General features: G+C 41.5%; 13 protein-coding genes across 13 annotated transcripts; all 13 read right to left on the bottom strand.

The window, feature by feature from the left end:
• Nucleotides 1-31,713: 31,713 nt before the first annotated feature.
• On the bottom strand, nucleotides 31,714-43,386 carry LOC104651924 (protocadherin beta-15). The gene has a single exon (XM_074380704.1). The coding sequence runs from the start codon at nucleotides 43,375-43,377 to the stop codon at nucleotides 41,014-41,016; it is 2,364 nt and encodes a 787-aa protein (XP_074236805.1). The 5' UTR covers nucleotides 43,378-43,386; the 3' UTR covers nucleotides 31,714-41,013.
• A 3,241-nt stretch (nucleotides 43,387-46,627) lies between these two features.
• LOC101030991 (protocadherin beta-15-like) lies at nucleotides 46,628-51,917 on the bottom strand. The gene has a single exon (XM_039472966.2). It carries the CDS (start codon nucleotides 49,005-49,007, stop codon nucleotides 46,650-46,652), a length of 2,358 nt encoding a protein of 785 aa, XP_039328900.2. The 5' UTR covers nucleotides 49,008-51,917; the 3' UTR covers nucleotides 46,628-46,649.
• A 45-nt stretch (nucleotides 51,918-51,962) lies between these two features.
• LOC101030667 (protocadherin beta-18) lies at nucleotides 51,963-61,083 on the bottom strand. Its single transcript, XM_039470341.2, has one exon. It carries the CDS (start codon nucleotides 54,881-54,883, stop codon nucleotides 52,517-52,519), a length of 2,367 nt encoding a protein of 788 aa, XP_039326275.2. The 5' UTR covers nucleotides 54,884-61,083; the 3' UTR covers nucleotides 51,963-52,516.
• Nucleotides 61,084-61,171: 88 nt separating this feature from the next.
• LOC104651918 (protocadherin beta-14) lies at nucleotides 61,172-69,438 on the bottom strand. The gene has a single exon (XM_039470343.2). It carries the CDS (start codon nucleotides 63,964-63,966, stop codon nucleotides 61,570-61,572), a length of 2,397 nt encoding a protein of 798 aa, XP_039326277.1. The 5' UTR covers nucleotides 63,967-69,438; the 3' UTR covers nucleotides 61,172-61,569.
• Nucleotides 69,439-69,525: 87 nt separating this feature from the next.
• PCDHB13 (protocadherin beta 13) lies at nucleotides 69,526-74,736 on the bottom strand. Its single transcript, XM_039471901.2, has one exon. The coding sequence runs from the start codon at nucleotides 73,282-73,284 to the stop codon at nucleotides 70,888-70,890; it is 2,397 nt and encodes a 798-aa protein (XP_039327835.1). The 5' UTR covers nucleotides 73,285-74,736; the 3' UTR covers nucleotides 69,526-70,887.
• A 90-nt stretch (nucleotides 74,737-74,826) lies between these two features.
• On the bottom strand, nucleotides 74,827-82,367 carry PCDHB12 (protocadherin beta 12). The gene has a single exon (XM_039472102.2). The coding sequence runs from the start codon at nucleotides 78,493-78,495 to the stop codon at nucleotides 76,108-76,110; it is 2,388 nt and encodes a 795-aa protein (XP_039328036.1). The 5' UTR covers nucleotides 78,496-82,367; the 3' UTR covers nucleotides 74,827-76,107.
• On the bottom strand, nucleotides 82,359-90,434 carry LOC104651913 (protocadherin beta-11). The gene has a single exon (XM_074380671.1). It carries the CDS (start codon nucleotides 87,372-87,374, stop codon nucleotides 84,981-84,983), a length of 2,394 nt encoding a protein of 797 aa, XP_074236772.1. The 5' UTR covers nucleotides 87,375-90,434; the 3' UTR covers nucleotides 82,359-84,980.
• A 960-nt stretch (nucleotides 90,435-91,394) lies between these two features.
• LOC120364686 (protocadherin beta-10) lies at nucleotides 91,395-94,686 on the bottom strand. The gene has a single exon (XM_039471406.2). The coding sequence runs from the start codon at nucleotides 94,682-94,684 to the stop codon at nucleotides 92,135-92,137; it is 2,550 nt and encodes an 849-aa protein (XP_039327340.1). The 5' UTR covers nucleotides 94,685-94,686; the 3' UTR covers nucleotides 91,395-92,134.
• A 1,698-nt stretch (nucleotides 94,687-96,384) lies between these two features.
• Nucleotides 96,385-100,255, bottom strand: PCDHB9 (protocadherin beta 9). The gene has a single exon (XM_039460530.2). The coding sequence runs from the start codon at nucleotides 98,776-98,778 to the stop codon at nucleotides 96,385-96,387; it is 2,394 nt and encodes a 797-aa protein (XP_039316464.1). The 5' UTR covers nucleotides 98,779-100,255.
• A 99-nt stretch (nucleotides 100,256-100,354) lies between these two features.
• Nucleotides 100,355-108,866, bottom strand: LOC120363178 (protocadherin beta-16). Its single transcript, XM_039467372.2, has one exon. It carries the CDS (start codon nucleotides 103,596-103,598, stop codon nucleotides 101,268-101,270), a length of 2,331 nt encoding a protein of 776 aa, XP_039323306.2. The 5' UTR covers nucleotides 103,599-108,866; the 3' UTR covers nucleotides 100,355-101,267.
• A 104-nt stretch (nucleotides 108,867-108,970) lies between these two features.
• On the bottom strand, nucleotides 108,971-116,333 carry LOC120360398 (protocadherin beta-16-like). The gene has a single exon (XM_039460632.2). It carries the CDS (start codon nucleotides 112,393-112,395, stop codon nucleotides 109,993-109,995), a length of 2,403 nt encoding a protein of 800 aa, XP_039316566.2. The 5' UTR covers nucleotides 112,396-116,333; the 3' UTR covers nucleotides 108,971-109,992.
• Nucleotides 116,334-116,421: 88 nt separating this feature from the next.
• Nucleotides 116,422-123,606, bottom strand: LOC104651912 (protocadherin beta-16-like). Its single transcript, XM_074380660.1, has one exon. The coding sequence runs from the start codon at nucleotides 121,363-121,365 to the stop codon at nucleotides 118,963-118,965; it is 2,403 nt and encodes an 800-aa protein (XP_074236761.1). The 5' UTR covers nucleotides 121,366-123,606; the 3' UTR covers nucleotides 116,422-118,962.
• A 305-nt stretch (nucleotides 123,607-123,911) lies between these two features.
• Nucleotides 123,912-127,661, bottom strand: LOC101029714 (protocadherin beta-8). The gene has a single exon (XM_010341809.3). The coding sequence runs from the start codon at nucleotides 127,412-127,414 to the stop codon at nucleotides 125,024-125,026; it is 2,391 nt and encodes a 796-aa protein (XP_010340111.2). The 5' UTR covers nucleotides 127,415-127,661; the 3' UTR covers nucleotides 123,912-125,023.
• Nucleotides 127,662-128,752: the final 1,091 nt, after the last annotated feature.

Here is a 128,752-nt window from a genome sequence, read left to right as displayed (position 1 = left end):
GACAGATTGGCATGTAGCAGTGGCGGTAACCACATCAGCCCTGATGAAGAGATGATCGGTTTGTTGAACCTGTGCATAAAACCATGCCCACTTTGTTTATGGCCCTTTGAGCAGATACTGTTGTGGCTTAGAAAAGGGTTATCTGATATTTTATGGATTAAATGACTTAATTTTTGTTAAGTACTAGGAACTGTGCCTGGCGCATAGTAAGCACTATGTGTTTTGCTAAATAAAAATCAATTTAGCAAACCTTCTTTTCTACCTCAGTATTAAAATCTGCAACTGCAATGTGGAGTATTCAAATGAGGCACATATATCCACATACTCTGTGTTCCATTTGATAGACTTCCATAAACATATCCTCTATCCAGGCTTTTGTATAATCAATAGTCTAATCTTATTCCTTTTAATTCCTTGAAAGCAGGTGAAACCATTAGCCACCGCTTATGAATACATGATGTTATGGGTTGAATTGTGTCTTCCCCAAAGAAGAAATGCTGGAGTCCTAACCCCCAGTACCCCAGAATATGGTATTATTTGGGAATAGAGTCTTAACAAAGAAATCAAGTTAAGATTATTATTGAGATAATTAGGATGAGCCCTAATTCAGTAAAACTGGTGTCCTTATTAAAAAAAGGGACAATTTGGCCAGACAAATACATATATAGGAAACGCCATATAAAGAGACAAGTGGCTGGGCACAGTGGCTCACACCTATAATCCCAGCAATTTGGGAAGCTGAGGCAGGTCTATCCCTTGAGCTCAGGAGTTCTAGATCAACCTGGGAAACATGGCAAAACTTCAAAAAAAAAAAATTATCCTGGCATGGTGGTGCATACCTGTAGTCCTGGCTACTCAGGAGGCCGAGGTAGGAGGACTGCTTGATCTCAGCAGGTCGAGGCTATAGTGAGCCAAGATTGTGTCACTACACTTCAGCCTGGGTGACAGAGTGAAACCCTGTCTCTAAATAATAAATAAATCTAAAGAGACACAGGGAGAAGATGGCTGTCTACAAACCAAGTTGAGAGGCCTAGCACAGATTCTTCCTCAGAGTCCTCAGAAGGAGCTCACCCTGATGACACCTTGAGTTTGGATTTATAATCTCCAGAAGAGTGAGACAATACATTTCTGTTTAAGTTACTCCATTTATGGTACTTTGTTAAGGCAACCCTAGCAAACTAATACAAATGCAAAACCATACTTTCAGGAAAAATGAACAGATATATTTCCTTTCAGGAAGAACTCCCCTTCCCTCCTTCTGAGCCAGTCTTGTGGGATGTTATACTCTAGAAGTCTCTTTCTGGCTTGTGCCATATTTTTGTGTGACAGTATTTCTAAATCAGGCTCAAATTTTCCTTCTGTAGTATCTGATCACAAAAAACTTCTAATGAGGCCATAGATGTAGGTTGAAAGAGAACCTCTCTTTATACTAGTAATGCAGCAGCGGTAGGTGCATTGCTAGTATAAACTACCCACTCATGAAATATACTTGCGCATTTCAGACCTGCTCATATATGATCTAGCGTTACCACTTCCACTTGAATATAGAGTTCTGCTTGGCTTGGTAACCCACTTAAAATCCCAGCTACTTGGGATACTGAGGTGAGAGAATGGCTTGAGTCCAAGGAATTCAAAACCAGTCTGGGCAACATAGCAAGACCTTATCTCAAAAAAGAAAAAAGGTAGAGTGCTGCTATGCATGCCCTAGTTTTGATAAATTAGGTAACATCTAGCATGCTATAGGCAGCTCAGATCAGATGTTCACTCAGTGTCCTATAGTCAGATGTTCAATCTCTACCATGGTTCAATAGTAAGTAAGGAGCATTGTTATAGGATTGGGATTTCTGGAAAGCAGACTTTGAGATAGAATTAGTGTATAAGGTGTTTTTTAGGGGGTTCCATTGGGATTAGCATCTGTAGGATGGAGGTGACAGAGGCAGGATTTAGCAGAGACAGCAGTGGGAGCTTTGGCGCTAAAATGGCCAGTTAGAGTTGTGCTGCATTTAGCTGAAAAGGCCAGGCTATTTTGTGTGTCCCTTTTTTTCTTTTTTGGGGGAGTAGAGGAGAGGGGCTTGCTCTGTTGCCCAGGCTGGAGTATAGTGGCATAATCACGGCTTATTGTAGCCTTGACCTCCTGAGCTCAAATGATCCTCCCACCTCAGCCTCCTGAGTAGCTAGGACCACAGGCTCATACCACCATGCCCAGCCTATTTAAAAAAAAATGTTTTGTAGAAACAGGGTTTTGCCATGTTGCCCAAGCTGATATGAATTCTGGGCTCAAGTGATCCTCCCACCTCTTGCTCCCAAAGGGCTGAGTTACAGGTATGAACCATCACGCCTAGCCTAGGCCAGGTCTTTATATTCTCATCTTGATTAGCCATTGGATGTGGCCTGCCCTGGGAAAAGTGTAATCTGAGATGATACCACAAGAGACTGACAGCTGAAGAGTGGCTACTAACAGCACTCCTGGCACTCCCAGCAGCACTCCTGACAACAGGTCTTTCGTGGAAGGGGGATCTGAGTGGTACAACTCCATAGTTTTACACTTCGCCCTCTGTGCAGCTCAGATTCTTTTCAGATCTTCATATATTTCAGGGAGCAGCTTCTTCTGATTCTGGTGGGCCTCTCCTCCTGGAGGAAACTTAGAAGAGAAAGTTGAACGGGATGAACTGAAGCTCCCACCACTAAAGTTAGTCTCAGGTTAGAACTGATAATCATAATATCCCTTATCTACTACCCATTTGAGGTTTCTCCTCATCCTCCACTAGCTGGCCTGCTGGTCAGAGTGGTTTATTTGGTAGTGTAATCAGACCTTCATCCCTGAGAGACCTGAACCCTGGTCACCATGCCCTTCTTGATCCAGGATTGTTGCATTGATAATAATTGGGCGGGGGTGTACTAGGAGGCACCCAAGTGGGTCAACTAGGTGCCAAACATATTTTTCCTAGTCCTTACCATGTAACAGCAGCCCTATTTCTGTCTGATGATCAGTGTGAGGTAACCCTGCTGTAATGATGACTCTTTTTCTTGCCTGCTGAACCCTGGGCACATGGAGCTCAAAGAATTGAGGCCACCAATTTGGCTTAAAATATATTTAGAATCTTGCTGTGTCCTCTGGTAGAAATGTTTCCCTTTAGGGACCTGGACTTCTAACCCTGCAGAGCAGAGTTGCAGAAATGGGAATCACAAGTTCCCTAAGTAGGTCATTGGGAACAATGGTAACTGGGCCACTCACTGATCTCTATTGCTGGCAGGTTGAACATTTGACTGTTCAAGTTTATTAACTAAAATTTTAAGGCTTCATATCGTTCTGATGCCCAGTATCCCCACAAACAGGCAGTGAACAATTGGTGACTAAGTGCAAAAGTATGACAAGGGTGGTCCCTGTCACAAGCTCCCCCTCTTGCCCTCCCCTGACTACTGTGATATAGCTCCAGTCAAACACACCAATGAAATCCCCTCACACCTTTAGCATGTGCACTCTACTCTGACTGCCAATAAGGGTATTGGCTCAGGGGTCACTCTCTTGGCTCCCATCTGCTTGTTGAATGAATGTGTTCCCTTGACTTTCCCGTGGATCTCCCACGTGGCGTGCTGCATCTCCCTCTCTAGGATACCTGTGTGTATGATAAACATGTTAATTTTATGTGCCTCTCCCAGTGTAATGTCCACAGCCACATTGGAGTGGTCCTTAAATACCCACAAGAGGGACTTACATTCCCATTTACAACACAGGAAGCAGCTAGATCAGAATTGGTAAGTGAGGCACATGCAGAGCCTTCGTCTTTGCCTCTGCGGCTTCTGTTCAAGGGCTCTTGATGAGAAGAGCAGTGGTCTGGCTGATGAGAGGCTGTCTTATGTCAAATGGATAAGTCATCTTGTTTATTTCATTGTTCAGTGCCTCTTCCATGGTAGAATGCCCACTGATGACCATCGACTTGTCACACAATGTCATCACACTTTTGTATTCATTCCCCTATGCCCATCAATATGCTTCTAACCCAGAACTCTTTATACCCAATCTTCTAGCCTTCCAGGACTCTTACCAGGCAACCAGATCATTTGCCACTAAATATAAATCTACTTACATTCCAACCTTAGGCTACTTTTCTATCTACACAAAGTGGATGACCAAGTGCACCACCGGAAGCTCTGCCTAGCTTCAAGGAGGATTCTCCCTTATCACCAAATTTCCAGGCAACCCCTAAGTGAGGCTGTAGTGCAGCTGACACTAATGGGCAGTTTGCACCCACATACCAGGCTGACCCATCCATGAACTAAGCTCAGTGTTTTTCCTTCCCTGTCAGTTAGTTGTAAGTGTTCCTCCTTATGGCTATAGGTGGGACCTGAGGGAAGGGGGCCCATGCCACAGGGGTGGATGAGGTGAGTGTCCATGCTACCTACCTAATAGTGCTTGTTTATGCTCTCTGGTTCTTCTTATACTCAATCCAATAGTTACCGTTTCCATCTTTACGTTAGATTGTGCTGGATCCAACTTTATGACTGGGCAGGTCTGACAGAACCCCCAACATGATAGGTAGTTCCATTTACATAGTAATTTGGTGTTCCCTGATCAGGTATTTAGTCTCTACTAGGCCAAATAGCACACCAGTTTTATTTGTTTGTTAGACTGTTCTTACATTGCTATAAAGAAATACCTGAGACTGGGTAATTTATTAAAAAAAAAGAGGATTAATTGACTCATGGTTTGGCAGGCCATACAGGAAGCATGTGCTGACATCTGCTCACTGCAGAGAAGGCCTCAGGAAGCTTTTCCTTATAGCAGAAGGTGAAGTAGGAGCAGGCACATCCACATGGCCAGAATGCCAGCAAGAGAAAGACAGTAGGGGACGTGCCACACACGTTTAAACAACCAGATCTCACAAGAACTCACTCATTATCACAAGGACAGCACCAAGCCTTAAGGGATCTGCCCCCATGATCCAAACACCTCCCAGCAGGCCCCATCTCCAATCCTGGGGATTACATTTCAACATGAGATTTGGGCAGGACAAATATCCAAACCTTATCAGCTTGTTTTTGTTTTAAGGTGAGGAGTTCTCTCCTGCCTGTGATATGGCCTTGCTCTAGTACAGGCGTCCCCAAACTTTTTACACAGGGGGCCAGTTCACTGTCCCTCAGACCGTTGGAGGGCTGCCACATACTGTGCCCCTCTCACTGACCACCAATGAAAGAGGTGCCCCTTCCTGAAGTGCAGTGGGGGGCTGGATAAATGGCCTCAGGGGGCCACATGTGGCCCGCGGGCCGTAGTTTGGGGATGCCTGCTCTAGTACATCAGGACCTGAATTGTAGGTCTTCTTCTGTGACTTGCCATAAATCCCATATAGCATTTTTTTCTCACTACTTGTGGCTTTAATACAATTCTCCTGGTCCTCAAAGGGAATGCAAGCTGGAGAGACCGCTGCAGAGCCCTTCCATCATGGGATACACCCAAAGAGGCAGCCTTTTGTCATCATTCAGTCTACAGACAGAAGCAGTATTCCCAGGTTTGGAAGAATTCTAGTAAGTATTATTTCTATTTTTTTGTGGCTGAAGTGCAAAATACAATAATTTGTCTTTTACCTTGGATGGCATTCTGTTGATCACTAGACCCCTAAAAATTTTACTGATTTGAAATTCTGCAGAAAATTCTTAGGATGGGTCTCCCAACCCCTAAACATCATGTATCATATCAAGACCTCCACTATGCTAACCATTTTTGCTTACCCGGGCAAATTGGCATGATGTCATTGGTAGTCAGTTCAATGTGATAATCTTTAGAATACCCAAATAATCCAGATCTCTTTGGACTACACTTGATAGAGGGCAGGAGATATAACATAGACCTGGAGCAGGATTGTAATTGTGTGCTATTGTCCATTTCATGTGAAAGTGAATTGGTTTTGATCCTCTTACAGGAAAATAATTCATTTGCCAAATCAGTGGCTACATACCACAAAGCAAGTAAAGACTACTACATCTGATATGAAGGTTGCTAATTGGATATACTACTTAGTTAAGTTTGTGGTAATCTATTGTCATTCTACAGGATTTAACTGGTTTTTGGAGGAACCAGACTAATGAATTAAGTGACGACACAATTGGGGCCATATCCATTAGATACCTAAAGAGGGCACTAATTTTTGCCATGCCTCAGGATATAATATGAGTTTTGATTTACTATCTTTCTAGGATTGGAAGAAGTTTCGGAGGCTTCTATTTGCTCTTTCCCGTTATGATGGTTCTTAAAATAGACCAAGGACCTATGGGGGTGGGGGTTGTGTCTTAAGAATGTTTACCCGAATTATATATTTGGAAATGGGGGAAGTGACTACTATGTGGGTCTGTTAGGCCCAGTAGATCCACTATGACCTGGATTTTGATGAGGAATTTATTTATTACCTTATCCTTAGATGGCTCTATTCTATATTATCCCATGACACTTTGGATCTCTAATTGTTAATTTGGCCCTGTGTCTAACAGTCCTTGAAGTGTTTGGATATACTACTTTTCTCTGTGAACAGTTTTCCAAGTCAATGTCTGTAATACATTTGGGGAAGGACAGGGGGAATCATTACAGTGTACACTTACCATATGTTATAGTGTCCTTTGTCCTAGGAGCCCAGTCTCCTCTTCAATCAAAGGCTGAAACTGGCTGAGATCAAGAAACTGGGCAAGAGATTGTGGCTTTTGTTGGAACAGCTGCCTTTAGCCAATAAATCATCCATCCTTTATCCCTTCTGACAGTTTAAGTTGAGTAAGAACCTTATCAGATGTTCATTTATCATGCCCATAAGGGAAGCCATGTTCTATTAACTGTCTCCACAACCCTGTGAATCAAGAACCCTTGGCTACCAGCCGACATTTGCCACTAAGTTGTATCCCACTAAAATTTGATAATTAAATGCTGCTACTTGACCTTTATATTTTTTGTACTACTGTCATTCCCATGGCTATCAGTAAGCCTGGTTCGGTAATGGTCTCTCCTATCATCAGTTATGATCTACAAAGAGTAGCCATCACTAAATTTCTTGATGATTTTGTGCTGTTCTCCATGGTGCCTTACTTATTGCTTTGGTAAATGATGTAACCTCTAAGCTTTCTCGTGGGTCATAATCATCTAGTGGATTTTCTGGACTTACATAGTTGCGATGGCTAATTTTATGTGTTAACTTGACTGGACTAAGGGATTTTCCAGATAGCTGGTAAAACATTTCTGAGTGTATCTGAGGGTGTTTGTAGAAGAAATCGCCGTTTGACTTAGTAGACTGAGTAAAGAAGATCCATCGTTACCAATGTGGACAGGCATCATCCAATCTCTTGAGGCCCTGCATAGGACAAACAGGCTAAGGGGGAGTGAATTCTCTTTTTGAGCTGGGACAACCATCTTCTCCCACCTTCGAACAGTGGTGCTAACTAGTTCTGGGGCGTTGGAACTCTGGGATTTGTGACACTGACTTCCCTTGTTCTGAAGCTTGCAGTCAGCAGGTAGTGAGACTTCTTAGTCTCCATAATTGTGTGAGCTGATTTTCATAATAAATCTCTCTCTCTCTCTCTCTCTCTGTCACACACACACACACACACACACACACACACACACACACACACTTCCCCCTGTTGTAGGTCTGTTTCTCTGAGACCCGAACTGATTGAATAGTGCATCCACTTAAGAATGCAAATTTTCCTAGGCTTTCTAATCTCTTCCTCTACTGTCTGCCATGAGAATTACGGTTATTTTGATCTAACTTAGTGCGTGCCATCACTTTTTGATGCTTCTAGAAGTCATACTAATAGTGTTTATTCCACATGAATGCTTGTCAGAGGGTTAATTTCTGTGTCCCAAATCAATAAACCCTTATCTAATCCTGTGTTCCAACTGCCTTAATTGAACACCCTCAGAATCCAGTACCAGGTGTATTCCCCTGGCTCCTGCTAGTATATGCTGTCTAGGACTTGCAGCCCTTTTAGGGTAGAGCTCTTTGATTCCCTCATTAGGCTTAGTATCTCCAGGGTTATGCTGTGAGCTAACTCTACTTGTGTTTAGTGGCCAAAAGGAGAGGTAGAGGCAGATTTTGAGGATCATACATATTGTCTTACAGGGAAGAAGCCTCTGCATCATCTTAAGGGAAGGGCTATCTTTTAATAAGGAGGAGTGGACTACTTCTGCAGGCTCGCAGAATCAAGGAAGATCTTGAAACTAAAGATGGAGGGGACATTGACCCTTATATTCTCATCTTATGAGTCAGGGTACCACCTTTCCCCAGTTGGAGCCCTCAGTCTGGCACAGTAGACTTGTCTTGGCTGGAAGTTAGCATTATCAGGAGCTCAGCTAATCTGACAGTATATCCTGGCCTTGTCCTCAGCTTTCTCTGCTCTCTTTCTGTAGGAAATATGAGCCTCTTTTTACTCTGCCTAGGAATCATTCTGGCTTTTACATCCGGCTTTCGATTTCTGTTAATTACTCTCAAGTCACTTGAATTTGGCCATAGGCACACATTCCCATTGTCCCTATGGCTACGTTCTGCTATTTCTCAAATGCCCAGTAGTAGATTGAAGCAGTTAATGCATTCTCTTCCACCAGTGGAATTCACCATCCCAGTTTACCACCAGTGAAAATTTTAACAACAGGACTGCCACCTTGTGGCAGGAGCTGTGTTCCACCTACTACTAGTTACAGGGCCTTTACTTGCCAGCTGAGAAGTGATACAGCTTGAAACCCCAGTCTTATTGCCTGCTCTCTAAGACAATTCCCATTGCCAGTAGTTACATAATTCCCTAGGAAGCAGGCTATGAGATGGAGTTCAGTGTAAAAGACGTTTATTAGGGTGTACCCTTGGGATTACCACCAGTCGAAGAAAAGGGGAAGGAAGTAGGCAGAGGGAAAAGTCCAACTATGATGCTGTCCCTACTGTGACCTTGCTAACCTCACCAGGAGCTCAGAAGCAAAGTAAACCTTTAGAGTTGTTCCACATTAAGTCAACATGGCTGAAACTTCATACCCTTGTCTTGATCTGCCATTAAATGTAGGATGCCCCAGGAAGGGCATGACCTTAGATGAGGCAGATGTGTATAACTGAGGGCATCCCTGCGGATTCTGACAGCTGGACTCTGTCTACTGATAACAGTCAAAGCACTGAGGCAAAAGGACCTCCTTGAAGATGGATGGGGTAGTGCATCTCCATGCCCATTAAAAACTTTTTTTATAGGCTGGATGCAGTGGCTCACACCTGCAAACCCAGCATTTTGGGAGGCCAAGGCAGAAGGATCACTTGAGCCCCAGAGAACAAGACCAGCCTGGGTAACATAGTAAGACCCCCATCTCTACCAAAAAAAAATAAAAAAATTAATCAGGCATGGTGGCACATACCTGTGGTCCTAGCTATTCAGGAGGCTGAGGTGGGAGGATCACTTGAGCCCTGGAGGTTGAGGCTGCAGTGAGCCATGATCACACCACTGTATTCCAGCCCAGGTGTCTCTGTCTCAAAAAAACAAATAAAATAAAATGAGGGAGAAACCTTTGTTTTTCCCCACAGAGCTCAGGGAAACATTTTCTTATGTTTACTGGTTTGTTATAAAGGACGTTCCAAAGGATACAGAAGTGATGCATAGGGCAAGGTATAGGAGGGAAAGGAGAGCAGAGCTTTCATACCCTACCAAGGCGCACCACCTTCCAGGAACCTCCAGGTTTGCAGCTATCCAAAAGCTCCCAAACTCTATCCTTCAGGGATATTAATAGAAGCTTCATTACATAGGCATGATTGATTAAACCATTGGTCATTGGTAATCAACTTAACCTTCAGCACCTCTCTTCTTCCTGGAGGTTGCAGCGTGGGAAAGTCCTAACCCTCTAACCCTGCCTTAGTCTTTCCTGTAACCAGCCCCCATTCTGAAGCTGCCCAGGGACTTCCATCCATCAGTCATCTCATTAGCATACAAGGACATCACTTTGGAGTTTCTAAGGATTTTAGAAGTTGTATGTCAGGAAATGAGGTCGAGGGCCAAATACATAATTCACGATATCACAGTCTGCTTCTGATGTTTGATTCCTTACATTAAATAGATATACAAACCAAAAGACACTGCCACATTACTAGAATCTCGTTCAATCATTAATAATTAGTTTAGACCATCATCATATTGTGTGAATATGTCTCCCAGGGTGAGGCCACTCAAGTTTCCAGGATTTTCATTGATCTTATCAGGTTCTAAAAGCAGCAGTGGTCTTGGCTTTCCCATGTAAGACACCTTGTATAATTGAGCTAAAAGACAATGTCATCTCTTGCTCTGAGCTTCTTTCAAGGTGTTAATGTAATGTGATATTAGATTTATCTGAATTCATAACCCACTTATTCCTTTACTCTTAGCTGCTATCCTTTCTTCACTTTATTAATAACCTTTGCAAAGGACATTAGAATCAACACTGTGCTGGTCTAGATTGTAGGCTTCACTATTGGTAATTACCTTCTTCTCAGTTCACTGTCATTCTGACAGGCAAAGGTTATGTAGGTCCCAAATTATTGTGCCATTTTTCACCACCAAGCAGTGTAGCTGCATTCACTGTTAACCCCAATTTTGCACAATCCACTTCCTGTCAGGTCTTTAGCAATTCTGATATGAGGCTTAAAAACACATTTACAGTTTCTTGTTTAGGAATCATCCCTGCTAACGGTACTAGTAGTTACAGCTCTGGTCCTAGAACCACTTTAAAAAAAAATCAGAGGAGCAGTCTTCCAAACAGGATGTTGCCCATTCACCTTGGAACCTCGGAACTGTCATCCACAAACTCAGCAGTTATTGAGTGATTAGCTGAGAGCTGTCTATAGGGCACTGTGCAAGTGTTGGCAGAACCCAGCAGCTCCTCACACAGTTTTATAGTCAGTACTTACAGTGGCTTTTATCTAGTTCACTAGGCTGACTATTCCCTCAGGAACACTCTTGTGTGCTTGGATCACATATAGCCATCTGCAGTTCAATAGTGAGCTGTGTGCCCTGCCTCGACCCAAATATGCCCTTCCACTCTGCAGAACTTAAAACCAAATAAATTTTACCAGTGTGTTATGAAGAATATTACAAAGGATACAGATGAAGAGATGCATAGAGGTATGGGGGAAGGGGTGCAGAGCTTCCGCGACCTCTGTGGGAGCACCATCCTCTAGGAGCCTCCACATGGCAGCTGTCTAGAAGCTCCAAAAACATTTTTAAAAACTTTTTAAATTTTAAATAATTTCAGACCCAAAACATTTATACAAATAATATGAGTTTCCATTTGTCCTTCCCTCAGCTTTCTCAAATGTTACATCTTAACCTCAATATAAGAAATTATTGGCAGGGCGCAGTGGCTCACACCTGTAATCCCAGCACTTTAGGAGGCCAAGGTGGGTGGATTACAACGTCAGGAGCTCGAGACCAGCCTAACCAACATGTTCTCTACTAAAAATACAAAAATTGCTGGGCCTGGTGGTGGACGCCTGTAATCCCAGCTACTCAGGAGGCTGAGGTAGGAGAATCGCTTGAACCAGGAGGCAGAGGTTGCAGTGAGCAGAGATTATGCCACTGCACTCTAGCCTGGGTGACAGAGCAAGGCTCCTTCTCCAAAAAAAAAAAAAAAAAAAAAAAAAAAAAAAAAGGAAAGAAATTATCACACAATTAACTAACCTAAAGACTTTATTTGCCAATTGTTCCACTAATGTCCTTTTTCTGTTCTAGGAGTCAGTTATGTCTCCTTAACTTTTTCTAATCTAAGACAGTTTTCTAGTCTTTTTTTTTTTAAATTTTCTATGACCTTAACACTTTTAAAGAGAGTGCTGGCCAGATATTGGTTAAATGTCTCTTAATTTGGGTTTGTCTGATATTTCCTCATGATTAAATGTTGGTTGTACATTTTGGGAAGAATAACACAGAAATGATGCTTAGTCATCATGTCAGAAGGTATGTCAGATTAATGTTTTATATTGGAGATGTTAACTTTCGTTATTTGATAAAGTGTTTGTCTCCACTGTAAAGTTACTGTTTGCCCTCTGTAATTAATAAATATAACAGTATCTTTGTAATTAACAGGTATCATATGAGGAGCTGCTTCGAGAATGATCTATTTCTTAATAGGATAATAGTTATTTACGGAAAAGTTAGACCTACGTTCTAAGTCCCAGGGGCCCACACTATGATTCTCTTGTTAGGGAATATCTTGGGCTTCATATAGCATTCTGCTGTAGTAGACACTCTAAACATAATTTTTTTTTTGAGAGAGCATCTTGCTCTGTCACCCAGGTTGGAGTACAGTGGTGTGATCTCAGCTCACTGCAACCTCTGCCTCCTGGGTTCAAGCAATTCTCTTGCCTCAGGCTCCTGAGTAGCTGGGATTACAGGCATGTGCCATCACACCCAGCTAATTTTTGTATTTTTAGTAGAGATGGGGTTTCACCATGGTGGCCAGGTTGTTCTCAAACTCCTGACCTCAAGTCATCCACCTGCCTTGGCCTCCAAAAGTGCCGGGATTACAGGCATGAGCCACCGTGCCCAGCCTTAAACATCATTTTATCTGCTGAGTTATAAGTCCCAAGTGGCGTTCCTGTTCTTAATGTATTCTGGAGTACCTGTAGAACCTTCTCTGATTTGGAGTTCAGTTTAAAGCTGGCTGCCTTAACAGTTACTCAGCAAAAAGATCAGAGAAGGATGCCAAAAGATAACATGTTGCCTCCAAAATCAAGAAGCTCACCAAGTTTCCTTCCTTCCTTGCTTCCTTCCTTCCTTCCTTCCTTCCTTCTTCTCTTTCTTCGCTCACTACTACCTCTACCTCCCTGTTTCAAGTGATTCTCCTGCCTCAGCCTCCCAAGTAGCTGGGATTACAGGCATGCGCCACCACGCTGGCTAATTTCGCTTTTTTTTTTTTTTTTTTTTTTTTTTTTTTTTTTTTTTTTTTAGTAGAAATGGGGCTTCACCATGTTGGTCAGGATAGTCTCTCACTCCTGACGTTAGGTGATCCACCCGCCTCTGCCTCCCAAAGTGCTGGGATTACAGGCGCGAGCCACTGCACCCGGCTATCCTTTTTCTTAATGGTAGGAAGTGCAGGGGGGCAGCAGCAACTTGTTTTTCACTTTTTTGGAAATATCTTAACATGCCCTAGATTTCTGAATCCCGCAAAACTTCAAAGAGGGCAGTTCCTTAAATTGTTGTGGGGCTTACTTATCTCCTCCTCTGACGTATGTATGTCTTACCAAGGCATCTACGGCACTTGTTACTTGCTATTGAAGAGGTACTATCAACTTAAACCCATTAGTGTTGTGGAAAAATGTGATGTCCTATGGGATGGTGAGATAATCAGAACCTTGTATGACTTGCAGAGGAGGAGGAACATGCCTAACATTTGTGGTATCTGCGGCAAGAATAAAAACAGAGATTTATTTTCCTGAGCCTTTGGGATTTTTTCCTCTACACTATTGAAACTGTGCCCCAAAGAGTTAAAGAAACCAGTAACTAACAGAAATTCTTGAGTTTTCATGATGGCAGACGAAAAACAACTTGCTGAAACTCCTTCTGCTTGAGAGAAAATAACGTTGAAATCGGTTAGAACCTAGATAGCTAAGTGGAGTTTGCACAGAATAAGCTTGCTGAGATTACACTCCGAGTTTTCACCACAGGTGTCATACTAAATCCCCCTGAATTTTCACGAGACCCTTGAGGAGGCATGAAGAGGTAACTGCGCATGCCCAAGCACTTTCCCTACCTCCTGTTTCCTTCAACCAATCACCCGCTCTCAGAATCCACCCCTAAACCTTTTCTAACAAAATTACTGCCTGAAAGCCAGCATGGGAGACACTTTTGAGGTTTACTTCTGTCTCCTTGGGAATCTATTTTCTTTCTTTTATGTGTGTGTGTTGCTATAACAAAGACTTTTAACATAAAACTTTTCTCAAAAACGCAGTGTCTTATTGGCTTCTAGCATATCAGGTGGTGAGTCCCTTTTGCTGGATAACATTATCCTAAGGCATTATTAATATATTAATTTCTTTTGTTAAATTTTTGCTGTCATCGAATTGAATCAGCTGACCAAAAGAGAGATAATGATGCTAAAGCTTGAACACTGAATTCAGAATCTTTGGCAAATGCACACACCTAAACTCAACTGAATCTAAAGGTTTTTCTTTTTCTCTTCTAGCATACTCAGTTCTCAAACATATTCCTAAGATTTCTGTGATGTAGTTAGCAAAATCATTCAATTCTTTCAGTATATATACCTTCTAATATTGAGACTGGCTTGGTGCTTGTCTCTCTTGAGCATGTGAGGATATAAATCTAATCAGAGGTCTAGAGGCAATGAGAGTTGGTAAGTGGAGGGCATGGGGAAATTAGCAACCCCTTGCAATTTAACTGTCTCAGCTGAGGGCTTTACAGACTATGCATGCAAAGAGGACAGTCTTATTAAAAAGGAAAATAAGTTTGCTTCTGCTAGGATAAAAAAGGGCTCAATTGGTTTGGGGATTCAAGATACAATTATGTCTGAATTCACTCAGCTGTCCCCATTCCCATTCTAAAGATACTACTCTTCTGGATCAGTGCTCTAGCAATTTCATTAAAAAACATGCAGTGGTTGTGTATTCAACATTGTAATTATTTATCAACCTGAAGAATCAGACTTTTTATCAGATTTTTATCTATGTCAGTTCAGTAGCTCTAGGATAAAAGAGATGTTTTTAAAGCAATCATAAAAATATTTGATTTTCATATCTTTCCCAACCCAAGAATTTTAAAACCTAAATTTGTTATTTTCTTTAATTAAATTATCTAGTGCAGTAAAAAGTAACCACCATACCCCCTGAATCTTTCTCTTACCCACCATAATGTTTTGGTACAGCAACCACTTTGTGTGCCAGAGAATTACCTTCAAGTAATTAACTCCAGAGGAACACAAGTGATAACCTAAGTAAACATTTATTTTGCTTACCAGGGACCACCAGTATCTTATTTTCTAGAGGATATGTGACTGCCATTGTCTTTAAATCTATCCAGATCATATAATCTATCCTAAATTTCATTCGGTGTTTGTTGCCTGCAACCTCTGGTACAAAATATATTTTTCTGGGTTCCGAGCACAAAACAAAAACAACTCTAATCAGTTTAAGCAGAAAAGTATTTAATAGAGATAATTAGATTTTTATAGCATCTTGGAATGTGCAGAAAAATGGAATTCAGGAAGTATTGAGTTCCAAGAACAACTTGCTATAGCTGTGACCCACAGTCAATAGGCCACTTTTACTGTTGCCACCATCTCTCAATACCCATAGAGTTGCTCCCAGATATAGGGACACTCTATCTGGCTGTTGCTTCTGGTGACACTGGAATGCTGACCTTTCTTCCATAGCTACTTCTTAACCCTTTGCTTCTGCAACCAAATGCATCAGTATAGCAGATGCTATTGATGCCTGTCCTATAGTCCCTCGGCCAGAGTTTACCTGCAGTTCAATGAAAACTTTTTAGCAAGCGAACAGCAGCTTCTCATGTGATGTGATTTGGCTGTGTCCCTACCCAAATCTCATCTTGAATTGTACTCCCATAATTCCCACATATTGTGTGAGGGACCCAGTGGGAGATAATTGAATCATGGGGTCACTTCCCCCATACTGTTCTCATGGTAATGAATAAGTCTCATGAGATCTGACTGTTTTATCAGGGGTTTTTACTTTTGCATTTTTCTCATTTTCTCTTGCCACTGCTATGTAAGAAGTGCCTATCACCTACTGCTATGATTCTGAGACCTCCTTAGCTGTGTGGAACTATAAGTCCAATTAAACCTTTTTTGCTTCCCAGTCTCAGGTACGACTTTAACAACAGTGTGAAAATTGACTAATATATCACGTCAAGCACTTCTGTGTTTCTACTTCTCTTCCTGGTAGGGTTTTCTCTGATGCCATAGGAGCTTGCTCTGCCCATTCACACTGCAATCTGGAATTTCCAGAAATTTAATGCCCCTAGGGTTAAGACTTAATAAAGGATGGAAGCTGGATATCAGTCTACTACTAACTTTCTGGTTCATTCATGGGATAATTCTAAAGCACGTTCCACACAGTTCTTCATAGGGTTCCCTAGCAAGATTGAGGCCCTTGTATTCACAATGAGAACCTGCTTACTAAAATAATAATTTTTAATTTATTGCTGTTTCTCCCTTCTTTTTCTCAGTTTCCACACTTCCTTACCTGTCCTTCTCTAGGTAACTTTTAAAATAAATTAATTGCACCTAAGTCCTTGTCTGTAGGTCTGCCTTTGGGAGAACTCAACACAGATAGCACCTTAGAAAGCAAATTCTAAGGATAGGATTCTGGAAATGAATTACTTGCTGGTCACATGCCAAAAATCCAATGCTGGTAGAAAGCTGGTATTAGTGGCAGAGCTGCAAAGCAAACTAAAAGCTCAACCATCTAAGTTTTCTTTGTTAAAGTTAGAATCTTGATAGGAAATAAATATTCTACACACTCTGAGTCCTGGGATGAAGACATTTGGTTGGATGTACTTGAGATACTTATATTCTGAACTTGAATTACTTGCCGGTCACATGGCAACAATTCAATGCTGGTAGAAAGTGGGGTTGTGATAACCCCTGTTATGCTGTAGCATCACACTTACTAAGACTCTCACCTGTGGAGGACTGAAATGAGCAACAGAACTATTGGCTTATGCAATAGTTTCTGCACATGACACAAATGGAAAATAATGTAATTGAAAGGATTGTGAAATTGGCTTCTTTTTTCTACTGACCCTTAGCCCCCAATAAATAGCATGATTAGCCCAAATTATCCACCTATCAATTTAGAGAACACTGTGAAAGACAAAGGCCTTCCATGAAAAACAATTTAAAAACGTCTCTATCCTACAGCTGGAGGGCTAGATGTGTTAAAAATCAGGCTGAGTATTTAACTGTATTAGTGACAGAGTTACAAAGCAGACTGAAAACACAACCATCTAAGTTTTCTTGTTACAATTAGAATCTTTATAGGAAATAAATATTCTACACACTCTGAGTCCTGGAATGAGGACATTTGGTTGGATGTACTTGAGATACTTATATTCTCAGATTCCTTTGAAGTCTTTCTAGCCATAAGTCATCCTTTCTAGGGAAATGAAGCCTTGCATTGCTTGGAGACAATGTAAAGCCTTCATCTGATATTAATGCCTTGCAACATGAAAGTTATCCTATTCAAGGCCTGTCCCCACTGCTTTTATACCTATAACTAACGTTAAATAATGATTTAAGCTAGAAAGTACAATTCCTGCTCATGAGAAAAATAAATCTTATTTTTTAGAAAATAAACTTTAAAAAATCATATTCACTAGAGAAGCTACAAGGCATGGCTAATATGTACCAGGAGAAACTGGGGATTATGCTTGGAAATACTCAACATAAATTTATATGTACGTGTGTGTGTGTGTGTGTGTATGTGTGTGTCTGTGTGTGTGTGTCTGTGTGTGTGTAATACACTGCTGAATAGAGGAATGTTTGGGGTATGAAGATACTTTTTCTTGATTTCAGATTTGTACTTCAGAATTGCCTCCTGGCAATAACACCTATAATAAGAACTAATACATTGCTGAGCATATTAATTCTTATGAAGCTTAGTCCTCTTGAAGCTTGGGCCTAATGATGGACTATAATAAACAAGTTGGAGATATCAGAACTGCCTTGGAGAGTACTGAAGGAGTCAGAAGAATTAAACACATTAGAGTAGATTTATTAGATGACATTAGAAAAGTCATCTGCAGAGTCTTTTCTTCAGGAGAGTCCGCAGACTTCCATACGTTTTATTTATTTATTTATTTACTTACTTACTTACTTACTTATTGAGATGAAGTCTCGCTCTGTCACCCATGCTGGAGTGCAATGGCACAATCTCAGCTCAATAGAACCTCTGTCTCCTGGGTTCAAGCAATTCACGTGCCTCAGCCTCCCAAGTAGCTGGGATTACAGGTGCCTGCCACCATGCCCAGTTAATTTGTGTATTGTTAGTAGAGATGGGGTTTTGCCACATTGGCCAGGCCAGTCTTGAACTCCTGTCTTCAGGTGATCTGCCCACCTCAGCCTCCCAAAGTGCTGGAATTATAGGTATGTGCCACTGTGCCCAGCCCATAGGTTTACTTCACTAATGCAAATAGGGATACACTAATGAAGGGGCATTAGTACTTTTTTTTATTTCGATTTTGTTTTATTTTGCATTTCATATATTATCCAGTGTCACATTCTCACAGGATCAGCAATGACAACAGCCACCTAGTGTCTCAAGTCTGAAATGGCAAGACAGTCACAGCTGTGGCTGACATTAAAGCACTGATATGCTACAAAACAAAAAACACTGCATGATGTTTCCTTCATTTCATTTTTCTTAAACAAATGCCTGACACAAAGGCTTACTGCTGAAGAGTGGAAACACTTTTCTTCTTCATGCCTAAAACTAAACATTAAACTTATCTGACAGGGCTAACAAGGTCACTTTAATAATTAATGGTACACACATGAAAAATCCTTTATGATTCATAAATATTTTGTTACACAGGGTACAAAAGTACTTTTCACATTTTGGTTGATTTCAAGGGTGCGCTTTGGAGAGGTGAAGGGCAGAGAGGGCTTTCTTATGACTGTTGGCCCATCCAAGAAGATGAGAGCAGAGGAACCCAATTTGAAAGGAAAGAGCAAACCCATCTATCTGTTTGTTAGTGGCTGGAGCTGAGCCTAGAAGTGTGTGGGGTCCTGGGACTCAGGCCTCCCTGAAGCGGAGTGGGTGCAGAAGTGGGGTGAAGAGAGAGGGGCCAGACAGGATGACTCATGGGAGCCAGGACCTGTTGCTGTGATGACACTGTGAAAACAAAATGTACACTCATATATACTCAAGTGTAAGTGTCTTAATTCACACCAGAAAATATGCAAAATTAAACATCTCATTTCCTCAAGGGGAAGCTACAGAAGCAAATTTGGGTGGGAAGTCAAAACTTGCTGGGTCCTAGTGAGGCCTCGGAGCTGGATTTGGGTGCCCCAGTGAGAAGGTCCCCAAATCCTCCTGGTAGGCATTGGAGAAAGGCTTGAGGATGCAGAGCAGGGCTGAGGAAGAGGAAGGAGGGGAAACAGGAAGCAGCCCACTGAGTCAGGCTTAGGATTCACAGTCTCTGGTGTAGCAGTAGGTCTGCACTGGCCTCTTGGGGGTGGTGGGAGCTCAGGGCACCTGTCCAGGCACCACCAGAGATTCCCAGAACCCACTCCATGGTGACCAGACTGAAGAACCAACAAAACTTAGGATACTTCCATCCTTGCTGGGTGGTATCAGAGGAAGGGTGCCAGGGCACCTGAGCATGGAGGGCAGCAGCAGCAGTGGCAGCTGGGTAGGTGAATGCAGCATGGGGGATGGCTGGGGTCAGCTCTGTGGTATACAAAGGGTAGGCGGCCCAGGTCTCTGGGGATGCAGGGATCAGAGCAGCCCCCATCAGGTCATATGGGTTCCATGCAATGAAGTGTGCCTCTAGGGCGGGGTACACATTGGTTGGATTTGGAGTTGCCACTAGCTTACTCTTGGCCATCTTGGTGTTGACTCTGGCAAATTAGAAAGTCTCAGTGTCTGTGGGTTCTCAGGATCGAAGCAAATACTGTTCAGCACATTCTTGGCTGCTTCTGCATGAGTGCCCCTGAATGACTGGGGCACTGTCCTTGATTCTGTATGTCCATTAAACCAAAGGCCCTTACGTTATTCTAATACATATGTTACCTATATATTCTAGCTGTTCATAACAACACATCTTCCTATAGAATATAGAATATATGGAAATTAAAGGGTGAAAGCAGGACTGGCCCCTCTCATCAATGATCATGTTCAACTGCTTGAAATATGTGTGTTTAAAATTTTCACAACTCTCTAGGCTATATGATTAGAGGTCCTTGCCCCGAAAGAATGATGCTTCCATCAAGATACACGGTAACTGTTTCACTGAACCTAAAATTATGACTTGTTCCTGATAATTTTGGGTGTCTCATGCCAGTGTACAAGGAGCCAATAAATGAATTACTAGTAGAGTAAGATAATTTGACCTTGATTACCTTGAGGAGCTAGGGATGTTGCTTTATAATGAAGACTGGGAAGACCATATGTAGAACCCAGGAGGCTTGCTGGGTATCTCATACTGCTTCCATGCCTATTGATAACAGTCAATAGGCAATTGCAGTAACCATACCTGATAATAGCAAGGTCTCAGAAGCTCAGGTAACTCAGGGGTAAAGGCCTATCATACCAAGCAAGCAAGCTAGACCATGCCATAGATGAGGGGAATCTAGAGTGCATGACAGAGGAGGAAGACAATGGGTATCAATGACAGTCTTAGGACTAGCTATAGCACTGGAGTCTGGAAAATCTTTTAATTTTAGTCTTCAAAAAATATTTTGTGGCCAGTTGCTAACTTGAAGCATCAGTAATAGAGTGGACTCAATGTGTGGCACAAGTGATTGAGTGGTAAAACAGATGGTCTGTAGTAGATGCTTTTGATGGTCCTATCCATAGCCCCTTGACCCATCTTAAAGTTCAGTTTTATTTCTGCTATATTTCTGGTACATTGTTCAGTTCTACTGTAAGAACTTGTTTTACTACCTGAGAGGTTTCAATGGTGCCATAAAAATTTGCTCAACTCACAAGCAGGACATCTAATAAATTCAAGGAATTAAATATTTTTCAGATAAAACTTCAACCAATGAAGGTTAAAAGTTGATGGGATAAATACTGTGTCCCTCTATGGGAAAATTCCTTAACACAGTCACCCTGGTTAGAGTTCCCAGTGGAATTAAACTTTATATGTACACCATGATGACCCACTTATTGTCCTACTTTTCAGTGGCTATTCTCACTTGTCTCATTTTTTACCTCTCTTCCTGTAATTCCTGAGATCACTTCCCAAACAAATTTTCTCTACCCAAGACCTTCTTGTGGAGTCTTGTTTTAGGGGAACTCCAGGTAAGATGGGCAGAAGAAAGGATTTTGCCTTTAAACTTGCGTGTGTGTCCAATTGGTGGAAGCCAATTTGAATCCATACTTCTAGCTGTAAAGGTATCTCAGAAATGTGATGTTTGGCTCGCTGTCTTCTCCAGTTCACTAGAAGGAGATAGAATACAGGTTGAGTGACCCAATACAGTGTTCCTCGCATTATTTAAAATGTGGCCCACAATTTTGCATTTTTGAGCCAAAGAGAGGAACCAAATTACTCCTACTTCTTTGTTAAAGGAAGATGTTCTTTTAAAGTACGTAATGTAAAATGTGAAGAATTCTGCACAAAATATTTCTCTAATAATTTTACATAGTAATCATTGGCATTTTATTTTATTTTATTTTATTTTGAGACAGAGTCTCGCTGTGTCACCCAGGCCAGAGTGCAATGGTCAGATCTTGGTTCACTGCAACTTCCACCTCCCATGTTCAAATGATTCTTGTGACTCAGACTCCTGAGTAGCTATAACTACAGGCATACATCACCATGCCCAGCTAATGTTTGTATTTTTAGTACAGATGGGTTTTTGCCATGTTGGCCAGGCTGGTCTCAAACTCCTGGCCTCAAGTGATCCATCTGCATTGGCTTCCCAAAGTACTGGATTACAGCTCCAAACCATTATGCTCGGTCTATTCTAATATTTTCTTACAATTTTTATTTTGGTTTAAGACTAAACTATTACTAAATAAACAAATAACTGTATTTTGTTTGTAGAGACTTAATTGAAGACAATTTTGGAGTTCAACACAAAATTGCCTCAAAATGTATAAATAATGTAAATAGTAAAACATCTGTATTTACAAAACTGGATCTGAAATTTGGCTCTAAAAGTCAAAAGGGAATTTTAAGAAAAACTTTCACATCATGTTTTTCTATATCTTCCTTCTTATGTGAGTGGCATGCATTATTACTGTGATTTTTTTTTTTTTACTTAATAGTATTACCAATATCAAGTTCTCTACTTCTAGGTATGCTGGAGGTTTGAAGTTCTCTGTCACCTTCAAATGAGGCATAACCATGTATTTTTTTTTTTTTTTTTTTTTGAGATGAAGTCTCACGCTGTCACCCAGTCTGGAATTCAATGGCACAATCTTGGCTCACTGCAACCTCTGCCTCCTGGCTTTAAGCGATTCTCCTGCCTCAGCCTCCCAAGTAGCTGGGATTACAGGCATGTGTCATCACACCCAGCTAATTTTTTGTGTATTTTTAGTAGACACAGGGTTTCCCCATGTTGATCAGGCTGATCTCAAACTCCTGACCTCAGGTGATCCACCTGCCTCAACCTCCCAAAGTGCTGGTGATTACAGGCGTAAGCCACCACACCTGGCCCCCATGTATCTTAATTTTGCTGGTGGAAGTGTTGAGTCATTTCAGGAAGAAAGTTTTTGTTTGCTGGTATTTTAATCTCTAACTCATTTTTCTGCTGCAGCAATTTGAGGAAGAACATATTGATGATGAAATGTCATAAGATCTAAGAAGCCTGGAATGCTGATCTATCATATGAAGGGCAGTTTCCCTGAAGAGTTGTCTGGACTGAAATAGACTTTTGTATGAGCAAGAAATAAACTTCTGTTTCATTAAGACACTGATGTTTCAAATTGTTTATTATTGTCACAAAATCTAGCATAAAAGTAAATTGGATTCAACTAAATTGTGTGCTTTAGGAACACATGCATTTGCTCATCCTTTTTGGACTATAACCTTGAATTCAACTGGTAATTTTTCCTAGATTAACTGTTTTTATAAGCAATGGGATACTGAATGGGTTTACTTAGCAAGAATTAATGTACATATAACTCTTAAGTTAGTATGGGTGAGATAGGTTCTGGATATATGAATTTCCTGTGCATGACTTTAGAGAACAAATTGCTTGTGTTTTCTTCTTATTTCATAATATGGTCTGGTACAGCTGATTTCATGTGCCTTCCATTACCTAAACACTGATATCTACTAAGAACTAATAGCAGATATACATTATGTAAATATGAATAATAAGCTGAAGTTTTATTACCTCCAAAACAAAATCAAAGATTGTACTAAAGTATATATCAGACAAAAATTTTTTATAATCAGTAAAAATTTAAAACTTACATATAATTAAAGGCACAATTGACTTTATATCATTTGTAAGATATACTCAGACGGTGTCATAATAAATAATTGTAATGTTAAACATTACTACTCATCCAGAAAATGTATGACTAGTGTTATAATAGCTTGGACATGGAATTAATTTTAATAGATTTTAAATACTAATCAAATCATTGAGTTAGTTTTAATCAAGATTTTCAATGAAAAAAATTGTATGGTTCGGATAATTATATAAGAAAGCTAATTGTGTTATAATTTGAAAGAAGTATTTTAAAATAAAGTATGTACATAAAATATATCAGAACTAGGTAAAAAGATACAAATACGCACCTGTAAAATATATCTTGACTATATTTGTTCCCTAAATTTTTTTCCAAAGTTATCAGCCCACGAAAACAAGTCTGTTATATACCATCTGGTGCCAAGATTTTGTTCTCTAATATCTTTATTTAATTAAAGAAACTAGGGCTCTTTGTAAGGATAGTCAAATACATGTCTGGATCAGCAACAAAATGTAATAATTTTGTGACCTCTTGTTATTGCCAGAAAGCAAAGATGATATCAAAATAGAGTTGAGTTAAAAGGCCACAGAAGCCAGTTTAAGAGGTCTTGTAATGATTAATTATAATAGTTTAATTAGCAAAAATGAATAAAAGTGTATATTTGATTAAAACAAGTCCATAAATGCCATGATTATTAAATAATACTAGACAGAAAAAAGTTTTACTATTTACTTTCCCTTCAAATAATTAGAATTATACTAAAGATTATTTTAAGTTTATTTGTTCATCCTGATGCCAACACTTCGCTGTCTTGGTTACACTGTCTTGGTATATGCAGACTTATAATATGTCTGACAAATCTATGTATTTAGTGTGTATGATGATTCACAGATGATAGATAGATAGATAGATAGATAGATAGATAGATAGATAGATAATGTGCTGCTTGTCACTTGCCAATTTCTACAATATAGCCTGCTTGGATTTTGATTGGGCTTTCATTAATCTATAGGTCAACTTGGGTGAAAATGGATATCCTAAAAATATTGAGCTTTTCAATCCACAGTCATTGCATATCTCTTCATTTATTTAAGTCTTCTCAATTTCTCATTGCAATGTTTTGTAATTTTAAGTGTAAAAAGCTTGCATATTTTTAGTTAAACTTATTCCCAACTATTTACATTTTATGCTACTATAAATAGCACTTTTTCATTTTGATTTTCCATGTGTTTGTTTTGATTATATAAAAATACAGTGAATTTTTGTATATTTAAGTTGTATCTGAAAACTTGCTAAATTTATTCATTAATTGCAGGTTTTTTCAATATACACAATTATGTCATTTGTAAATAAAGACAATATTTTTCCATTTGCATCTCTTTTTTTGCCTTATATTTATTTTCATGCCTTTTTACATTGACTAGATTTTTCATAATAATGAATAGAAGCATTGAGAACATTCTGATCTTGACTCCAATCAGAGGGAAAACATCAGCATTTTATCATTAAGTGTGATGGTGAGTTGTAAATTTTTAAAAATCAGTGTAAGGATGTTCTCATCTAGATATGTTGAAAGTTTTCATGACTACATTTGTAATTTTTTTTTGTTTTTATTCTTTTTTTCCTTCTCTTTTTTCTTTTCCTTCCTTCCTTCTTTCTTTCCTTCCCTCCTTCCTTTCTTTTCTTTTTTTCCTTTTTGATAGAATCTTGCCTTGTCACTCAGGCTGGAACACAGAGGTGCAATCAGCACTCACTGCAGCCTTGATCTCCCAGACTCAAGCAATCCTCCCACCTCAGCCTCCCAAGTAGCTGGGACTACAGGCACACACTAGCATGCCTGGCTAGTTTTTTAATTTTAGTTTTGTAGAGACAGGGTCTTGCCATGTTGCCCAGGCTGGTCTTGAACTCCCAGGCTCAAGAAATCCTAACCATCTTGGCCTCTCAAAGTGCTAGGATTACAAGTATGAGCCACTATGCCTGGCCCATTTAGAATTTTTTAAAAAGACGTTTTATGTGTCTATTGAGATAATTCAAATTTGCTCCTTTATTTTGTTAATACAATGAATTACATTCATTGTTTTAATTTAACACATGCTACATTTATTATTTAGGGATTTTGTTTGGTTTTGAATAACAGAAAACTCCCAAGATATGCTCCACAAATCAACAACGTACTGATTTTTCTCCTAAGACAGTCCAGAAATAGGTAGGGCAAGGGTGGTGTAGCAACTGAACAATGCAATGGGGAAAAAAGGTACTTATTTATTCATCTTTCCTGCAATATTGTATGACTTAGAGAAACAGTCTTGAGACGTATTATGGGAACTGCATGCTCACCATAAAAAATAGACCTTTGATAAATGTGGGATAAATGGAGTCCAAATATTAAAGAAAGCCTTTAATCATGAAATTCTATAACAGTTGTATGACTGAAAAGGTTTAAGCTTGCAAGGAAATTCAGGCAGCTATGCCAGTTTAGCCACCAAAGCAAGATCATGGAGGATGATGAGCTTGTAGAGATGTATGTGGAAGCTATCACTTTTTTTTTTTTTTTTGAGACATGGTCCCATATTGTCATCCAGGATGGAGTGCCATGGCACAATCTCAGCTCACTGCAACTCTGCCTCCCAGGTTCAAGCAATTCTCCTGCCTCAGTCTCCTGAGTAACTAGGATTACAGATGTGTGCCACCACACCCATCTGACTTTTGTATTTTTAGTAGAGAAGGGGTTTCATAATGTTGGCCAGACTTGTCTCAAACTCCTGGCTTCAAGTGATCCACCCACCTTGGTCTCCCAAAGTGCTGGGAGTACAGGTGTGAGCCACTGTGCCCAGCCTGGAAGCTACCACTTCTGAGGGAATTGAAGTTAAGTACTTAGGTAGTTGGCTCAGTGCTGATGTTGTTTAACACAACCAGTAGTCAAGAAGGCATTCTTAAAGTTTGGAACTGATGAGTACTTCTAGATGTTTGTCGATCTGTTACTGCCACATCCTTTTGAGATTTATGGCTTTTATTTTATTTCTTCATTCTAAATGTCATTCAGTTTCCTCTTTTGTTCAGCTCTTACCTATGAACCATACAGCAAAGAGGATTCTGGAAAGTATATTTCTAAGCCATATAACACAGTCTAGCACAATCATCATTACCCCTAACTTTCATCCACATGGTTGCAAGGTCCCTCTTTTCAACTTGAAGTGCTGTGTTCAACTTGAAGCAATAGCAAAATACAGAAGGTTAAATCACCAGGTCAGAGGTCAGATGAAAAGGTCCTTTTTCAATAACTTTGCACATTTTAAAATTCCTACCAACTATGCTGACAAAAACAATTAGTTGTAGAGTACACGCTCTGCAAAAATCTGCTGAAGATACTTCTTTCAAAAGTGAAGTTGAAAAATTCTTGGTTTTTTTAGTAAGGAAGAAGGGCAGGGTAGATATCAGGTAAGCAAATCCTAGGATCTGTTATGGCAAGCCAGAAAAAAGAAACCCTCAAAGTACCAAAGTCAATAGCACAATGACCACTTGCATTAACTATAGTGAAGTTTAATTAGAAACAGTAATAAAAAAATAAATTCTAAATTATTTTATTTTAGCCATAGGTCCAAGGAGACTTCACAATGGAAATTAGACACTTATATAAGTAAACTATAATAAAAATAATGTATATCAAAAGTTCTATGAGATAACTGAAAGGATTTTGGGAGCAATAGTTGTCATGATGAAAGTTTTTCTTAGAAAATAAAAACTATAAATTATGAGCTGGGGTTCACTTCTTGGATGGGATACTAATAAAGCACTTTCATATTTACAAGATTTTAAAGATTTGTCTTATGGTGTCAATTTTACGTATAATAAAAGATGTTCTGAAGACCTTCCCACGTGAATGACATTCACTGAGTTTCTTTTCCAATGTGAATCTTCAGATGTCTTTGAAAATATGAGAAAAAAACCAAAGGATTTCCCACATTCCTTATAGTCATACCTTTCAGTATGAGTTCTCACTTGCTAAGGCATGATAAAGACTTGAAAGTTTTCTCACATTCTTTACATTTATTTATTTTCCGTATGTGTTCTCACATGGTACTACAGTGTGAGGGATTACACTTTCCTACACTTTTTGCACTTATGTGGTTTCTTTTTAATGTGAATTGTACCTCAATTTGAAAAAATTAGACCCAAGATAAGGTTTTTCTACACTCCTTATGCTAATAGAATTTCTCTCCAGTGTGAGTTCTCACACTGTTTTGTAAGGGATGAGGAATAGCTGAAGGTGTTTCTGCACTTCATTCATTCATTGTGTTTATTGGTCAGGGGTCTCCGGAGAAATAGAACCATTAGAAGATAGAAAGATGGAAAGAGAGATAAAGACAATTTATCATGGGAATTAGCTCACATGATTATGGAGGCTGAGAAGTCCCATAATATGTCATCTGCTAACTGGAAAACCAGGGAAGCTAAAGGCATAACTCAGTGCAAGTCTGCAGGCCCAAGAACCTGGAGGGCCACCAGTATAAGGCCAGAGTATAAAGACCAGAGAATCTGGACTTCTTATAGCTAAGGGCAAGAAAACATAGGTGTATCAGGACGAGGAGGGAGAGAAAATTCACCTTTCCTGTACCTTTTTATTGTATCTAGGATCTCAACTGATTAGACAGTGTGCAGCCACACTAGATGAGCGCATATCCTCCTTACTCAATCACTGATTCAAATGTCAATCTCTTCTGGACCACCCTCATAGATAAAAAAAATAATGCTTTCACAGCTACCTGAGTATCCTTATCCCAGTCAAATTGATCCATAAAAATAACCATCACACAATGTTTCTGTAATGTGTATTATCATATGTATGGTAAAATATGAAGAATAAATGAAGGATTTTTCATATTGTTTATAATCATAGAGGCTGTTTTCAGGGTTTGTACTCACATTTCTATTAAAAGAGAAGGGCAAACTGTATACTTGGCCATCTTTCTTACATGCATAGGGCTCTTTTTTGGTTTATTTGCATTTGAACAGGAAGTTTGAGGAATAAATGAAGGCTTTTCTTCATTCTCTATATTAAATCCTCTCTCCCCTGTTAGTTCTTATAAGTACAGTAAGAGATATGGAAGAAATAAAGGCTATCTACATTCTTTTATATCCATAGAGTAAATTACAAAATGAGTTATCACACATGCTCTAAAGGATTAGGGGCAACCGAATGTTTTTCCACATTTTTATGTTAATAAGATTTCACTTCAGTGATGGTTTTCACGTTTTCTAAGAAATTAAAGAAATGGAAAGCTTTTTCACATTTCTTATATCTCCTCCACTGTGAGTTCTTTTTTTTTTTTTTGAGATGGAGTCTCACTCTGTCACCCAGGCTGGAGTGCAGTGACATGATCTTGGCTCCCTACAACCTCTGCCTCCTGGGTTCAAGCAGTTCTCCCGTCTCAGCCTCCTGAGTAGCTGGGATTACAGGTGCACACCACCATGCCTGGCTAATTTTTGTATTTTTATTAGAGATGGGGTTTCACCATATTGGTCAGGCTGGTCTTGAACTCCTGACCTCAGATGATCCACACACCTTTGCCTCCCAAAGTGCTGGGATTATAGGCATGAGGCACCATGCCCAGCCCACTGTGAGTTCTTACATGTACATCAATAAATGAAGAATGAACAAAGGCTTGCTTACATGTATATTTATAGTATTATTTTCCAGTGTGAAATTTTTCATGATTCCTAAAATACAAGGAACACATAAAGGGTTCCCTATATTCCTTGCTTTGATAGGGTATGTGTCCAATGTATGATGCCATGTGTGTTTTAACAAGTGAGAGATCAATGAAGACTTTCTTGCATTCACTGAATTAATATAATTTCCCTGCAGCATGAGTTCTCTAGTGCACATTTAGATTTGAAATCTGTCAGAGGTTTTTTCACATTTATTACTCTCATTATCTTTGTCTCCAATTTGGAGTATTTTCTACCGAGTAGATATCAAGATCTTTTTGAGAGATTTTCAAATTTGATTGTATTCATAGAGGTTCTTCACCATATGAATTCTCAAATATATGTCCTGTGTCTTGAGCTGATCCATCTATGTCATGGCAAAAAAATGGGGATTACATAATTGAAAGTTTTTTATATGGCAGCTTAAGTTGTATAATACTAATTGAAGGTAGACTTTGATAAGAAAAGGCCATATATTGTCATCCTTATAAGAAATACTCCTCAAACTGTTGTAGCTAAAAATTCAACTAAGGATATACAATGGAATATGAAAAATATATTATCAAGTCAAAAGAAAAGAGAAAATGAGGAGCAAAGGAATGAAAATGGAGAGTGTGAATAAAATTGCAATAGAGGCAATCATAAATAATTACATTACATATAAATGAAATAAACTCTCTAATTGAAAAGCAAACATATTGACACCAGATAAAATGCAATATTTAATGCTATGTTATTTTAAAAAGATGCTTTTTAAATATAAGACAGGTTGAAAATAAAAGGATGAAAAAATATATCATGCAAACCTTAAGTATAAGACATGTGAGCTGACTATATTAATATCAGACAGAGTAACTAGAGACTAAAAGGGACATTTTATAATAATGAATGTCAGTTCATCAAGAAGCTATTTATTGTGCATGAAATAACAGAGCTTTAAAGTACATGAGGTTAAAAACCTGATAGAACTGAAAGTAAATTAAAAAATTCACAATCACAGGTGAAGAATTTAATACTTTTCTCCTAGTAATTGGCAGAACATGTAGAAAGAAATGTTAAGAATAAAGAAGATCTAAAAACATTATCAAGAGACTTAATATTTATAGAATACTCAAACAACAACTGTAGATTACACATTTCTTTCAAGTACACAGGGAGAACTCACTATGGTAACTTATATGCTGAATAATTTTTAATGATTTCATAAATCTCAAAGGGTTGAAATTATACAGAGTATGCTCCCAGACCAAAAGATAATTATTTTGGATATGAAAAACATTATCTTTGGATATTTAGAAATGAAGCAACTCAATTACAGTCAAGTAATGGATCAAAAAAGAATAGTTCAACCTGAATGGCAATAAAAACAACATACTCAAGTTCATGAAATACAACTTAAGTAATACATAGGAAGAAATGTATACTTTTAATTTATATTTTTATATATTTTAATGTATGTTAGAAAAGAAAGGCTTAGAATCAATGATCTAAGCTTTCAGAGAGGCTAGAAAAATAAAACTAAAAGTATATAGAATAAAAGAAAAACAGAATAGCAGAAATCAATAAAATAAGAAAGAAAAAGTAGTCTAGAAAAGGTAGTTTATACCTGTAATCCCAGCATTTTTGAAGGTTAGAAGGATTGCTTAAGCCCAGGAGTTTGAGGCTAACCTAGGCAACATAGTGACATACTGTCTCTACAAAAATTTAAAAAATTAGCTGGATGTGTTGGCATGCACCTATAGTCCTAGCTATTCAGGAGGCTGAGGCAGTTTTTGTTTTGTTGTTTGTTTGTTTGAGACAGAGTTTTGCTCTTTTGCCCAGTCTAGAGTGAAATGGTGCCATCTCGGCTCACCACAACCTTCACTCCCCAGATTTCAGCGCTTCTCCTGCCTCAGCCTCTTGACTATCAGAGATTACAGATGCCCACACCACACATGGCTAATTATTGTATTTTCAGTAGAGACGGGGTTTCACCATGTTGACCATACAGGTTTTGAACTCCTGACCTTGGGTGATCCACCTGTCTCAGGCTCTGAAAGTGCTAGGATTACAGGTGTGAGCCACCGTGCCTGGCCTCAGAAGGATCTCTTAAGGCTAGGGGTTTGATGTCACAGTGAGCTATGATTACATCACTGTACTCCAGCCTTTTTTTCCTCTGAAAAAAGGAAGAAAACAGGAAGTAATAGGAAAAGCAATAAAACCAATGTTTGGTTTGTTTTAAAAATTAATGAAATTGAAATGCTGACAGCAATACCAATAAAGACAAAAGGAGGAAAAACATAAATTACTAATATCCATACTGAAAGGGGGGCCTCACTACAGATTCTAAATATATTGAAAGATGAGTGAGAAATATTATCAATAGCTTCATGACAATAACTTCAACATTTTTGATAAAAGAGGCAACTTTGCTTAAAAAAGCTGCCAGCTGACAGAAGAGGAAACAAAATTAGAATTGCAGCATATTTGTTAAAGAAACTGAGTGTGCAATTCAAAATCTGCTCATAAAGAAAATGTCATTCATGGTTGGCTTCTGCAGTAAATTCTGTCAAATACATAAAGTAGAAACAATAACTGTCTTACATAAACTCTTTCATAAAAGAAGGGGAGGAAACAATTGCCAAGTCATTTAATGAGAGCAAGAGAACCCTGAAACTAAATCCTGGCAAGGGAATTGCAAGTAAAAAAAATGTAGATCAACATCTCTCATTAATGTAGATGCACAAATTCTGAACAAAATTAGCACACTGAATTTATCTAGTAGCTTATATTTTTCACATTGCTACATGTCACCTGGAGGAAAAACATATAAACAATTTTCCTGGACAATCATGATCATGCAGGTACTGTTCCATTCCCAGTCTGCAGGACTGCAGCTCATGAGATCTGCTTGGATGTCTTTGTATTCTTCCATCGTTGGTCCTGCTACTCCATATTCGGAATACGAGTTGCTTCAGATTTCTTTTTTTTTTTTTTCATTGTGAGAACCAAGTTTATTATCACATGTATAGTATTAGGGTTAGTGATCTGTACAAATTAGCTATTATTAACAAGACATTTACATGCTGAATTATGTCAATACATGTTTTCACACAAACATTTCTTTATTACATGTGAGTTTTCCAACCAATAGATGAACATGCATTTAAATTACAATTTTATCCTAAATGTAGTATGTACACTTAGAATAATAGTATACGCAACAGAATACCATAGAACCTTAAAAAGAGGGAAACAATGTCAATTGAAAAAATATGGATAAATTTAGAGGATATTTTGTTAAGTAAAATAAGCCAGACACACAAAAACTACTGCATGATTCCACTTTTACATGGAATCTAATAAAGTTGAAATAACAAAGTACAATGTGATATAAATGGTTATCAAAGACTGTTGTTGATAATATAATGCAAAGTTTTACAGACAGCATAAAGAGGCTTTGAGATCTAATGCACAGTAGGGTGATTACAGTCAATGATAATGTATTGTATATTTCAAAATAACTAAAAGTTTTAGTGTCTCACCACAAAAAAATTATAGGTAAGTAAGGTGATAGATATGTTAGTTAACTTGACTTAATTTTTCTATATTTTATACATAAATCAAAACATTAGACTGTACTCCATAAATGTATAAAATTTTGATTTGTCAACAAAATATACTTGGAGTCCAAGTGTTTCTTTTTAAGAAAATTTAAATTTAACAAACTGGGCAAGAGAAATAAATGTTTCTTCATATATTATAATTCCAGGAAACATATACATATATTTTTTGTTACACACAGCTGGCTTATTTAGTGATGTAGGTAAGTAAACTTGATATCATGAGTATTCTGAACTTACCACTTAGGAATAAAATGTTAATTATTATGTTTCAGGATAATATAATTTCTTTCTCTCTCCTTTTTATCTTTCTTCTTTCCTTCTTTTTCTTTGCTGAAATTCCAGCTGTGGCCATCTTTGCTACCACAGTGATGTTTATTTGAACTTGTAAGCGGGAAACAGCAAACAACTGGGACAAGGGTGAAGCAAGTAACTCAGATGCAAATTTTAAGTTATTATCCAAAAACTTGGAGATAAATACTATTTGTTGCAATATTCTAAAAATTAAAATGTAATGTAAACACCCATGAGAAACAAAATATGAAATTTTAAGTAAAGACAGGAGCCACCTTGCTCTTGCACACATTTGCCACATTAACCTCACCCTCATCCTGTCAGATTCTATTGTCAACTTTGTTTCCTGATCTCACTGGGGGAAAAGTTACCATATCTACTTCACAGCTCTTACCCTGGGCTGCTCCTTCAAGGCCAAAAAGGTCACGAAATTCTAAATGCAATAATGTTGGGATTGTTCAATTTACAAGAGATAATTTCCTTTCATTTGAAAATATAATCTCTTCTATAATATGTTGCCAATGCTAACTTTATTAAATACATTCATAGATTAAAGAAAAAATATCTTAATGTGGAAAAGTTTTGGAAAAGCAAGGTTACTCTGAAATTTATCTCTGCACTTTGTTGCCACTGTCTAATAAAGCCACCCACCAGAGACACACACATATACAGGCACAAATATGCACACACACAAATATACAAACCACTCTGGAGTTCTGTGTATTTGTAGCTAAAGTGCTCTAAAATTGTTTGAGGAATCACCATTTATCTATTATGATAGATTTTTGTTGCTATTTTGGTGACTATGCTGATAATGGGAAGTAATGCTCTCCTCAAGGTATTCTAGATCAGTCTGAGAAAGGCAAAAGTATTAATGCTTTAGAGATACCTTTAAATTCTAGATTTTACCAATAAAACATTTATTAAATAAGATACAAAGGGAATCATACACATTGGGATCTCTAGGCCTGTTTCAAATCATGCATGTCTATATGTGAGAAGGTTGTCAGGAATTAATCAAATACGTTGCTTGGAAGAGGCAACAGAAAGACCAAATTTAAAAGTAGTAGTAATGAGCTTTCTTCTCTCATTTGGTATACAAATTTATATTAATTTGAAAATGACCATCATTGCCACAAGTGATAGGGACTACTAAAGATTGGGTCCTAATGGTAATACCCTAGAGGAAATGGTATTTACTGTTCTCCAGCCATTCATATTCATAATGGGGGCTGCAAGTATGGTATAAACTTCTGAAAGTCCTAGAATTCACAAGAATTTTTCCTTTGTTTGTGATTATGCTGATAACCAGAATCAATACAGTTATCAAAAGCCCCAGTCAGATAATTATTACTGTAGTCAGAAACATAGAAATTTCAACAAGAAATTCACATATTTAAGTCATTTTGCCATTACATCTCTTCCTATGACATACAATTAAGGGGGCATCTACGTGTGTAAGAAAAACATCCACTTAAAAAGATGCTAATGGCTACTGTGCTGGCCGAAATGAATGTTCTATGGAAGATTTTGATGAAGAAGTAGATGTCACAGGACTCACTGATTTTAGTTTCCATTTTAAGAGGAAGCACCTCAACTGCCACCATTCCAGATAGTCTACCTTGTCCTCACTGGCCATCAGTTTTCTTTAGTGAGCTTAGCACTATACAGAAATTCAGCAGCAATGTTGTGTTCCTATTGTCACCTATGACCATTACACAGAAAAATGCCTGGATGTTCAAAGTAATTGACCTACCATCTGTTACCCTAATTGTGGAGTAAATTTTTTTTTTTTTAATATTTGCAGACACATAAAACACAAGAATTATGGAAAAAAGATCAAATGAGATACTCTTAATTTCAAATCACTGGTGTTGGTGAATACTGACACAGGCAGATATGCATTTCCCTCCCCTCTTACACGTATCTCGACCCCACTGAACTCACATGGAACAAATGGGAGTAGTCATGTTCTTAAACCAACAGACACAAACCTCCTGCTTCCTAGCCCTAGTTTGGAGTTGATATAAGCCCACCAGTATTTCCAAACTTGGTACCAGAAAAGGCATGAGTCAACTTACAATAATTTTAACATAACTTTTAGGCTCCCGAAATATAAGTGCATTTTTCCCCATGTGAAGGAAGCAGGTCTGCAGTAAAAGGGAACGAAACCAGCAGGATAGAAAAAAATGGTCTTTTAAGTTTTTGTTTGTAATTGTTACTGCCTTACCCTTCAATCAGTTTTGATTTCCAATCGTATCTTAAATTACATTATATACCCCAATAGCTTCTCAATAAATTCTGTTTTTTATCTGGAGAGCTAATTTGAATTGGGTTTCTGTTGATTAAAAGAATTTAGACTGCCGGGCGCGGTGGCTCAAGCCTGTAATCCCAGCACTTTGGGAGGCCGAGGCGGGTGAATCACGAGGTCGAGAGATCAAGACCATCCTGGTCAACATGGTGAAACCCCGTCTCTACTAAAAATACAAAAAATTAGCTGGGCATGGTGGCACGTGCCTGTAATCCCAGCTACTCAGGAGGCTGAGGTAGGAGAATTGCCTGAACCCAGGAGGCGGAGGTTGCGGTGAGCCGAGATCGCGCCATTGCACTCCAGCCTGGGTAACAAGAGCGAAACTCCGTCTCGAAAAAAAAAAAAAAAAAAAAAAAGAAATTAGACTAACAGGTATTAAGTTGGCAAAAGATCTTTCTGGTTAGTACATTTTCTGTTACCATGAAGTATTATTTTCTAGCAGTCATTTTCAATGCAGAATATAAGAGACATGCAGAAGAGCATATGTTTTTTAAACATGGTTCTGAATGTTGATGGCAGTAGTGGTAATTTGAGGCATAACATTTAGGGACAAGCTAGTTGAGAGACACAAGGTTCTTTCAAGGAACATGCTCAGGAATATCTTTAACCTCCATTCTTTTTGTCTGCCAGGATTTGGAATGTCTGACTTCTCTGGCATGGATCAGACTTTGAACAACTGTCAGATAAAAATTTCTGGTCAGAAAGAGAACTTGGAACAGAACTTGGGCAAAGTATTGCAGATGCCTTTTCATTTCATGTCAAATGTAATATCCAAACAATGTTGGGGTATTTCCAGAACTGCCTATTTGGACATTTTCAATCTTTTGAATATCCTTAGTTCTTGACCTGCTCATTCACATTTGAGATCACATGATGCAAGAGTGTTCCCATAGCCTCCCATAGGTAAAAAAACTTCTGCAGTGATTTCCAGGCTACCGATCCAGCATTAGAGACAATATTCTGATTATTTTTTGTTACATTTCCCAGGATAAAGGCTGCAGGGTTTTGCTCAGATTACATTTCTGTTCATGGGGTATTCCAGTGAGGCCTCTGAGTTAGATTTTCACTAAACATCGCCAAAGTGAACTCTTATTGAATGTTATTTGGCTTTGTTTGGGAAAAAAGACACAAGCCTCTCCCTTAATAGATTGGAAATATACATGAAAGGAGCTTGCTATTTAGTGCCTATATTCTATTGATTTTACAGGAAAGAAATTCATTTTTACAGGAACAGGCATTGGATTAGCAAAAAAAAATTCATTATGTTTATGTCTCCTTTGTTCTTTTGTGAAGAAAAGACATCATTACAGTGTTTGTATAAGATGAGGAAACCTTAGAGGATTACCCCAAAGACAATTCATAACACTCCATTATGACCTCATAATATCCAGAGAGACCTCTGCTAGCACAGCCAACCTTTCAACTTTTAAGAAAATCTTTTCTAAAAATTCAGCCATCAGCCAAAAAGGGATAATTTTATACACATTTAAATAGTTGTATTAACTAAATTGTCTAAAATGATACATAATTTCCATGTTTACAGTAATCAAACTAGAAATAGAAGTTCCCTGTTGCTATTTTCAATAGTGGTTTTAGAGGTTTCGTTGTTTAGAGGACAGTGAAGCCTATGTTTACAATACCAAAAATATAGCTAATGGGTTTCTCAGAAAACTATTGCCCTCATTTAAATTCATTTGTGGAAGAAATTCAAATTATTTTCCACTTTCCAATTGTTAGGATAAGGTACTTTCCACCTTGTGAATGCTATCATTTGACCACAACTACCTATATATTCCAATTGCCATTTAGGAAGAAAATAAAAGCAAGGAAGGGAAATAAAGCAAGAAGGTCAATGGCCTTAGATTAACATCATAAAAGGCAAGTTGAGATTTATAGAAATCTCAAAGAAAGTCTCTAAAGTCTTAGAGAGAAAATAGGTAAAATGAATGGCTCTGTTTATGTTGATGAGTCTCTATCCTGCTAGTTTCTAAAAAACTTATTTCACTATCCTTAACTATTTTATTCACTAAGAAATAATGACTTGTCACTCCTGTTCAAAATTGTTCTAGGTGCTATGTGTGACATAGAGGAGAATTGGTACTTCCCCTTACAATAGCCATAATCCACAAAAACATATGGATTGCTGATCTGCTTATGAAGATTTTCAGAATCCATATTTAGTCAATTTTACTACGTAAAATTTTTAGCCTTGCTACTTTCCTGCCTGTGATGGAGACAGGGTATTCTGGATTGCTGCATAAACGTCTTAGTCATCTTGCTCAGGATACCGTTAATACAGATTTAAAAGCATACCTGACATTTATCAGTTCACTTTCTCTTTCTGTTCTCTAAAACTCAACTTTGAGAGATGCTATTAGCCAGGAATATTTCTTTGAAAATTGTTATTTGCATATGTTTGCCCATTGTAAGATGACTAAATGATGCTATAATTTTAATTGAAGTAGTTCAGAGTACTGTCCCTTGATAATATCCCAGGGAAAACAATACAACTGATGCAAGACAGGCAAGGCTCCAAATTAGGGCTTATTTCAGAAGGGTTTTTGGCTTCATACATGAAAGAATTCAAGGGCAAGCAGGTGGTGTTAGACAGCAATCTTTTGTTGAGAGGGACTGCTCCTGGCCAAGCAGGGCTAACCATTTTGCAGTTCACCCAGAGTTAGCAGTAGTAGCTTATGGGTTGTTGCCAACTGTATTTACACTCACTTACACCAACTTTCACTTACATGCAAATTAAGGGGTGAGTTAATGCAAATTGAGAATTTGGTTATTCAGAACTTTCTAGAAAAGGGGGCAATAACTTCTAGGTCATTGCCATGGAAAAAGGCAGTAACTTCTGGTTTGCTATGACATTTGTAAATTGTCATGGGGCTGATGGGACTCTCTCATGCTAATAAGCAGTGAGGGCAATTAGAGGTTGCCTTCAGCACCACCTGCTAGTTCCTGCAGGTTTTTTCCCTTCAGTTGTGCATCACCTGCTGGTTCCTGCCAATTTCTTCATTTCATTCTGTTCTGACAGGGAAATAAGTCATGCTGGTCTCCTACCTCACTCCTTCTCTGACAACAGTCTCACACATCTTAAGTAGACAACTTGGAACCTAGACTGACAACTGTGTAAAAAGTAAAAGTAAAAATAAAAATCACCTGCACCAAGGAATGTGGCAATACATCCAGGGAAACTCCTGCTTTCAAGGCTTGGGACTAATCCTCTGTCGTCTGAGAGCCCAAATTAGGACTTATCACAGGAGGGTTTTTGGCTTCACACATAAAAAACATGTGTCTAGTCTCTTCAAAGAGTCTTCTGTGTGATTGACTGCCCTGATTCTTTCAAGGCAGTGTAAAAGTTGCCCTGGTATGCCTGTGGCTTTCTCTCCAGAACACGCATCCTTGGCAGTGAATCTCTTGATTTTAACATCTTTTGCAGTCTGAATCATCAGGTCCTGGTTCCTTTTTGCTTCACAGATCTTCTCTCATCTAATTCCTCTCATTCTTTTCCTGCTCACATTTTACTATAAGCAGCAAGAAATAAAAAGGCTGTACATTCAACCCTTTGCCTGAAATCTCCTCAGCTAAATCTCCAAGTTCATTGCTTACGAGTTCTTGCTACATAACTATGGGACACAATTCAGCTAAGTTTTCTCTCACCATGTAAAAGGATTCCCTTTTCTTCCATTTCCAATAATATTTTCCTCATTTCTGCACCCTCACCAGCAGAGACTTTAACATTCTTCTTTCCTTTCTCTCTCTCTTTCTTTTCTTTCCTTCTTTCCTTCCTTCCCTCCTTCCCTCCCTTCTTTTCTTTCTTTCTTTTTCTTTCCTTCCTTCCTTCCTTCCTTCCCTCCTTCCTTCCTTCCTTCCTTCCCTCCTTCCTTCCTTCCTTCCTTTTCTTCCTTCCTGCCTTCCTTCTTTTTCTTTCTTTCTTTCTGAGACGGACTCTAGCTCTGACACCAGACTGAGTGAAATGGCATGATCTAAGCTCACTGCAGCCTCCGTCTCCTGGGTTCAAACAATTCTCCTGCCTCAGCCTCCCAAACAGTTGGGATTACAGGCATGTGTCATCATACCCAGCTAATATTTGTGTTTTTAGTAGAGACAAGGTTTCACCATGTTGGTTAGGATGGTCTTGATCTCCTGACCTTGTGATCCACTCATCAAGACTCCCAAAATGCTGGGATTACAGGTGTGAGCCACCGTACCCGGCCAACACCCACATTTCTACATACAATCTATTTAAAGTGATGTAGGTGTTCTCTAAGGCAACGTATTTCTCTACCATGCTCCTCACTTCCTTCTGAGTCCTCACTAGCAGAGTTGTTAACACCATATTTCTACTAACAGTCTATCCAAAGCAAGTGAGGCCTTTTCTGTCATGCCTGTCAAAGTTCTTCCAGCCTCTGCCTACTCTGTCCAATTCAGAAGCTGCCTGCACATTTTGGGTGTTTGTTACAGTAGCAACTCACTTCCAGGTTTTAAAATCTGTCTTTGTCAGACTTCAGCCAGAGAAACAGGCAGCAGGAGATGTATAGTAATCGATTTATTGCAAGGAAATGACATATTCAGTTGTGGATGGTGGCTAGACAAGTCCAAAATTTGTACAGCAGGCAGTTGGGAGTGGCAGGCTGGAATTCTGGGGCATAAGCTGAAGCTGCTGTCCAAAAGCAAAATTTCTTTTTCATCTCAGGGAAGATTTAACTCTGCTTTTCTGGCCTTTCTACTGATCAAAGATTATCTAGGAGATAATCTTCGATTATCTTTCTCAGATTATCTAGGAGAGTCTCCCTATTTTAAGTTTAGCTGATTGGCAACCTTAATTCCATTTAAACCTTAATTTCTTTGCAGTATAACATATTCATAGGTTTCAGGCATTAGGCTGTGAATATCTTAGTGGTCATTATTTTGCATGCAATACCATTCTAGAGTATCCGCAAAGTTCAGAAACTCCTGGAGAGAGAAAAGTCCAAACAAGAGAGCAGATGTTTTTTTCTCAAATAATTCAACTCCTTCACCAACGTATCTTTTAATAAATTTTGTTTGGTTAACTAATATTAATTCTACAATGTATTTTCTTTCAAATTTCTTATCAATCAGAACAATGTCACCATCCAAAGACAAATAGATGTTGGCATACTGTACCATCAGAAGCTCCTTTAAGCCCAGAATTTGGAACTCTGTTAAGATTTTCCTGCTGTGACAACAGGAAATTGTAGGAGATGCATTACTTGGTCCTAGTGTCTATTGGCTTTATAGAAACACCTTAAACACAGTAAATCTGGGTATTAAAAAACCTGTCCAGCACTCTTAATAGGATCATAACTTTAGGTAGAGATAAGGAAGAACCCATTAGTCTTTTCTATGTTAATTTACATGAGAAAGAATACATTATGCAGATATATTTTTATGAGATGACATATGTGTTTTAGAATGAAAGTCTAATGCTTACAAGTGTGATCTTGAAAAGAGTAGCTTAAAATTATCCATATTTCCCCCTAGTGAAAAAACAAAACTCCAGGAAGCTTGGAAAAACTACACGTAGATAAATGTGAAATGATTCCACCCCAAACTTTTATCAGAAAGTCAGAGCTGTGTAAATAAGAAAAAAAAAAAAAAAAAAAAAAAAAAAAAAACCTTTAAAAATGAAATACGACTTCAAAAATCATACATTCTTATGTAGTGTCATATAGTGTGAAAGGTACTTTCAAAATTAGAGTTATGTTTATTAGGTTGGGTTAACTTTCATATTACCCTTCAGGAATAGATACTGTAAATTTATTCAGAAATATGAAATTTCCTTATATAAAATATTTATAATAAACAATAATTTGAAAACTAACTGCATAACAACGAGGCCAATGAAATGAGTAACATTACTAAGGACAATAGTAGAAAATTTTTTAAAAGTGGAATTAAAGATTACTACAGGTTTAACAAAAGCAAACTGAAAAGTGAGGAAGACAAAATTAATTTTAAAGCTTCAGATACTACATTATTCTAGAAATTCTGATTTCCTCCTACACTCCTGGCTCAGAATATTGGGGAATATTGGCTTCAAGAACTTGAACTCATTACTCTCAGAACCTCCCGACAGACACACCTCGTACTGGTAGCTCTGGGACAAGGTCCCGGTGCCGCTCACGTCCACCAGATGCCCCGGAAAGGGGCCCTCGGGCACCGAGCAGCGACCCACCGACGCCGCCCTGCTCCTCCTGCACAGCCGCACCGCCACGAACAGGAGCACCGAGAACAGGAAGAGCGACGACACCGAGGCCAACGCCACCACCAGGTAGACGGTGAGCGAGTCGGCCTGGGCCTGGGCCGGGGCCGCCTCCGGGAGCGGCAGGTAGGGCTGGGAGAAGCCGTCCACCAGGAGCACGTGCAGCGTGGCGGTGGCCGAGCGCGGGGGCTCGCCATTGTCCTTGACCAGCACCACCAGCCTGTGCTTGGCCGCGTCGCGCTCGCTCAGCAGCCTGGCGGTGCGCACCTCGCCATTGTGCGCCCACACGCCGAACAGCCCCGGCTCCGTGGCCTTGAGCAGCTGGAACGACAGCCAGGCGTTCTGGCCCGAGTCGCCGTCCACCGCCACTACCTTGGTCACCAGGTAGCCCGGCTCGGCCGCCCGGGGCACCAGCTCGGTGCAGGGCGCGGAGCCGTTCTGCAGCGGGTACAGCACGAAGGGCGAGTTGTCGTTGGCGTCCAGCACCAGCACGCGCACCAGCGCCTCGCTGCTCAGCGCCGGGGAGCCGCGGTCTGTGGCGCCCACGCGGAACTCGAACGCCTGCAGGGCCTCGTAGTCCAGCGCCCGGAGGGCGAACAGCTGTCCGTTGTCCGCGTTGATGGAGACCAGGGAGGCGAGGGGCAGGTGCGGGTCCTGGGGCGGCAGCAGCGAGTAGGTGACCTGGGCGTTGCTGCCTGAGTCTCTGTCTGTGGCGCTGACGCTGCCGATGTGCAGGGCGGGGCTGTTGTTCTCGCGGACGAACAGGGTGTAGGAGGTTTGTGTGAAGGCGGGGGCGTTGTCATTGACGTCGGAGACCAGAACGGTTATGTTGTACTCGGTTTTCAGCCTTGGAGTCCCCAAGTCAGTGACGGTGATGGTGATGTTGTACTCGGCTCTGGTCTCTCTATCCAGCGCTCCTGCTGTTACCAGTCTGTAGAAATTCTCAACAGAAGGTTTCAGCTCAAAAGGAACATCATCCTGAATTGAGCAAGTCATTTTTCCATTTTCCCCAGAGTCTCGGTCACGAATCCTAAACAGGGCCACTTCTGTCTCTGGAGAATTCTCTGGAATAGGGCTGGTAAGCGATGAAATACTTAGTTCTGGGGAGTTATCGTTAACATCTAGCACCTTAACAGAGACAGAGCATTTTCCAGAAAGTCCCCCGCCATCAGACGCCTCAATATCTAGGTCATATGAAGACGTTGTCTCAAAATCTAGTTTTTTAATTAGTCTAATTTCTCCTGAGATGCTGCTTAACTCAAAAGGTTTGCTTATCGCCTGAGAGCTGTAAAAAAGGGAGTATGATATCTCTCCGTTTGTCCCAGTGTCTAAATCCCTAGCAGAGACCTTGACAACTAGGGAGCCTATGGGGCTGTTCTCTGGGACCTGCACCTCGTAGAGCGCCTGCGCAAACACCGGGGCATTGTCATTGGCATCCAAGACCAAGATGAGGATCTGGGCCGTGCCAGATCGGGGTGGAGAGCCACCGTCCAGCGCTGTCAGGGTTAATCTGAGCTCGGCCTGCTCCTCGCGATCCAGTTCTGTGTCCAGTACCAGCTCTGGGTATTTCCTGCCATCCCCTCGGATGCGAGTGGAAACATGGAAATGAGAGTTGGGAGAAATACTGTAGTTTTGAACGTTGTTGCTGCCCACGTCCAAGTCCCAAGCTTTTTTCAGAGGAAACACAGTCCCAGGGGAGCTAATTTCTGGGATTTTCAGGGTCATTTCTCTTTCAGGAAACTCAGGAGAATGATCGTTTATGTCTCTCACCAGTAGTTCAGCTCGAAACACTTCCAAAGGCTTTTTCAGTAACACTTGGAAATGCATTATACAGGGCTCCGTGGGGCCACACAGCTCTTCCCGGTCCAGCTTCTCATTTAATATCAACTGCCCGGTCTGCAGATCAAGCTGCAAGCCTTGTTCGTTATCCTCAGAAACTACCCGGGCTTCCCGCGCTGCTAACTCCCGGACTCCCAGCCCGAGGTCATTGGCCAGGCTGGCCACAAAAGTACCTCTCTCAGTTTCCTCCATCACAGAATAGCGACGGGGTTCCCAGCCTGCCAGAGCCAATTCCAGTAAAAGAAGGAGAATCAGGACTTGCCTTTGTTCAGGAAAGCGCTCCCCTGCAGGCTCCATCTTTACTTCTGCACACGCCCCTTTCAAGGAACCGGGGTCAGAGCTTCTTCAGGGAGCGATGGGACAGAGGCAGTGATCGATCTGTCCTTTGATAACCTTCCGGATACGTAGGGCAATAGCATTCTCCGGAGACACTGGTCCGTGCTCTGCTCTTAGGCTGAAAGAGGTCTAAAGTAGCTCGTAGTATTTCGTGGGCTTTTTTAGCGTTTCCTTTTTTTTGAAGCCTTAGCCTGCAGCGCCACCATGCGTTGTCTTTACTTAGAAACAAATTGCTACAATTGATCTGTATTCTATTAGAAGTTTGGATATTGGGAGGAAATGACGCAGTCACATATCACGCAATTATAATTATTCATTTCTTCATTCAAAGGAGTATTATTGCTCTCTATGTGCCAAATTATGAAATGCATTAGTAAACAACCCAGACATGGTCCCCACCCTCCAGAGCCTGTAGTCTGGGTGGGGTGCTCTGAGAGAAACTAAGAAGTGAAAGAAGACATAATAGTGATCAGTCATCTTGTAAAAATAATAACACATAGCCACGTAATTTCTTAAAATTTTCTCAGCAAAAAAAGAACGGATTCTTTTATTTCTTTCAAATTCTAGACAGCTTATGTACCAGAATTGTGCTCCCATCGGTTAAATTACATTAAGGAAAAAGCTATAAGTTCATCCCAGTGTGATATCCTTTCTACATAAAGTCAGGGGGTTATGATTTTATGAAATTTTAAACTGGAAAAATACACATGAGGACACTGCCTATATCTTACTTTGCTTTTCCTTTCTTTCTTTTTTTTCTTCCTTTGAGATGGGGTCTTGCTCTGTTGCCCAGGCAGGAGTGCAGTGGCACAATCACTGCTCATTGCAGCCTTGACTGCCCAGGCTCAAGAGATCCTCCCACTTAAGCAACTGCAGCTGGGACCACAGTTGTGAACCACCATGCCTGGCCAATGTTCTAATTATTTGTGAAGATGAGGTCTTGCTATGTTGCCTAGGCTGATCTCAAATTTCTGAGCTCAAGCAATCCTCCCACATCAACCTCCCAAAGTGCTGGGATTATCAGCATGAGTCACCATACCTGGCCCTGCCTTTTCTCTCTTGTATTTATTATCATCTGACATAGTATAGATGTACTCATTTTAATGTTTCCTTTCTGTTTCAACCCCGTGTTAGAACTTTATTTTGTTCACTGCTGCATCCCCAGTATCTAAACTAATCCCTGGCACATAGTAGGTACTCAATAAATATTTGTTAAATGGATTCATTAATAAATCACAATTAATTAAAAATTCTGACAGATTCTTCCCCTACTATAGAAGTCCCCTCTTTTGCTGAGATCCAAGTTCAATATATAAGATGGATAAACAAAGACAGCATGTCCATAAGGTAGTTATTTCCTATACCCTTTAAATAGTAATTTGAAATAACTTCGAATGACCTCAAATGTCATTTCCCTAAGTGGCAAAATAACCTAGCTATCCATAAGCAAGGGATATATTATATAATAAAAAGAAAGAACATAACAACAAGATTATGAAGACCCTAAAGATAAGGATTATGTCTCTTTTAGGCACATATTTTTCACTGTCAAGGTTTTTTTACACTAATGTTATTATGACATGATATATAAAACTCTTATATAGTAACATTTTCTAAGACTTTCTATGAAACACTTCAAAGACTGTACCATTGGAAAGATCCTTCAGTTCTTCTCAAAATAATATATTTTATCAAAAGCTAGTGCATGTCCCTTATAGACTACTTATATTTTACAACCCCCTTGATCCCAAATTATTATATTAATATGAAAAGCCACAATAAAAACACAATAGTAAGAAAGGTCTAACTTGCCAACAAATGTAAGAATACCTAAACATGCTTTTGACAACAAAAACCTCACTTAGCTGTCTTAATTAGAGGGAAATTTATTGAACAGCACATATTTGTCTCCAAAAACCAAAGAGAAAAAGTAGACTTGGGAGGGACTAGAAAATCTAAAACTGGAAAATCTACAATAAGGTCATTCTTTTGGTACCTTCTTTTTTCTTGTCTCTCAGTAAGTTGTCGTTCTGTATTTCTACCCAGGTGTTTAGTCATTCTGGTTACGTTCCTAACAAAGAGACTATATTGTATCTGGTTTCTAAAGCCAATTTTTTTTAAACAGAGAGAATCAGATTAGCCCAGCTAGGATCATCTTATTTAAGTGTATCAAATCACAGAGCAAGGTGGGTCATATAAAATAAATGCGGCTGCAACAGTACACTTCTGCTAATGACAGGGAGAAGTTTCCAGAAAAAGATCAGGTGGGCCAGACACCACAAACGGGAGATCTATAACTTTACAATCTTGAGATAATCTGGTAATCACCAAATAATGCTCATATGGCCGGGCACGGTGGCTGACACCTGTAATCCCACACTTTGGGAGACTGAGGTGAGGGGATCACCTGAAGTTAGGAGTGTGAGACCAGCCTGGCCAATGTGCTGAAACCCCATCTCTACTAAACATACAAAAACTAGCTGGGCATGATGGCAGGTGCCGTAATCCCAGCTACTCAGGAGGCTGAGGCAGGAGAATCACTTGAACAGGGAAGGCAGAGGTTATAGTGAGCCAAGATTGCACCATTGCACTCCAGCCTGGGTGACAATAGCAAAACTCCATCTCAAATGTAACAACAACAATAATAATAGTGCTCAAATATGTTATATAATGAAGATAATAAAAGGAGCAGAAAAGTCTTTAAGTTTGGGGAAAATGTAGTCTTTCCCACTTCATGTTATTTTGAAATAAAGCCATGCATTTTTTGCAGACACTTCTTCATTTAAAACTACAGGCTTACAGGTAAGCGTAAGATAGATTAAACAGAATATGGACTAATAATCACTATATTATCACTCAGGAGGATAAGCATGCTTGTTCTCTAAGCATCAAAAGTTTAGGAAAAGCGTCTGGAAAACAATGAAACAGAATGGGAGTGGAGTCTTCAAATCAACAGCTTGTGATTTTGAGAAGTTGATAAATTGAACAAATATGACTTTTCAGTAACCAGTAAACTTGAAAGTTATATTCATCAAAATACACATGATAAAAGGAGAATAAATATGAAAAGAAAGAAAATGCCTAATCTTAACTACGAAAATGAAATCAGCAACATCTTAGAAAATTTATGTAGACCAAAAGACATAAAAGAGACTTAATAGATTGAGAAAGAACTAAACTTTATCCTAAATACTCTGAAAAATCTACAGATTCCTAATTGAATCCAAAACAATTTACAAAGTTGGAGTTTCCCTCCCGTCATTTACAGTGTTCAAATACTCAGGGATAACAGACTTCAGGAATTTGAACTCATTTGTCCCAGAACCTCCCGACAGACACACCTCGTACTGGTAGCTCTGGGACAGGGTCCCGGTGCCGCTCACGTCCACCAGATGCCCCGGAAAGGGACCCTCGGGCACCGAGCAGCGACCCACCGACGCCGCCCTGCTCCTCCTGCACAGCCGCACCGCCACGAACAGGAGCACCGAGAACAGGAAGAGCGACGACACCGAGGCCAACGCCACCACCAGGTAGACGGTGAGCGAGTCGGCCTGGGCCTGGGCCGGGGCCGCCTCCGGGAGCGGCAGGTAGGGCTGGGAGAAGCCGTCCACCAGGAGCACGTGCAGCGTGGCGGTGGCGGTGCGCGGGGGCTCGCCATTGTCCTTGACCAGCACCACCAGCCTGTGCTTGGCCGCGTCGCGCTCGCTCAGCAGCCTGGCGGTGCGCACCTCGCCATTGTGCGCCCACACGCCGAACAGCCCGGGCTCCGTGGCCTTGAGCAGCTGGAACGACAGCCAGGCGTTCTGGCCCGAGTCGCCGTCCACCGCCACCACCTTGCTCACCAGGTAGCCCGGCTCGGCCGCCCGGGGCACCAGCTCGGTGCAGGGCGCGGAGCCGTTCTGCAGCGGGTACAGCACGAAGGGCGAGTTGTCGTTGGCGTCCAGCACCAGCACGCGCACCAGCGCCTCGCTGCTCAGCGCCGGGGAGCCGCGGTCTGTGGCGCCCACGCGGAACTCGAACGCCTGCAGGGCCTCGTAGTCCAGCGCCCGGAGGGCGAACAGGTGTCCGTTGTCCGCGTTGATGGAGACCAGGGAGGCGAGGGGCAGGTGCGGGTCCTGGGGCGGCAGCAGCGAGTAGGTGACCTGGGCGTTGCTGCCCGAGTCTCTGTCTGTGGCGCTGACGCTGCCGATGTGCAGGGCGGGGCTGTTGTTCTCGCGGACGAACAGGGTGTAGGAGGTTTGTGTGAAGGCGGGGGCGTTGTCGTTGACGTCAGAGATCAGCACGGTTATGCCGTGCTCGGTTTTCAGCCTAGGAGTCCCCAGGTCCGTGGCTGTGATGGTGATGTTGTATTCGGCTCTAATCTCTCTGTCCAGTGGTCCTTCTGTTAACAACATGTAGAAATTCTCAACGGACGGTTTCAGTATGAATGGAACATCATTTTGAATTGAGCAAACTATTCTTCCATTTTCCCCGGAATCTCTGTCTTGAAGGCTGAAAAGAGCTACCGTGGTCTCGGGAGAATTTTCGGGGATGGAGCTTCTGAATGAAGCCATGGTCAGTTCTGGGGCGTTATCGTTGATATCTACCACCTGTATTTTGACAGTGCATTTTCCAGAAAGACCTGCCCTATCAGAGGCTTTAATATCTACCTCATATGCCACAGTTTTTTCAAAATCTAATTTTCTGATTATTTTAATTTCTCCCGTTCGTTCATTAAGTGCAAATGTCTTGGAAATCTCTTCATCACCATAAAAAAATGAGTAGAATATTTCACCATTAATTCCCATGTCTAAATCTCTAGCAGAAACAGTGGCAACAAGGGATTCCAGGGGGCTGTTTTCTGAGACCTGCACCTGATAGAGTGGCTGTACAAACTCAGGTGCATTGTCATTGATGTCCAAGATTTCAATGAGGACCAGAGCAGTCCCAGTTCTGGGAGGAGCCCCACCATCTACTGCCATGAGAGTTAACCTGAGCTCAGACTGCTCCTCCCGATCCAGGGCTTTGTCCAGAACCAGCTCTGGGTATTTTCTGCCTTCACTGCCATTTTGGGTGAGAACGTGGACATGGGAGTTGGGGTAGATGATGTAGTTTTGAATGTTATTGATGCCCACATCCAAATCTTGTGCATTTATCAGAGGAAATATAGTTCCTGGAGGAGTATTTTCCATGATTTTCAAAATCATTTCTCCTTCTGGGAACACAGGGGAATTGTCATTTATGTCACTGACCAGAAGTTTAAACCTATATATCTCCAAAGGTTCTTCCAGTAACACCTGGAATTGCAGCACACAAGGCTCAGTGGTGCCACACATTTCTTCCCGATCCAGTTTCTCATTTACTTGAAGGTCTGCGGTCTGAAGGTTTAGCTGAAAATATTTTTTGTTATTGTTAAAAATAACCCGAGCCCTCCGCCGGGATATTTCTCTTACTCCTAGCCCTAGGTCCTTTGCTAGATTGGCCACAAAAGAACCGCTTTCTGTTTCTTCTGCTACAGTATAAACGTTCCTCTCCGCGCAAGTCTGAGACAGCATAACAAAGAGAAGCAGAACTTGCCTTAGTTTAGGAAAGCGCTCCTTTTCAGCTTCCATTTCTTCAACACCAACAGCCTTCAGAGTCCGGATGCTTGTGTTGTGTCGGTAGGCAATCGGCTCTGGGAATAAATCTTTGCCGCAACGGCAATTTTCCGGTAAGAAAGTCTCTTCTCTTTGATAGATCTATACGTGACTGTCTGAATTGTAACCAGAGACGTAACCATCTGCAAGCCTGTTTTCCCGCAGCCTTAGCTTACAGCGCCACCATGTGTTGTACTTAAACCTAGTTTGCTAAGTATTCCACAAAACATGTTTTCTACTTCCTCAGAGTTGTGCAAAAATCATGGATTATATATACGGGATGGCTTATAAATTAAAATTTTGCCTTCTACTATCCTGTGAGATTATGAATGTAGAAGTGGTAGCTGACCCTTTGGGAAATGATGCAAGTGCAAAGTTAACTAAATTTCTTTATTCAACAAATACTTATGATTTCAGATTATGCGCCAGTCCCTGTACTAAGTACTGCGAATACAAATCCCTTCTATGTCCTCATGGAGCTTACAATATAATGTCTACTATGTTGTATAGTGGAGGCTCTGGGGAAATTAAGCAGGAAAACGTGTGTACTTATCAGCCTAGTCCTAAAAAAAGTATATATCCCATTAAACTCTTAACTCACTGCTAGCAGAGTAGATGAAGAGATTCATTCTCACATTTTAGGAATATAAACTTAAGTGATGTACTAGCTAAAGCTAGTTGATTATGCAAACTCAGTAGGTAGCTTAAGGAGTTGTGGATAACTTATTTGTGAATATTGTCTAAGAACTGTGAGCTTGTTATGTTGACTTGTTACATTATCTAAAATAATTCATAAAGAGCATCACTGTTTATTGTTAATACTGAGATACACACATGTTGAAGGTGAGAATCAGTCACTGAGATTTTGAAGAGGGAGACAGCCAAGATCACTGATAATAATGGCTGCAGTTAAAGTAAAAAGTAAAATGCAGAAGAAAATAAGTTCACCTGAAATAGCTGGTTAAACTTATTCCCAGCTAGAGAAGATCTCAACTCATTTTTAGTAAGCAATCACATATCTCTTGTGAATTCCTTGGAATCCTGAAATGCTAGCATGGAATTGAAATTCTCTTACTTCTAAGGAAAAGGAAAACATCTTGGGGTCTTCTCAACTGCACCAACTTTAGACAATGTTTTACTCACAGTGTTTAACTAACAGACACTACTATATGTTCTGGCATTCTAATTAGCTAACTGTGAAAACTAGCTAACTGTGAAAACTCAAGATGAACCAAATTCTAGCTAACTGTGAAAACTCAAGATGAACCAAATAAGAATTGTGTGTTTCATATTGGTTTAATTTTCTTAAGGTATAAATCACTCAAATCAACATTCTATTTTAGAATGTTTCCTTCTATACAAACAAAATTGATTAAACTTTCAAAATAAGAGAACATGCCAGTCACGGTCAAAGTCTGATGGACAATTTTCCTTACAGAAATATATTGGTCATGGATCCAAATTCATTATTATGAATTTACATGTCCAAGAAAATGTTTCCTGAATGTCTATGCAGTTTTGAATATTAATGGGATAGAAGCTTGTACCTATGTCAGTAACCTAATGGATCAAAGTTAGTTTTTCATTTCCATTTTTCATCTCTTGGATACATTTTCTTCTTTCTAAGATCTTAGCTCCTAAGCTTGGCAGATACTTAAATTTTTTTCATTAGGCTTTCTAGCAATAGAGTATATCAATCAAATAATATTTATTTCTGTAACTGAAATCATGAATCAAACCATATGTTCTATAAATTGGGACTATTTATGGAGCCAAAAGATTTTGTATTATATGACAAAAATAATTCTGTTCACACTGAGCTCAGTAAATAATTTTTAAATGAAAGAGTCTGCTAAGGAGGGTATGAGGATCCTGAGAAAAGACACCCAACCCATAACAATTTCAGCGTTGTTATTATTTTCATACTAAAAGTATTATTTAAAAAGTAATCCTGGGACACATAAAATAAAGGAGGGAGACTTAAGTTAATGAGACATTTCATAAAGTCCTTTGTAGCATTTATCTGCTGAAAGACCTCATAAATTATTTACAAATTTAAATTTTGTTACATAAGCCTCTAGTATAGATTTGTTATCTCTAAGCTTGTACATCCTTTATTTCATTCATTAAGTTAATATTAGAAACATGAAGTAAAAGACCAGGGTTTCATGGTCTAATTGAGTACTCAAGGTTGTACATACCCTTCAAGTCTCTTTTAATTTCAAGAATTCCCCTTGAAGACAGGTTAAACAAAAGAATTTTGCTATTAGCAATGGAGTCTGAACCCAAGAGCAAGTAGACACTGGGGACTTAGGAGGAACTGGACTTAGGTGGACAGGTCTAGAACTAAGTAGCTATCTTAGTCTCTATTGTTTCCTAGGCTTCTGCCTCCTCCTTTCACTTTTACTCTTTCCTTCCATTTTCTCTCCTTTTTCTTTCTATCTAGAAACCATTCTCAGCTTCCAGTTACACAAGTATAAACATGGCTACCTCAGCCTATGCTTAACACTTACTCAGGAGGAAAAAATGTTGAATTATATCTCAATCACAAATTTAGGGGATTGGAGAATGTTGCTATTCTAGCTGAAATCGAGAATCTATCACAGGACCAATAAAAAATGATCTGGGCTCATGCCTATAATCCCAACACTTTGGGAAGCTGAGGTGGTAGGATCACTGGAGCCCAGGAGTCCATGACCAGCCCGTGTGACTTGGCAAGACCCCATCTCTTTAAAACAGGCAAGCAAGCAAGCAAACAAACAAACAAACAAAACAGAAGAAGAGGGAGTGAGAAAAGAAGGCCTACAATGGAATAAGCAACACACTAGTGATCACTTCTCTTGGGTAGTATAGAGAAGTTCTCAGACAAGAAAGGAGCATGAGCTGTATATATATATATATATATATATATATATATATATATATATATATATACATATGGGGGAAATATATATATATGGGGGAAAAAACCCTAAGTACAGGAAAAATTTTCTGCAATGTTTGCCAGAAAAGTAGAATGTAAAGATTAAAGATTTTTTGAAAAAGAAACTTAAACTAGGTAACATTTTTAAAAACCGACCTAACCAGATAACAAGCAATTATGTTTTGATTCATATCATGTCTGTAATAATATTCTCAATCATATAAAAACTGTTTGGGTTACAGGATCCACAGTCAGAACACCTAGAAATATGAATGAGCCCAATGTGCAATTAAACTTGAAGGAAAAATAATGTGTAAGTGAATTATGTGAATATATTATTTGAGGTTGCATTTGGGAACAAAGAATAAGCAAATTCCAGCTCTCTCAATTTTTTCACAGTTAATAAAAACAACAAAAAATACTTAAATTTTTTAGTGAAAACTCTTGAGTAAAATGAAGTTACCCAAAAAAAACTACGTAACAATGAATAAGATGTCAAAGAAATACACTCATTCTAAAAGTTCTGCATCATAATCAGATCCCTAATTGAATTCTATGCCATTCAGAAAGGTGAGGCTTTCTCCATTTGGCCTCCCCGGGGCACTAGATTGGGAATTATCGGCTTCAGAAACTTGAACTCATCTGTCCCGGAACCTCCTGCCAGGCACACCTCATACTGGTAGCTCTGGGACAGGGTCCCGGTGCCGCTCACGTCCACTAGATGCCCCGCAAAAGGGCCCTCGGGCACCGGGCAGCGACCCACCGAGGCCGCCCTGCTCCTCCTGCACAGCCGCACCGCCACGAACAGGAGCACCGAGAACAGGAAGAGCGACGACACCGAGGCCAACGCCACCACCAGGTAGACGGTGAGCGAGTCGGCCTGGGCCTGGGCCGGGGCCGCCTCCGGGAGCGGCAGGTAGGGCTGGGAGAAGCCGTCCACCAGGAGCACGTGCAGCGTGGCGGTGGCCGAGCGCGGGGGCTCGCCATTGTCCTTGACCAGCACCACCAGCCTGTGCTTGGCCGCGTCGCGCTCGCTCAGCAGCCTGGCGGTGCGCACCTCGCCATTGTGCGCCCACACGCCGAACAGCCCGGGCTCCGTGGCCTTGAGCAGCTGGAACGACAGCCAGGCGTTCTGGCCTGAGTCGCCGTCCACCGCCACCACCTTGGTCACCAGGTAGCCCGGCTCGGCCGCCCGGGGCACCAGCTCGGTGCAGGGCGCGGAGCCGTTCTGCAGCGGGTACAGCACGAAGGGCGAGTTGTCGTTGGCGTCCAGCACCAGCACGCGCACCAGCGCCTCGCTGCTCAGCGCCGGGGAGCCGCGGTCTGTGGCGCCCACGCGGAACTCGAACGCCTGCAGGGCCTCGTAGTCCAGCGCCCGGAGGGCGAACAGGTGTCCGTTGTCCGCGTTGATGGAGACCAGGGAGGCGAGGGGCAGGTGCGGGTCCTGGGGCGGCAGCAGCGAGTAGGTGACCTGGGCGTTGCTGCCCGAGTCTCTGTCTGTGGCGCTGACGCTGCCGATGTGCAGGGCGGGGCTGTTGTTCTCGCGGACGAACAGGGTGTAGGAGGTTTGTGTGAAGGCGGGGGTGTTGTCGTTGACGTCGGAGATCAGCACGGTTATGTTGTACTCGGTTTTCAACCTGGGTGTCCCCAAGTCGGTCACGGTGATGGTGATGTTATATTCATTTCTGATCTCTCTGTCCAGTGGGCGCTCTGTTACCAGAGCGTAAAAATTCTTGAAGGTAGGCTTCAAGAGAAAAGGGATGTTGTCCTGAATTGAGCAAACCATTCTCCCATTGTCTCCAGCGTCTTGGTCTCGTATGCTGAAAACAGCGACCACCATCTCAGGCGAAGAGTTTTCCGGTATGGGGCTAGTAAGAGATGTCATGGCTATTTCTGGCGGGTTGTCATTCATATCTACAACCTGAACTAAAATGCTTGCTTTTCCGAAAAGGCCCCCACCGTCAATGGCCTGAATGTTTATGATATAAGATTGAATAATCTCGAAATCTAGAGGTGCTTTTAAATAGACTTCGCCAGAAATTGGGTGGATTTCAAATGTTTTCCGTACATCTCTTGAGACGTGGGAAAATGAGTAAGACAGTTCTCCATTTATTCCTGCATCTAAATCTGTAGCAGATACCTTGATCATCAAGGAGTCCAGAGGGCTGCTCTCAGGTACATGAACCTCATAGACTGGCTTCTCAAATTCGGGGGCATTGTCATTGATGTCCAGGACCACAACGTGAATCAGTGTAGTCCCAGACCTGGGCGGAGACCCACCATCTACGGCTGTTAACGTTAAATTAAACTCAGCCTCCTTTTCTCGATCCAGGGATTGGTTCAGTACCAACTCTGGGTATTTTCTGCCCTCATCACTGTCTCGTAATTTAGTTTGGAAATGGGGATTGGGGCTTATTGTATAGTTTTGAACACCATTCTTTCCCACATCCAAGTCCTGTGCACTGTCTATTTGGAATAAGGTTCCTGGAGCAGTACCTTCAGAGATTTTTAGAAGTATGTGATTGTCTAGGAACGTGGGAGTATGATCATTTATGTCTTTCACCAAAAGCTCAGCCCGAGAAAATTGCAAGGGATTTTCGAATAACACCTGGAAATGCAATACACATCGCTCTGTGAGATCGCAAAGTGCTTCCCGGTCCAGCTGCTCATTTAAGAGCAAGTCGCCATTCCGTAGATCCAACCGCAAATAAGGTTTATAGTCGTCAAAGATGACTCTGGCCCCCCGTGCAGCCAGGTCTTCCACATCCACACCCATGTCTTTCACCACGTTGGCTATAAATGTGCCGACCTCCATTTCCTCTGCTATGGAATAGCTCCAGGTCTTAGAACACACCAAAGACCCTCCCAGGAAAACAAAGAAAAGCAGCACTTGCCTTGTCCGCTGAGCTCTTCCCTTTGCAGGCTCCATGGCTCCTTAGCTAAACGTCTTTCTGGCGAAAACGTTTCAACTCATTCAACGAGCAGCTCTGAAAGTTGCTCCTCTCGTCTATCAGCCCGGACCTTTGGGAATTTAGAAACTTGTAATCCTGTCGCGAAGGTGTTGATGGTGCTCTGCCTTTTGAAAGCCTCTTTTCTCCTGCGCTTTCCCAACGGTAAGGGAAACCAGCGCATCTGCAGTGTTATAAAAATTTCACCATCTTATCCTGCAGCGCCACCATGCGACTCTGCAGATTTTCAGGTTTTAGATAAAGTCAAATAAGCTTCAGACAAAATACTACTTTTTCTTGTGTGCTTGCTGATAAATTTAAATTATATTCTCCTCCTACATGCCTATTTTCCGAGTTGCATTTTTGTGATATGTGATGCTATTAACTACCTTTCCATCATCAGCCATAATCTGCTACAGCTATGGTAGACAGAAGAAGCATATTTAAGATGTAGACCCTGCCTCAAACAAGTTATGATCTCTCTGAGAAGACAATATATTAAACAACTGAAGATAGTGAAGAATACTCTTACATGTAATTGGCTTAGTAAGCAAGAGATTTTTAGGAAAATTGAAAATGGGAATTAGAGATCTTAGCTCTTTCAACAACTACCCTTAGAAAAGAAGAATGTCTTTGTGTACTTGAAAATGAACCTGGTATATGCAAATAGTTGCTTTGAAGAGGTTGGACATTTTGAGCTGGGTAACTGGTATCATTTATTTAGGGATACTCAGTAGGAGACTTAGCTGGCAAGAGTAGAAAATAAACGCTCAAAAGTAGTGAGTAGAGTCAAACATTTCTAGTTTTTAACCTAAAAGCAAGTCCAGTTCAACATTTAAAAAAATGTGAACAAATTGGACCTCAGTTTAGTTGGGAAACTGAATTTCATCAATTGCAGACCCAGGCTTTCCAGAGGCACAATTCTAAATATATTTATTTATGTATTAATTAATTGGTTTAACAGATATTTATTGAGAATATACTTTGTGCAAGGAATGGTCATAAGTGTTAGGGATAGAATACTAAACAGACAGACATAATTCCTGCCATGCAAGAGGGAGACAGAAAAATGACCACATATTTTAAATAGAGCACAATGAATTTCATAATAAAGAAAGTTTATGCTATTAAAGGGCATAGATGATGGTTATCTAACCAGAATTTGGAAATGCAGGACAAACTTTCCTGGAGAAAGCACATTCTAAATGGATACATTAAAAATTAGTAGGAGTACTTTAAACAAAAATTGGGTATGTAGTAAAATTGTTCAGGCATACTAAAAACATGATTGTGCAGATCCAAATAAAGAAGTATTTGGAGGAACTAAAATAAGATCAATATGGCTAAGACATAGAGCAAGAGGAGAGAAATGGTAAGAGTTGAAATTGGAAAGATCACCAAATATTTTGTAAGCTATGCCAAAGCATTTGGACTTTACACCAGTAGAAATGCAGAGTTGCGGGCCTGGTTTGGTGGCCCACACTTGAAATCCCAGCACTTTGGGAGGCTGAGGCAGGCGGATCATGAGGTCAGGAGATTGAGACCATCCTGGCCAATATGGTAAAACCCTGTCTCCACTAAAATACAAAGGATTAGCTGGGCATGGTGGCGAGAGCTTGTAGCCCCAGCTACTCAGGAGGCTGAGGCAGGGGAATCTGCTTGAACTCAGGAGGCAGAGGTTGCAGTGACTCAAGATTGTGCCTCTGCACTCCAGTCTGGTTACACAGTAAGACTCTGTCTCAAAAAAAAATGCAGGGTTATTAAAGGGATTATAATTAAAACAGAAAAGTGATGTGATTATGTTTCCACTTTTAAAAAAGGTTATCCTATTTTAGAGTTGAGAATAAATTCAAAAGGAATAAGATTAAAGGTGAGAGATTGATTACAAATGGTTACAATAATACAAGTAAGAGGAAATATTGGCCTCAACCAGAAATGCGGTGAAGGGGTTTTATTAGAATAATAAAACAATAGGGGATGGGGTGATAAACAGAGGGAGTGGGATAGAAAGGAATGAAGGTAAATGTACTTTGTCTTCAGGCTTAGGGAACTGAGTGAGTGTTGGTTCTATTAACTGATAAACACAGGAAGAGCAGAAGAAAGAGGAACAGATATGGAGCTGGAGAAGATATATGGTTTTTAGGAAGGGAACAATTTTAACTTAAAATTGTTGAGTTTGAGCATCCACATACATAGTTATATAAATTAGCTTCTATTACATAAATATAGTTAAGGAAAGACGTTTGGGCTAGAGAGTCACATTTGGGATTTACTGGCATAAATGGTGATTAAAGCCCTTCATGAAAGATACTAAGTTGCAGATTATAAGAAGTATATTTGTATTTGTGATTTCAGATGTGATGTAATTTTCAGAGACTACCATCTCCAGAGAGTGGCCATGGTCATAGGTTACTAGGCTAGAGTAGAAGTGAACGTCATTAGAGATGAAGAAGGCTAGACACAGAGAGAGGTCCCAAAGTCTTAGATCCAGAGATGTCGCAAGGGATGGGCAAAGAGGAAAACTATGATAAGTTACATTTAAGAGATAAAATGTCTTTACACTACTTTGTTCCTGTCATCTGGAATAATTTAAAATTCAACTGATATCAAGTTGATTTCATGCTCTCATTTAATGACTCTTAAATGCAAAGATCATTTAGGTATAAAGATTTACTAACTTCTTTCAGCACATTAAAGATTTACTACTTTCCGTTATTTTCCATTGCTACTGTTGAGAAACATGGAGCATAGCTGTTAGTCTCTCATGTGTTTGAGAGTTCAATGACCTTTTCCCTTGGCTTTTGGGGAAAAAGAAGAGTTTTCTCTTTCTTTGGTTTTCTGAGCTTTCACTATAATGTGTCTAGATATGGATATCTTTTAAATTTTATCCTGTTAGGTTTATTTAGGTCTCTTAAATCTGCTTATCGATGTTTTCATCAATTCTGAAGAATTCAAATTGTTATTTCTTCAACTATTGCTTCTGATACAATTTTTCTCACATCTCCTTGGGCTCTGGTTAAATGTAAGTTAAACTATTTCTACTCTGTCCTCTGTTTCTAATATTCTCTTCGGTATTTTTCATCTTACCAACTTTCTGACTTACATATTAGATAAATTATATCCTAATCTATCTTTCTGTTCTATAATTGTTTAGTTGTATCTAATTTTCTATCACATCTTTTAGTCCATTTAAAATTTTGATTATTATATTTTTTTCATTTCTAGGAGTTCTATTTTGTTATTTTCTAATCTGTCAAATTTTATAGTATTTTGTTCCCTGTACATCTTCAAGAATCACTTTTATTTCAATTAAAGTGCCTAGCATATTATAGACTGTGTCTGGTAGTTACAATATTTGAAGTGCTTGTGAGTTTATTTTTATGTTCCTTTTTTTTCCTGATGGCTCTCACTCATAGTGTCATGCTCCCTTGTGTATGCAGTTATCTTTGTTTATGTTAAGAACATAAAAAATTAGTTGTATGAATGATTTGAGGCTTAGAGTGAATAAACATTCAAACATTGAAAACTGTAAGAAGTCACATTCACATTCACTATAGAAAGTCACATTTCATAAAAGATCTGCATTTGATTCTATCACTTCCTGGGAGCACTACCTGTCAATGAGCACCTTAAATCAAATTTAAGGCTAAAAATCAAGATAAAGACTAAAAATCAAGTTCAAGGCTGAAATTCCCCCACAAGAGCTCATCCACTTCCAGTTTACTTTCACTCCAAGGGTTTGGCTTTTAGGGATCCATGCTTATTAATAGAGGTTCAAGTTTTCCAGGATTACCAAGAAAAAAGTAGATTTCAGGCTTACTTATGTCTCTGGGTTTCCTTTTAACATTAACTCTAATCTGACAATATATTACTGTCTTAATGGCAATTGTTTTTAGTGAAATCATTGGGCTACATAATTTTTATCATCCTTATTAAAAATATAGTGTCTCAGGGATATTGTTACAACTCAAAACGGCAAGCAAACTCTTAGCTTTCATAGTGTAGGGGCAACGGATCTTTCTGGGAGGCTATAGAAATAATATGTATTTTTAAACAACTTCAAATGATCAATACTAAATCAATTCTATAATGACATAATGAATTTAAACAATCTCTTGTAAGAGTCAACTATCATTGGCATTGGTATTCACTCTCACTACTTTCTGTACCCTTGTACCCCTATATATACATAAATATCTCCTTTTTTATATTCTCCTTCTCTTCCTTCAGAATATATATTTATATATTTGCATATTTCTATAAATATAAGATATTGTGTATTATATGTGTGTGTAGACACATATATATCACTGTATTATAAATCTCCATCTCTTTTTTTTTTAAAAAATTTGAGATTTATCCATGTGATTGCATGCTAACTCCTTTTGATCATTGCATAGTAATCCTTCACTAACATGTTACACATTTTATCAGTTACTTTACAGATGGATGTGTACTTGAAGATGAATATTCATCTTCACTTTCCCTAGATGAATATTCTTATATACTTCATTTTGTAAAGCTTTATGACAGTTTTCTGGCTTATATTCCACAATAGAATTGCTGAATTATAAAGTAAATATATATTAAATTTTACTAAATACTATCAGAAAGCTCTCTAAATAGGCTGCACATGTGATTTCCTATTATCCCACTTGATATTACCCAAATCTCTCATCTTTACTAATTTTAGTGTGTGTTTCATCAACTAAACATCATTTCAAATTATTTTCAGACTTTCTGTTTTTCCTTTTCTTCGATTCCTTTTTCTTTGTCTTAAAAAAATCCTACTCTCTCTCCTGGTTTTGTTGGTGTTGTTGATTTGCAAGAGTTATTTGAATAATGTAAATATTAATCTTGTCAGTTAAAATACTGCAGGTGGCTTCTCACTGTCATCTGTTAGTTTGTCTGTGCTATCCTTTAATTTTGAGAAATCCACGTAACTAACAATTACTTTTTACAATGAAAAGTAAAATCAGTGAAAATTGCATGAAATAGAAGAAAAAATTTCTAAGGAAACTGGAATTTGTTTCACCTATTTCACAATGGCAAGTGAAATTCTATTATATCCACACTACATCCTAGTTATCAAAATGTCTATCTATAATCTTCTATTGAACTTTCTTTTAGATCTGAGATATAATTTGTAACACGATGAGGCATCTATAAACCATAAATGCCTACCCATTCCTTCTTTGTAGGCGTCTGAGAGAGGCCACAAAGTATTAATGATGTTTTATCTTTACTCAATAATTAATGGGAAAGTGAACTTAAATCATTTTTTTAACAGTTTAAATCTTCATTTCAATTTCTTATGATGCTCTTGTTTTGTGCTTGTCTGATAGAAAGTTATTTTACCCAGGATAAGCCCCTAAACTATTTTCTGTTTTAGCAATAAACAATACAAAATTAAAGCTAGTAAAGAGGGTGTGCTTTGAGAAAACTAGGCAGGGTGCAGTGGCTCATGCCTGTAATCCTAGCACTTTGGGAAAGCAAAGCAGGTGGATCACTTGAGTTCAGGGGTTTGAGACTAGCCTGGGCTACATGGCAAAACTCCATCTCTTCAAAATATACAAAAATTTAGCTGGGCATGGTGGTGGGTGCCTGTAGTCTGAGCTACTTGGTAGGCTGAGGCAGCAGGATGTCTTGAGCCCAGGATGTCGAGGCTGCAGTGAGCCAAGGTCCTGCCACTACACTCTAGCCTGGGCAACAAAGTGAGAACTTGACTCTCAAAAAACTAAAACAAAAAGCTAGCTGAGGTGGGAAGATCTCTTGAGACAACGAGTTCCAGACCACACTGGGAAGCATGGCAAGATTCTATCTGTACAAAAAAAAAAGAGAATTAGCAGGTGGCCTGTGCTGTGGTCCCAGCTACTCAGGAGGCTGAGGTGGGAGAATCACCTGAACCCAAGAAGTCAAAGGTGCAGTGAGCCATGATGGTGCCACTGCACTCCAGCCAGGACAATGGAATGATACCCTGTCTCAAAAAACGTAAATAAATAAAATTAAACTAAGAAAACCAAAGAGTAGCAGCAAGGCCGAGAGCATTATAAGACTCTTACTCTGCAACGGCATTATCAAAAGAAGTAATTACAGAAAAAAAATACTTAAGAAGTTAATAATTTCCAGTGTGACCACTTTAGTTTCATCATAAAGTAAATTTTTGAAAAACTATTAAGGCTCTCCAGAACTGAAAATGAAGGGATAGCATCTTTTTTACCCTTTATGGTGAACATTTTCAGAAAGAACAGTGTGATTAATCAACTATATTTTCGACCCAGATCCAGCAACACTTTTTATTTTTACTTTATATTGTGATGGTGTCTAGATTTAAATTACATATGTAGTGACATTAGCGCTTAATACTTTAGTTTGCATATCCAAATAATTGAGAATATTGTCTTGCATAACAACAATACCATTATCCAAGCAAAAATAGCAGTAACTCCATTAATATAACATTTTGACCAAATAAATAAAAATCCAGAAAACACAGATAACATTTCCATGTCATATTAGTCACTAATAAAGATTTTTAGAGCAACTGTGAGAAAAACAAGAGCTATGCATGCAACTACGGTACAACCTAGAATCCATAAACGGTTATGCAAAAGTACCATTAGCTTGCCAAGAATAACTAAAAATTAGAAATACAAAATAAATGGTTTTATTGAATGTTAAATCCAAAGTTATTCCGATAGTTCTCCATTTCCCCCGTATTCTTACCAGTGTCATGAACTTGAAAACTGGGGATAATCGGCTTCAGAAATTTGAACTCATCTGTCCCAGAACCTCCTGTCAGACACACCTCGTACTGGTAGCTCTGGGACAGGGTCCCGGTGCCGCTCACGTCCACCAGATGCCCCGGAAAGGGACCCTCGGGCACCGAGCAGCGACCCACCGACGCCGCCCTGCTCCTCCTGCACAGCCGCACCGCCACGAACAGGAGCACCGAGAACAGGAAGAGCGACGACACCGAGGCCAACGCCACCACCAGGTAGACGGTGAGCGAGTCGGCCTGGGCCTGGGCCGGGGCCGCCTCCGGGAGCGGCAGGTAGGGCTGGGAGAAGCCGTCCACCAGGAGCACGTGCAGCGTGGCGGTGGCCGAGCGCGGGGGCTCGCCATTGTCCTTGACCAGCACCACCAGCCTGTGCTTGGCCGCGTCGCGCTCGCTCAGCAGCCTGGCGGTGCGCACCTCGCCATTGTGCGCCCACACGCCGAACAGCCCGGGCTCCGTGGCCTTGAGCAGTTGGAACGAGAGCCAGGCGTTCTGGCCCGAGTCGCCGTCCACCGCCACCACCTTGCTCACCAGGTAGCCCGGCTCGGCCGCCCGGGGCACCAGCTCGGTGCAGGGCGCGGAGCCGTTCTGCAGCGGGTACAGCACGAAGGGCGAGTTGTCGTTGGCGTCCAGCACCAGCACGCGCACCAGCGCCTCGCTGCTCAGCGCCGGGGAGCCGCGGTCTGTGGCGCCCACGCGGAACTCGAACGCCTGCAGGGCCTCGTAGTCCAGCGCCCGGAGGGCGAACAGCTGTCCGTTGTCCGCGTTGATGGAGACCAGGGAGGTGAGGGGCAGGTGCGGGTCCTGGGGCGGCAGCAGCGAGTAGGTGACCTGGGCGTTGCTGCCTGAGTCTCTGTCTGTGGCGCTGACGCTGCCGATGTGCAGGGCGGGGCTGTTGTTCTCGCGGACGAACAGGGTGTAGGAGGTTTGTGTGAAGGCGGGGGCGTTGTCATTGATGTCGGAGACCAGCACGGTTATGTTGTACTCGGTTTTCAGCCTTGGGGTCCCCAAGTCAGTGACGGTGATGGTGATGTTGTACTCGGCTCTGCTCTCTCTGTCCAGTGCTTTTTCAGAAACTATCGTGAAAAAGTTCTTGAAGGTCGGTTTCAGGATAAAAGGGAGGTTATCTTGAATAGAGCAAATCATCCTCCCATTGTCCTCAGAGTCTTGGTCTAGGACACTAAAAAGAGCTACTAGGGTCTCTGAGGCATTCTCTGGAATTCTTTTTGTAATCGACGACATGGTCACTTCTGGTGGGTTGTCATTTATATCCATAACTTTAACTAGAAGGGTGCATTTTTCTGAAAGACCCCCACCATCTGTTGCCTGAATATTTATGGTGTAGGACTGTATTGCTTCAAAATCCAGGGGTGATCTCAAATTAACTTCTCCAGACATTGGATTGATTTCAAATGTTTTACGAACGTCTTCTGATGCATGGAAAAATGTGTAAGATATTTTCCCATGGTTTCCTGCATCCAAATCCTTAGCTGAGATGGTAACAATCCAGGAGCCAATGGGTTTATCCTCAGGAACCTGCACCTCATACAGACTCTGAGGAAACTCAGGGGCATTATCATTGATGTCCAATACCTGAATGAGAACCAAAGTTGTCCCAGACCTGGGTGGGGATCCACCATCCAGTGCGGTGAGTGTCAATCTGAGTTCAGCTTTCTCCTCGTAATCTAAAGCTCTATCTAGGACCAGCTCTGGGTATATCTTTCTGTCACCACTGTCTGGAATTCTAATATAGAAGTGAGAATTGGGGCTAATCGTGTAGTTTTGGAGACTGTTGCTTCCGACATCCAAATCTTGAGCACTCTCCAATAGGAATGTAGTTCCAATAGTGGTACCTTCTGATATTTTAATAAGTATTTCATTGTCTAGGAATGTAGGGGAGTGATCATTTATGTCTTTGACATGCAGCTCAACCTGAAAAAACTGCAAAGGGTTTTCCAAAACCACCTGGAAATGTAGCACACAGGGCTCGGTGGAGCCACACAGCTCTTCTCGGTCTAGTTTCTCATTTAGGAGCAAGTCCCCAGTCAGCAAATCAAGGTGCAAATACTTTTTATTATCATCAGACACCACCCGGGCTTCCCGTGAAGACAGCTCCTCCACCCCCAGCCCTAGGTCCCTCGCCAGATTAGCCACAAAAGAGCCAATTTCTGTTTCCTCTGCAACAGAATAGTGTGCAGATTCAGCACCTGCCCGAGACAATCCCAGCAAAACAAAGAATACCAGAACTTGCCTTTTTTGCAGAGCGAGCGCCCCTCTGATCTTCATGGTTCCTTCAGGCAACCTCTTGTGAAAAAATTCAAGCTCAGCCCCAATTTTGGAAGCTGAAGCTCTGGTTTTTAGTAGGAAACCCCTGGAGAGTGTATCCTCCAGCAGCCCTGTAGGCGAATCTCCTTTAATGCCTGTCTTTTCAGTGGGTTGAATGTTTTCTGTTCTGAATAGTGAAGGTCACCGTGCCAGCCTTTGTACTGTTCTCATCTTATCCTGTAGCGCCACCATGCGTCTTTGTGTTTTTTTCATTAAAAAGTTTTCCTCTTTGAAAAAGCAATTCATAAATACATCCAGAGTATTCAAAATGAATCCCAGACATCATTTTTTTAAGCTTTAAGTACTTCACTAAGTATTTCTAATAGGTAAGGCCTTCTAAAAATAATTGTAATACAGTGTTCACAACTTTAGCAATAATTCCTCAATGTAACTTATACTGCATTTGGCTTTCCCCAGTTCTCTCCAAAATTTTCTTTGCTATTCGTTTGTTTTAATTTGAATCCAGAAAAGGTCCATACACTGCATTACCACTGTTTTGAATGCTTGACACAAAAGGATCTGTTAAATAGCCTGAAGAAATAAATTTGTATTTAAGTCATTTCCTGAGTAATTACAAATATATTCTCTCCTTCACTCTTGTAAATACTTGTTAAGTCAGTTGTAGTTAGTAATGTCATTACTTTTTTCTCTTTTATATTTTAAAAATATAAAGAAAGACATGGCTCAAATAAGTTAGAGATAATTCTTGCTATTATGGAGCTCACAAGCTAGAAAACTTGGCAGATAGATAACTAAAGTATGTCATAATGTATGCATATGTAAAAATAATATAGAAATACCTAGAAAGGACATTTTGTAGCTAGGAGGTGGCATACCTTACTGGTTAGGAATATGGGATCTGGAACCAAACTGTCAATATTAGAATCCTACTTCTGTCACTCACTATCTATAAACTTGGACAAGTTACAGATACCTTTGTTTCCTCACCTGTAAAACGGGGTAATCATAGATGCCTCTTATGATTATTATCGTAGGCATCTAATGAGTTAATATTTACAAAGTGGCTTGTAAGTGCTGGTTAAGTGTCTGTCAAAAAATAAAATAATTAAGATCTAAGTCAGACTTGGGACATCAGTGAAAGCTTTCCTGAGGTAATGAACAATACATTGTCATCTGAAGGAACTAGCCAGGAGAAGGAGGAATATTTAGATGGGCATTTTGAGGAAACGGAGAAGTGAAGTATGCCTTGAACTTTAAAATCCATGGAAGGGGAGAGTCTAAGAATGAAATTAGGGTTAAAAAGCAGGTTGAGAATATGAATCACTATACAGGTCATATCATACATTCTTGCATTTATTCTAAAGGTAATTCAGAAACAAAGAAGGGTTTTAACATCTTATTAACATGATCACATCTGCATTAAAAAATCAGTTTGGCTGCAGTATGGAGAGTTAATTTCAGAGGAAATGACTGGGGAATCAAGGAGATCTGATAAGAGATGATGATAGTTTGGCTGAGGGTAATGCCAGTATAGATGGAGAGAAGAGGGATGAATAGAAAGATATTAGGAGATGAAATGTTTCCAACTGTTGGTTGATAGGTTGCATGGGGAGGAAAAGAGGAAAGATTCAGAGATGATATCCCACCTCTGGACTGAGCAACTGGATGGCTAGGAGTGCCATTCACAAGGTAAGGAATGCTGAAGAAACATGACTGAGGTGGAAAAGATGAAGTGTTCCATTTTGAACATGCTGATATTAAGATAAGTGCCTGTAGAATGTGTGTTTGCGGGGTGTGTGTGTGTGTGTGTGTGTGTGTGTGTGTGTGTGTGTGTGTGTTTGCATATAACCGAAGCATAGGAAATAAATCTGGGCCGGAGATATGAACCTTGGGATCAATCAGTATATATGTGGTGATTGAAACCATGAAAGCTCTAGGAAACCAGGCAAAAGTGTGTCAAATAGGCATAGAAGAGGCTTGGCACAGAAATATGAGAAACATCTTCATTTAGAGGAGACAGGGCAAGAAGTATATTTGAAAAGATAAGGAAGGCTCAGAGTTCAAAATCTTGAAATCAAAAGCAAATAGCATTTTAAGAAGATAAGGAAGGTCAACAGCTGAAAATGCTTCAGAAAAGTCAAGAAAAATAAGTATGACAATTATCTATTTGACTTTAAAAAATGGTCATTGTGGAGGATTCAGATAGACATCTGACAAAATCTGTTTTCCATTACTTCTATAGGAATAGAACTATACCCAGGTACATGGTCATGAAGATAGATTGTCCATCCCAGCCTCCCTTGTAGTTTCGTGTGGCCAAGTCAATTAAGTTCTTACAGATGGATTGTGAGCAGAATTTCTGTCTGCCCCTTCCAGATCTGGAATAGTAATCATCTGGATATGCTTCTTTCTTCTAAGCGAGCTAGAACCCAAATACGGCACTGACCCAGCTATACCCATGCAGATTTTGGTATTGCCACAGGGAATTTTGAAGCAATTACTTGAAAGAAAATTCGGTTCCAGAAGCACTGTAAGATCGAAGCTGCCCTACACACCTAATAATTTTTACATTGCTACTGTCATGTGAAAAACAGAGACATGTTTACAAGTCACTGTGTCATTGCATCACATTGCTTCCACAGTATAATCTTACTGAACTTGCATGGAAATCTTTGATAATCTTTGCAATAGCAGTTTCAATAGAATGGTTATGAAGAAAATTAGATTTTACTCCACTGCCAAGTGAGAGGAATGAGGAAGCAAAAATGAGATAGCCCTTTCAACAATTTTTTTTTTTTTTTTTTTTTTTGAGGCAGGGTCTCCGTCTGTTGTCCAGGCCGGAGTGCAGTGGTGCAATCACGGCTCACTGCAGCCAGGCTCTCAAGAAATTTGTAAAGAATGAACACGCTGTTAAAGGAATAAGAAATACATTGGTATCTGGAGAAGAATTCAGGCTCAGAGGTTACTTTTTTGAACTAGATAAACTTGAATATATTTAAAGTGCCTATGTGTCATGTTCAATAGGGAAGGAGAAAATTAAGATACAGAAGAGATAATGCAATTCCCCTTGAAAGGGTGTTAAAGATGGGATGCAGGCAATGTGTGAAGGGATTGGACTTGGACTGGTGGGAGAGACCACAGCAGGTGAAAAGTACAGATACAGATGCTGTTAAAGCCGTGGAGTAGGGGACAGGAAAATGAATTTCTAGTTGATGGATTTTATTTTCTCAATAAGGTATTAGGCAAGTTCACCTGCTAAAAGGGGGTATGTAAATGGTAGGGTAAGAAGGTAAACTAAGATAAGTAGGTTTAAAATAGATATTGTGGTGAATGGAAAAGAGAGCTCATTAGAAAAATTATAAAAGGAGTTCTTGGTCTCAGAAGCCCAATTAGGTTGGAAAATATACACTTATAGTGGCAGTGGTGTTGCTGATTTTGTTAGTTTGGTCTTACAGAGTGCAGCAGCCCTGGTGTAAGAGAGGAGGAGGACTATATTCACGTGGGCTGGAGTTTCATCAGGTGGTTTTAGTGAAGGAAAATTGAACAAGGGAATTTAGAATATGGGCATGAGAGTGATTGGGAGTAGTAAACCAGGAAGTCAGCTGGATAGGAAGGAAATTAGAACAGGAGGGTTTGATAGGTAATAGCAGCGTCATGGAATGGAGCTCCTGATAAGCTCAAAGACAAGATGTGATAGGAACATCAGAATGAGAAGGTTATAGGCACAGACAATTGTGCTCTCAGAAGAAGACATTTGAAATTATTATATCATAGAATGGTTTCTAGGTGGGGAAAAAGTACAATATCTAGCCGGGACATTAATGACTGAACAACTGGGGTAGAGGTAAAGACCTAGAGACTGAGAGGTCACGTTGTTAGATTTGTCAGTGGATTCACTGATTAAGTTCTTTATCTTTCTATTTCAAGTTATTTAACATAACATTAAATAACTTATTTCAGTTATTTTCAAGTATCTGGTGGCAGAACTTGAAACAGAAAGATAAAGAGAAAAATGTGTTTGTAAGATAAAATGTCCTTATGTCCTTCCCCCCACCCCCATACTCTTGCCTAATTAAAAAAAAAAAATCTGTCATTTGGTTTTTATTGTAAGGGTTTTCGAGAGAATCCATTCTGTAAGGCTGGGCCATCTCTTGTGTCTCTATTTTCTGTGTCCTTTAACCCCCACTGGATATAAAATTATGTTCTAAGTTACTTAAAACCAATAATTCTTTCAAGTAAAATTGGCTGATATAGCTAGATTCCTATGCACTGGTTTTTTTTTTTTTTTTTTTTTTTTTTTTTTTTTTTTGAGACGGAGTTTCGCTTTTGTTACCCAGGCTGGAGTGCAATGGCGCGATCTTGGCTCACCGCAACCTCCACCTCCTGGGTTCAGGCAATTCTCCTGCCTCAGCCTCTTGAGTAGCTGGGATTACAGGCATGTGCCACCATGCCCAGCTAATTTTTTTGTATTTTTAGTAGAGACGGGGTTTCACCATGTTGACCAGGATGGTCTTGATCTCTCGACCTCGTGATCCACCCGCCTCAGCCTCCCAAAGTGCTGGGATTACAGGCTTGAGCCACCGCGCCTGGCTGCACTGTTTTAAGTATAACTTAAACAGGGGTCTTTAAGTATAACTTAAAATGAGGTCTTTGAAGCATAAGAGCAAAATTTGTTTTTAGCAATTCATTCTAGGAGAATTGGTTGGTTATATGTATTTGAGCTCCTGGTCACTCCTCATAAGAGCCAGGAAACTCACAGTTCTTTTTATAAAGAGAGAAGTCCTGCTGCTCATATATCTAGAAAAACTGGAAGTAATAGGACAAGTACTTGACCCTTTTCTCCACTGTTGCACCTACTAGATTTTCTATCTGAGCATTGGAACTACTCTTTCCTCCTCCACCAGTAGAATTAGGCTGCAGTGAGCCATAATTGCACCACTGCACTCCAGCCTAGGTGACCGAGTGAGACCCTGTCTCTAAAAAAGAAAGAAAGAAAGAAAGAAAGAAGAAAGAAGAAAAGAATAATTACTCAGTTGACATAGTTCAACAGAACTGGTAGTGAAATCTTAGTAAGAAGTGTAAACATTAGGTTGTCTTAGATATGCTAGAAAGAGAGATTACACTTCTTGGTATTATCAACTGACTAATACCCAGTCCCTCTACAATGTTAGGATAAAGTTTTAAAATATCTTCAAGAAGCAGTTGAGGCCAGATACTCACACCTGTAGTCACAGCACTTTGGGAGGCTGAGGCAGGTGGATTGCTTGAGTTCAAGAGCAGTCTGGACAATATGGTGAAATCCTGTTTCCACTAAAAATACAAAAATTAGTGGATGTGGTAGCCTGGGCCTGTAATCCTGGCTACTTGTGAGGCTGAGGTGGGAGGATCACTTGAGCCCTGGAGGCAGAGGTTGTGGTGAGTGGGAGATTGCACCACTGCACTCCAGCCTGGGTGACAGAGCAGGACCCTGCCCCCCCGTCAAAAAAAAAAAAAGAGAGAGAGCGAGAGCGCGAGAGAAGCAATTGAGATTGCGTCTATTTTGTGGCATTGGAAGTAGTCATTTTCCTCATCCCCCTGAATTTCCTCTTTCCTATGCTTGCTGTCTCTCTCACATACACAATTCCTTTGCCTTTATACTCTTACTCATTTTATTATCTTACATTTTTCTCCCACAACATATAGACTTTATGCTTTTTGATAACATTCATGGAAAATCTCCTCCTCCTACCATGAAGTCTTTTTCTTACATAGTAATGTCAGATCCTCAAAGGCAAGAGTGGTTTAATATGAGACAAAGCTACTCCTCTACAATGGTTTGAAAAAAATTTTAAATTAGAACCTAAAGGACTATTTTTTTATACTCTCAGTGTTCAACATCCGGTATACCCCCAGAAAAGTGGTTTTCAAACTACTACCCATTAATATACCATGAAATAAATTTAGTGGATCATGACCACATTTGAAAATTGAATAGAATGAAATAATATAGGTAATTTCAAATTATGTCACAAAAGACTAAGCATTGTTGACAAACATTTCTTTCTGTTAAGCTTGCGTGTTGCCAAATATGTGAAATATTATCTTAATATTAGTTGTAGTAAAAAAAAAGTTTGAAAAATAGTTTCTGGTGTATATACATTAAATTTTATGATAGTAAGGCAAAAATTTCTTATACATTAACACACAAGTCCACTTTGTCCTATACAAATTATTATTTGGGTACAGGCATCTGCACGACACTAGATTGCATTAGAGCCTTGAGACATTAATTAAACAATTATAGCTTCATACTCCCAGATTCTGTGAATGGCCACAATCTTAATATGCTTGCACAATCCTCTCCAGCATGAATGAGGAAAGGATACTAAGAAACTGGTCTTCTGACCCTTTCAAATCAAGTGATAACACTTAGAGTTGTATCACAGGATATAGGTTTTCTGGTTTACTTTTGAGAGTAATAACATATTTAAGGTTAACTAAAAACATACTGGATTAAAAAAATACAAATGATGTATCTTAATAGCAATCATTATTTTACAACTGCAAAAATAAGAAAAATCAAATGAAAAAATGCTGAAAATTTTGAAGGACTTCTAAATTGGTCTATTTTATTTTACTGTAAGCATAATTGTGTGTGAAGTTCAACTGAAGAGAGGAACATGGAAAAACGTGATTTGGTATTATTCTTTAGGGAGGCAAATTAATTGCAAATTAAGACCATCTAGGTTAAAGAGTGAATTGCTACCTTTTAAGAACCAGGAATAAAGGTAAAGTTTCACTTAAAAGCAAAGGGAGAAAGAACAGGAGAAAAATCGCAAGTAAATCAGTACAATTTTAAATACACACAAATTGGGGAAAACAAACATTGGCATAGAAATGCCACAAAATAAAATACATATGGAATATAAAAGTCAATTATGGTCACTGAATATTGAACCCAAAGCTATTGGCGAAGGTAGAATTTCCCTCTATTTCTTTGTCAGGGCACTGGGGAGAGAAGTTGGGGATAATCGGCTTCAGAAATTTGAACTCATTTGTCCCAGAACTTCCCGACAGACACACCTCGTACTGGTAGCTCTGGGACAGGGTCCCGGTGCCACTTAGGTCCACCAGATGACCCGGAAAGGGACCCTCGGGCACCGAGCAGCGACCCACCGAGGCCGCCCGGCTCCTCCTGCACAGCCGCACCGCCACGAACAGGAGCACCGAGAACAGGAAGAGCGACGACACCGAGGCCAACGCCACCACCAGGTAGACGGTGAGCGAGTCGGCCTGGGCCTGGGCCGGGGCCGCCTCCGGGAGCGGCAGGTAGGGCTGGGAGAAGCCGTCCACCAGGAGCACGTGCAGCGTGGCGGTGGCCGAGCGCGGGGGCTCGCCATTGTCCTTGACCAGCACCACCAGCCTGTGCTTGGCCGCGTCGCGCTCGCTCAGCAGCCTGGCGGTGCGCACCTCGCCATTGTGCGCCCACACGCCGAACAGCCCGGGCTCCGTGGCCTTGAGCAGTTGGAACGAGAGCCAGGCGTTCTGGCCCGAGTCGCCGTCCACCGCCACCACCTTGCTCACCAGGTAGCCCGGCTCGGCCGCCCGGGGCACCAGCTCGGTGCAGGGCGCGGAGCCGTTCTGCAGCGGGTACAGCACGAAGGGCGAGTTGTCGTTGGCGTCCAGCACCAGCACGCGCACCAGCGCCTCGCTGCTCAGCGCCGGGGAGCCGCGGTCTGTGGCGCCCACGCGGAACTCGAACGCCTGCAGGGCCTCGTAGTCCAGCGCCCGGAGGGCGAACAGCTGTCCGTTGTCCGCGTTGATGGAGACCAGGGAGGCGAGGGGCAGGTGCGGGTCCTGGGGCGGCAGCAGCGAGTAGGTGACCTGGGCGTTGCTGCCCGAGTCTCTGTCTGTGGCGCTGACGCTGCCGATGTGCAGGGCGGGGCTGTTGTTCTCGCGGACGAACAGGGTGTAGGAGGTTTGTGTGAAGGCGGGGGCGTTGTCATTGACATCAGAGACCAGCACAGTAATATTGAGCTGTGTTTTCAGCCTAGGGGTCCCCAAGTCAGTGACGGTGATGGTGATGTTGTATTCATCTCTGCTTTCTCTGTCCAGTGGTCTCTCTGTTAGTAGGGTGTAAAAGTTTCCCACGGATTTCAGGAGGAAGGGTAGATCCTCCGGAATGGAGCAACTTACTTTTCCATTTTCTTCTGAATCAAGATCTGAGACACTGAAAAGTGCAACCACAGTTTCAGGCGCATTCTCAGGTACTGGGCTGGTAAATGCAGACATGGTAACTTCTGGAGCGTGATCGTTCACATCCATCACTTGAATCAGAACGGTGCATTTTCCAGAAAATGTTCCAGCATCTCTTGCCTCAACATTGACTTCATAGGACTGTAATTTTTCGAAATCAAGTTGTTTTTTAAGTTCAATTTCTCCTGTCAAGGGATTGATCTTAAAGGTTTTGCCAATCTCGTCTGAAGCTTGGAAAAGTGAATAGGAAATCTCTCCGTTGACTCCGGTGTCTACATCTGTGGCAGAGACCTTGACAACCAGGAAGCCTATTGGACTGTCCTCAGAGATCTGCACCCTATAGAAAGGCTGCTCAAATTCAGGGGCATTATCGTTGACATCCAGGATTTCGATGTAGACCTGAGCAGTGCCAGATCTGGGTGGAGAGCCACCATCCAGGGCTGTAAGTGTTAACCGGAGCTCAGCTTCCTCCTCTCGGTCCAGCGCTTTGTCCAGTACCAGCTCTGGATATTTCCTACCATCACTGCGTTTGCGGGTGAGGACCCGAAAATAGGGGTTGGGGCTGATTACATAGCTCTCAATATTATTTTGGCCTACATCTAAGTCCTCAGCATTCTTCAAAGGAAACGTAGTCCCAGGAGGACTGCTCTCTGACACTTTTACCAGCATTTCTTTGTCCAGAAATACTGGAGAGTGGTCGTTTATGTCTGTTACTTGTAGCTCAGCTTGAAAAAACTCTAAGGGACTCTCTAGCAACACCTGGAAACGTAGCACACAGGGCTCTGTGTGACCGCACAGATCCTCACGGTCCAGTTTCTCATTTAGCAACAAATCCCCGGTCTCCTGGTTGAGCTGCAAATGTAGTTTGTTCCCTCTAGAAACAACCCTAACCCCCCGGCTGGAGAATTCCCTCTGCTCCAGACCTAAGTCCTTTGCTAAATTAGTTACAAAGGAGCTACCCTCAGTTTCCTCCACCACAGAATAGCGCCTAGGTTCCGCCGCGCCCGCCAGAGATAAGCCCAAAAGGAGAAAGGAAAAAAGGACTTGCCTTTGTCTGCAAATGAACTTCCTGCTGGCCTCCATTGTTCTTGCTTTGTTCAGCTTCCGGGGAGGAGGGTTCCGTGGGACTGTAAAGTCACCAGTATCTGAGGTTATGGTTATTTCACAGATGCCTCAGAAATATTCCAGTGAGTAGTCCTTTCCAGAGGACCCAGACCTCCTCTCGTTAGCATCCAAGCTTCTCGTTGGCTTCCAGGTTCTGCTGTGTTTTGCGGGTTAATGGAGCTGCAGCTGCAGTTTGCTTTGTACCTTCTTATCCTGCAGCGCCACCAAGCGTCCTCACAGGATCTTACACTTCGTGGGATCATAATAGATACAATATTCCCAACTCTGCCTTTGTGTATCCAGGGGCTATGTAAGATTACAACACCACCTTTAATAACGCCGAACGTTATTGAGCAGACAACTGACAGAAGGAGAAACATTAGTCTTTGAACAATGCTAAATGAGTTTGGGGCAAAAAGGAAATATTTAGGTAACAGTGTAGAGCTTGGCAAAAAGAATATATGCAGAAAATTTCAAATATAATTGGAGTTAACATAGGCAACATTTAGATCTTCATACTTTTATTTCCATGAACCACAGGAATTATTAGTAGCTACGTATCTCGAACAAATTATTTAATCTCTCTGTTTTAGTTTCCTCATCTGTAAAGTGAGAACAATAATAGCACCTACCAGATAGGGCTGTTGTGAATTCCCCACCTCACAAATGAGGAGACTGATGCAAAGAGAGATTAACCTTAAAAATAAACTATATACCCGATATGTGGCAATTTGATGCTATCAAGTAGCTGTGTCTGCATAAATCAATTAATATAACTAGAAACACACCTCAAAATTCAAATGGTAGAAGAATACAGGAGCATGACTATCTCAGGTAGAGAAGTTATGTCAAATAATGAAGGGAAATGAACAAGGAAAGGCTGAAGAGTTTGGCTAAAGAGAGACAAAATCTGTAACAGCAGAGGGAACCTTTTTCTTGGAAGGATGCCCTTTTGTGTTACCTCCACTTCTAACAGCATCAATTAAAAAAATTTTGTGTGTGTGAAATTTTTCAAATCTCATAAAAGGAGAGGAGTGTAATGAACCTCCATGTACTCAGAACTAGCTTCAACTATTATCAATGTTTTGCCACAATTCTTGAGTCTATGCTTCCAACATTTTCGCATTCCAGAGGAACTGAATCTTCACCCACAAATACTTCATTATACATTTCTTTAAATGCATAATGACTTTAAATGACCCTAAAAATACCCTTAAGTACAATGCCATTATCATACCTAAAAATTAAGTTAATATTATTTAATATTCATCTATATTCAAACTCCTCCAAGTATTTCAAAGTCATTGCTGTTGTTTGAATCAAGATCCAAACAAGACCCACACATTGTATTTGATTGGTAGAACTCTTAAGATAGTTCCTAGTGTAGACCGCCCTCCTTCTAATTTTAATGCCGTTTATTTGTTGGAGAAATTGGATAATTTTACCCTCAGACCATGAAAGCAAATTTAAGATTTTACTGCTGTGAGGTGTTTTCCCTTATATTTCATCCCACCAGTGATATTCAGTAATACTATCTTTATTAGAGTTACCAGGACAGATTTATAATATATTCAGGACACAACCATGCAAAAATTACCTATTAAAAAACAAAAGTCAGTTATAAAGTTTTTATAACAATGCTTCTCCTTAACTCCTCAGAATTTCTAAAAATTTAATGATCGTCTATATGTATATTAGATATGTATATTATACATATAAAACTATTCTTTTTCTTAAATTTTCCTGATTGAGCAGTGCAGTATAATTAATAGAAAACTGCTAAAAAAACAAAAAAAAAAAAAAAAAAAACAAGCTCTAAAATCAGGAAGATGTATTACAAATGTAAGTATGGGTGACTCTGGAAATATACTACAATGTGAAGAAAACAGTTAACTAATAATGCAATCAAAATTATGTACTATTCCCACTCATTACCATTAATCTTTTCTGTTAAATGAAAGTTGTATGTTCAGGAGAAAAATGGGATGGCACAAGTATCTCTTTCAATTTTGTATCTTACTTGAGATTTGGAGAGATCACAGCACTAGTAACAATAGTTAAAAATTGATTCTCATAAAAGCAGGATTATTGGTTTATAAGAAAATAAAACCATAGATAAATACGTACATTATTCTTTCTAAATAAAGATCGAACAGTAGTATGAATATGGTAAAAAAAAAAATTTCTTCTCTTTGCTAGACAATATCTAATGACAAAAAAATAGTATGGAACCAGAGCAAGGTCACTGACCCAAAGTCGGACAGATCTAGGATGGATACTCGGTTTTGCCGCTTATTAGTTAGTGGACCTTACTGAACTTACTGAATCTCTAAGACCACCTATTTATTCATTCCTAAAATATCATGCCATATATGTTTCTTCTGAGATTAAAAGTTAAAATAGTGTATAATTCATAAAATGAGTGTTTCAAAAAATTTAAAAGTTGTACTACAATCTATGCTTCTGAAACTAGGGTAGATATACCAAACAGCATTCTAATCAACTCAGAAAATGAGAGTCATAGTAAATATTAAAAGCAATTTAAAAATCTCAAGACTTACTATTTAATAGACTTTATATGAAACGTAATTGTTAGACATGAAACATTACACATATACATTTCCTGCTTTGTGTAGGGTTCTTGGTACTAAATCTGGATACTTTTCTACGCAAAGAAATTTATTTCATGACTTGAAGACGACGTATTTGAAATGATCTAAAAGCACTCCTTTACAGGCACCTCACAATAAGTTCCTAAATAAAAATGTATTCATAGACACGGGTTTTATTTTTCGTCCTTTATCAGAAACCCAAATTATTCTGAAATGGAAGATTTTCTTCGACTTCCCCACTTGTGTTCTGGGGTAGGAGGTTAGGAATAATTGGTTTCAGAAACTTAAACTCATTTGTCCCGGAACCTCTCGTCAGACACACCTCGTACTGGTAGCTCTGGGACAGAGTCCCGGTGCCGCTCACGTCCACCAGATGCCCTGGAAAGGGACCCCGGGGCACTGAGCAGCGACCCACCGACGCCGCCCTGCTCCTCCTGCACAGCCGCACCGCCACGAACAGGAGCACCGAGAACAGGAAGAGCGACGACACCGAGGCCAACGCCACCACCAGGTAGACGGTGAGCGAGTCGGCCTGGGCCTGGGCCGGGGCCGCCTCCGGGAGCGGCAGGTAGGGCTGGGAGAAGCCGTCCACCAGGAGCACGTGCAGCGTGGCGGTGGCCGAGCGCGGGGGCTCGCCATTGTCCTTGACCAGCACCACCAGCCTGTGCTTGGCCGCGTCGCGCTCGCTCAGCAGCCTGGCGGTGCGCACCTCGCCATTGTGCGCCCACACGCCGAACAGCCCGGGCTCCGTGGCCTTGAGCAGCTGGAACGACAGCCAGGCGTTCTGGCCCGAGTCGCCGTCCACCGCCACCACCTTGCTCACCAGGTAGCCAGGCTCGGCCGCCCGGGGCACCAGCTCGGTGCAGGGCGCGGAGCCGTTCTGCAGCGGGTACAGCACGAAGGGCGAGTTGTCGTTGGCGTCCAGCACCAGCACGCGCACCAGCGCCTCGCTGCTCAGCGCCGGGGAGCCGCGGTCTGTGGCGCCCACGCGGAACTCGAACGCCTGCAGGGCCTCGTAGTCCAGCGCCCGGAGGGCGAACAGGTGTCCGTTGTCCGCGTTGATGGAGACCAGGGAGGCGAGGGGCAGGTGCGGGTCCTGGGGCGGCAGCAGCGAGTAGGTGACCTGGGCGTTGCTGCCCGAGTCTCTGTCTGTGGCGCTGACGCTGCCGATGTGCAGGGCGGGGCTGTTGTTCTCGCGGACGAACAGAGTGTAGGAGGTTTGTGTGAAGGCGGGGGCGTTGTCATTGACGTCGGAGACCAGAACGGTTGTATTGTACTCGGTTTTCAACCTGGGGATCCCCAAGTCAGTGACGGTGATGGTGATGTTGTACTCGGCTCTGCTCTCTCTGTCCAGTGGTCTTTCTGTTTCCAACGTGTAGTAATTCTCAACTAAAGATTTTAGCACGAATGGAAGGTCTTCCGAGATAGAACACGTCATCTTTCCGTTGTCCCCAGAGTCTCTGTCTCGTATACTAAAAACCATAACCACGGTCTCTGGCGTATTTTCTGGGATTGGACTGGTAATTGATGACACAGTGATTTCAGGAGCATTGTCATTTACATCCATCACCTGAATTCTGACTGTAGATTTTCCAAAAAGTCCTCCCCCATCTGTGGCTTGAATGATCATTGAGTATGACTCAATTGATTCAAAATCCAAAGGTGCTGTTAAAGTAATTTCTCCAGACTTCTGATGAATTTCAAATGTCTTGTGAATATCTTCTGAGGCATGGGAAAAGGTATAGGATAGTTCACCATTTGTTCCAGAGTCTAAATCCCAGGCTGAGACGGTCACAACCAGGGAGCCAAGGATGCTATTCTCTAGAATCTCCACCTCATAAAAAGCCTGCTCAAACTCAGGGGAGTTGTCATTAACGTCCACAACCACCACCCTGACCAAGGCAGTTCCAGACCTGGGAGGGGACCCGCCATCCAGAGCAGTGAGGATGAAACTGAGCTCCGGTTGCTCTTCATAATCCAGCGCCTTGTCCAGGACTAACTCGGGGTATTTTCTATTGTCTGGATTGACTCTCATTTTAATGTGAAAATGAGAGTTGGGGCTTATTGTGTAGCTTTTCACAGCATTGACTCCTACATCTGAATCCTTTGCACTTTCAAGCAGGAACACAGCACCAACAGGACTGTTCTCTGGGATTTCTAGGAGCATTTCTTTTTCCAAGAAGACGGGAGAGTGATCGTTTATATCCCTGACCTGGAGCTCAATTTGTAAAAACTGAGTGGGGTTTTTCATTAACACCTGGAAATACAGCACACAAGGCTCGGTGGAACCGCAGAGCTCCTCCCGGTCTAGCGTTTCACTTAAGAGCAAATCCCCAGTGTGTGTGTCTAGCTGCAAACACTCTTTGTTATCATTAGAGACCACTCGAGCCCCACGCGACGAGAGCTCACTCACCTCCAGTCCCAGGTCCTTTGCCAAATTTCCTACAAAGCTTCCACTTTGCATTTCCTCCATCACCAAAAAGCGCCCAGGTTCAGAGCCCGCCTGAGATATTCCCAGCAAAACAAAGAAAAGCAGAACTTGCCTTATCTGCAGGGTGACTGCTCCTCCGTTTTCCATAGCTTCTTTTCCAAAACCCCAAAATCTTCTTGCAGAATTGCCTCAGTTCCACTTGGCTGTTCCGGGAAATACACCTCTCATCTGTCCACCAAATCCTCGGAAATCTACGGATTTTAACCCTGTTGAATGGTTTCTAGGTTGTCCCTTAAAGGATTGTTCTTTCTGTCTTCTCAATTCTCTGCCTGTACTGGATAACAGGGTCTTCAACGTCATCCAGGGTTAATTTTTTTCTTGGTATTATCCTGCAGCGCCACCATGCGTCTCCACAGATTTTCACAGTTTGAGGAACACTACCTAAATTTTGTTTACATAAATATCTTCCAGAAGCAAATATTGTGTTTAAATAAATCCTTCTGTTTAAGTGATTAAAAATATATTCTATCTTCCATAATAATCATTTTATATTCTTTATAGTTTGTGATGATGTTTGTATTTGTTTTAAAGCATTTGTTCAGTGTCTTTCCCCACTCTCCTCACAACAAACGCGCTCAAATTGTGGTGAATACAGACACGAGATGTGATTCCTGGCCCCCAGGAATTTACAGTGTTTCTGAGATGATTGTAAGCCTGAAACAAGCAGGGTATAACCGATTGTTGAGCTGAATGAAATTTTATCAGTACTTGGCTTTCCTTAGATGGTTAGGGAAAGGGAAGATCATCTCAGAAGTCCTTTCTGAAGGTATGAAACTGTATTAATCATGAGATAAGCCATATGTAGGTCATTGTGACAGAACAAAAAGGCATTTCTGTAGATTCCCGTAATAGCAGTGAATTATGAACTGGTAGAAAATGAAGCAAGATACTGGGGTAGAACACATTATGTAGATCTATCATTTATTTCCCAATTTTCATAATTTATAGAAAAAATTCATGAGTACACAAGCACGAACAAGTTAGCCTCATTTAAAGCAGACTCTTACCCCTAAAGCTAGTTTCCCCCAGGTTCCCAAAATTTATTGCAGCCACAACTGTTGCTGTTTTCTCTTTTAGCTCAAGAAAAGAGAGTCAGGGTCTATCCCTAAACATAGAACAAAAACCTAAATAACCTAACTTTCACTCTGATTAGGCCAAGTAAGATCATGTGCCTGCCACTGAAGGAATAATTGTTTCAAGAGCTAAGGAATTATAGGTAGAGATTTTAGTCCTAGAATCTAAAGACCCATTTCTGGCCCTTACTTTGTTTTAATCCTGTCTGGGACCACCTCTTAAGCTTGGGATGATTTCAGCCGTAGCCAAAGTACATCACTGTTTCATAATGAGGGAGATTGTTTGGAATAGATGCTAAGGTCCCATCAGTGATGTTTACTATAGAAGGTCTTAAAGTGCACTAAGAATGGATGGAAGAAGGATCCAACAAGTCTGCATTTTAAAATGTTAAATTCGAATAATCTTCTTAAGCTGGATACATGGTTGAAACAGTAATCGGTACAGAAGGGTAAAAGTTGAAAAGTAGATGGATTCACTATACAAAACTAACCTCTCTTCTTTTAAAATATGCACTAAAATGTCAGAAAAATAATTAAAGTGGTAGGAACTAACAAAGATTAAGAATGCACAAGTGAACACACATCTTTTTTCCAGGACAGAAAGCAGGTGGAAGAGCAATTAAGTTAGCAGTTCCAAAAAATGCCCCTAAAGTTCCTGCATTGAAGATACTCACAAGAAACACAATCTCATCTGAGTACAAGATTTGGAGGAACCAGATGTATAAGAAGACTGAAGTCAGTTAAGGATGGAAAAAAGTTATCAGTTGGAAGTATGTGTAGAGGATAAATTCTCTATTCTTCTCATCATTCTACATAGACAGAAATGTAACTCACAGTCATAGAATAGAAGGTTTATTCTCTGGAGAAATTTGATGGACTTTCTTTAGTCTTGGGGATCTAGGCAGAGCTGAGCACAAGTGTGAGGTGTCAAACTGAAAATAGGAAGAGTAAGCAAACCTTTGCATTTTGCATGGTGAGACTTCTAGTGCCTTTCCATGCAATACTCTTAGATTGTAGAACACAAGATATATACCTGGCCCCCAGCCCACCCCACATAGTGGATATTATAGAATTCTAATCTGGAGAATATGAAAGTCCCAAATAAAGACATAATTGATATTTGGGTTCTCCTAAGGTAATAGCCATATCCTAGCATGCTTATATTAGAATGAAGCCCTGCCATCAACAGGTGCTGTTCACTCAGAGTTGATTGTCAGCATTTTGATATCATCCTTCTAAAATATGAGAAGATAGCCAAGGCATTTGAGGAAATGCCTGTAACGTAACATAGACCAAAACTACCACCATCCCTACCACCATGAAGAAAAGGAACAATAATATAGAAAGCAGAAGAAAGCTTTTGAAAATGTCTGATTAATATTCCCAGAGAAAGAAAATCTAATAAATGCTAATACTTATTTAGTATTTACTCTGTGCCACTCATTGTTCTAAGCAATTCATAATGCATTTATCCATTTAATCTAAATAGTAACTGTATGAAGTATGTATTCCTATTGTAAGATGAAGAATAGGTTAGGACTTAAGCGCTCCTTACTAGCTGTATTATTTTGGACAAGTTCTTAACTCCCCTTAGACTCACTTTCACTTTTAAAGTGGATATATTATAATGATACTATATAATGCATTTTTAAAGAATAGCTTAATTATAAATGAGAGAAAATATTACATTTATAAATCTTGACAGGATACCATGAAAAACATTCAGAGAACCAAAAACAGTTCTTAAAAGTAAATATTTGTCAGTCATAAAGAAAAACTTAAATATAAAAGATTGAGTGATTAAATAAATTGTCCAAAAAATGGAATGAGAGGCAAAGATAAAATAAGAAAGGAAAAAAGGCTTAGAGTCTTATAGAGTCAACCTAGGAGGTCTAATATTTAACTGAGATTCTTGTTGAAGTGAGAATTCAGAAAACTCAGGGGAGAAATTATAAGTAAAACATACTAAAATTTTTTAAAATTGTTTTTGTGTAGAGACAGGGTCTCACTATGTTGCCCAGGGTGGTCTCACACTCATAGCTTCAAATAATCCTCCTGCCTCAGCCTCTCAAAGTGCTGATATTGCAGGTGTGAGTCACCATCCCCAACCAAAATTTCTCAGAAATAAATCTGATTGTCTGAACATTAGCCAAGGGGTCTAGCACACTGTAATTCCAGCTACTTATAAAGCTGAGGCGGAGGGAGTTAGGGGCTGCAGGGTTGCTATGATTGTGCCTGTGAATAGCCACGGCACTCCAGCCAGCCTGAGTGACACATTGAGACACTGTCTTAAAAAAACATGAACAGGGCATAGTCATATGACCAGATAAATAAATAAAGAGCCAGTACTAAGGTATTTTCAGAACACCAGGGGAATTTTTTTCAATGCTCCAATAAAGAAAAAAGGGGGAGATCACATAAAAAGACATAGATATCAGAATGGAATCTGTCTTCTGAACAGTAAAGGAGCAGTGCTTTTGAAATCTGAGGGGAAATTATTTTCAACCTAGAGTGTTATGCTCTAACTATTAGCCAAACGGGAAAAAAAGAAAATAACACAGCAAGTTCTCAAAAAGTTTTACTTTCAGCCAGGCGCAGTGGCTCATGCCTGTAATCCCAGCACTTTGGGAGGCCGAGGCGGGTGGATCACGAGGTCAAAAGATTGAGACCATCCTGGTCAACATGGTGAAACCCCGTCTCTACTAAAAATACAAAAAAAATTAGCTGGGCGTGGTGGCGCGTGCCTGTAATCCCAGCTCCTCAGGAGGCTGAGGCAGGAGAATTGCCTGAACCCAGGAGGCGGAGGTTGCGGTGAGCCGAGATCGCGCCATTGCACTCCAGCCTGGGTAACAAGAGCGAAACTCCGTCTCAAAAAAAAAAAAAAAAATAAGTTTTACTTTCTCTGTATCAGTTTTAATGAAGGTATAGAGAGATGTGCATCAACAAAATAAGCGAGTAAACTAAGAAAGAAGAATATATTGGATCTTGTAAAAGAGGACTAACAAGGAAAATATTTTTAAAAGTCCTGGGATGACAGCCTGTAGTGCAACCAGTATAAATGAAGCAGAGATCTGGGTGAAAGATCACCAAGAAATAAACATATCTGATAGGTATCTGATATATTTGTATATTTTGAGAAGAAAGAGATTCAAATGAGAGAATGTAAGGAAACTAATAGCAGTAAATGAAAAATTATGTAAGTACAAAACAACAATTTTCAGCTCTAGGAAAAATGTTTTTCAAGAAAGGAAATGTCATCACACTACACTAAAGAGTATTTTGAAAACCTTAGCAATATGGACACTGTTAGTTTAACTTAAAAAAAAAAAAAAAGCTAGGCTGGGTACGGTGGCTCATGCCTGTAATCTCAATAGTTTGGGAGACTGAAGCAGGTGGATCAGGAATTCAAGACCGGCCTGGCCAACATGGTGAAATCCCATCTCTAATTTCATGGTGAAATTAGTGGGGTGTGGTGGTGGGCGCCTGTAATCCCAGCTACTTGGGAGGCTGAGGCAGGAGAATCACTTGAATCCAGGAGGTGGAGTTTGCAGTGAGCCAAGATCATGCCACTGTACTTCAGCCTGGTTGACAGAGTGAGACTCTGTCAAAACAAAAACAACAACACACCAAACTGTGACAATTCTACTGGGAGAACAGAAAAAAAGGAAAGGGAATGTGCAGTGTTTATATTAGTTGGAAAGAAAATCTTTTTTAAAAAAATCCATAGCATGAAATGATTAAAGTATAAAATGGAATATCATGATATAACAGTAAAAACACATATTTAGAAGTATTGAGGTAATTCTAGAGGAAGCCATTCAACAGAAGCAGACTGGAAATTAAAGAGAATAATGCTTTTCTTTCTTTCTTTTTATGAGATGGAATCTCACTCTGTCACCCAACCTGGAGTGCTATGGCAAGATCTTGGCTCACTGCAACCTCTGCCTCCCAGATTCAAGCAATTCTCCTGTTTCAGCCTCCTGAGTAGCTGGGATTACAGGGGCATACCATCACGCCCAGTTAATTTTTGTATTTTTTAGTAGAGACAGGGTTTCACTGTGTTGGCCAGGCTGGTCCGCCCACCTTAGCCTCTCAAAATGCTGGGATTACAGGTGTGAGCTACACCACCCAGCCAAGCCACTGAGCCCACCCTTGTTTTTCTTTATAACCTTTAGTTCATCTTGATGTTTACATTTGAAAATAATGAAATAAATTTACAAAATAAAAGAAAAAGTGAATATTTTCCCAACAGTCCACCAGTATTCTTACCCACAAATCCTCAAAATGTTTTTATATTTCTATTTATGTTCATGCAGTTTATTACATTTTGCTTGTATTATAAGACAGGATCTGTATATGTAAGCATTAAAAATATTAGCCAAGTAAGTGTAGTGTATTTAAGAAAATAATACAAGCACAAAGGTATTAATGAAATTTAATATTGATCACAAAATATTTTATTTACCATGAGCACATTAATAATGAAATGATGTATGATTTAGAACTAAACAATGGGGCTTTTAAAATTAATAAATAGAACATAGAATAAGGTTGGAAGTGCAGATATGACTTCTTCCATGAAGGAAGTACAATACACAGGTGGTTAGGATCACAGGATGCAGGTGGTGAAAAAATACTAGGAGAGGCTCCGTGTGATGGCTCCCACCTGTAATCCCAGCCTTTTGGGAGGCCGAGGCAGGTGGATCACTGAGGTCAAGAGTTACAGACCAGCCTCACCAACATAGTGAAACCCCATCTCTACTAAAAATACAAAATTAGCTGGGTGTGGTGGCACGACTGTATTCTCAGTTACCTGGGAGGCTGAGGGAGGAAAATCACTTGAACCCAGGAGGCAGAGATTGCAGTGAGCCAAGATCGCAACATTGTACTCCAGCCTGGGCAACAAGAGCAAAACATCCTTCCAAAAACAAAACAAAACAAAAATCACAGGAGAAAAATTAAAACTCAGTTTCTAGAATGAGAAATAATAATAAGTAAATTATCCTACACTTGAAAAGGATCAAAACCTTAACATTATTTTTAAATTGGATACTATCTGTTAATTAATACAAAAAGTATTGACAATGTTATTCACAAAAATATGCAATACTTGAAAAGTGAAACTAGGCCTGGCGAGGTAACTCACCCCTCTCATCCCAGCATTTTGGGAGGCTGAGGGGGGTGCATTGCTTGAGCTTTACAAAAAATACAAAAATTAGCCAGGTATGGTGGCACACGCCTGCAGTCCCAGCTACTTGGGAGGCTGAGGTGGGCTGATCGCTTGAGCCCAGGAGACAGAGGTTGCAGTGACCCAAGATCGTGCCAGTGAACACCAGTCTGGGTGACAGAGCAAACCTCTGTCTCAAAAAAAATAATTAATCACAAAATTAAAAATACAATTAATTGTATTGCATAACAACATACTAGTTTAAAACTAAATAATATTAATATGGTTATGTAAAACTAAAAAAGTACATGAACATGTAAATAGCATTTTTACTAAAAATTAAATTCAAAGCTATTTCGAAAGGTGGGGTTTTCTCCACTATTCTTCCCAGGACCCTTTGCCTGGATATTAGGGATAACTGGTTTTAGGAACCTGAACTCACTGGTCCCAGAACCTCCTGCCAGACACACCTCGTACTGGTAGCTCTGGGACAGGGTCCCGGTGCCGCTCACGTCCACCAGATGCCCCGGAAAGGGGCCATCGGGCACCGGGCAGCGACCCACCGACGCCGCCCTGCTCCTCCTGCACAGCCGCACCGCCACGAACAGGAGCACCGAGAACAGGAAGAGCGACGACACCGAGGCCAACGCCACCACCAGGTAGATGGTGAGCGAGTCGGCCTGGGCCTGGGCCGGGGCCGCCTCCGGGAGCGGCAGGTAGGGCTGGGAGAAGCCGTCCACCAGGAGCACGTGCAGCGTGGCGGTGGCCGAGCGCGGGGGCTCGCCATTGTCCTTGACCAGCACCACCAGCCTGTGCTTGGCCGCGTCGCGCTCGCTCAGCAGCCTGGCGGTGCGCACCTCGCCATTGTGCGCCCACACGCCGAACAGCCCGGGCTCCGTGGCCTTGAGCAGCTGGAACGACAGCCAGGCGTTCTGGCCCGAGTCGCCGTCCACCGCCACCACCTTGCTCACCAGGTAGCCCGGCTCGGCCGCCCGGGGCACCAGCTCGGTGCAGGGCGCGGAGCCGTTCTGCAGCGGGTACAGCACGAAGGGCGAGTTGTCGTTGGCGTCCAGCACCAGCACGCGCACCAGCGCCTCGCTGCTCAGCGCCGGGGAGCCGCGGTCTGTGGCGCCCACGCGGAACTCGAACGCCTGCAGGGCCTCGTAGTCCAGCGCCCGGAGGGCGAACAGCTGTCCGTTGTCCGCGTTGATGGAGACCAGGGAGGCGAGGGGCAGGTGCGGGTCCTGGGGCGGCAGCAGCGAGTAGGTGACCTGGGCGTTGCTGCCCGAGTCTCTGTCTGTGGCACTGACGCTGCCGATGTGCAGGGCGGGGCTGTTGTTCTCGCGGACGAACAGGGTGTAGGAGGTTTGTGTGAAGGCGGGGGCGTTGTCATTGACATCCGATATCTGCACTGTTAAGTTGTATTCCGTTTGCAGCCTCGGAGTTCCCATATCTGTGACGGTCAGGGTGATATTATATTCAGCTTTTGCCTCTCTGTCGAGTGGTCTTTCTGTTTCCAACGTGTAGTAATTCTCAACTAAAGATTTTAGCACGAATGGAAGGTCTTCCGGAATGGAACAAACAATTCTTCCGTTTTCTCCAGAGTCTATATCTTGGATACTAAAAACCATAACCACGGTCTCTGGCGTATTTTCTGGGATTGGACTGGTAATTGATGACACAGTGATTTCAGGAGCATTGTCATTTACATCCATCACCTGAATTCTGACCGTAGATTTTCCAAAAAGTCCTCCCCCATCTGTGGCTTGAATGATCATTGAGTATGACTCAATTGATTCAAAATCCAAAGGTGCTGTTAAAGTAATTTCTCCAGACTTTTGATGAATTTCAAATGTCTTGTGAATATCTTCTGAGGCATGGGAAAAGGTATAGGATAGTTCACCATTTGTTCCAGAGTCTAAATCCCAGGCTGAGACGGTCACAACCAGGGAGCCAAGGATGCTATTCTCTAGAATCTCCACCTCATAAAAAGCCTGCTCAAACTCAGGGGAGTTGTCATTAACGTCCACAACCACCACCCTGACCAAGGCAGTTCCAGACCTGGGAGGGGACCCGCCATCCAGAGCAGTGAGGATGAAACTGAGCTCCGGTTGCTCTTCATAATCCAGCGCCTTGTCCAGGACTAACTCGGGGTATTTTCTATTGTCTGGATTGACTCTCATTTTAATGTGAAAATGAGAGTTGGGGCTTATTGTGTAGCTTTTCACAGCATTGACTCCTACATCTGAATCCTTTGCACTTTCAAGCAGGAACACAGCACCAACAGGACTGTTCTCTGGGATTTCTAGGAGCATTTCTTTTTCCAAGAAGACGGGAGAGTGATCGTTTATATCCCTGACCTGGAGCTCAATTTGTAAAAACTGAGTGGGGTTTTTCATTAACACCTGGAAATACAGCACACAAGGCTCGGTGGAACCGCAGAGCTCCTCCCGGTCTAGCGTTTCACTTAAGAGCAAATCCCCATTGTTTATGTCCAGCTGCAAACGCTGTTTCTTATCCTTAGAGACCACCTGGGCCCCCCGGGAGGACAGTTCTCTCACCTTCAGCCCCAGGTCCTTTGCTAGATTGCCTACAAAACTCCCACTCTGCATTTCCTCTGCCACAGAAAAGCTCCCAGTTTCAGAGACTGCCTGAGACATTCCCAGCAAAACAAAGAGAAGCAGGACTTGCCTTATCTGCAGAGTGCATATTCCTCCATTCTCCATAGCTCCTCTCCTGTAAGCTTCTTGCAGAATGGCTTCAGTTCCGGAGAATGCGTCTCTGACCTGTTCACAAAATCCTCAGACGTCTAAGGATTTTAACCCTGTTGAATGACTTTTAGGCCACCCTCTTGAAGGCTTGTTCTTTCTGTCTTCTGATTTTTCTGTATGCACTGGATGTCACTGTCCACAACGCCATCCAGTAGATTTTTTTTTTCACGATGTTATCCTGCAGCGCCACCAAGTGTCTCCATAGATTTTCACAGTTTGATGAAAGCCACCTAAATTCCATTCTCTTTTCCGTCCTCCAGAAACAAATGTTGTTTTATTCATTGTGTTCAAGTGATTGCAAATATATTACACCTTCTCTAATAATTGTTTCATATTCTCTTTAGTCTGATATGCTGTTAGTATTCATCGTAAAGCATTTATCTTTCCCCACTCCCCACACAACCAAATCCACTTAATTTTGTATACAGAAATACAAGATGTGATTCCTGGCCCCAGTGGTTTGTAATCTCTCTGAGAAGATTAGAAACATGAAACAACAATAATATTATTAAGCTGAAAAAATTCCATTACTACTTGACTTTCCTTAGGTCGTGAGGAAAAGGCAAAGTATACATGGGTCATTTTAGAAGCCCTTTCAGAGAATATGAAACCGGATTAACCATGAGATGGGACGTACTCTGATAGTTATGATAGCACTAGAAGGCATTCATATAGATTTCCTTGGTAGCAAGGAATTGTGAACTGCTAGAAAGTAAAGTAAGACATGGGGAGTAGAACATATTATGAGAATCCTCGAGTTAGTTCCAACTTCTCAAAAAATACTAAGCACACAGGCACAAGCATATTAGTTTCATTTAAAGCAAGTTTATTCCTAAGACTGGCCTCTCTCAGTTTCCCAAGATTTATTCCAGAAACAACTATGGCTATCTGCTTTCTTTTTCAACTTAAGAAGAGAGAATGAGAGAGATTTTCTTCCTCAATAATAAACAAAATCTTAGCCCTCATTCTGATTAGACCAACTAAGAGCACTTCAGCCTGTTGCTGAAGAAATCAGTGTCTCAGTACATATAGGATTAAAGGTAGAGATTATAGTCCCAGAATCTAAAGACTCCATCTTTAGCCCTTTGTTTTATTCCAGTCAGAGATTATCCCTCAAACCTGAGGTGGTTTCAGTCCCAGCCAAAGTGCATGGCTGCTACATAATGAAGTAGATAGCTGGAATAGGTTGGAATAGGATAGTTGGAACCTACCAGTGATGTTCATTATTAAAGATCTCAAAGTACTCTCGAGAATGGAGGACATCTAAGAAGTCTGCATTTTAAAAATGATAAATTCAAATTACATTCATAAAAATGTGAACTAGATACATGGCTGAAAAATTATCAGTTCAGAAGAGGAGAACTTGAATAGTATGTGGATTGACTATACAAATATCCTTTGTCCTTAAAGCCCCTCTAAAATGACACCAACATAATAAAAAGGTATGCACTCACAAAGGCTAAGAATACATAAGTGAATACACAAATTACCTGATGATAGAAAGCAGATGAAAGGCCAATTGACAACAGTTCCAGGAAATGTCTAAAATAAATTTCCTGCCTTGGAAATACTAAAAATAAATGACTGGGTTTTCCCCACATAATCCTAATAGGTACTAGACTTGGAGGAACCAGGTGAATAAGAAGACTGAAGTTAGGTAAGGACTTTAAAAAGAAGTTATTAGTTAAAAGTATGTATATAGGATAGTTGAATTCTCTGGGCTTTTCACCATCCTACGAAGACAAGAAAATAACTGAGAGTGAGAGAATGGAAAGCTTATACTCAGGAGAAGTTAGATTATATTCTGGAGAAATTATACTATCTCCAGTCTTGGAGATCCCAGGCAGAGCTGAGTGAAACTATGAGGTATGAAACTAAAGATAAGGAGATTAGGTAAAACGTTGCATTCTGAATAGTGAGACTTCTAGCCCATGATACTCTCAGATGGTAGAGCACAAGATATATGTCTGACCTCTTTTCCATTGAACCACAAAACATTGAGTATTGTAGAATTCTATCCCGGGGAATATGAAAGGTACAGATAAAGACTTACATGTACTGATATGTGGGGGTTTCCCAAGGTAGTAGCTCTATCCTAGCATGGTTACATTAGAATGAAGACCTGTCATCAACACTCACGAAGGGTTGACTGTCAGCATTTTCTATGTCATCATTCATATATATAACAAGATAGCCAAAGATCATAAGACACTTGAGAAAATGCCTACAACATGAAATAGAAAGACGAAAGCTAATACTACCACCACACACACAAAGCAACAGGAGGGAATAGATATAATTCAGAAAACAGAAGAAAGGCTTAAAAAATGTCGGATTAATATCCCCAGAGAAATAAAATGTAATAAGAGCTAACACTTACTGACTTACTCTAAGTTCATTATTCTAGTACCTCATGTATTTATCCAGTTAATGTTAACAATACCCATATCAAGTACATATTTATATCTAGAAGACAAACAATAGCTTAAGGCTTACGTGCCCCTTACTAGCTGTATAACCTTAGGCAAATTCTTAACTTCCCTGTGACTCACTTGGAATTTTAAAATGGGTACAATAATAACTCTTACTATATAATGCTTTTTTTTTTTTTTTTGAGACAGAGGTCACCAGGTGCCAGGCTGAAGTGCAGTGGTGCGACCTCAGCTCACTGCAACCTCTGCCTCCCAGGTTCAAGCAATTCTCCTGCCTCAGCCTCCCTAGTAGCTGGGACTACAGGCATGCACCACCATGCCCAGCTACTTTTTCTGTATTCTTAGTAGAGGCGAGATTTCACCGTGTTGACCAGGATGGTCTTCATCTCTTGACCTCGTGATCTGCCTGCCTCGGCCTCCCATAGTGCTGGGATTACAGGTGTGAGCCACCACGCCCAGCCTATAATGCATTTTTAAATAATAGATTAATTATAACTGAGAGAAGATTTACATTTGCAAATTTGTAATGGGATGTTATGAAAAACCAAAAGTGCTCTTAAAAATAAACATTTGTTACCCAAAAAGAAAAACTTAAATCTGAATATTGGATAATTAAATAAATTGCTTAATAAATAGAACAAGAGATTAAAAAGAAAGAAAAACCACAATATAATTTAGAGTTTCAGAAAGTCAACCCAGGAGGTCTAATACTTAATGAGATTCTAGTTAAAGTGAGAATGTAGAAAACTCAATGGGTAAATTACTAGTAGAACATTAAAACATTTCTCAGAACTTACAGTGAGAGTCTATATGTTAACAAGGTGTGCCTGCATGACCAGATTCATAAATAAAATGCCTGTATTAAGGTCTTTTCGGAATACAAGAGAAAGTTTTTCAATGTTTCCAGGGAAGGAGGTAAGAGAGAAGGACACATAAAAAGAGGTAGGCATCAAAATGGAGTCAGTCTTCTAAAGAGCAACTAGACACACAACAGTAAAAGAAACAGCTTCAGCTTTCAACATCCGAGGGGAAATTAGTTTTAATCTAGAATTTTATACCCAGTCAAAGTATCCAGCAAATGAAAACAAATCAAAGAAAAAAGATATCTTCACAATGAAAAAAGGAAATGTAATTATAGTACAGTACACAAAGGCATATTCTGAAGTATTCAGCAATATAGATACTAACTACTAATTTAACTAAGAAACTGTGACATCTATATTAGGAGAATAGAAGAAAAATAATTTGCAATGTTTGTATATGTTTGCTAGTTTGGAAATAAGAAAGCTAAATGCTTTTCTATTACACACAGAAATGATTCAAGTACAAAACCATATCAAGATATGGCATCGTAAACATACGATTTATAAATATTGAGATAAATTCAAGAAGAAACCACACTGTGGTAAGAGACTGGAAGAAGAGCTAATTAAAAAACTATGAAATGTTAGTAATATATATAGCATATTTTTAATATATAGTAATACGAAAACTAATGAAACTATTGTTTTTTATTCTAACCTTTAGGTCCTCTTGATTTTTAAAAATTTGGTATTTAAATTTGCAACATAAAAAATGGACACCTACAACAATCTCAAACACAAATTTTAAAATGTTTTTATTTGTATTCATTTTCATGTAGTTTATAATTTTGTTTCAATTATAAGGCATAGTTTGTTTTATACATCAGAAAAGATAACAGAAGAAAACATTGGCCAAGTGAAAGTAGCATGCTTAAAAGATAAAAGAATAACTATAGCTATGGATATTACTGATGTTCAATATTGCTCACAATATGCTTTGTTTCATTGTGTCATAAGCATAGCAGTAGAGAAATATTTCTTCTTAAACGTTGTGATTTAGAAATAAATGACATGGTTTTCAAATACGAGTATACAGAATGTTAGAGTAACTTTGAAAATGTAGAGATGCCTTCTAAAATAGAGCAAGTACACTATATAGACAGAAGTGATTAGGGTCATGAAGTGCAAGATCTGAAATAAATCAAAACTTCCGATTTTTATGAGATATAATAGTAATTAATTGCTTAGGTAGTTTGAAATAATTAAAATCTTAACACTATTATTTAGAAACAAGTACTAATTAAATGAAACCTAGCTGTTATTAATGAAGAATATCATAAAACATTGTAAAACCACAGGGATACACTACTCTAAAATAATGCTTGAAATAGTATAGTATCTTCAATTTGAGATTTAAAAGTAAACTCATGGCAATATGGTTATATAACACACCAAAAGTACATGAAACTATAAACAGACTTTACTGAATATTAAATCCAAAGCTATTTGGGAAGGAGGAATTTTCTTCACCCTTCCTCCTGGGGCCCTGTGCCTGAATATCCGGGATAATTGGTTTCAAGAACTTAAACGCACTGGTCTCAGAGCCTCCCGACAGACACACCTCATATTTATAGCTCTGGGACAGGGTCCCGGTGCCACTTATGTCCACCAGATGCCCTGGAAAGGGACCCTCGGGCACCGAGCAGCGACCCACCGACGCCGCCCTGCTCCTCCTGCACAGCCGCACCGCCACGAACAGGAGCACCGAGAACAGGAAGAGCGACGACACCGAGGCCAACGCCACCACCAGGTAGACGGTGAGCGAGTCGGCCTGGGCCTGGGCCGGGGCCGCCTCCGGGAGCGGCAGGTAGGGCTGGGAGAAGCCGTCCACCAGGAGCACGTGCAGCGTGGCGGTGGCCGAGCGCGGGGGCTCGCCATTGTCCTTGACCAGCACCACCAGCCTGTGCTTGGCCGCGTCGCGCTCGCTCAGCAGCCTGGCGGTGCGCACCTCGCCATTGTGCGCCCACACGCCGAACAGCCCGGGCTCCGTGGCCTTGAGCAGCTGGAACGACAGCCAGGCGTTCTGGCCCGAGTCGCCGTCCACCGCCACCACCTTGCTCACCAGGTAGCCCGGCTCGGCCGCCCGGGGCACCAGCTCGGTGCAGGGCGCGGAGCCGTTCTGCAGCGGGTACAGCACGAAGGGCGAGTTGTCGTTGGCGTCCAGCACCAGCACGCGCACCAGCGCCTCGCTGCTCAGCGCCGGGGAGCCGCGGTCTGTGGCGCCCACGCGGAACTCGAACGCCTGCAGGGCCTCGTAGTCCAGCGCCCGGAGGGCGAACAGCTGTCCGTTGTCCGCGTTGATGGAGACCAGGGAGGCGAGGGGCAGGTGCGGGTCCTGGGGCGGCAGCAGCGAGTAGGTGACCTGGGCGTTGCTGCCTGAGTCTCTGTCTGTGGCGCTGACGCTGCCGATGTGCAGGGCGGGGCTGTTGTTCTCGCGGACGAACAGGGTGTAGGAGGTTTGAGTGAAGGCAGGGGCGTTGTCGTTGACGTCGGAGACCCACACGGTTAGGTTGTGCTGGGTTTTCAGCCTGGGTGTCCCCAAGTCCGTGACGGTGATGGTGATGTTGTACTCGGCTCTACTCTCTCTGTCTAGCGCCCCTTCTGTCATTAGGATGTAAAAATTCTCCACGGAAGGTTTTAGTAGGAATGGCAGATTCTCTTGAATGTAGCAAACCATCTTTCCATTTTCCCCAGAGTCTCTGTCTTTAATCTTAAAAACAGCAAGTGCCGTCTCAGGAGAGTTCTCAGCAATATAGTTGGAAAATGATGACATGATGAGTTCAGGGGGATTGTCATTGATGTCCAGTACTTCCACCAAAACCCTACATCTTGCAGAAAGGCCACCACCGTCTATTGCCTGTATATTTAATTTGTAAGAATTTACTGACTCATAATCAAGCAACTCTCTGAGAAAGATTTCCCCAGAAAAAGGATTGATTTGAAAGGTTGTTCGAATATTTTCTGAGGCATCAAAAAACGAATAGGCTACTTCTCCATAGACCCCAGAGTCTACATCTTCTGCCGATACCTTAACAATAAGGGACCCTACCGGGCTGTTTTCTGGAGCCTGGGTCTCATAGAGCGCCTCTGTAAACTGTGGGGCATTGTCATTGACGTCCAAGACCAAGATGTTTACAGTAGAGGTCGCAGACCTGGGTGGAGATCCACCATCCAGCGCTGTGAGGGTTAAGCTGAGTTCTCCCTGTTCTTCCCGATCCAGTGCTTTGTCCAACACTAGCTCCGGATATATCATGCCTTCATCACTGCCACTAATTTTAATATGGAAAAAAGAGTTGGGACTGATCGTGTAGTTTTGGATACTGTTAAGTCCTCCATCTGGATCCTGTGCTCTTTCTAGTCGAAATGCTGCCCCTTCAGCTGTATTTTCTGGTATTTTTAAGGCTGTTTCTTTCTCCTGAAATACTGGTGAGTGATCATTTATGTCCCTAACTCTCAGCTCAGCCCGGTAAATCTGAAAGGGATCATCCATTAAAATTTGGAAATACAGTATACAGGGCTCTGTGGAGCCACACAGCTTCTCTCGGTCCAGTTTCTCATTTGTGAGCAAATTCCCAGTCTGTGAATCCAGGAGCAGATATTGTTTGTTATCATCGGAAACCACCCTGGTTCCCCTTGCAGCCAGCTCCCCCTCTGCTATTTCCAGATCCTTTGCCAGATTGACCACAAAGGATCCTCTCTCTGCTTCCTCCACCACCGAATAACGTCTAAACCCAGAACCTGCCAAAGACACTCCCCAAAAAACATAAAAAAACAGGACTTGCCTTTGTCTTGGAAAGCACAGCACTGTGACTGCCATAGCTTCTGAATACGTTTTTCCTGGTTGGTTACGACCACAGCTCCCAGCAAAAGAACAGCAGTAGGAAACCCTACACCTTACGCCGTGTAGCACAGGGGTCTTATTTGTCCATTTCTTTTCCCAATCTTGGGCAGCTACAGCTTCTAAGTTCATCGGTCTGTGACTTACACAGCATCCTCAGGTCAGTCCCCAAATCGTCTCTTTAGGCTGCAGCGCCACCGTGTGGCCTCCAGCAGATTTCAGTAGTTGTACCCATTTGTGTGTGTGTATTCAATTTTCCTTTAGAGCCTCATTTAAATTTTTCATTTTTATTTTCCTTTGTCTTGTAAGTATTAACTTTGAGACAGAGAAATGGTCACATTGTTGAGATTCTCCAATTCATTTTAGGAAAAGCATTTAAACTGTCCCTCCTCTATGCTCTCATAAAAACTTGTGTATACCACTATGATTGCCCTGTAAATTCTATTGCTTCTTATTTCATGCCAGTCTGTTTCTTCTTCAATATGTGGGCTACTTCAGGATAGGATAACTAGTCATCTCTGGGTGATAAATCATAGATGCAGTAAATACCGGCTGCATTAGAACATGCATAAATAAACTCAGGTGGGTAGAACATGAAACATTTTTCAGTTCCTTTCAATTGCTACCATTTGAAAAATTTTGTTCTTTCACTTGCTCTTTGCAATTTGTTTCCTTACTTTCATTTGTCTTTGTTTTTTTCTGTTTTAGGTTCAAAGTAACTTACAGGGTTAAATAAGAGATTTATCCTTATTTTAAGGTCCCCTCTTAATTAAAATTTAGCAGGTTCTAATTTCTCTGCACCAAATAAAGAGAGGTAAAGAGCAGATCACACTAACACCTATCTGGACACTATTAAAATTAAGAACAGAGTTATAATGTATTTTTTACATAGAATCTTATTCCAAGGGCTTATATATAGAAAGAAGTTCTATTTTTCTAACATAGGCAAGGGAAAAAGATTAAATCAAGGAATGTTGTGGAGGAAAGGCTAGACACTACCAACACACTCTTCTAATTGTTAAATTTAAAAGCCACACAACATAAACCTCTATTTTGTGATTGCTATTGTTTTTCCAACTGAATGGCACTGGGCTGTTGGCCATAAAAAAATTTAACAGGAATCTCAGGAACCTCTGATTTATTTATACAGAATTTAATGGAGCAAATTAAATATTTTCACACGATCCTATAGAATGACTAAACTTACCCCTTTCCGTTTTTGATGGAAGGGGGAGTTTCCAGACAGAAGCCCATTTACACATGCTCAATGCCTTACAGCTGCTTTTCTTCTGAGGCTGATTAGAGGTTTATCATATCACTTATGACAGAAACATTATATTTCAAATAGGAAACAATCAATGCTGAGAAAGTAGATTTTTTTTAAAAAGGTAAAGTTTAAGAAAATTGTTTTAATTAACATTAAGGATGGCAAACCATTAAGAATACCGGTTTCAAAATAGAAGGAATAGCAATTAGTAACAGCACATATTACATGCAGCAGATTATTTAAACAAGTAAAAAGTTCTTGGAAAAGAACTAATGAACAATATAGACACAATGAATAAAAAGTTAATAAAGACATTTACACCTAGCAAAAAAGTATAATAGTGCCAACTTTGAAAAAAATTCTATTTCACTCATGGGATTCCAGCAAGAAATGCATAGACAGGATACAAAATTTAAAAAAAGTTAACTTGTAAAGTTAAGCATAATATGCAAAGTTGAAGATGAATCAAACAAAAAAAGCCTCTTTTTGGTGGTGGGCATACACAATGTAGTTAACTAAGAAGAATATATTAAAGAAATAAATGTCTTTATTAAATGAGTCCCTTTCAATAATTAAATCCAAAACTATTCTGGAAAGTAGAAGTTTCCTCTATTTCTTTCCCACAGCTTTGGGGCTGGAGGTGGGGGATAACTGGCTTCAAGAACTTGAACTCGCGAGTCTCTGAATCTCTCATCAGACACACCTCGTACTGGTAGCTCTGGGACAGGGTCCCGGTGCCGCTCACGTCCACCAGATGCCCCGGAAAGGGACCCTCGGGCACCGGGCAGCGACCCACCGACGCCGCCCGGCTCCTCCTGCACAGCCGCACCGCCACGAACAGGAGCACCGAGAACAGGAAGAGCGACGACACCGAGGCCAACGCCACCACCAGGTAGACGGTGAGCGAGTCGGCCTGGGCCTGGGCCGGGGCCGCCTCCGGGAGCGGCAGGTAGGGCTGGGAGAAGCCGTCCACCAGGAGCACGTGCAGCGTGGCGGTGGCCGAGCGCGGGGGCTCGCCATTGTCCTTGACCAGCACCACCAGCCTGTGCTTGGCCGCGTCGCGCTCGCTCAGCAGCCTGGCGGTGCGCACCTCGCCATTGTGCGCCCACACGCCGAACAGCCCGGGCTCCGTGGCCTTGAGCAGCTGGAACGACAGCCAGGCGTTCTGGCCCGAGTCGCCGTCCACCGCCACCACCTTGCTCACCAGGTAGCCCGGCTCGGCCGCCCGGGGCACCAGCTCGGTGCAGGGCGCGGAGCCGTTCTGCAGCGGGTACAGCACGAAGGGCGAGTTGTCGTTGGCGTCCAGCACCAGCACGCGCACCAGCGCCTCGCTGCTCAGCGCCGGGGAGCCGCGGTCTGTGGCGCCCACGCGGAACTCGAACGCCTGCAGGGCCTCGTAGTCCAGCGCCCGGAGGGCGAACAGCTGTCCGTTGTCCGCGTTGATGGAGACCAGGGAGGCGAGGGGCAGGTGCGGGTCCTGGGGCGGCAGCAGCGAGTAGGTGACCTGGGCGTTGCTGCCCGAGTCTCTGTCTGTGGCGCTGACGCTGCCGATGTGCAGGGCGGGGCTGTTGTTCTCGCGGACGAACAGGGTGTAGGAGGTTTGTGTGAAGGCGGGGGCGTTGTCATTGACGTCGGAGACCAGCACGGTTATGCTGTGCTCGGTTTTCAGCCTTGGGTTCCCCAAGTCAGTGACGGTGATGGTGATGTTGTACTCGGCTCTGCTCTCTCTGTCCAGCGCACCTTCAGTCATTAGGATGTAAAAATTGTCAACAGATGGTTTCAGAAAAAAAGGCAGATTATCTTGAATATAGCAAACCATCTTTCCGTTTTCTCCAGAGTCTCTGTCTTTGATCTTAAAAACAGCCAGTATCATCCCAGGAGAGTTTTCAGCAACAGAGTTGGAAAGTGATGATACGATCAGTTCAGGAGGATTGTCATTGGTATCTAATACCTCTACCACAACTGTGCATCTTGCAGAAAGGCCTCCACCGTCCATTGCCTGTATATTTATTTTGTAAGAACGTACTAGCTCATAATCAAGCAATTCTCTGAGAAGGATTTCCCCAGAAAGAGGATTGATTTGAAAGGTTGTCACAATATCTTCAGAAGCATCAAAAAACGAATAGGCTACTTCTCCATTGACCCCAGAGTCTACATCTTCTGCCGATACCTTAACAATAAGGGACCCTACCGGGCTGTTTTCTGGAGCCTGGGTCTCATAGAGCGCCTCTGTAAACTGTGGGGCATTGTCATTGACGTCCAAGACCAAGATGTTTACAGTAGAGGTCCCAGACCTGGGTGGAGATCCACCATCCAGCGCTGTGAGGGTTAAGCTGAGTTCTCCCTGTTCTTCCCGATCCAGTGCTTTGTCCAACACTAGCTCCGGATATATCATGCCTTCATCACTGCCACTAATTTTAATATGGAAAAAAGAGTTGGGACTGATCGTGTAGTTTTGGATACTGTTAAGTCCCCCATCTGGATCCTGTGCTCTTTCTAGTCGAAATGCTGCCCCTTCAGCTGTATTTTCTGATATTTTTAAGACTATCTCTTTGTCTCGAAACACTGGTGAGTGATCATTTATGTCCCTAACTCTCAGCTCAGCCCGGTAAATCTGAAAGGGTTCATCCATTAAAATTTGGAAATACAGTATACAGGGCTCTGTGGAGCCACACAGCTTCTCTCGGTCCAGTTTCTCATTTGTGAGCAAATTCCCAGTCTGTGAATCCAGGAGCAGGTATTGTTTGTTATCATCGGAAACCACCCTGGTTCCCCTTGCAGCCAGCTCCCCCTCTGCTATTCCCAGATCCTTTGCCAGATTGACCACAAAGGATCCTCTTTCTGCTTCCTCCACCACCGAATAACGTCCAGACCCAGAACCTGCCAAGGACACTCCCCCAAAAACAAAAAGAAACAGGACTTGCCTTTGTCTTGGGAAGCTGAACCCTCTGGCCTCCATAGCAGCTGCTTTCCTTAATGTCAGTTGCAGTCACAGTGCTCCAGCACACACAGCAATCATAAATCCAAACTTAGGTGTAGCAGGGATATAGGATTTTTAATTTTTCCTTTTCCAGTCAGGGGCTGCTACAGCTTTTCTTCTCAGCCCATCTGTCTCGATCTTTCCTTTTTGTCAAGGACTTGGGTAACATTCTGGTCGATTTTGTTCCTCCATCTCTTTAGCCTGCAGCGCCACCTTGTGGCTTCCAACACACTCAAATGGCTGTGCCCAATTTTTGTGTTTCGTCTATATTCATAAAAATTGTTTATTGCTTCATGAGAAAAGGTAAAAATTGAACAGTTGAAAAAGTGTTTTTAGCAATAACCCTGTTCATTTCTGTGTTAGATTTGGCTCTGTACTAGGCCTTTCGTGTCTGACACAACTCATGCAAAAAAAGGGAAAATTGTGGGTGCCTTCTGGAACCACCAAAATAATATATTTTATTTTGTCAGAATCATTGGGCATAGGAACACCAAAAATTAACAACAAAAAACTTATTTCACATTTTCTTCAAAAAAAGTCTTCAAAATCTCATTAGATTGCCTAACCAGAATCACCGCTCTGCAGTCCAGAACCAAGCGTTTAGACTGTCTCACTACTGCACTTCTCTAAAACGTATGCAAACAACTATGTTTACTCTGTAAATATTACTGCTTCCCATTTCATGCCAGTTTGTCCCTTCATCAATGTGTGAACTACTTGAGAACAACTATGCCTTACTCATTTTCGGTTGGCAAATCAGCCACTCACTAAATGCTTGCCATATTAAGGTATGCATAAATAAACTCTAGGGAGTAGGAAATGAAACAATATTCAGTGCCTTTCCATCTCTGCTACTTGAAAATTGTTTAATTTACTCATACTTTACAATTTGTTTCTTTTTTCTTATATTAGCTTTAAAATAACTTGCAAAGTTAAAGAAGGGACTGACTGATATCTATTTTAAGGTCCCTTTTCGTGGAAATCTAGTAGGCCTTAATTTACATGATGGAGGAAACTGAGAGAGGATCCTCTGTGGTCAGTCTGGCAAAGGATCTGGGACTAGCAGAGGCGAAGCTGGCTACAAGGGGAACCGGGGTGGTCCGTTTTGATGGAAATCTAGTAGGCCCTACTTTCTCTGAACCAAATAAGGGGAAGGAAAAAACAGATCAAGCAAGCACCTATCCTGACACTATTGAAAGTGAGAACAAATTATAAAATCTGACCCACATAGAATTTTATTCAAAGGCCTTATGTCTAGAAAGAAGCTCAATTTTTCTCATAATAAGCAAGAAATGCAGATTAAACATAGGGTTGTTTTACAGAGAAAGGCTGTATACCGCCGACATATGCCGTGATGTCTATAAAAGCCAAACCGTATAAACCTCTCCTTGATGAGTTCTATATTTTCCAACTTAATGAGACTGAGTTATTGGCCATTAAAAACATAACAGAAACCTCTGATTTTTAAATTCAGAATTAGAAACAATAAATTTTTAAATAATTTTTACATAATACTTTTGCCATTGGCTACAAACATAAACACATTTACACATACTCAACATCTTACAATAACTTCTCTTTATTTTTAGATAAGCCTGGTTAAAGATTTCTCATATCACTTACAACAGAAATATTATATTTTATTTAGGGAGATATCAACACAGGGAAAATAGAACTTTTTAAAAGAAGGTATCTTTGAATGGGCACATTGGCTTATGCTTGTAATCCTAGAATTTTGAGAGGCCAAGGATGGAGGATGACTTGACCCCAGGAGTTCAAGACCAGCCTGGGCAACCTAACAATTTCCATCTCTACAAAAGATTAGCCAGGTGTGGTGATCCAAGCTACTCAAGGGCTGAGGTGGGAACATCGCTTGAGCCTGGGAGGCAGAGAGAGCAGTGAGCCAAGATTGTGCCACTGCACTCCAGCCTAGGTGACAGAGTAAGACCCTGTCTAAAAAGCAAAAAAAGGAAAGAAATTTTAAGAAAATGTTATAAAATTCAGATTCAAAAATCAACAAGAATACAAATTTTGAAAGAAAATTAGAAAACAGAACTGTAACGTAGTAAACCTAATAGATGCAGCAAGCTATTTTAATGCTCGAAGTACTAGGAAACTGAGAACTACCATGAATAATGGAGCAAAAAATGAATAGAAAGTGAATAACATATAAAGACAAAAATTTTAAATGATATCAACTTTGAAGATAAAGTCTATATTGTTAATTGGAATTATATGAAAACACGGCTTTGAGTTAAATACGAGGAAAAGGGAAACTGAACTTCACGATATAATCGGAACTAACTATCAGAGAAAAGTAACCCCTTCTGGGTGGTGGTGAGCACGAACATTTTAATCAACGCGACAACAATAAAAAGTTTAGTTATTCAACCAATGGGTTCCTACAAATAATTAAATCCAAAGCTACTGTGAAGTGTGGAATTTTAATTTATTTAGTTCCCAGTTCCCTAAGAGGGGAAGTTGGGGATAATGGGTTTCAGGAACTTGAACTCATTTGTCCCGGAACCTCCCGACAGACACACCTCGTACTGGTAGCTCTGGGACAGGGTCCCGGTGCCGCTCACGTCCACCAGATGCCCCGGAAAGGGACCCTCGGGCACCGAGCAGCGACCCACCGACGCCGCCCTGCTCCTCCTGCACAGCCGCACCGCCACGAACAGGAGCACCGAGAACAGGAAGAGCGACGACACCGAGGCCAACGCCACCACCAGGTAGACGGTGAGCGAGTCGGCCTGGGCCTGGGCCGGGGCCGCCTCCGGGAGCGGCAGGTAGGGCTGGGAGAAGCCGTCCACCAGGAGCACGTGCAGCGTGGCGGTGGCCGAGCGCGGGGGCTCGCCATTGTCCTTGACCAGCACCACCAGCCTGTGCTTGGCCGCGTCGCGCTCGCTCAGCAGCCTGGCGGTGCGCACCTCGCCATTGTGCGCCCACACGCCGAACAGCCCGGGCTCCGTGGCCTTGAGCAGCTGGAACGACAGCCAGGCGTTCTGGCCCGAGTCGCCGTCCACCGCCACCACCTTGCTCACCAGGTAGCCCGGCTCGGCCGCCCGGGGCACCAGCTCGGTGCAGGGCGCGGAGCCGTTCTGCAGCGGGTACAGCACGAAGGGCGAGTTGTCGTTGGCGTCCAGCACCAGCACGCGCACCAGCGCCTCGCTGCTCAGCGCCGGGGAGCCGCGGTCTGTGGCGCCCATGCGGAACTCGAACGCCTGCAGGGCCTCGTAGTCCAGCGCCCGGAGGGCGAACAGCTGTCCGTTGTCCGCGTTGATGGAGACCAGGGAGGCGAGGGGCAGGTGCGGGTCCTGGGGCGGCAGCAGCGAGTAGGTGACCTGGGCGTTGCTGCCTGAGTCTCTGTCTGTGGCGCTGACGCTGCCGATGTGCAGGGCGGGGCTGTTGTTCTCGCGGACGAACAGGGTGTAGGAGGTTTGTGTGAAGGCGGGGGCGTTGTCATTGACATCCGATATCTGCACTGTTAAGTTGTATTCCGTTTGCAGCCTCGGAGTCCCCATATCTGTGACGGTCAGGGTGATATTATATTCAGCTTTTGCCTCTCTGTCGAGTGCTCTCTCTGTCACCAAGGTGTAAAAGTTCTTGACTGAGGGTTTTAGAAGAAAGGGAAGGTCTTCCTGGATGGAGGAAATCGTCTTCCCATTGTTCCCGGAGTCAGGATCTGAAACGCTGAAAACAGCAACTACAATCTCAGGCGAGTTCTCTGGGATGGGGCTGGTGAGTGCAGACATGGTCACCTGTGGAGGATTGTCATTCACGTCCACCACCTGCAGGAGAAGAGTGCACTTTCCTGAAAGACCTCCCCCATCTGCGGCCTTGATGTCCACTTCATAAGACATAGTTGTTTCAAAATCTAATTGTTTTCTCAGTCGAATTTCTCCCGTCATAGGATTTACCTCCAAAGTCTTGTTGATATCCTCCGAAGGCTGAAAGAGTGTGTATGATATTTTCCCATTGGCTCCGCTGTCTAAATCCCTGGCGGAGACGGTGGCAACCAGGGAGCCAAGGGGGCTGTTCTCTGGAATCTGCACTTTGTAAATGGGCTGCTCAAACTCAGGGGCGTTATCATTGATGTCCACCACTTCAATGCGGACCTGGGCGGTTCCAGATCGCGGTGGAGAACCTCCATCCAGCGCTGTCAGGGTCAATCTTAGTTGAGGCTCCTCCTCCCGATCCAGCTCTTTATCCAACACTAGCTCAGGATATTTTCTGCCATCATTGCGTTCTCTGGTTAGAACCCGGAAATAGGAACTCGGGCTGATTTTATAGTTTTGAATATTATTGCTTCCTACGTCCATGTCCACAGCATGATACAGAGGGAACTCAGTTCCTAGAGGACTGTTTTCTAGTATTTTTAGAACCATTTCCTTCTCAGTGAACACGGGAGAATGGTCATTTATATCTATCACCCTCAGTTCAGCCTGAACTATTTCTAAGGGGTTTTCCATTAACACTTGGAAATGTAGTATGCAAGGCTCAGTGGGACCGCATAGCTCCTCTCGATCTAGCTTCTCATTTATGAGCAAATCCCCAGTTTGAACCTTGAGCTGCAAATGCTGTTTGTTCCCCTGGGAAATGATCCTGGTCCCGCGGCTGGACATCTCTGTCAACCTCAACCCCAGGTCTTTTCCTAGATTTGCCACAAAAGAGCCTCTCTCGGTTTCTTCCGCTATGGAATAGGGCCCCAACTCGGCGCCCGCCCCAGACAAGCTCAGCAAAACAAAGAAAACAAGGACTTGCCTTTGTCTCCGATTGTGCATCCACCCAATCTCCATTGCTCTTTCCTGAAAACTTGGTTCACAGAAGCTTCATGTACCCCCAGGATCCTCGTAGCACGGTTTTGCAGTCCAGAATGTCAGAACCAAGCAGCTCACTGGTGTCTTAAAGAGGTTTCACACTGGCATTTGCTCTGGCTCAGCTATTGTTTTGCTTCCGGGCTTTGGGAAACGGTTTGCTGGATTGTGGAGCTGGGTGGGCAATTGTATTTTCCATCATCTTAGCCTGCAGCGCCACCATGCGTTCTCACTGAGTCATATTTTCTGGTTTAATTTTGGAGACAAAATTCTTCTAAATGTACTGAATAAGCTATGCAATTTGAAACACTGAGTCCTATTTTCATGTGTCTTTTATGTGAACAGATGGACCTCTGTGATGTTGCAAGGGAAGAGTAAAAGGACCAAACAGTCACATGTTATTGACTGTTTAATGCTGTTGCGTTGTTAGTGATTAAATAAAAGATTTTAATTGAAATTAACATTTAATTTGAAGAGAAATACATACTTAGGGTCAAAATGTTTCTTTCCTATTTGAATCATCTAGCCCAAAATATCACGAACAAACTGTTTCTGAAGTGACATGGGAACAATTTCACAAGCGCATATTTGTCATTCTACATGTTACAGACTCTAGGTAGAAACTATCGCTGCAATCAGTAGTACTTCTAAAGAGGATAGTTAACTAATGCTTTATTAGAGAGCAATTTACTTCCTCATTATCACCTAGGTCTGAGAACTGAGATTTTCACAACTTTCAAATTATTGGAAAGTCATTTCCCAAATAGGTAGATCTGGAGTTTGGGCCTGCCACACTTTTTGGATTGTTTTTTTTATCATGACAAGAATAATTTTGGTTTTATTCTAGTTAGAAACCAGATATATAGAGATGTAATTAAAATCATACAATACAATCTACTCTTAACTATATGCACCTAGTATGTACCCAGGAAAAATTTTTAAAAATACAGTCTACCCATTTGAAATATCTAGAAATCAGATATACTGAGATATAATTAAAATCATACAATACAATCCACTCTTAAATATATGCACCTACTATGTACCCAGGAAAATTTTTAAAAATGCAGTCTACCCATTTGAAATACATGATTCAGGCCAGGTGCAGTGACTCAAGCCTGTAATTCCAGCACTTCAGGAGGCTGAGGTTGGCGATCACCAAGTCAGGAGTTTGAGGCCAGGCTGCCAACATAGTGAAGCCGCATCTCTACTAAAAACATAAAAAAATCATATACACCATGGAATACTATGCAGCAATAAAAAACGATGAGTTCGTGTCCTTTGTAGACACATGGATGATCTGGAAACCATCATTCTCAGCAAACAGACACAAGAACAGAAAACCAAACACTGCATGTTTTCACTCATAGGCGGGTGATGAACAATGAGAACACGGGCACAGGGAAGGGAACCACACTACTGGGGTAGGTGGTGGGGTGGAGGGGAGGGAAGAGGAGGAACAGTGGGGAGACTCAGAGTTTGGGGAGGGATAACACGGGGAGAAATGCCTTATGTATTGGGGGGATGGATACAGCAAACCACCATGGCACATATGTACCTGTGCAACAATCCTTCAGGATGCAGGATGTGCACATGCACCCCAGAGCCCAAGTACAATAAAAAAAGAAGAAGAAGAAAAATACAAAAAATATCTCAGGAGGCTGAGGCAGAAGAATTGCTTGAACCCAGGAGGTGGAGGTTGCAGTGAGCGGAGATTGCACCAATGCACTTCAGCCTGACTGAAGGGAGACGCCGTCTCAAAAATAAATAAGTAAAATATTTGATTCAATGGCTTATGATATATAGAATTGTGCATTCAATGGCTTATGATATATGAGTTGTGAATCCATCATCACAATTTAGAACATTTTGATTACCTCAAAATAACTCTGTATCCTTTAACTATTACTCCTTATCCCCCAACAATTCCCTCATCCCTCTATGCTGAGCCTTAAGCAACCATTAATCTACTCCTTGTCTCCATAGAGTTTCCTATTCTGGACTTCCATATTATGGAATAATATAACATGTGGACTTTTGTGGCTGGCTTAATTCTCTTAGCATAATGCTTTCGAGGTTCATCCAAGTTGTATCATGTATCAATATTTAATTTCTATTTTTGACCAAATAATATTTCATCATATAGAATATCACATTTCTATTATCAATTCACCTACTGATACACACTTGGATTGTTTTCACTTTTTTGGCTATTATGAATAATGCTGCTATGGACATTCACGTACAACTGTCTATGTGGGTGAATGTTTTCATTTCTTTCTTTTCCTTTTTTTTTTTGTTTTTTGAGACAGAGTCTGGCTGTGTCATCCAGGCTGCAGTGCAGTGGCACAATCCCGGCTCACTGCAACCTCTGCCTCTTCAGTTCAAGCAATTCTTGTGCTTCAGTCTCCCAAGTAGCTGGGATTACAGGTGCCCAACACCATGTTCAGCTAATATTTTTCTATTTTTAGTAGAGACGGGGTTTTGCCGTGTTGGCCAGGCTAGTCTCAAACTCCTGACCTCAGACGATCTGCCTGCCTCGGCCTCCTAAAGTGCTGGGGTTACAGGTATGAACCACTGCCCCGGTCTTGTTTTCATTTCTTAAGAGTGGAATTTCTGGATCATGTGATATTCCTATGTTTATTTGAGGAACTGCCAAGACTGTTTTACAAAGTGTCTACACCGTCTTATATTTCCAGCCACGGTGTGTTAGGATTCCAATTTTTCTGTATTCTCCTAATACTTGTTATCTAACTTTTTGATTATAGCCATTCTAGTGGGTGTGAGTGGTGTCTTGCAATTTTGATTTGTATTTCCCATATGACTAACGATGTTGAGTATTTTTTCATGTGTCTATTGACCACTTGCATATCTACCTTGAAGAAATCTCGTGTTAGATTTTTGCCCATTTTAATTGGGTTATTTGTCTTTTATAATGTAATTGTAAGAGTTCTTTATATATTCTAGATAAAGCCCATATTAGATTTAGATTCCTTTGTTTGGGTTTCCTGTTTTCATAATTTGAATTGCAGTGAAGATTCAGGATATCTTTCTCAATTTAGTGTTTTTTTGTTAATAACTTCTAGAAATTTGTTAATTTCTTTGCCTTTGGTTAAATCATCTAATCAATGAGGCCCAAACTGCTGGCATGAAGACCTTTCTGTGCCTTTGGCCACAGGTATTGCTGCTAGACTGGATAATTTTCTTCCAAGCAGCCAATGTGTGGTAGACAGAATAATGGCCAGCCGAAGATGTCTATCCCCTAATTCTCTAAATCTGCAAATAGGTTACCTTACATGGCAAAAGATACTTTGCAGATGTGATTAACATGTTGAGGCTGCAGTGAGCTTTGATTGAACCACAGCACTCCAGAGTGAGTGACAGAGTGAGATCCCATCTCTAAAACAAGAAGAAAAAATAACTTTTCAAAGAGGAGATTCTCCTGTATTATCTGAATGGGACAGAACACTTGCTGTCTGTGGTCAGAGGGAGCTATGACTATTAAAAGAATGATCAGAGAAGATGCGATGTTGCTGGCTTTGATGATGGACAAAGGGAGCCATAAACCAAGTAACGTGGGCAGTGTCAGAAGAGAGAAGACAAAGAAATGCATTCTCCTCTCGAGTCACAAGAATGGAATGCACCCAAACTGATACCTTGATTTTAGCTTAACAAAACCCATAGCTCAATTCTGAGCTACAGAATTGGAAGACAATGCTTTTTTATTGTTTTAAGCAATAAAGTTTTTGGAAATTTTTTATAGCATCAGTAGAAAATGAATACATATTACAAGTATGGATTCTCTTGCACACAGCAGCTGAGTCAACAGAAATTTATAATCATAATTCCATAAGAATAGTATTATCACAGCAATGCTGGAGAGTGCCTTATTCAGCTATAATGAGTAATTTTTCTTTTTTTTAATTTTATTTTTTATTTTATTTTTTTTGAGATGGAGTTTTGCTCTTGTTACCCAGGCTGGAGTGCAATGGCACGATCTCGGCTAACCGCAACCTCCGCCTCCTGGGTTCAAGCAATTCTCCTGCCTCAGCCTCCTGAGTAGCTGGGATTACAGGCACATGCCACCATGCCCAGCTAATTTTTTGTATTTTTAGTAGAGACAGGGTTTCACCATGTTGACCAGGATGGTCTCAATCTCTCAACCTCGTGATCCACCCACCTCGGCCTCCCAAAGTGCTGGGATTACAGGCTTTAGCCACCGTGCCCGGCAAGTAATTTTTCTTATAATAAGGTCATTTATGACCCACACACATGTATTTTCAGCATAATTTTTCGGAAGAGTTGTCAAAGACATATGCTTAATTTTTAACAGAAAACAACTGGAGCCTATCAGAATTTTTTCTACTAAATTCCCCAGATCTTTCAGTTATTAAGTGATAGGAATTCCTTCACAACATTGCCTATATTTTTCAGAAATTAGTTATTTCATTTATAATTAAAACTAGAATAACAACTACTTTAAAATGTTTCAAAAGAAATGTGCATATAGGTATATATTTAATACACATTACATATATATCACAAATATGTATTTGAGTTAGGAGAAAAAGTATGAAGAAAGAGCTCAGTTCAATGCAGCTGTAGAGTAAATCTATTCCCTATTCAGTCTTTCAGACTACTTCAGACTCATTTCTGCAACAATGAATGTGACATATTGACAAGATGATAAGGTATGGGAATATACTCAGACTGATTTGCTCAAAATGAAAATCACTTATGATGTCTGATCCAGCTTACTTAGGTCAGTGCTTCTATAAGAGCTTTGGGTTTTGTGGTTTGCATTAGTGTGGTCATTGGTGTAAAGACAAATATAAACTATAAACCAGAAGTTACATTTTTACATGGGTATTTAGTTCATGGAATAGAAGTAGAAATCATAGACAAATTTCACTTTCTTAGAAAAACAGTGCTACAAGTTAATGCCAATACACTATATTGGCTAAAAACTGAGGCATTACATTTAGGTAGACTTAGATTGTATTTCAGATTTTTCCTTTAATTGCTTGATAATTATAAGCAAGTTACTTAACCTTTCTAAGCCACCGTGTTTTCATATGTAAAACAGGAGATAATATACCAACACTTTTAGGGTTTGGGAAAAACTTCAAAAGATAATAAATGTAAAGCACCCTGTATACCACTGTAAACTACATTTTGACTAAATTAGAAATCAATAAATAAAAGCTTAAAAACCAGATTAAACTGAATGTTTAAGATCTGTGCTTTTTACTGTATATATAATATTTTAATTAAAAATTATAGTTCCTAAGTAAAAAAAAAAATAGACATAGGCAATATAGAGATGACATTATGACTCCATGGTCACCAGAGACTCTTGTATCTTTTAAGTTTATTTTTTACCGTCTTAATCTTTAATGTTTCAATCATTAGGGTCCAACAAGGCTGTGGTACTAGTCATGAAATACAGATTCCAGGCAACAAGGAGCACTTAGAGAAGGAAAATGGGGGCCCCGTTCCTAGATGAATTATCGCCTTTTAAACAGTGTTCTTGGATGTCAGTATAGCACTTGTACATACAGCTCACGGCTACAACCCAGTCATATGTTCAGTTTCCCAGCCAAGAAGGCTGGGAAAATGTACTGTTTTCACTAAGCAACCTATTGCCCTAAATGGAATTTGAGATGTCATTAACAAAGAAAAGATAAATGGTTAGGAGTGGCCACTGCGAATTCCATCAAGGATGGTCAATATTTCTCCAAGGAGAAAAGCTAACTTCATTACCATGTTACTTTATCTCACTAAATAAATATGGTGAAGGTTTCCTCTTATTCAACAACACAAATATATAAAGTGAATGAAAATAATTATATTAAAACAAATGCTAACATATTAATGAAAGGAAGCAAAATTATGTAACACTTTAAGAGAAAACAGCATCAAAGAAGATAAGAAGTATGAGGGCATAATAAAGCAGGAGCCACAGACATTCTCACTGAACTAGCTTTCTTCCCTTCCTGATTAGACTTCACTGCAACCTTAGTGCATTACTGCTCTGTATACACTTAGTGGATTAAAAACTAATAAGCAAATTAACAAGGAACGACAACCGATTATGTAGAGCCAATTTCTTATGTTTTCCCTGCTTCTATACTCCCAGGCTATTCCAGAACTAGTATCTGTACAACCATTGACCTCATCAGTGTTTTGATTGGCAAGCTTTAGAACTATTCAAATTGGTAAACTATGAAGAAAAGATGAGATACCATATTTAAAACAGGGACACCATGAGAAGTCCCACAGGAAAGTTTAGTATAAATTATAATTTACACAAGGTTGACAGAAACATCATACTCTAGATTTATCATAAACATTAAAATATACGCCATGAAAATGATTATTTTAGTTGAATGCTGAAACCAAAGTCTTTCCTAAAGTTGGAGTTTTCTTCCATTTCTGGCACAGGGGAAGGGCCTCGAATATTGGGTAATATTGGCTTCAGAAACTTGAACTCATTGGTCCCAGAAGCCCCCGCCAGACACACCTCGTACTGGTAGCTCTGGGACAGGGTCCCGGTGCCGCTCACGTCCACCAGATGCCCTGGAAAGGGGCCCTCGGGCATCGAGCAGCGACCCACCGACGCCGCCCGGCTCCTCCTGCACAGCCGCACCGCCACGAACAGGAGCACCGAGAACAGGAAGAGCGACGACACCGAGGCCAACGCCACCACCAGGTAGACGGTGAGCGAGTCGGCCTGGGCCTGGGCCGGGGCCGCCTCCGGGAGCGGCAGGTAGGGCTGGGAGAAGCCGTCCACCAGGAGCACGTGCAGCGTGGCGGTGGCCGAGCGCGGGGGCTCGCCATTGTCCTTGACCAGCACCACCAGCCTGTGCTTGGCCGCGTCGCGCTCGCTCAGCAGCCTGGCGGTGCGCACCTCGCCATTGTGCGCCCACACGCCGAACAGCCCGGGCTCCGTGGCCTTGAGCAGCTGGAACGACAGCCAGGCGTTCTGGCCCGAGTCGCCGTCCACCGCCACCACCTTGCTCACCAGGTAGCCCGGCTCGGCCGCCCGGGGCACCAGCTCGGTGCAGGGCGCGGAGCCGTTCTGCAGCGGGTACAGCACGAAGGGCGAGTTGTCGTTGGCGTCCAGCACCAGCACGCGCACCAGCGCCTCGCTGCTCAGCGCCGGGGAGCCGCGGTCTGTGGCGCCCACGCGGAACTCGAACGCCTGCAGGGCCTCGTAGTCCAGCGCCCGGAGGGCGAACAGCTGTCCGTTGTCCGCGTTGATGGAGACCAGGGAGGCGAGGGGCAGGTGCGGGTCCTGGGGCGGCAGCAGAGAGTAGGTGACCTGGGCGTTGCTGCCTGAGTCTCTGTCTGTGGCGCTGACGCTGCCGATGTGCAGGGCGGGGCTGTTGTTCTCGCGGACGAACAGGGTGTAGGAGGTTTGTGTGAAGGCGGGGGCGTTGTCGTTGACATCCGATATCTGCACTGTTAAGTTGTACTCCGTTTGCAGCCTCGGAGTCCCCATATCTGTGACGGTCAGGGTGATATTATATTCAGCTTTTGCTTCTCTGTCGAGTGCTCTCTCTGTCACCAAGGTGTAAAAGTTCTTGACTGAGGGTTTTAGAAGAAAGGGAAGGTCTTCCTGGATGGAGGAAATCGTCTTCCCATTGTTCCCGGAGTCAGGATCTGAAACGCTGAAAACAGCAACTACAATCTCAGGCGAGTTCTCTGGGATGGGGCTGGTGAGTGCAGACATGGTCACCTGTGGAGGATTGTCATTCACGTCCACCACCTGCAGGAGAAGAGTGCACTTTCCTGAAAGACCTCCCCCATCTGCGGCCTTGATGTCCACTTCATAAGACATAGTTGTTTCAAAATCTAATTGTTTTCTCAGTCGAATTTCTCCCGTCATAGGATTTACCTCCAAAGTCTTACTAGTATCCTCTGAAGGCTGAAAGAATGTGTATGATATTTTCCCATTGGTTCCGCTGTCTAAATCCCTGGCGGAGACGGTGGCAACCAGGGAGCCAAGGGGGCTGTTCTCTGGAATCTGCACTTTGTAAATGGGCTGCTCAAACTCAGGAGCGTTATCGTTGCTGTCCACCACTTCAATGAGGACCAGGGCGGTTCCAGATCGCGGTGGAGAACCTCCATCCAGCGCTGTCAGGGTTAACCTTAATTGAGGCTCCTCCTCCCGATCCAGCTCTTTATCCAACACTAGCTCAGGATATTTTCTGCCATCATTGCGTTCTCTGGTTAGAACCCCGAAATGGGAATTTGGGCTGATTTTATAGTTTTGGACATTATTGCTTCCTACGTCCATGTCTACAGCATGATACAGAGGGAACTCAGTTCGTAGAGGAGTATTTTCCGGTATTTTTAGAATCATTTCCTTTTCAGTGAACACGGGAGAATGGTCATTTATATCTATCACCCTCAGTTCAGCCTGAAATATTTCTAAGGGGTTTTCCATTAACACTTGGAAATGTAGTAAGCAAGGCTCAGTGGGACCGCATAGCTCCTCTCGATCTAGCTTCTCATTTATGAGCAAATCCCCAGTTTGAACCTTGAGCTGCAAATGCTGTTTGTTTTCCTGGGAAATGATCCTGGCCCCGCGGCTGGACATCTCTGTCAACCTCAACCCCAGGTCTTTTCCTAGATTTGCCACAAAAGAGCCTCTCTCGGTTTCTTCCGCTATGGAATAGGGCCCCAACTCGGCGCCCGCCCCAGACAAGCTCAGCAAAACAAAGAAAACAAGGACTTGCCTTTGTCTCCGATTGTGCATCCATCCAATCTCCATTGCTCTTTCTTGGAAAACTTGGTTCACAGAAGCTTCATGTACCCCCAGGATCCTAGCAGCACGGTTTTGCAGTCCAGAATGTCAGAACCAAGCAGCTCACTGGTGTCTTAAAGAGGTTTCACACTGGCATTTGCTCTGGCTCAGCTATTCTTTTGCTTCCAGGCTTTGGGAAACGGTTTACTGGATCGTGGAGCTGGGTTGGCAATTGCATTTTCCATCATCTTAGCCTGCAGCGCCACCATGCGTTCTCACTGAGTCATATTTTCTGGTTTAATTTTGGAGGCGAAATTCTTCTAAATGTACTGAATAAGCTATGCAATATGAAACACTGAGTCCTATTTTCATGTGGATTTTGTGTGAACAGATGTACCTCTGTGATATTGCAAGGGAAGAGTATAAGAAGCAGTCACATGTTAATGACTGTTTAATGCTGTTGCGTTGTTAGTGATTAAACAAAAGATTTTAATTGAAATTAACATTTAATTTGAGGAGAAATATACACTTAGGAGCAAAATGTTTCTTTCCTATTTGAATCATCTAACCGAATATATCATGAGAAAACTGTTTTTGAAGTGACATGGTAAGAATTTCACAAACACATATTTGTCATTCTACATGTTATAGACTGGGTAGAAACTGCATCACTGCAATCAGTAGTACTTCTAAAGAAGATAGTTAACTAATGCTTTATTAGAGAGCAATTTAGTTCCTCATTATCACCTAGGTCTGAGAACTGAGTTTTCACAACCTTCAAATTATTGGAAAATCATTTCCCAGATAGGTAGATCTCAATATCGGGCCTGCCACCGTTTTTGAATTGATTTTTATCATGACAAGAATAATTTCTGTTTTATTCTACTTACAAAGAAGATATACTGAAATATAATTAAAAACATGCAATACAACCCACCCTTAAAAATATGAACCTTCTATATACCCATGAAAAATTTAAAAAGTTCAATCTACCCATTTGAAATATATCATTCAGGCAGGCGTGGTGACTCAGGCCTGTAATCCTATCACTTTGGGGAGCCGAGATGGGTGGATGACCAAGTCAGGAGTTTGAGGCCAGCCTGGCCAACATAATGTTGCCCCATCTGTACTAAAAATACAAAAAATATCTCGGGAGGCTGAGGCAGGAGAATCGCTTGAACCAGGGAGGTGGAGGTTGTAGTGAGCGGAGATCTCACCAATGTACTCCAGCCTGGGTGACAAAATGAGACTCCATCTCAAAAATAAATAAATGCATAAATAAATAAATAAAATATATGATTTAATGACGTGATATATTCAGAGTTGTGCATTCATCATCCCAATTTAGAACATTTTAATCACCTCGAAATAACTCTGCATCCCTTAGCTATTACTTCTTATCCCCCAACAATTCCCTCATCCCTCCTGTGCTGAGCCTAAGCCACCATTAGTCTACTCCTTGTCTCCATGGAGTTTCCTATTCTGGACTTCCACATTATGGAATAATATAACCTGTTGAGTTTTGTGGCTGGCTTCTTTCTCTTAGCATAATACTTTTGAGGTTCATCTAAGTTGCAGCATGTATGAATATTTAATTTCTATTTTTGGCCAAATAATATTCCATTGTATAGAATATCACATTTTGATTATCAATGCATCTGCTTATAGACATTTGGGTTGTTTTCACCTTTTGGCTATTATGAATAACGTTGCTATGGACATTCACATTCATGTACAAATGTGTATGCGGGTATTTTCATTTCTTTCTTTTTTTCCATTTTTCTTTAGACGGGGTCTCTCACTCTGTCGCCGAGGCTGCAGTGTAGTGGCATGATCTCAGTTCACTGCAACCTCCACCTCTGGGGTTCAAGCGATTCTTGTACCTCAGCCTCCCAAATAGCTGGGATTACAGGTGCTGTCACCACGCTCACCTAGTAGTTTTGTACTTTTAGTAGAGACGGGGTTTTGCCATGTTGGCCACGCTGGTCTCAAACACCTGACCTCAGGTGATCTGCTCACCTCGACCTCCCAAAGTGCTGGGATTACCACCACCCCAGCATTGTTTTCATCGCTTTTCTCTTTCTCTTTCTTTCTTTCTCTCTTTCTTCCTTTCCTTCTTTCCTTCTTTTTCTTTCTTCCTTTCTTTCCTTTCTCTCTCTCTCTTTTTTTTTTTTGAGACTAATCTTGCTCTTTTTGCCCAGGCTGGAGTGCAAAGGCGCAATCTCGGCTCACCACAACCTCCGCCTCCCAGGTTCAAGCAATTCTCCTGCCGCAGCCTCCCGAGTAGCTGGGATTACAGGCATGCACCACAATGCTTGGCTAATGTGTTTTTAGTAGCGATGGGGTTTCTCCATGTTTGTCAGGCTGTTCTGGAACTCCTGACCTCAGGTGATCCACCAGCCTCAGCCTCCCAAAGTGCTGGGATTACAAGAGTGAGCCACCAGACCTGGTGTTTTCATTTCTTAAGAATGGAATTTCTGGATCATGTGATATTCCTGTGCTTATTTGAGGAACTACAAAGACTTTTTTACAAAGTGGCTACACCACCTTATATTCCCACCCACGGTGTGTTAGGATTCCTATTTTTCTGTGTTCTCCCAATACTTGTTATCTAACTTTTTAATTATAACCATTCTAGTGGGTGTGAGTGGTGTCTTGTAATTTTGATTTGTATTTCCCATATGACTAACGACGTTGAGTATCTTTTCATGTGTCTATTGGCCACTTGCATATCTACCTTGAAGAAATCTCACCTTAGATTTTTGCCTATTTTAATTGGGTTATTTATCTTTTTATAATGTAATTATAAGAGTTCTTTATATATTCTAGATAAAGACTCTTATTATATGTGGATTCCTTTGCTTGGGTTTTCTGTTTTCATAGTTTAAATTGCAGTGAAGATTCAGGATATCTTTCTCAATTTAGTGTTTTTTGTTAATAACTTCTAGAAGTTTGTTAATTTCCTTGCCTTTGGTAAAATCATCTAATCGACGAGGCCCAAACTGCTGGTATAAAGAGCTTTCTGTGCCTTTCGCCACAGGTATTGCTGCTAGACCATAATTTTCTTCCAAGCAGCCAACGTGTGGTAGACAGAATAATGGACAACCAAAGATGTCTATCCCCTAATTCTCTAAATTAAATCTGCAAATAGATTACCTTAAATGGCAAAAGATACTTTGCAGATGTGATTAACATGTTGAGGCTGCAGTGAGCTTTGATTGAACCACAGCACTCCAGTGTGGGTGACAGAGTGATGTCCCATCTCTAAAACAAGAAGAATAAATAACTTTTCAAAGAGGAGATTCTCCTGTATTATCTGAATGGGACAGAACACTTGCTGTCTGTGGTCAGAAAGAGCTATGACTATTAAAGAAGGGTCAGAAAAGATGCAATGTTGCTGGCTTTGATGATGGACAAAAGGGACCATGAACCCAGTAAGGTGGGCAGTGTCTACAAGAGAGAAGACAAAGAAATGCATTCTTTTCTAGAGCCACAAATGGAATGCAACCCAGCTGATACCTTGATTTTAGCTTAATAAAACCCGTATTGGACTTCTGATCTACAGAATTGCAAGACAATGCATTTTTTTGTTTTTGTTTTCAGTTTTTTTCCTTTTTTCATGAGAATTACACAAAATGGAATTTATTAGACTTTCTGTATTCTGTATTGCCAAAAACCTGTGGCAATACCGCAAAAACAGTAATGATGTCTGTATGTGAAATCATGTTTTATTCATCTCAGCTGTCAAAAAAACATTTCGATCAACCATACTAGAAGAAAGACTGACTTATCTTTCTCTTTTCTCTATAAAAAAATTTATAAAATCATTTATAAAAGAGGCAATCAGATAATATGTGATCAACGAATGTGGAAAACAAGTATGTGACAACTGTATCAGGCAGTTGATGTACAAAACATATTCTTTTTCTGGATTTTGTGGTGCTTATAGTCTTTGTTAGCTTGTTTTAAAATTTGCAAGTTGTTACGGATTCCTATGCTGAATGTATATTTCCATTCTTACCTATTTCTGTACGTGTGTTTATTTTTAATTAATTCTTTTTTTTTTTTTTTTTTTTTTTTTTTTGAGATGGAGTCTCACTCTGTCACCCAGGCTGGAGTGCAACGAAGTGATCTTGGCTCACTGCAACCTCTGCCTCCCAGATTCAATCAATTCTCCTGCCTCAGCCTCCCAAGTAGCTGGGATTATAGGTGTCTGCCACCACACCCAGCTAGACAATGCATTATTATTGTTTTAATCGATAAAGTTTATGGCAATTTTTTATAGCAGCAATAGGAAACACGTACATAGCACAAGTACGGATTCTCATGCACCCAGCAGCTGAGTCAACAGAAATTTATAATTTCCATAATAATAGAATTATCATAGCAATGTTGGAGAATGTCTGATTCAGCTATAATGAGTCATTTTTTTCAGAATAAAGTCGTTTATGACCCATACACATGTATTTTCAGCATAATTTTTAGGAAGAGTTGTCAAAGACATATGCTTAATTTTAACAGAAAACAACTGGAGCCCACCAGATTTTTTCTACTAAATTTCCCAAATCTCTTGATTATTAAGTGATAGGAATTCCTTCACTACATTGCCTGTATTTTTCAGAAATTTGGTTTTTAATTTATAATTAAAACTACAATAGCAACCACTTTTGAATGTTTCAAAAGAAACGTGTATACACACATATAATATACTGTATATATGTACATATATAACAAATATGTATTTGGGTTAGCAAAAAAGAATGAAGAAAGAGCACAGTCAACTCAATGCAACCATAGAGTAACTCTGTTCCCTATTGAGGTTTCAGACTATTCAGACTCATTTCTGCAACAATTAATGTGATACATTGACAAGATGACAAGGTATGGGAATATAATTAGACTGATTGACTCAAGATTATTATCACTGTGGTGTCTGATCCAGCTTACTTAGGTCAGTGCTTCTATAATAGCTTTGGATTTAGTGGTCTACATCAGCGTGGTCATTGGTGTAGAGACAAATACAAACCATAAACTAAAAGTTACATTTTTACATGGGAGTTTAGTTCATGGAATAGAAGTAGAAATCATAGATAAATTTCACTTTCTTAGTTAGAAAAACAATGCTACCAAAAAAAAAAAAAAAAAAAAAACCAAGAACCAAGAAGAGAAACAGTGCTACCAGTTACTGCCAATACACTACATTGGTTAAAAACTGGGGCATTACATTTAGGTAGACTTAGATTGTATTTCAGATTTTTCCTTTTATTACTTGAGAATTATGAGCAAGTTACTTAACTTTTCTAAGCCTCCGTGTTTTCATATTTTAAAAAGGATATAATATACCAACTCTTTTAGGGTTTGGGAGAAACTTCAAAAGATAACAAATGTAAAGCACCCTGTATACCACTGTAAACTACATTTTGACTAAATCAGAAATAAACAAATAAAAGCTTAAAAATTGGACTAAACTATATATGTAGAAGATCTGTGCATTTTACTGTGTATATAATATTTTGATTAAAATTATATTTCATAAGTTTGAAAAAACGAGGCATAGGCAATATAGAGATGACATGATGACTCCATGGTCACCAGAGACTCTTGTATCTTTTAGTTTTATTTTTTACTATCTCAATCCTTAATGTTTCAATCATTACAGTCCAAAAAGTCTGTGCTACTAGTCATGACATACGGATTCCAGGCAACAAGATGAATTATCTCCCTTTAAACAGTGTTCTTGGAGGTTAGTATAGCACTTGTACATACAGCTAATGCACTAGACCCCAGTTATATGTTCAATTTCCCAGCCAAGAAGGCTGGGAAAATGTATTATTTTCACCAAGCAAACTAATGCCCTAAATGAAATCTGAGATCTATCATTAAAGAAGAAAAGACAAATGGATAGAAGTGGCCACTGCAAATTCCATCACAGATGGTCAATATTTCTCCAAGGGAAAAAGCTAACTTCATAACCATGCTACTTTATCTCACTAAATAAATATGGTGAAGGTTTCCTCCTATTTGAACAACACAAATATATAAAGCAATTAAAAATAATTATATAAAAATACTGATATATTAATGAAAGGAAGCAAAATCATATAGCACTTTAAGAGAAAACAGCATCAAAGAAGATAAGTAGTACCAGGGCGTAATAAAGCAGGAGCCAGACATTCTCACTGAACTAGGTTTCTTTCCTTCCTGATTAGACTTCACTGCAACCTTAGTGCATTACTGCTCTGTATACACTTAATGGTATACAGAACTACCTGTAAAATACTAATAAACAAATCGACAAGGAACTGCAACCGATTATGTAGAACCAATTTCTCATGTTTTTCCCATTTCTATACTCCCAAGCTATTCCAGAACTAGTATTTGTACAACTACTGACCTCATCAATGTTTTGATTGGCAAGCTTTAGGACTATTCACATTGGTATACTGATGAAGAAAAGATGAGATATCATACTTAAAACAGCGACATGAGAAGTCCCACAGGAAAGTTTAGTATAAATTATAACTTAGGCTAGGTTGACAGAAACAACATACTCTAGATTTATCATAAATATTAAAATATACACCATGAAACTGATTATTTTAGTTGAATGCTGAAACCAAAGTCATTCCTAAAGTTGGAGTTTTCTTCCATTTCTGGCACAGGGGAAGGGCCTTGAATATTGGGTAATATTGGCTTCAGAAACTTGAACTCATTTGTCCCGGAACCTCCCGACAGACACACCTCGTACTGGTAGCTCTGGGACAGCGTCCCGGTGCCGCTCACGTCCACCAGATGCCCCGGAAAGGGACCCTCGGGCACCGGGCAGCGACCCACCGACGCCGCCCTGCTCCTCCTGCACAGCCGCACCGCCACGAACAGGAGCACCGAGAACAGGAAGAGCGACGACACCGAGGCCAACGCCACCACCAGGTAGACTGTGAGCGAGTCGGCCTGGGCCTGGGCTGGGGCCGCCTCCGGGAGCGGCAGGTAGGGCTGGGAGAAGCCGTCCACCAGGAGCACGTGCAGCGTGGCGGTGGCCGAGCGCGGGGGCTCGCCATTGTCCTTGACCAGCACCACCAGCCTGTGCTTGGCCGCGTCGCGCTCGCTCAGCAGCCTGGCGGTGCGCACCTCGCCATTGTGCGCCCACACGCCGAACAGCCCGGGCTCCGTGGCCTTGAGCAGCTGGAACGACAGCCAGGCGTTCTGGCCCGAGTCGCCGTCCACCGCCACCACCTTGCTCACCAGGTAGCCCGGCTCGGCCGCCCGGGGCACCAGCTCGGTGCAGGGCGCGGAGCCGTTCTGCAGCGGGTACAGCACGAAGGGCGAGTTGTCGTTGGCGTCCAGCACCAGCACGCGCACCAGCGCCTCGCTGCTCAGCGCCGGGGAGCCGCGGTCTGTGGCGCCCACGCGGAACTCGAACGCCTGCAGGGCCTCGTAGTCCAGCGCCCGGAGGGCGAACAGCTGTCCGTTGTCCGCGTTGATGGAGACCAGGGAGGCGAGGGGCAGGTGCGGGTCCTGGGGCGGCAGCAGCGAGTAGGTGACCTGGGCGTTGCTGCCCGAGTCTCTGTCTGTGGCGCTGACGCTGCCGATGTGCAGGGCGGGGCTGTTGTTCTCGCGGACGAACAGGGTGTAGGAGGTTTGTGTGAAGGCGGGGGCGTTGTCATTGACATCCGATATCTGCACTGTTAAGTTGTATTCCGTTTGCAGCCTCGGAGTCCCCATATCTGTGACGGTCAGGGTGATATTATATTCAGCTTTTGCCTCTCTGTCGAGTGCTCTCTCTGTCACCAAGGTGTAAAAGTTCTTGACTGAGGGTTTTAGAAGAAAGGGAAGGTCTTCCTGGATGGAGGAAATCGTCTTCCCATTGTTCCCGGAGTCAGGATCTGAAACGCTGAAAACAGCAATTACAATCTCAGGCGAGTTCTCTGGGATGGGGCTGGTGAGTGCAGACATGGTCACCTGTGGAGGATTGTCATTCACGTCCACCACCTGCAGGAGAAGAGTGCACTTTCCTGAAAGACCTCCCCCATCTGCGGCCTTGATGTCCACTTCATAAGACATAGTTGTTTCAAAATCTAGTTGTTTTCTCAGTCGAATTTCTCCCGTCATAGGATTTACCTCCAAAGTCTTACTAGTATCCTCTGAAGGCTGAAAGAATGTGTATGATATTTTCCCATTGGCTCCGCTGTCTAAATCCCTGGCGGAGACGGTGGCAACCAGGGAGCCGACGGGGCTGTTCTCTGGAATCTGCACTTTGTAAATGGGCTGCTCAAACTCAGGAGCGTTATCGTTGCTGTCCACCACTTCAATGAGGACCAGGGCGGTTCCAGATCGCGGTGGAGAACCTCCATCCAGCGCTGTCAGAGTTAATCTTAGTTGAGGCTCCTCCTCCCGATCCAGCTCTTTATCCAACACTAGCTCAGGGTATTTCCTGCCATCTCTGAGTTCACGGGATAGAACCCGGAAATGGGAGCTTGGGCTAATTTTATAGTTTTGAACATTATTGCTTCCCAAGTCTAGGTCCACAGCATAATTGAGGGGGAACGTAATTCCTAGAGGACTGTTTTCTGGTATTTTTAGAATCATTTCCTTTTCGGTGAATATGGGAGAATGGTCATTTACATCTATCACCCTCAGTGCAGCCTGAAATATTTCTAAGGGGTTTTCCATTAACACTTGGAAATGTAGTAAGCAAGGCTCAGTGGGACCGCATAGCTCCTCTCGATCTAGCTTCTCATTTATGAGCAAATCCCCAGTTTGAACCTTGAGCTGCAAATGCTGTTTGTTCCCCTGGGAAATGATCCTGGCCCCGCGGCTGGACATCTCTGTCAACCTCAACCCCAGGTCTTTTCCTAGATTTGCCACAAAAGAGCCTCTCTCGGTTTCTTCCGCTATGGAATAGGGCCCCAACTCGGCGCCCGCCCCAGACAAGCTCAGCAAAACAAAGAAAACAAGGACTTGCCTTTGTCTCCGATTGTGCATCCATCCAATCTCCATTGCTCTTTCTTGAAAACTTGGTTCACAGAAGCTTCATGTACCCCCAGGATCCTAGCAGCACGGTTTTGCAGTCCAGAATGTCAGAACCAAGCAGCTCACTGGTGTCTTAAAGAGGTTTCACACTGGCATTTGCTCTGGCTCAGCTATTCTTTTGCTTCCAGGCTTTGGGAAACGGTTTACTGGATCGTGGAGCTGGGTGGGCAATTGCATTTTCCATCATCTTAGCCTGCAGCGCCACCATGCGTTCTCACTGAGTCATATTTTCTGGTTTAATTTTGGAGGCGAAATTCTTCTAAATGTACTGAATAAGCTATGCAATATGAAACACTGAGTCCTATTTTCATGTGGATTTTGTGTGAACAGATGTACCTCTGTGATATTGCAAGGGAAGAGTACAAAGCAGACTGTCATTTATGTTATTGACTGTTTAATGCTATTGAGATTAATGATTAAATAAAATTCAAAGAACACTTTAGCAGAGATGGAATATACACTTAGCAGCAAAATGTTTCCGAAGTAACATGGGAACAGTTTCACAAGTACATGTTTTTATGGTACCTATTATAGATACTATGAGTAGACACTGAAAAGTTGCAGTCAGTTGTAGTTCTGACGAATATTTAACAATTACTTTATTAAAGAGTGTATTACTTCCTTTTCTTTATAACACCTAAGCCTGAGAACTGTGAGTTTTTACAATTTTCAAGTTATTGGAAAATGCATTCCTAAATAGGCAAATTTCAAGGTTGTGTCTGCTACACTTTTGGATTTCCCCCACTTTTTAAAAATATTATTATGAGAATAATCTTTGTTTTGTTATTATTTTCTTAAAACAGTTTTAATGAGATATAATTGACACAATACAATTCACCCATTTAAAATATACATTTCAATGGCTTTTAATATATTAATGGATGTGCATCCACCGTCACAATTTTAGAACATTCTCATCTCAAGAGAAACCCTATATCTTTTAACTATCACCCTTCCCCTTCTCTCATCCCTCGAATTTATGTGTGTGTGGGTATACGTGTATGCAGTATGCATGTGTGTGTGTGTGTGTGTGTGTGTGTGTGTGTGTGTAGGTTAACAGAAAAAGACTGAAGAAAGAGAATAAGAAATTCAAGAAATGCAACTACAGGTTAACTCTATTTCCTATTTTGACTCATTTCTTTAATAATAAATATGGCATGTAGAGAAGGTACAGGAATATAAATCAGGTTAATTCACTTATCCTCAAAACTATTTGTGGATCTGTCCCAGCATATTTAGAGCTTCCACAAAAACTTTGCATTTATTTGTGTAGATTAGTGTGGTCATTGGTGTAGAAACAAACTATAAACTAAAACTTGTATTTCCACATGAGAGTTTAGTTCATGAAGTAAGAGTAGGAATAACATAAATTTCACTTCCTTTGTTAGAAAAACAATGTTATCGGTTAATGCCTGACAATATAGCAAATTGGTTAGACTTAGATTATATTTCAAATTTTTACCTTTTTACTTCAGAATTATAAGCAAGTTACTTAACCATTTTTTGTGCGGGGATGAGGTCTCACTCTGTCACCCAGCCTGGAGTGCAGTGGTGTAATCTTGGCTCACTGTGGCTTCTGCCTCCTGGGTTCAAGGGATTCTCTCCCCTCAGACTCCTGAGTAGCTGGGACTATACGTTCACGCACCACACCTGGCTAATTTTTGTATTTTTCTTAGAGTTGGAGTTTTGCCCTTTTGCCCAGACCGGTCTCAAACTCCTGAACTCCAAGGGATCAGCTTGCCTCAGCCTCCCAAAGTGTCGTGATTACAGGTGTGAACCACTGCTCCCAGCCAAGATACCTTCCTAAGCCTCAGTTTTCTCATATGTAAAAAAGGTGATAATATGCCAACTCCCTTAGTATATGGGAAAACACTTAAAAGACAATAAATGTAAAACGCTCTGTACACAACTTTTAACTAAATTTTAACTAGATTAGAAAAAAAATAAAGCCTTAAAAAGATCAGATTAATTTCTACACTTCAGAGCTGTGCATTTTACTATATATATTTTAATTAAAATGGCACTGTTAAAGAATTATGGTTAGAGTCAACTGGATATACTAATGAAGACAAAATAAGATACAATTTTTAAAAACAGTGCAAACAAGAAAAATATGGGCAAATTTAGTGTATTTTAAAATTTATACTATGTTGACAGAAAACCGTTACTTTGGATTGATTATAAAAATGAAAATACAGAACATGAAAAACAATTACTTTAACTGAAGGCTGAAACCAAAGTCATTCCTAAAGTTAGAGTTTTCTTCCATTTCTGGTCCAAAAGAATGACCCTGAATATTGTGTACTGGCTTCAGGAACTTCAACTCATTTGTCCCGGAACCTCCTGCCAGACACACCTCGTACTGGTAGCTCTGGGACAGGGTCCTGGTGCCACTCCTGTCCACCAGATGCCCTGGAAAGGGACCCTCAGGCACTGAGCAGCGACCCACCGGGGCCGCCCTGCTCCTCCTGCACAGCCACATCGCCAGGAACAGGAGCACCGAGAACAGGAAGATCATTAGTAATAATAGTTGAAAACTGATCCAGAAAAGTAAGATCACTGGTTTGTAAGAAAATAAACACACAGACAAATATGTACATTATTATTTCAAAATATAGAAAAGATTGAACAGCAGTATGAATACGATGAAAAGACTTCCTCTCCTTAATTAGGAAGAAACTTGCCAGGTGATATCGAATGAGACAAAACAGTATGAAATCCGAGCAGGGTCACTGACCCACAGTCAGACAGATCTAGGACAGATGCCCAGTTTTGTCACTTGTTAGGATCTTAGTGAACATGCTGAATCTCTAAGACCATCTATTTTGTCATTCCTAAAATATGACACCTCATATACTTCTTCTGAGATTAAAAGTGTTAAAATAATGTATGATGCACAAAAAGCATTATTTAAAAATGCTTAAAAAGATACTCGACAAGGCCGGGCACGGTGGCTCAAGCCTGTAATCCCAGCACTTTGGGAGGCCGAGGCGGGTGGATCACGAGGTCGAGATTTCGAGACCATCCTGGTCAACATGGTGAAACCCCGTCTCTACTAAAAATACAAAAAATTAGCTGGGCATGGTGGCGCGTGCCTGTAATCCCAGCTACTCAGGAGGCTGAGGCAGGAGAATTGCCTGAACCCAGGAGGCGGAGGTTGCAGTGAGCCGAGATTGCGCCATTGCACTCCAGCCTGGGTAACAAGAGCGAAACTCCGTCTCAAAAAAAAAAAAAAAAAAAAAAAAAAAAAGATACTCGACAGTCTATGTTTCTGAGACTACAGTAGGTACACTCATACAGCATTCTAATCAACTCAGAAAGAGAAAATCGCAGTAGAAATAGAAAACAATAGAAAGCAATTTAAAATATCTCGAACAAGACTTACCATTTAATAAACTGTATATTAAGTGTAATTATTTGACATAAAACGTTACACATATACATGGCATGCTTTGAGAAGGGTTTCTGGTACTAAATGTAGGTTCTTCTTTATGCACAGAAATTTATTTCTTGACTTCAAAAGTACATATTTGAAATGATCTAAAGACACTCTTTTACAGGCAGCTCAAGATAAGTTCCTAATTAGAAATGTATTCACAGACACACATTTAGTTTTCATTCTTTATCAGAAACCCAAATTATTCTGAAATGGGGAATTTTCTTCGCCTTCCCTACCTGTGTTCTGGGGTAGGAATTTGGGGATAATTGGTTTCAGGAACTTGAACTCATTTGTCCCAGGACCTCTCGACAGACACACCTCGTACTGGTAGCTCTGGGACAGGGTCCCGGTGCCGCTCACGTCCACTAGATGCCCCGGAAAGGGACCCTCGGGCACCGAGCAGCGACCCACCGACGCCGCCCGGCTCCTCCTGCACAGCCGCACCGCCACGAACAGGAGCACCGAGAACAGGAAGAGCGACGACACCGAGGCCAACGCCACCACCAGGTAGACGGTGAGCGAGTCGGCCTGGGCCTGGGCCGGGGCCGCCTCCGGGAGCGGCAGGTAGGGCTGGGAGAAGCCGTCCACCAGGAGCACGTGCAGCGTGGCGGTGGCCGAGCGCGGGGGCTCGCCATTGTCCTTGACCAGCACCACCAGCCTGTGCTTGGCCGCGTCGCGCTCGCTCAGCAGCCTGGCGGTGCGCACCTCGCCATTGTGCGCCCACACGCCGAACAGCCCGGGCTCCGTGGCCTTGAGCAGCTGGAACGACAGCCAGGCGTTCTGGCCCGAGTCGCCGTCCACCGCCACCACCTTGCTCACCAGGTAGCCCGGCTCGGCCGCCCGGGGCACCAGCTCGGTGCAGGGCGCGGAGCCGTTCTGCAGCGGGTACAGCACGAAGGGCGAGTTGTCGTTGGCGTCCAGCACCAGCACGCGCACCAGCGCCTCGCTGCTCAGCGCCGGGGAGCCGCGGTCTGTGGCGCCCACGCGGAACTCGAACGCCTGCAGGGCCTCGTAGTCCAGCGCCCGGAGGGCGAACAGGTGTCCGTTGTCCGCGTTGATGGAGACCAGGGAGGCGAGGGGCAGGTGCGGGTCCTGGGGCGGCAGCAGCGAGTAGGTGACCTGGGCGTTGCTGCCTGAGTCTCTGTCTGTGGCGCTGACGCTGCCGATGTGCAGGGCGGGGCTGTTGTTCTCGCGGACGAACAGGGTGTAGGAGGTTTGTGTGAAGGCGGGGGCGTTGTCATTGACGTCGGAGACCAGCACGGTCATATTGAGCTGTGTTGTTCGTTTGGGTGTCCCTAAGTCAGAGACTGTAATAGTGATGTTGTACTCCGCCTTGCTTTCTCTGTCTAATGGTCTCTCTGTTAGTAGGGTGTAAAAGTTTCCCACAGAAGATTTCAGGAGGAAGGGTAGATCATCCTGAATGGAGCAACTTATTTTCCCATTTTCTTCTGAATCAAGATCTAAGACACTGAAAAGTGCAACCACAGTTTCAGGCGCATTCTCAGGTATTGGGCTGGTAAATGCAGACATGGTAACTTCTGGAGCGTGATCATTCACATCCATCACTTGAATCAGAACGGTACATTTTCCAGAAAAGCCTCCAGCATCTCTTGCCTCGATATTGATTTCATAGGAGTGAAGTTTTTCGAAATCAAGTTGTTTTTCTAGTCGAATTTCTCCCGTCAAGGAATCGACCTTAAAAGTTTTGCTAATCTCGTCTGAAGCTTGGAAAAGTGAATAGGAAATCTCTCCGTTGACTCCAGTATCTGCATCCGTGGCAGAGACCTTGATAACCAGGAAGCCTATTGGACTGTCCTCAGAGATCTGCACCCTATAGAAAGGCTGCTCAAATTCAGGGGCATTATCATTGAAGTCCACAACTTCAACGTAGACCTGAGCAGTGCCAGATCTGGGTGGAGAGCCACCATCCAGGGCTGTAAGTGTTAACCGGAGCTCAGCCTCCTCCTCTCGGTCCAGCGCTTTGTCCAGTACCAGCTCTGGATATTTCCTACCATCACTGCGTTTGCGGGTGAGGACCCGAAAATAGGGGTTGGGGCTGATTACATAGCTCTCAATATTATTTTGGCCTACATCTAAGTCCTCAGCATTCTTCAAAGGAAACGTAGTCCCAGGAGGACTGCTCTCTGACACTTTTACCAGCATTTCTTTGTCCAGAAATACTGGAGAGTGGTCGTTTATGTCTGTTACTTGTAGCTCAGCTTGAAAAAACTCTAAGGGACTCTCTAGCAACACCTGGAAACGTAGCACACAGGGCTCTGTGTGACCGCACAGATCCTCACGGTCCAGTTTCTCATTTAGCAACAAATCCCCGGTCTCCTGGTTGAGCTGTAAATGCAGTTTGTTCCCTCTGGAAATAACTGTAACTCCCCGCCTGGAGAATTCCCTCTGCTCCAGACCTAAGTCCTTTGCTAAATTTGTTACAAAGGTGCTACCCTCGGTTTCCTCCACCACAGAATAGCGCCTAGGTTCCGCCGCGCCCGCCAGAGATAAGCCCAAAAGAAGAAAGGAAAAAGGGACTTGCCTTTGTCTGCAAACGAACTTCCTGCTGGCCTCCATTGTTCTTGCTTTGTTCAGCTTCTGGGGAGAAGGGTTCTGTGGGACTGTAAAGTCACCAGTATCTGAGGCTATGGTTATTCCACAGATGCCTCCGAATTTTTCCAGGGAGTAGTCCTTTCCAGAGGACCCAACCTTCCTCTCTTAGCATCCGAGCTTCCCGTGGGTTTCCAGGTTCTGCGGCTTTTTGCCGGGTAATGGAGCAGTAGCTGCGGTTCTGGTTTGTACCTTCTTATCCTGCAGCGCCACCACGCGTCCTCACAGGATCTTACATTTAGTGGGACGATGCAATATTCCCAACTCTGCCCGTGTGTACCCAGGGGCTATGTAAGGTTACACCACCACCGTTAATATAGCCGGACGTTATTAAGCGGACAACTGCCCGAAGGAGAAATTACATTAATCTTTCAACAATGCTAACTGAGTTTGGGGCAAAATGAATTATTTAGGTAACAGTCTAGCTTGGCAAAAAGAATATATGCAGAAAATTTCAAATATAATTGGAGTTAAATGTAACAGGCAATATTTAGATGTTTATACTGTTATTTCCATGAGCCACAGAATACTTAGTAGCTGTGAACCTTGAACAAATTATTTAATCGTTCTTCTTTAGTTTCTTCATCTGTAATGTGAGGATTATAAGGGCACCTACTACATCGGGCTATTGTGAATTTTCCACCTTACAGATAAGGAAACTGATGCAAAGAGAGATTAACTTTATACATAAACCATATACCCACTATATAGCAATTTGATACCACCAGGTAGCTAACTATACATGAATCCATTAATATAACTAGAAAAACACCTCAAAATTCAAATGGTGAAAGACTACATAAGCATGACTATGTCAGATAGAGAACTTATGTCAAATAACAAAGGTAAACAGACAAGGAAAGGCTGGAGAGTTTGTCTAAATAGCGACATAATCTGTAACAACTGGTAATTTTGTTTCTGGGGAAGGATGTTCTTTTTTGGTACCTCCACTTCTAACAGGATCAATTTAAAAAATCTTTTATTCTGAATTTTTTCATATCTTATAAAAGAAGAGTATAATGAACCACCAAGTACTCAGTACTAGCTTCAACTATTATCAACGTTTTGCCATAATTCTTGACTCTATCCCTCCAACATTTCACATTCCAGGTAAACCGTATTTTCACCCACAAATACTTCACTATACATTTCTTTAAATGTATAATGACTTTAAGTGACTCTAAAAATGCCCTTAACTATAATGCCATCCAGACAAGACCCACACATTGCATTTGATTGGTAGATCTCTTAAGACCTTGCCTAGTGTAGACTTCCCTCCTCCCGTTTTTCATGCCATTCATTTGT

This window comes from Saimiri boliviensis, chromosome 1 (assembly GCF_048565385.1).
Source record: "Saimiri boliviensis isolate mSaiBol1 chromosome 1, mSaiBol1.pri, whole genome shotgun sequence".
Lineage (NCBI taxonomy): Eukaryota > Metazoa > Chordata > Mammalia > Primates > Cebidae > Saimiri > Saimiri boliviensis.
The sequence above is the reverse complement of the archived record's forward strand: the minus strand, read 5'-3'. Positions and strand labels throughout refer to the sequence as shown.

Excerpts from the sequence above, each read along its gene's own strand:
- LOC104651924 (XM_074380704.1), bottom strand. The coding sequence starts at position 43,377 with ATGGAGCCTGCAGGGGAGCGCTTTCCTGAACAAAGGCAAGTCCTGATT.
- LOC101030991 (XM_039472966.2), bottom strand. The coding sequence starts at position 49,007 with ATGGAAGCTGAAAAGGAGCGCTTTCCTAAACTAAGGCAAGTTCTGCTT.
- LOC101030667 (XM_039470341.2), bottom strand. The coding sequence starts at position 54,883 with ATGGAGCCTGCAAAGGGAAGAGCTCAGCGGACAAGGCAAGTGCTGCTT.
- LOC104651918 (XM_039470343.2), bottom strand. The coding sequence starts at position 63,966 with ATGAAGATCAGAGGGGCGCTCGCTCTGCAAAAAAGGCAAGTTCTGGTA.
- PCDHB13 (XM_039471901.2), bottom strand. The coding sequence starts at position 73,284 with ATGGAGGCCAGCAGGAAGTTCATTTGCAGACAAAGGCAAGTCCTTTTT.
- PCDHB12 (XM_039472102.2), bottom strand. The coding sequence starts at position 78,495 with ATGGAAAACGGAGGAGCAGTCACCCTGCAGATAAGGCAAGTTCTGCTT.
- LOC104651913 (XM_074380671.1), bottom strand. The coding sequence starts at position 87,374 with ATGGAGAATGGAGGAATATGCACTCTGCAGATAAGGCAAGTCCTGCTT.
- LOC120364686 (XM_039471406.2), bottom strand. The coding sequence starts at position 94,684 with ATGAACTTAGAAGCTGTAGCTGCCCAAGATTGGGAAAAGAAATGGACA.
- PCDHB9 (XM_039460530.2), bottom strand. The coding sequence starts at position 98,778 with ATGGAGGCCAGAGGGTTCAGCTTCCCAAGACAAAGGCAAGTCCTGTTT.
- LOC120363178 (XM_039467372.2), bottom strand. The coding sequence starts at position 103,598 with ATGGAGATTGGGTGGATGCACAATCGGAGACAAAGGCAAGTCCTTGTT.
- LOC120360398 (XM_039460632.2), bottom strand. The coding sequence starts at position 112,395 with ATGGAGATTGGATGGATGCACAATCGGAGACAAAGGCAAGTCCTTGTT.
- LOC104651912 (XM_074380660.1), bottom strand. The coding sequence starts at position 121,365 with ATGGAGATTGGATGGATGCACAATCGGAGACAAAGGCAAGTCCTTGTT.
- LOC101029714 (XM_010341809.3), bottom strand. The coding sequence starts at position 127,414 with ATGGAGGCCAGCAGGAAGTTCGTTTGCAGACAAAGGCAAGTCCCTTTT.